Raw genomic sequence first — 139,849 nt, 5'->3', positions numbered from 1 at the left:
GAAATGAAGCGTGGGGGGCAGTCAGTCTGTTTGCGTCGAAGTATCTAATTTAGACATATTTAGTAAAAGGGGACCGAGTCAGCAAAGACAGAAGAAGCGGGAAGGATCGATAACAGATTTTAGAGGTTGGGTTTGTTAAGAGTCAAAAAAGTAATGATAGATTCCAGAGGTTGGGCTCCATATATATACTCGGTTTGTTAAGTCAAACCCAAGCAGATAAAGACTTCATAATTTGGGATGAAGGAAGACGTCATTTTAAATGTTGATATAAAACCGTTTAGGACAAATCAGAAAGGATGTCGCAGATGTAATATCATGGATAAATCTCAAGTCAAAAGTCAATATCATGTGCCAATTATATGTAAACTATATTGTAAGGTTTTCATGTGACATTACGGTATCGTATAATGATAAGGTTGTTGAATCTCGTATTTTGATGATGAAACTACTTGATATATGTTTATGATTTAATCTGCGTTTTGAGTAACACAGGATGCTTTGATCAGGATGAGACAATTAAAGCAGGAAAATCATGTTGTGCTGGAGCAACATGTCAGAAGATTGGACGTCGGACCGATGGATCGGTCGACGTATCGACATAAGGCTTCGGGCCGTGGACTTGGGCATCGGGCCAAGAAGAGCGGGTATTGCACCAAGGATATCGGAGTTGCGGAGTCAACTGGCTGATTGGGCAATAGGCCGCAGGAGATGACGATGCACCGAAGAATCAGACGAAGCGTCGAGGGACCAATGACATGCCGGACAACTTGGTTAATTGCTTAGGATTAATTGTCTCGATCGAAGTTTTGTTTTAATTGTGTAGGATTATCTATGATAACGATGAAGACATAAAGCGAAACAAAGTGTCGGAGTCAAGCGCGAAGGATTCGTTGCGAGTTCGAGAGTTCGACGGAAGTCCGAAGGTTCGTCGGGAATGCTACCGGAACTAGCCGAGAATGAGTTGGGAGCTTGCCGAAGGGTTTTTCGGAAGCTCGCCGGAAGGTTCATTGGAAGTTCGCGGAGCTCGCCGAGAAAGATCGGAGCTTGCCGAAGAAGCTCGTTGGAACTCGCTAAGATCAAATCGTGAAGTCTAGGAGCTTGCCGGGAGTTTGCATAATGGTTTCCGAGAGTTCATCGGAAGACCACCGGAAGTTTGCCAGAAGCTCGCCAGAAGAAGTCTTGACTTGCGGACTTTGTAATAGCTTAGAAAATGTCTTTAAAATCATAGTTAGCACATTAATTAGGGTTAGGATTAGGTGTTAATCCTATAACCCAAGTAGGGGCCAATTTGGCCCAAGTTCGGACTGGTTTGGGCCAAGTTTGGAGCCAAACCAAGTGAGCTGAAATAGTGAAAGAGGTGGCACCGCCAGGGTCAGCGGTGGCACCGCCCAGGAGAGGATCTACCAGCGAAGCTAGGCGGTGCAACCGCCCCAGGCAGGCAGTGGCACCGCCTGGGGCTCAGTCTTCGAGCGAGGCTGGGCGGTGCAACCTCCCCTAACAGGAGGTAGCACCGCTTGAGCTCGGTCTTCGAGCTCTGGCAGGCGGTGCAACCGCCCCAGTCAGGAGGTGCAACCGCCTGAGCTCGGTCTTCGAGCTCTGGCAGAGAGGTGCAACCGCCCCTGACAGAGGTGGCACCGCCTGAGCTCAGTCTTCGAGCTTTGCCAGGCGGTGCAACCGCCCCAGTCAGGAGGTGCAACCGCCTGATCCCGGAATTCCGGGAATTGATAGTTTTGAGCTCCAAATTTGAACTGGGTTAGGGCCTATAAATACCCCACCCATTCAGCACTGAAAAGGTACAGACAAACACCGAAATCTTGATCTTTTTCTGTGATTCTTAGAGCTCAAAATTGTTATAAAGGCCAAAAGTTATTCTCCCTCTTTTCTTCCAAGATCTAAGTTGTAAAGAGAGGAGAGAAAATTTCTGTAAGGGTTGTCTCCTAAGCCCGTCAAAAGGAGTGAAACTGTAAAAGGGTGGTTGGCCTTCGCCTATTGAAGGAAGGTCTCTAGTTGACGTCAGTGACCTCGTCGGTGGAGGAAGCCAAAAGTGGAGTAGGTCAAGATTGACCGAACCACTCTAAATCTCGGTTTGCATTTACTTTGAGCATTTTATCTTTACTGCAAACCTCCTAAATAGCTACTGTCTTCTGCGCTTTTACGAACGAGTTTCTAAGCTTTCCGAATCTGCGTTTAGACGTAAATCGGCTTTTTCGTACGATCATTACATTTCAGTTTACGTTTACGTGTTGATTTCAATCATAACTGCAAACTGCCTTCTGCACATTTATAAAGCATATCTCAAAGTTCAGTATCTTCAAAATTGACATTTAGACGTAAATCGGTTTTCATCATAAACTGCAAACTACCTTCGTAGATTTACTTTAACGTTATCTCGCTTAATCTTAAGTTAAGGTAATCTTAGAATCGACTTTCAAACAGAAATCGTTTTTATCGTTCGAACGCAGCTTTCGATTTTAATAGTGAAAGATTTCCGCTGCACTAATTCACCCCCCCCCCCTCCCCTCTTAGTGCTCTTGATCCTAACAAAGGTATCGACCATATAGTGTTCAGGTGTCGTCTTAGCAATGTCGAAAAAGTATTGTTCATATGACGCTAAGGTGCCGATCGTTTAATGTTTTGATATGTTCTCTAAATTATATCTATATTAAAATTTGATGAATATATTGTTATATTTGAACTTAAAAATTTTAGCTTAGTAGTATGTATTAGATATCATCAAAAGAGATGAATGTCCACTAAATAAGGAACTTAATAATTGTGACATTACCTCATGCATTGTATATACTTTATTAGTAAGTGGAATGATGTTGATATAAGAAAAGCAAGCAAAAACAAGAGGTTTCATTGTGATGTGGCAATCAATTAAAAAAAATTATGAGATTCTAAAATCTATCTTTTTCAAGAATTATTCTAAATTAAATTGATAGTATTAAGACACTCTCTTGATTTATGTAAATTAACAAAATTTAAAATACTATTTATTATATTATGTGGTCATACGTAAGATATATTATAGATATAATTAAAATTTAATAATTATTATCTATCAATAGAAAGAAAATCTAATTATAATAGGATTCATTAGGCGATAAACTTAACATACACTCTCCTAATTATTATCCTAAATTTTTTTGCTGTAAAGACATGACATCTTAAGAATGAATTAACTAGTTATTGAGATTCGGATCAATTCTTAATCTTTTTTGTTCCCTTATGCATCACTCAGGTTAGTGAAAGATAAGAACAAAGGATAATGCAAGTCTAGTTTTTATTTGTATCATTGTAACTTTTGGATCGAATGGTGATATGCCTATATATTAGAAAAGGATTTATTGAATAGTATTGAAAGATACACATCGTAAATTTAATATATTGTTATTTGATTTTGATTCTAAATGTTAAGATTTTTTGTATAGCAAATATATAATTATAAATTTTATGTCTACTACAATTATTTCATTGAGAATATCTCTAATTAATAAATCAGTATTAAAGATTAGAAATCAAGAATCTAGAAATTAGAATATTTTGGCAAAAGTATCTGGTCGATCCTTCAGTTAGTTTCCTTTTAATATAAGGGAAAATAATAATAACTAAATTTAAAATGCATAGAATCTATTTTACTCCAATTATTTGTTGTTTAAAATGAGTCAATTCTTATAATTTTCAACATAAACTTATTATAAATTATTTTACGTGATTTTCTTGATGCATTAACGAATTAAATTTTATTTTAAGTATTTGATTTGCTTTTAGCATGTTTTACGATAAATATTTGCACTAGAAAATAATAATAAAAAATACAGTTTAAGATTTTTGTAAGAATCTAAATGAGTTCTATGTGTTACTGACAAAACATTTTCTACAGATTAATTAGGAGCACTATAATATGTGTCCCTCTATACTGTAGACTATAATATTATTTAAGCAACATATACATGTAATAATACAATTTTCATAATTAATTCTTGTAGTTATCATTTTACCGCTTAGATATATTTTTTGAATAATAATGGTTGTTTGCCCAAAACTATCATTTTGATGATTATTTTTAGTAAAATAATAAAATGAAATATTATTAATTATTATTCTTTGATATTTTATCATATTCTTGGTACATTAAATGCTAGAAATCTTGGCTGTTAGTTTATAATTGTTTTATCATTAGCGAAAGTTTTTTTTTGGGGTAAAATTTAGTTATATTTGTTTGGTAGCATCAATTGTTATAAATTTAAATTTTTGGGTAAAATTTAGGTCCAATCATTACAATCATCAAAGAGTTGAATATTGCCCCCAAGGAGAAAAATAAAACCCCAAATTGGGTTACTCTATAGCGAAAGTCTAAAACAAGTCATTTTCTATTAAATTTTCAAATAAAATATTTTATAAAAATTTATAAAAAGGATCATTATTTATAATATACGAATTAATCTTGAGGAGGAGGAAGAGTTCTTCTTATGTTTTGTCCATTATTAAGATTCGTATAGAAAAGAGTAATTAAAAGCATTTAATTTTTATTTATAACTTTTATTAAATCTTATTTTAGTTTTTTTATCATTAATAATAATTATTTTAATAATTTTAAACAATTAAAAGAAAGAGTAAAAAACTAAGTTATCAAACAACATAGAAGGAGAAGAAATTTGAGATCATAAATGGGGTAACGAGAAAGAGCAATGGCGTCAAACCGACAGAAGACGACGCCTGGTCAAATATGATCAAAACGAACCGAGTTAACGTGTGTAGACATCGATCTCGCCACAACCTCCAACTCTATTAGTGTAAACAACCTTGAGCTGTGATCTCGGGACCGACGTGGCTTGGTTCGGGTCCGGATGACGTGGGATGTTCTCGGGGTGGTTTTGGAGTCCGTCGAGGTGGTCGAGAGCAGTGTCGTTGTCTCTTCCGAGCGTGAACTCGCCTTCGTGTCTCGCGGGGACCGCTGGCTTTTCACCTGCATAAAGGTCGGGTCGGTGTCCTCGGCCCGAACCCTCCGACGATCAAGTCAGTCGAGGTGAAGGAAAAATTCGGACGAATAATTCTTTTTTGTGTCCCCTCTTTTCCGTTCAAAGTACTGAGGTATTTATAAGGCAGCTTACTGTTTCCTGATGTGCCCGCATGCAGGGGGCAGGTTGGTAGCGTTTGACATTGGCGTCGGCGTGGGTGGCGTGAAGAACTGAGCCTGAGCAAGGCTTTATTGCCCTTTGGTCGGCGCTCCGGTCTACGTTGACCTAGTGCTGTGAGACGTCATTTGAGACGACTGACGTCATGTGCGTCTTATCGCAGTTATTATCCTTATCAAACTCGGAGAGACTCAACTCACGCCATATCGACGACGTGGGAGACGAAATAAGGCTCTAATGCAAAGTTGGATTGGTATCGTCGATCGATTGCATACGATTCCATCGCAGTTTTCAGAACACGACTTTGATTGAACGGCCACCTAATCTAACGACAGCATCACTGCATGCACACCAAAATTAGGATCACGGACTTCGACTCAAGTCACGAACGACGTGACGACCGACGCCAACCATGCTTGACCTATGGGTGATTGGTTCGGAAGTGGGGCATACGAATACATTGGGGGAGCAGCTTAGCTTACTTGCACTGGTCATGGAATAGAAGTTGCGTGCGTGAGTACTAAATCGACTTGGTTTCAAGAGTTAGAATTGTCTCTTACGATGCTTAATGATTGTTGTACACGTTTTGCTAAACCACCTTCCTGTTCAAACTTCTTCACCTGATGATTTGTTCTCCAAAGAGAAAGGATAACGAAGTTTCAACGAGTTTGTGTGTTCCACAACATAATTGATAGATGTGTGAGAGCAAGTAATTCCATATAGTTTATGAGTTGGAATTAGATGAGAATGTTCGTGTGTGCATAGTGAGTAGAAATGATTTGAATACAACTCCATCATCTTGGATTAACAGACCATAGTTCGATTCGAATTGGAATCAAACTAGCTTGATGATTTGAACCGTTTGTATAGAAATCAAAACTATCAGTTTCAAAATCAAGAACAGAAGTAACTTGGCATCTTTATATCAATCAAGCATCATAGGAACACCACAACATTGGCGAAAACACACTTGAGATCACATGCAATGTCAAACCATGCTTCATAGAACGTGAAATGATAGACAACCCTATATGTATCCTCCTGTCATATGATTCGAATGACTAGTGGTCAAAGTGAGATGGTCATTAATATTTCCATCTCTAAAGTTCTGCTTTACCTCTCGTATGCAAATCAAATTAGATCTCCTGCGTGAATGTTATCGACATACCTTGGTTAGAGAATGCTGTTTCGTCCTTTCTCTTCGACAGTGTGAGATACATTACTTGAACCCGTCCATCGACGGGAACACACGCCCGCTTTCATGGAACGACTTAACTCACCACGTGTGGTGATATTGGCGTGCGAATACGCTGCTATCCCTTTGTCGTTGGCCAAGTCAGCTTCCGGTAAGCTAAATCCTGACTAAAGTCGGGACGTGGACCAGACCTCCTCTATTCATGGACGCATGCGTCCACAAGTCGCACGTTTTACTTGAGTACAAGTTTGGCGGCCATCCGACAATCTTTCTCTCGTGCGGCCCGCGAGAAGAATAAGCTCCTTGCATGTCGCGTCTCGCTTAATTTTACTTTCATTTGTAGGTAGAGACATCTTAAGATAAGTCACTACCCGAATAATAAACCTTGGACGGGTTGGAAGATCATTTGATATTTCAATATTGCTCTTAAAATTAATATCAACTTCTAACTACGTCTCAAATTAATCCATCGGCTCTACGTCGCTACTATCATCTGCATTTGGATTTTGTCAAACATGTACTCTTTGAGAAGGAAGCGCCCATATATTTGGAATCCTTTCGTTTCATTTCTATCCCAAACAAAAATGAGATCACAATAATTATATTTGTTTTCAAAGTATATATGTTCAACAACTGGTATAAATAGTCAACTCACATCTTTCACGTTTCTATCAGAAACAAAAGATGAGATCGCATCAATTCTGTTAGCTTCAATAAAAAAAAAAAAACTTTATTTATGATGAATAACTTGTATAAACAGCCCCCTCATATCTTTTTATATATTAAAAGGAATAATGTGCAATCACAATTACTGTTATATTCACTGAATAAACAACTACCATTTTCAATATTACTGTGCTTGTCACCACCACCACTTCATTCTCCGTCCTCCTCCTTCCGAGGTCGGTGGCTGTCGACGAAGCTCTTGATCTCCTCCATGAGCACTGTGGATTGCTTCAGATCAGGGAAGGAGTAGAAGGAGTGGAAGGCCTCCGGGTACTCCACCAGCCGCGCCGACTTGCCCCTCGCCCTCAGCCCCTTGTAGTACCTCCGCTGCCAGTCCTGCAGCGGGTCGAAGCCCCCTACCACCACCATCGCCGCCGGCAGAGCCTCCTCCAGTTCCCCCACCGCCCGCGGACCGAACACGTTAGACGCCTCGTCGTCCCGGTCCGCTCCCTCCGGAAGGAACGCCCGCCACAGCCAGTCCGTCCTCTCCACCGACACCAGCGGTGCACCGACCAGCCTCAGCTCAGCCTCTGTGCGCTCCTCGCCACCGAAGTAGGGCTGGATCAGCACCATTCCCGCCAGTCGCAGCCTCTTCCACCCGCCGTCGGCGTCCGCTGCCCAGCGCCGGGCTACGTGGTGAACGATGTTTCCGCCGGCGGAGTCGCCCACGAGGAAGCAGCTGGATAGGTCGGCAAGATCTGCAGCGGAGGGGTCAGCGTACAAGAGGCCGCCGCCGTCCAGGAAGCGGAGCACTTGAACCCCGTCCTCGTACTGCGCCGGGCACCGGTGCTCCGGCGCGAGGCGGTAGTTGACGGATACCACGACGGCGTGGACCGTGACGCAGATCCGGCGGCACACGTCGTCGAAGAGGTAGGAGTCGGGGGACAGGAAGGCGAACCCGCCTCCGTGGAAGAAGACGATGACGGGAAGCCGTTCGCCGTCAGAAACGGAAGAGGGGACGAAGAGTCGGAACCACAGATCACGGGAGAGGTCAACAGGGACGTCGGCAGTGCGGACGCCACGAAAGGGTTTGGCGGAAGCGGCGACACGGGCGTCGAGGAGCGACACAAGGCGGCGGTTGACGGTACCGTCGGAGCGGCAAGCGGCGTCGTTGATGGCGGAAACGGCGGCGATGACGAACCGCTTGGTGCGCGAGAGGGGGGGAGCCACTGCGGCGGGCGACATTTCTGCCGTTTAGACGAGCTCGTCTCGGGTGAAGGCCTCGGAAGCCGCGAGAGAGCGAGTTGGAGGAGACGAGAGGAATCGAGCACGGATATATGGACTGCGAGAGAGCACGAATGAGGTGACGTCACGTGTTAGACCAATATGCGAAATCCGACGCTTATTTAGTCAAAATGGTAACAGAACTGCAATAAATTCCGTCCCCAACTCTGTCACATCCTCTCTCTCTCACAAGTGGGGCCCCCGTGACTTCTGTGAACCCTTCCGCTCTGTCTTGGAAGTTTCACACGTTACCCGAGTACGAAATCGAGTAACACGCCGTGTTCCAAACCTGTCATGCCAATCCGTCACGTGTGCTTGAAGTCTTGCAGTGCCGTATGGATGCAGCACAAGAGAGGAAACATGCATGACCATGTATTCCAATTCGTACAAGTATACGATACTGCATGGCAAGTAGCCACCCAAGTCGGTAAACTACTCGTGTATTGAGGCTTCGTGCATGCATGCATGAGGAAGTTGGACGTCAAAGTTCGGTTGGGGCCGACGATTCCGTATGACGCCATCATAAGATTCAGAACAGAACCCTCCTCGCCAGTTTGACCAAACGACCAGTAAATAAAAACGTGAGATCACTGCAATGCACACGAAAAACGCAACACCAATTTTATGTGAAGGACAAAAAAAGAAGTTGTGTGTTCAAACGTTTTCTCTTCAACGGTTGTTCTTAGAAAGGCCAACTTCTTGACTTTGCCAAACCATCGCTCCACCATTCTCTCTCATGTTTTGGTTCCATAAATACGTGTGATTGAATATATCAAGTAGTTAAATAAATGAATAAATCCTTGGATTTGTGCAATGGGAATCGGATCATGATGAGATCACGATAGTGAGATCGATTCACCTTTAAACACATATCCTAAATAATCCCGGTCATAGGTTACCCGAGAGGGATATCGTGATAACCGGACAGACTGGTGTGCTGTATACCCGTCCATATGATGGATGTGGCTGGTCTCATAGCTGCTTGTGTAGGGACACTAGAGATACAGTACAGGTGCTCATTGGAGAATGAGTTCACTGATTGATCCGCTTACGGAATGCTGGATGGTTGATGATGCCTTATTGTCAGACAGCGATTCCGTAGTCCTAGTGGTGTATCTGGTCCTTAGACTTGAGACACCAAGGATGTCCTGTATGAGTGCTCCACTCTTTGATACCAGACTTATAGGTTTAGCTGTCCCAGATCTAGTACAACTGGTCATTGGGAGTGGTAGTCGACCTTACGAGGGCTATTGAGTGTCGATAGAGGATCATCCACTCTCGGCATCATGAGAGAAATATCCCATGTGTTCTTGCTCAGACAAATCCTTAGCCAGGGTCATTCAGGTTGAGAGAGAAAGAGTTCTCCGGGAGAATCCGATTAGAGTGAGACTCGAGAAGAAACCGTATGGGTCTGACAACACCATGCTCGATATACGGTCTCTGGGATATTAGATGGATGAGGGACTATAGGTACACTGTAACTGAGGACAGACAGGTCCAATGGATTGGATTCCCCTGTATCGTCTGGGGACTACGACTTAGTGGCCTAGTACGTCCGTAGTTGATGAGTCGAGTGAATTATTATAGAGATAATAATTTACTGAGTTAGAAGGAGTTCTGACAGGTATGACTCACGGCCAGCTCGATATTGGGCCTAGAGGGTCACACACATATGGTAGGCATTGCGATGAATAGAGGTTCGGATATGAGATATTAGGGTTTGATAGGGGACCTCTATAAATAGGAGGGATTCAGAGCCCCATAGGCTAGAGAGCTCTTGCTTGCTTTTCCTATTCTCCTCTCCCTCTCCACCTCAGAGTAGGCCTGGAGTTTTGAGGAGCGTCGTCGCAACCCTGCTGTGTGGAGCACCGCTAGAGAGGAGGGCGCTTGACCTCCTTCACCCTCTCCTAAGGATCTGCAAGGAAACAGGGATATACGATCTCCCTAGGTAACACAATCTACTCTATACGCAGTTTCATGTTTCGTGGATTTTTGCGTACCAATCTTCGCACGACGACGAACATCTCTTTGGGAATCAGGGATTTTGTTTTCTTGTTCTTCCGCTGCGCATGTGATGTCACCCCCAAGGATTTCCCAACATGATCCCCCAGAAGCGATCGGAGATTTACCATTTCTGCAAGAGGCGGAAAATGTTAGTACCCGAAATCAACCACGCAAACCCCCGAGCCAAACGTCACCAACGTACCCAGAGGCGTCGGGCTAAGGCCCGCCTCAACCAGCCTTCGCTCGGTCATGGTCTGGATGGCCTACGACCTGGGGAGAATCTCTCTGAGCCTCCCCTGAGCTTGGCGCTCTGCTTCACCCAAACGGGGGGTGGTGTTGTCGACCGCCCTCGCGGACCACCGAACCACGAAGCCCCAGTCCTGTGCGCGGCTAATGTAAAAAAACCTCCCCTTCCATCCTTTGTTACTGGAAGGAGCACCCCCGACACGAAAACCCGTCCGGGCCGACAAGAAATAACCCCCTGAACCCTTGCAAATGCGATAACAGGAAAGAAAGAGGTTAAGGGTGGAGGTGATATTGGCATAGTGGCATTCCCCCAGGAATACCACTAGGTAACGCCAAGAGTTCGGCGCCACCTGAGATAGCGAAATCCGCCAGAGAGATAGGCAAGACACGATGAGAGGGTGAAGAGGAAAATGCAAACCCGCCTCCAAAGCATATAGGGTCAAGGCGAAGCCTTTCGGGATGGGGTCGTACGCCCGCTGTCCCGGCTTAGGGGCACTAAGGATATGGTCCTCCAGGATACTGTAGCACTCCCGGAGTCCCTCCAGCAAAGACCCACTAACGGTGGTCGATATCATACTGCCACATCAAAGCCTCGAGGGCTCGTGCCGCTTCCCCGTCAGACGATTCAACGAAGGACAGAGGGGGATTTCCCTCCCCGGTCCCGAGGACAGGAGAAGATGGAGAGGAAGAAGAAGAGGGCGACATCTCAACTAACCTTAGAAAGAGGGAAAAACTACGCAGAAGGCCAAGGAGAGAACTGGGGAGGCGACAGCAGGACTCGAAGGGGGAAACCCAGCAGCAAAAGATAGCGGTGAAGTCAGGCGTCCGCTATTTAAAGAAGATATCCCGCCAGAACCGACGTCCCATCGACTCCCGAGAGTGGGCGGCAGCCCACCCACGCACGCACGTAACCGTCACATCGCATCGGAAGATGCCCAAAGACGCTCCGCCTTAATGAAGGCCTAACATGGCAGCCCCCCGAAAGCGGCAGCACCCGGACGCCTCGATCTCAACGTCCAAAGACGCACGACGACCAACTCCCCTTTCAGGAGATAAAATTAAATGCAGTAGCCTTTTTGATCCCTACCACCGCCGAATTCAAAGCGGAGCGGGACCACGCCTGCGCGGCTAGCCCGCTTGCGTCGTGCTCCTCGGCTCTTCGGCTTTACGCCGCCCGAGACCACGCCTGCGCGGCTAGCCCGCCTGCGTCGTGCTTCTCGGCTCTTCGGCTTTACGCCGCCCGGGACCACGCCTGCGCGGCTAGCCCTCCTGCGTCGTGCTCCTCGGCTCTCCGGCCTTACGCCGCCCGAGACCACGCCTGTGCGGCTAGCCCGCCTGTGTCGTGCTCCTCGGCTCTTCGGCCTTACACCGCCCGAGACCACGCCTGCGCGGCTAGCCCGCCTACGTCGTGCTCCTCGGCTCTTCGGCTTTACGCCGCCCAAGACCACGCCCGCGCGGCTAGTCCACCTGCGTCGTGCTCCTCGGCTCTTCGGCTTTACGCCGCCCGAGACCACGCCTGCGCGGCTAGCCCGCCTACGTCGTGCTCCTCGGCTCTTCGGCTTTATGCTGCCCGAGACCACGTGCTCCTCGGCTCTTCGGCCTTACGCCGCCCGAGACCACGCCTGCGCGGCTAGCCCGCCTGCGTCGTGCTCCTCGGCTCTTCGGCTTTACGCCGCCCGAGACCACGCCCGCGCGGCTAGTCCGCCTGCATAGTGCTCCTCGACTCTTTGGCTTTATGCCGTCCGAGACCACGCCTACGCGGCTAGCCCGAGGAGGCCACCCGAGACCACGCCTGTTTTTGGCAGCTCTGTTCCTGAAGTGTAAGATGTAGACATGATTAGCAAGAAGATGAGGCAGAATGCAGATTGTTCTGCACAGCTTTCATACCATGACAGCCTTTAGGAGGTCATAACCAGTCATCTCCGGCATGCGGCAGTCTGTGAGGATTATGTCTACCTTCTGGTCCTACAATTATTGTCATTGTTTCAGTAACACAAAATTAAAAACCTTTTTTTTTTATCTTTATCGACGACTGATACAAACAGTTGACTCACATCTTTCTGAATCCTTTCATCTCGTTTATATCAAAAACAAAAAAAGAGATGGTACCAATTAAGTTTGTTCCAATAAATAAAATTTTATTTTTGTATATATTAAAAAGCATTGTGGGATATGGCACATACAATAACCAAATACTGTGCAATCACAATTACTGTTATCTACACTGAATAAACAACTACCATTCTTCAATATTACTGTGCTTGTCACCACCACCACTTCGTTCTCCGTCCTCGTCCTTCCGAGGTCGGTGGCTGTCGACGAAGCTCTTGATCTCCTCCATGAGCACTGTGGATTGCTTCAGATCAGGGAAGGAGTAGAAGGAGTGGAAGGCCTCCGGGTACTCCACCAGCCGCGCCGACTTGCCCCTCGCCCTCAGCCCCTTGTAGTACCTCCGCTGCCAGTCCTGCAGCGGGTCGAAGCCCCCTACCACCACCATCGCCGCCGGCAGAGCCTCCTCCAGCTCCCCCACCGCCCGCGGCCCGAACACGTTCGACGCCTCGTGGTCCCGGTCCGCTCCCTCCGGAAGGAACGCCCGCCACAGCCAGTCCGTCCTCTCCACCGACACCAGCGGTGCACCGACCAGCCTCAGCTCAGCCTCTGTGCGCTCCTCGCCACCGAAGTAGGGCTGGATCAGCACCATTCCCACCAGTCGCACCTTCTTCCACCAGCCGTCGGCGTCCGCTGCCCAGCGCCGGGCTACGTGGTGGACGATGTTTCCGCCGGCGGAATCGCCGACGAGGAAGCAGCTGGATAGGTCGGCAAGATCTGCAGCGGAGGGGTCAGCGTACAAGAGGCCGCTGTCCTCCAGGAAGCGGAGCACGTGAACCCCATCCTCGTACTGCGCCGGGCACCGGTGCTCCGGCGCGAGGCGGTAGTTGACGGATACCACCACGGCGTGGACCGTGCGGCAGATCCGCCGGCACACGTCGTCGAAGAGGTAGGAGTCGGGGGACAGGAAGGCGAACCCGCCTCCGTGGAAGAAGACGATGACGGGAAGCCGTTCGCCGTCAGAAACGGAAGAGGGGACGAAGAGTCGGAACCACAGATCACGGGAGAGGTCAACGGGGACGTCGGCAGTGCGGACGCCACGAAAGGGTTTGGCGGAGGCGGCGACCCGGGCGTCGAGAAGCGACACGAGCCGGCGGTTGACGGTGCCGTCGGAGCGGCAAGCGGCATCGTTGATGGCGGAAACGGCGGCGATGACTAACCGCTTGGTGCGCGAGAGGGGGGGAGCCACTGCGGCGGGCGACATTTCTGCTGTTTAGCCGATCTCGTCTCGGGTGAAGAGCTCGGGAGCCGCGAGAGAGCGAGTTGGATGAGACGAGAGGAATCGAGCACCGATATATGGACTGCGAGAGAGAGACAGACAGGGAGAGAACGAATGAGGTGACGTCACGACGTCACGTGTTACACGAACGTACGAAATCCGACGCTTATATAGTCAAAATGATAACAGAAGTATAATACATTCTGTCCCCAACACTGTGACATCCTCTCTCTCTCTCACACACACGTGGGGCCCCCGTGACTTATGTGAACCCTTCCGCTCTGTCTTGGAAGTTTCACACGTTACCCGAGTACGAAATCGAGTAACACACCGTGAACCAAACGTGTCATGCCAATCCGTCACGTGTGCTTGAAGTCTTGCAGTGCCGTATGGATGCAGCACAAGAGAGGAAACACGCATGACCATGTATTCCAATTCGTACAAGTATACGATACTGCATGGCAAGTAGCCACCCTAGTCGGTAAACTACTCGTGTATTGAGGCTTCGTGCATGCATGCATGAGGAAGTTGGACGTCAAAGTTCGGTTGGGGCCGACGATTCCGTATGACGCCATCATAAGATTCAGAACAGAACCGTCCTCGCCAGTTTGACCAAACGACCAGCAAATAAAAACGTGAGATCACTACAATGCACACGAAAAACGCAACACCAATTTTATGTGAAGGACAAAAAAAGAAGTTGTGTGTTCAAACGTTTTCTCTTCAACGGTTGTTCTTAGAAAGGCCAACTTCTTGACTTTGCCAAACCATCGCTCCACCATTCTCTCTCGTGTTTTGGTTCCATAAATCTGACCATAAATACGTGTGATTGAATATATCAAGTAGTTAAATAAACGAATAACATGCATATAGATTATACTAAGTCAATGATAAATATTTGTTATTTCTTTTAGCTCCCTAGGAAACAATTCATGGGGTTAGCTCACTTTGTTAGAAGCGGCAAACATCATACCGTCAACCCCGACACAGGCAGGCAGAATGTTGGACGATTTAGAATAGATTCACACGAGCAGAACAAGTTTGACGAGTAGGACTCACATCAACGGACAGCCACTCCTTAATCCTCGTCGTCAAAACGAGGACTTTGTATCTTGGGAGGCTGCTATGGCCTCGGTTTGATTGATTAGAACAGCATATGTCGAGCTTTCAAGAAGCTTAATTTGAACAGCATTTGAAGAGCAAAGCAAGAACAGTTGAATAGCATATGATCCATCTACTTGATAACAGATAAAGATCTTTTCAACTACACGAGGAAATCTCGTAGAATAGTCAAGGAAAATCTGAATAGTACTTTTCATCATTACCATACAACTTATCATGGTATCAGAGTCATATTGCCTTAGAACAAGGTTTATCCTTCTTTTTTCACTGACCGCTGCTCCATCCAATAACAATTACAACTCCGGAGCTGCTGTCAAATCCACCGCTCAAGTGTAGCGCCACAAACAACTAGCCTTTTAAACCATAGCTTAGACAGCGAAGCCATCAGATGACCTTCAAAGTCCTCGAGCTCTACCACTGTCGCACCAGCTCCAAAGCTACTGTCAAATCCACCGCTCAGGTGCAGCGCCACCAACAACTAGCTTTTTAAGCCATAGCTCAGACGACCTCCAAAGTTCTCGAGCTCTACCACTGTCGCACCAACTCCAACGAGCAACGACGCCACTCCTCTCCGCCTATCAAGAAACTCAACGTCAACTCTACATTTCCTCCTACAATATATTGTGATAAAATTAGAGCTACATATCTATGTGTCAATCCGGCTTTTCATTCATGCATAAAATATATTATAATCGATTTTCATTTCGTGCGAGATCAAGTTGTTAGACATCAACTACGTGTTTCTCACATCCATACGACTGATCAACTAGAAGAGTCACTCATGAAGCCTCTCGCTCGTAAATTATTTTCGTTACATCGTTCCAAGATTGGCATCCTCAACAGGAGCTCAATCATGCGGGGACATGATAACAGATAAAGATTTCCTCAACTGCATGAGGAAATCTCATAGGATAGTTGAGAAAAATCTTCAACTGTATAAATAAATCATTGTACTCAACCATTCATAAGTACTTTTCATCACTATAATACAACTTATCACCACTAACACCACAAGCAAACAAACTCACTCGAGAACACGTGGTAGGCATTACATAGTAATTACAATATAAGGGTCTTTCATATGTGTATCGAATTTTGTATCGGATGAAAACCTTGGTCATCGGCATATGGGGACTGTGTTCCACCAATGAAAAAAGTTCGAATACAAGTACCAGTGAGTCCCAGGGGAGGGACTTGATCAATGATCGAAGCAGCTGAAGAGTTGGACTGCTCCAGAGCCCATATTCACTTAAGGGAGCCCGACAAGTCAGAGGACAAGGTAAAGTAAGCGAACATTGCTACCAAGGAAGCTAAGGAGAATAGAATCAGTGCAAACCCTATAACGTGATGGTAGAGGCCATGCATGGGAATTGTAGTATGTCTTTCCATCGACCAAAGGGATCTGCTTGGAGAATACCGAGGCGTTGAAGCAGGGGGTCGAAAGGGGCGAGGAAGCGACGACGAGTCTAGAGAGACTTAGCTACCCAAAATCAAGCATCAGTTAAAATGGAGGTAGACTCAGAGGAGTGCCACAGAGACATATCTACTGATCGTGAAGAAAATGGATGTAGATGTGAGGCGACGGATAGTAGGGCCATGGGCATGGTAGCGCCATGGTACCGCAGAGGCGGGACTTCCGTGAAAGTCATTGATCCCTTGCTCTCATGGAGGGAGAGCGCTTGGTTGTGAAAGGGTCGAGGAGGTGGAGCATGCAGAGGCAAACTCCAAGTACCGAGATAAGGCTGAAGGGTAGAGGCCAAGGAACTTCGTAAGACCGGTGTCAACGAGCTTCTCATCAAGATAGCCGAAAGTGAAGGACTTCGGGTCAGATAAGAGTGCATGACCAAGGAACGAAGCAGGCAGTACATGGTGCTATACCTTTGCTACTCAGTGGAGTAGGCGGCAGGGTTGATGGAGAAGACGGTACAATCCCAGAGGCGACCAAACCTATGAGAGAATTACTCCAAGTCGTGGTGAAAACTTTCTGCATTCCAGAAGTTCGATGAAATTGAGAAGGTGAATCACAATAACTTACTCAACACAAGGAGTGCAAACACTTCAAGTGCTTCAGAAGTGTGAGCAAAGAGCAGGCGAGCTTCCGGCGAGCTTTGGCGAACACGCAAGGGTGCCGCAACTCGCTTGTCATTTTCCTCTTGGTGCCCGCCTTGGAAGACGACGATGGCGGCGGCGGCGGTCCTGTTTGAGCGTAGCTTCTCAGTCTCAGAACGTCATTAGCTTGGAGAGGTTTGATGATGAAATCCTCGGCTCCAATAGCTCGGCACCTAGTTTGAACACACACGCATGATCATTTAGTTTTGGAGAAGAAACATCTCATCTCTCCCGGCAATAGAATGGGCACATCTCATTCAGCAATGCACAAACCATTGGTTTCTTTGACCAGGAAAAAGAAAGAAATAGAAGCAAGGCATGAAATATCGGATGGATGCCCAGACAAGACTAATGTTTGGTTTGTTGACAGCTTAAATGATGATGGTGCATTCAGCAGATTTCATCTTTGCAGTGAACGGCATCGAAAGATTACTGCGGAAGGAAGCTACAAGCCTGTTGATTCTCTGTGGCTCGTTTTCTCATGACATTACGATCACAGGAATGGGTGTTTGGCAGCTCTGTTCCTGAAGTGTAAAATGTAGACATGATTAGCAGGAAGATGAGGCAGAATGCAGATTGTTCTGCACAGCTTTCATACCATGACAGCCTTTAGGAGGTCATAACCAGTCATCTCCGGCATGCAGTAGTCTGTGAGGATTGTGACTACCTTCTGGTCCTACAATTATTGTCATTGTTTCAGCAACACAAAATTAAAAACCTTTTTTTTATCTTTATCGACGACTGATACAAACAGTCGACTCACATCTTTCTGAATCCTTTCATCTCGTTTATATCAGAAACAAAAAAAGAGATGGTACCAATTAAGTTTGTTCCAATAAAAAAAATTTTATTTTTGTATAAAAAGCCAGCTAATATTTTTTGTACATATTAAAAAGCATTGTGGGATATGGCACATACAATAACCAAATACTGTGCAATCACAATTACTGTTATCTACACTCAATAAACAACTACCACTCTTCAATATTACTGTGCTTGTCACCACCACCACTTCGTTCTCTGTCCTCCTCCTTCCGAGGTCGGTGGCTGTCGACGAAGCTCTTGATCTCCTCCATGAGCACTGTGGATTGCTTCAGATCAGGGAAGGAGTAGAAGGAGTGGAAGGCCTCCGGGTACTCCACCAGCCGCGCCGACTTGCCCCTCGCCCTCAGCCCCTTGTAGTACCTCCGCTGCCAGTCCTGCAGCGGGTCGAAGCCCCCTACCACCACCATCGCCGCCGGCAGAGCCTCCTCCAGCTCCCCCACCGCCCGCGGCCCGAACACGTTCGACGCCTCGTGGTCCCGGTCCGCTCCCTCCGGAAGGAACGCCCGCCACAGCCAGTCCGTCCTCTCCACCGACACCAGCGGTGCACCGACCAGCCTCAGCTCAGCCTCTGTGCGCTCCTCGCCACCGAAGTAGGGCTGGATCAGCACCATTCCCGCCAGTCGCAGCCTCTTCCACCCGCCGTCGGCGTCCGCTGCCCAGCGCCGGGCTACGTGGTGGACGATGTTTCCGCCGGCGGAATCGCCCACGAGGAAGCAGCTGGATAGGTCGGCAAGATCTGCAGCGGAGGGGTCAGCGTACAAGAGGCCGCCGCCGTCCAGGAAGCGGAGCACGTGAACCCCGTCCTCGTACTGCGCCGGGCACCGGTGCTCCGGCGCGAGGCGGTAGTTGACGGATACCACGAGGGCGTGGACCGTGCGGCAGATCCGGCGGCACACGTCGTCGAAAAGGTAGGAGTCGGGGGACAGGAAGGCGAACCCGCCTCCGTGGAAGAAGACGATGACGGGAAGCCGTTCGCCGTCAGAAACGGAAGAGGGGACGAAGAGTCGGAACCACAGATCACGGGAGAGGTCAACGGGGACGTCGGCAGTGCGGACGCCACGAAAGGGTTTGGCGGAGGCGGCGACCCGGGCGTCGAGAAGCGACACGAGCCGGCGGTTGACGGTGCCGTCGGAGCGGCAAGCGGCATCGTTGATTGCGGAAACGGCGGCGATGACTAACCGCTTGGTGCGCGAGAGGGGGGGAGCCACTGCGGCGGGCGACATTTCTGCTGTTTAGCCGATCTCGTCTCAGGTGAAGAGCTCGGGAGCCGCGAGAGAGCGAGTTGGATGAGACGAGAGGAATCGAGCACCGATATATGGACTGCGAGAGAGAGACAGACAGGGAGAGAACGAATGAGGTGACGTCACGACGTCACGTGTTACACGAACGTACGAAATCCGACGCTTATATAGTCAAAATGATAACAGAAGCATAATACATTCCGTCCCCAACACTGTGACATCCTCTCTCTCTCACACACACACGTGGGGCCCCCGTGACTTATGTGAACCCTTCCGCTCTGTCTCGGAAGTTTCACACGTTACCCGAGTACGAAATCGAGTAACACACCGTGGACCAAACGTGTCATGCCAATCCGTCACGTGTGCTTGAAGTCTTGCAGTGCCTTATGGATGCAGCACAAGAGAGGAAACACGCATGACCATGTATTCCAATTCGTACAAGTATACGATACTGCATGGCAAGTAGCCACCCAAGTCGGTAAACTACTCGTGTATTGAGGCTTCGTGCATGCATGCATGAGGAAGTTGGACGTCAAAGTTCGGTTGGGGCCGACGATTCCGTATGACGCCATCATAAGATTCAGAACAGAACCGTCCTCGCCAGTTTGACCAAACGACCAGCAAATAAAAACGTGAGATCACTACAATGCACACGAAAAACGCAAAACCAATTTTATGTGAGGCCAACTTCTTGACTTTGCCAAACCATCGCTCCACCATTCTCTCTCGTGTTTTGGTTTCATAAGTCTGACCATAAATACGTGTGATTGAATGTATCAAGTGGCTAAATAAACGAATAACATGCATATAAATTCTACTTTGTTAGAAGCGGCAAACATCATACCGTCAACCCCTAAACAGGCAGGCAGAATGTTGGAGGATTTAGGATAGATTCACACGAGCATAACAAGTTTGAGGAGTACGACTCACATCAACGGACAGCCGCTCCTTAATCCTCGTCGTCAAAACGAGGACTTTTGTATCTTGGGAGGCTGCTATGGCCTCGGTTTGATGGATTAGAACAGCATATGTCGAGCTTTCAAGAAGCTTAATTTGGACAGCATTTGAAGAGCAAAGCAAGAACAGTTGAATCGCAGATGATCCATCCACTTACACCGACAAGCAAACAAACTCGAGAACGCGTGGTAGGCATTACGTTGTAATTACAATATGAGAGGCTTCCTATGACGCTTGTTCGATGCCGATGATTGCTATCACGCCATCGCCAGCCCGGTAAGGCGCGGCCGTCGTCTTTCCGAGCCACTGCCGCCGCTCTCAGCCATCAACTCGATTGTCATTTTCCTCTTGGTGCCCGCCTTGGAAGACGACGATGGCGGCGGCGGCGGCAGTCCTGTTCTAGCGTAGCTTCTCAGTCTCAGAACGTCATTAGTTTGGAGAGGTTTGATGATGAAATCCTCGGCTCCAATAGCTCGGCACCTAATTTTAGCACACACGCATGATCTTTTAGTTTTGGAGAACAAACATATCATCTCTCCCGGAAATAGAATGAGCACATCTCATTCAGCAATGCACAAACCATTGGTTTCTTTGACCGGGAAAAAGAAAGAAATAGAAGCAAGGTCCGAAATGTCGGATGGATGCCCAGACACGACTAATGTTTGGTTTGTTGACAGCTTAAATGATGATGGTGCATTCAGCAGATTTCGTCTCTGCAGTGAACGGCATCGAAACAAGTGTGGAAGGAAGCAACAAACCTGTTGATTCTCTGTGGCTCGTTTTCTGATGACATTACGATCACAGGAATGGGTTTTTGGCAGCTCTGTTCCTGAAGTGTAAGATGTAGTAGACATGATTAGCAGGAAGACGAGGCAGAATGCAGATTGTTCTGCACAGCTTTCATACCTTGACAGCCTTTAGGAGGTCATAACCAGTCATCTCCGGCATGCAGTAGTCTGTGAGGATTATGTCTACCTTCTGGCCCTACAATTATTGTCATTGTTTCAGTAACACAAAATTAAACCTTTTGATCTAACAACGAAAGGAAGGATGGAAAGTGATCAGAAAGTTTAGACCAAATGCAGCCAAGTAAATGCAATAAAAAACACATTTCCCTCCACTAGATTGTCAATTGTTTTTTCTTCACAAACAAAAACATTTAGCATTATGGTGACAAAAAAACAAGAAGCAAATGTGACAACAAAAAAGGAGTTCGAAAAGACTGCCTTACATCGACAACAGGAGACTTGGTCTTGTCTTCACTTAATCCAAGAACTTCCATTGCCCTCTTTGCACTGTCAACAGATGTAACTGAAGGAAAATGAATTGTTCGAGGAATTAAGCATTAGAAGCCATTCCAGTAGAAAACTTCGAGTACTAATGTTAACAAAAACTTGAAGACTGGAGATATTAGAAAAGAGAAAGATGTGTGTTCAGAAGAGAACACCACCGAAGAGTCACTAATACTAAGAACAGAGAGCATAGTCACTGGGGAGATGAAACATAGGCATTGTGGTAATGGAAGTTGTAACAGAGCATTTTGTTTCTGCAGGTCAGCAACAATTGACCAAACTAAGAACTCCTCAGGAGGCTTAAAAGCTAAAGATCACAGCAAAGCAGAATGATTACTGGGAAAAAGAATGAAAAGAAACTGATGCACTTCAATTTGTGTGTGTCTTATAGGCTCACCTTGAAACATGGCTCCACTCTTCTTGAGCAAGACCTCCACCATCCTCCTGTCCACCGGGGAGTCATCCACCACCAGCACCCTCACCTCCACCCCACCTTCCAACATCCCGTCGTTACTCCCCTCCTCTCTCTTCTCCACCTCCTCCATGAGTTCCCCGCAGAAGAAGCCACAGCTGGGAGAGAGCAGGGGGAGCAGCCCGGAGGGCGCAGGAGGTGAAGCTCTTATAAGGGAAACGAGAAGGAAGTGCGGGAATGGCGGGACCCACGCGCGTGTCGTGAGCCGTGGGGCCCCGCAAGAAGGAACGGAATACTTTTCCATAGATTTTGTTGTCGGGAGAATCTATCCTGCCATGGGATTCGGGACATTGACCTCGAAGCCCCCCTCACATCAAGCCCACAGCCATATCTATATTCTCCTTCTCGGGTCTCCTGCGTATCCATCTTCTTTCTTTCACACTTGAATCATGCTTTAGACGATGATGCCAATTGCCAACCTTTATGATTTTGATGTTGCACCTACAGTTTTAGAGAAGCATGCGTCTCGAAAGCTAAACAGGATAATTGGATCTTTGTTCTTAATTCTACTACATAAACTCTTAACAAAACAAAGGCATCATCAGCCCACAGTTTCTATGCAAGCCATGACTGACTCTTTTCCTTCTCTTTATGTCTATTGTTCTGCGTTTTATATGCTCAGTCACTGAGATCCTCCAAGAACGCACAACGTCGTATTCGATTAAACTGGGGAGGATCATCAACGCCAGGATCTGCACTATGGATTGTATCCCGTGCTGTTCTGTGCTGCCAGAGGTGGTTCAAGCAGCGGCAACTTTAGATGAGTGCTTGGATTGCGATATCGTCCTTTGCTGTACTTTTGGCTCATGAGTTGTGTGACCTGATGGTGGATGATGGTTTAAAGAGGTGGCAGGGTTCGTACACAGAGGCATAATTACTGGGTTTTGAGGGATAAACAAATGCAGAAGTATTTATGCTGCTCACGAAAGTGTTGGGATTCAAATATAAATCATATCATTGCCAATACTTGATCTAAAAAAACTCGAGATATTCTAAAAACTCCAAGTAATTTATCCTTCGGATAATTTATTTAGATGAAAAATTCAAAATACTTGCCGATTACATTAATGACAGATACTGAAATGCTGTCTGCTTTCTGCGTTCTTGCGGTGAGACGATGGAGAGAGAGAGGGGGGGGAGAGATCGTGTTGCTAGAGAGAAGACTTTTCCAACACAGAAAGGAAGATACATCTGAGTGGTGGGAGTTCAGTGGTCACTTCTGGCACTGTTGAGGAATCACAAAATCTTAAAAGGGACACCATATCTTGCATGCATCTCTCTCTCTCTCTCTCTCTCTCTCTCTCTCTGAGCCACTGCCCTCTGAGAGTTGCAGCTCAGGTCACGGTGATTCAGATGATGACATCTTACATCCACTTTTTATTTCTTTAAGCTTCACATAGATTCGCTTTCTTCCTTCCTTGATGTTTAGCGATCTCGATGATCAACGTGCGAATCATGAGACTCGTCATTCTCTTCTAAATATGAGTTATTAGTCGACTCCTCCCGAGGAAATGAAAATTAAATTATTTGTTCTTTATAAACCGAGAGATACTTTCTGAAATTTTAGTTTTTCTCTAATAATCGAATACTAAAAAGGTCCAATAAATTTGTTTATATTTTTTTGTACCATCAAAAGCATTTCAAGAAAATAAAACAATACAATGACCAAATGGAAAGCTACTTTTGAGGGCTTTTCAGCAATCCACTTAAAAAGAAATCACGCCAACCAAAATTATATTGAAGTGTTCATTATATAAAGCTATTGCCTGTCATGTGTTGAATTCTATATTTAAAGATGGAAAAGTCTTATATGGTAGATGACAATCTCTTCTACATTTGAGAATATTTGGTTTTAGGAGTCTTAATATGCTTATAAGTCCTTCAAATATATATATATATATATATATATATATATATATATATATATATATATATATATATATATATATATATATATATATATATATGAAGATTATTGAGATACATATATATATATACATATATATATATATATATATATATATGAAGATTATTGAGATTCTTTACATATATATATATATATATATATATGTAAAGAATCTCAATAACGACATATGAAGATTATTGAGATTCTTTACAATTAGGGTTACATATTATATATCTGTGGAAAGAACGACAAAGAGACGTGAAGCAGTTCGTGAAGGCACGCGTCTCTCCTGGCGATAAAAAGCTAAAGCGGCAAAGTCGTCGTACAGATCGCAACCCACGCTTCCTCCATCAGCCCATTTGCTTCCATGTATGAGAACCAAGAAAAAGAAGTCATGTCACAGTCCCAACCAAAGCATGCATATTATTCACTCTTGGAGAAATGTTCATCGAGGAAGACGACTTTAGCTTTATCTCTTGCGATTTCTGCTGAGCGAGAAGGATTTGTGTCGAGAAAGGTAGGGAGAACTGTTATCGAAAGTACTTCAGGCTTGGATTTAGATAGTCTTTGGTTTCAGGAAGTAGAGAGACATTTAACAGAAGGTGAAGGACTTCAGGTAGATCAGTGCACACAGGATAAGGCTGCTGTCAATCTTTGGTGATCACTGTGCTAACTTTTGCAGTCGCTGGCCAGATGTGATTAGCTTTTAGCAGCCAACTCTCATCTCTCTCGCACACTTTTGTCCTGCCTTTGTTTTTGTTTTTTGTTCTCGCATCTGATCCTTCTTGTTTTCCAGAAAGAAGGCCACACACCGGATTGGAATCCTATGTACGGTGATGTGTCCAAAGCATGTAAGAAAGGATGCCACACACACCGAAGCTGTAACTGGATTCCTGCAGTGTTCATTGTTGATCCAACAAGCACATAGAAAGTTGCCAAGAAGATGCTTTAGGACAACACTTGGAACTGTTGAAGGGGATAGAAAGTTGCATTTGCTTGCACCACACACTGCATGATGCTTCACCAAGATCTCGTGGCAAAACACCATGAACAGATGTCAAAGCTAACGCCAGGAGAGCAGGTTGGTGTGCACTTCACAAAGATGGGCAAGTTGGCCAAGCATGCATCAAAACTAAGGAGGAGATCTGAGGAGGAGGAGGAGGAGGAGGAAAGCATGCAGAAATGATGCAAGCTGTGTGGCATGCAGGCCAGCCCTTGACTCGTGAACAGAGATATGATGAGCTATTGTTAGCCCAAGCAACGACAGCATCATTGTCTTCTCTCTTTGTTCGTCGAATGGGGACCATGCTGATGTTGCTGCTCCAGAAAGGGCTTCTCTTCTTCATGACCTGACAGCCTTTGCCTCTCCTGGGAGCTACACCTGTGAACCCCTTGAATCTTACTGATGAACACATCTGCGTTCAAGTGGAACAGGTGCACTGAATTCATGGATTTAAAGGAACCAACAGTGCTCTAAGACCAATGCTCTCCATTCCTTTGCATCAACAGTATATTGCATACAAACTGATCAGATCTGAAGCAAAGTTCTATCTAGCAGAGAGAGCTAACCTTCTTAGAGGATGAATCTGCTCTTCAGGGTTGATGGAGGTAAGCCCAACCACAATGTTGGCATATATCATTAGTTGCAGGCCCATCAACATAAAGTCCATTCAAAGGTAACCTTCCGCCCGAACTTTTAGGCATATATCATTAGCGTAACAATAGAGGAAAGGTAATCAAAGAATATCATTAGCATAAGAAGCATTTAGGCACATATCAAAGGCATAAGAATATTTATGAGCATATCAATGACATACGAAATATTTCAGAGCATATCAAGTGAACAAATAATAAACATAAGCTTATATGTCATACCTGATATTGCGTGCATTTCATTCTTATCCAAAGCGCATATAGAAATATATAAGTAATGCTTTGGATATCATATAAAAAACGTAAAGGGTGAAATGAGATTACATATAATATGAACCATATATTTTTAGATGAACATCAAACATAAGTCTCCCATGTTTGGGAGCTCCATCCACTCATGTTTGAGTGAAATCATAGGGGATCGGTAGAGTATCGTGCGCTCTAAGTATAACTCCCTTTATCATTTTTAGTAAAGTTTCACATTATCCCATAAACACCAGAGTATAAAAGGACATTGTGAATAATAAAATTGGTATAAATCGAAAACACATGCGAAATAACGAAATATACATGTGCCTATATGAAACAATGCAATGCAAATAGAAACTTTAATTAATATATTCAGACATATAAATAATTTAAGGATGAGAGCATATAAAAATTCAAAGTAATAATATAAAGCTCAATTAAAAAAAATTAGTAGAAATCAATTTCTAAAGGGAACGAAACAAGAATAGACGAAATCGACAAAAACTCAATTCTTGTAGAATTTGAGAGACATGAATTATTTTGATAATTAATTATACTTCAAATTACTCAACAAAGATATCATTAGAAATCTATATCAGTCTACTTTCAAATAAATATAGATTTATAAAGGTTTAAGTTTCTAATAGGGAGTTACAAATAATTTAGTATAGAGCAGTCAGAATTTATCAAATCGGTAGGATCAATTGAAATGAGTCTATTTTTAACAAAACATGTTTTACATAAATTAGAATTTCCAACAGAGAGTTACAAGCAATTTAGTAACAAAGGCTAGAAATTTCAATCTCTATCTTACTAAATTTATAGGGTCGATTCAATTAGATGTTTGATTAAGAAAATTTTCTCTAAAACCATTATGTAAGTTATAAAAAAAAAGATTTATAAGTCTAAATTAAGATCAAATAGGTTTTGTCTAAATTGAAAATTGATGTGGAGAGTTATAACTAAAATAAGGTAAAAATATTAGAACCTCAACAAAATTTTGGATTCAAATCTTTACATCCAAACAAGAGAGATATCTGTAAAACTAGAATTATTCAAATTTCTCATAATCAAGGAAAAAGTGGATATTAGAATTGCATTACAAATGGATTAGAACACATGTCTTTCAAAGATTATAATCCAAATAAAGTTTAAGCTCAAATCCTTCTTATACTCTTCCTCCTTCTACTCTTCTCCCTATTTTTTTGCTTTTCTTCTCCTATCCTTTTTCTTCCTCCACGATTGTAGCTTGCGCAGAATGTAGAGGGGTGCAGTCTCCCCTCTCCCCTCTCCCCCTCCTCTTCTTCTTCTCCTTCTCTGTCCCACAGCTGCAATCATAGCCCTCTTCCTCTTCTTCCTTCCCCTTCTTCTACTCCCAATCGCAGCCTCTTCTTCTTCTCTTTCTTTCTCTCCCAACCATAGACCTAGCTGCAGGCCCCTTCCACTTCTTCCTTCCTTCCTCTCCTTCTCTTTTTCCTTCCTCTTCTTCTTTCCCAGCCGCAACCTCTTCTTCCTCCCCTTCTCTTCTTCCCCTTCTTCTTCTCTCCCAACCACAGCCCTAGCCTCAAGCCCCTTCCACTTCTTCCTTTCTTCCTCTCATTCTCTTTTTCCTTCCTCTTCTTCTTTCCCAACCGCAACCTCTTCTTCTTTCCCTTCTCTTCTTCCTCTCCTAGTCGAAGCCTCCTTTCTCTCTTCTTCTTCTTCCCTCTCTTCTCCTCCTCTTCTTCTTCTCTCCTCCTCCCCGATGCACCACACCTCTGGCTATTTCCTCATGCGGGAAATAGAGGTGCACCGGAGGCGGTGAAATAAAAATTACCATTTTTTAATTTAAACAATTTAATCATTAAAATTTTTATATTTATAAATAGATCCTCATATTTTACAAATAGGTCCTTACATAAATTTCAAAAATAAAAGACATTACACTCTCCCCAAAAATTTAGTTATCTAAATTGATCATACCTCTTTGGATGAAAAAGATGAGAATAAGTTTTTTTTATTTTCTTCTCTAGCTCCCAAATAGTTTCGTTAATAGAATAATACTTTCAAATCACTTTTAACTAGAGGAATGATCCTATTTCTACTTCATTTCTCAAGTAAACTAAATATAAATCTCATCGTTATTATTTTTTAATTTATTGAATAAGATTAGATTGGACCGACATAGAAGCTATTTATAAAATCTAAGGATCTATTTGTAAATATAAAAATTTTAGAAATTAGGGACATGGCCTTTACACCTACCTCTCTTTTACACAAGACCTCACACCTCCTTATTATAACATCTATACTCAAGGAGGAAGAAGCTCAACACATTTTCAAGAGAGTTTACAATATTTTTATGCTAAAAAATTTTTGTTCCATCAAGCAAACATGAGTGGGTTATTTATAGATCCTAAATGACTTCAAAAATAAAGTCAAAAATTTAAATCCATGAATTTTTGAGGTACTGATGGTTCTATCATCGACACCGGATAGTATTACCACCGAACAAAGCTTGGGAATCTAGACTCTAGTGGTATCATCGCCAACCTAGGCGATACTACCATCGCCCGATGGTACCACCACCGACACTAAGCGATACTATCATTGAGGTTCCCGAAAAAACACAAATAGTGATTTTCGACTCTCAAGCGGTACCATCGCTTGAGCCTAGTGGTGTCACTAGGCGGTACTATTATTGGGGTCTCGAAAAAATGGTGCTTTCCGGCTCTCAAGCGGTACCATCGCTTAAGCCTAGTGGTGCCACTGCCCAGCCTAACCCAAAGTCACTGAATTGGCTTTCCAATAGGGCTAATTCAACCCTAGTTCAGGTTCAAAGGGCTCCTAATCAAGTTGGCATGGTTATACTCTAAAACCAACTCAATTACACTCTAAACGACTTTGATTAAGACTTAACAACTCTAATTACAATCATGAAGCCTTTAGCACATTGTCTAGCATGTCATTTGTTCATCCAACACTTCGTCCGAACCACCGGTGTATCGTCCTTTCCTCCGACGCATTACTCGATCCATCGATATGTTAATCTCTCACAACGTTTGATCTTCTTGGTGCAATACCCGATCCTTCCGAGTCGATGCCTGAACTCATGGCATGAAGTCTATCCTCCGGCACGTCAACCAATCCTCTGGCCCGACGTCCAATCTCTGATATGATGCTCTCTAGCCCAACGTTTGATTCTTCTGCTTCAATAATTTATCTTTCAATGATTAAAGTCCATGATCGAAGTTTTTTCTGTGTTATTTATCTCAAACGTTTATTAGTTCATAAACTCATTAATTGATTTCATGAGATTCAAATACTTTCAATGTAATTCATAAATGTTTTGGTTTTAAGCTCTTTTTGTGATGTGAATTGATTTGACATATCTCTTACCTAGTGATGATAAATGGTTGTGGTCGTTCCATATCAAGGTTAGGTTATTGATAAGTCAGCTTTCCACTTCTTGCAATCCATGGAGAGCACACCCTCTCATCATAGGGAAAAATAATATTATTTTGTGCAACTATGTCTTATGTTAAATTGAATAGCCGGAAGTTTTTGCACTGTCATCTCTTTACATCGGAAACGATTAGGAACTTGAAATCCTTATCTTTTGTGTACTTACTACTGAACTATGTAAAGGACTAACTGATTAGCTAATCTTCTATCAAAGATTTTTGACCTTGAATGCTCAATCATTTGGGGACTGATTGCATTATATATAATTTATTTTAGAGCATAAAAAAATTTTGTTATAGTGTTATTGAATTGTCTATTACATGTTCGTTCTTCAATATCCTCTATAAGGAAAGATTTCATCTTTAATTTTTTTCATATTATTTAGTTATTTTGTTGAATTTTGATCATAAAAGGGTATATAAAATCCTTATCAACTAAGTTACTTGATATCTTTAAAAAGAAACAAACTACTCATATTTTTTATTATTTTTTACTACTCATGTTTTTTATCAACTAAGTTACTTGATATCTTTTTATTATTTTACATGTCAGGTTTAAATAGATAATTTGATCTAAAATTTAATCTACATAAGAAAAACTAAAAGATGATTTGAATTGAAGGTTCAAAATATAATCCTATATATTTTTAAAAAAGCTGATTATCTTAATTGGTACAAATCTTGTTGGATCATTATGATGTCATAAAATTAAAAACATACCTTCACCCCATACCATTTGCCAAAAAAAAAATCTACCTCACCTTAGGATTTTCTCTACATGTTTTCCTAGTCAAAATCAATAAAGATGACAATATCAAATTTTGTGTATGTAGATGTATATAGCCCATGTTTTGATTTAGTGAAAAATATAAAATTAGTTTAACATGTCAATTTGATTAAAGGTGAAATTCCATGTAAGAAGTTTTCAAGAACATTTTTTACCAAGATTAATAACAATTATGAATCATTTAACAAGTTTGGGTCTTCTCCTTTAGAAATATAAAACATAACTCAATGAGAAAAAAATTAGATGCTATGAAAGAGCTCGTGTGTTGTTTGATAAAAAAAAAATTTTGTTTTTGAGATATTTGTGTATGAGATTGAGACAAGATGAGTCAAAGGAAGTCTTATGTAGAATAAAGATGAAAACAATTATATTACAAATACTAGGTTTGGTTCATAATCCAACGATTAAATCCGATAATTACCAACCTAATTTGCATAAGCTTGAGAAAACATTCAAACTCACATGGGTAACCATTATTTCTTTTCAAAGGAACATAGCTATGTCAGCAATCTACGTTAGGAGTATGTATGAGATCCATTAACGATATAATTATTATGATATATTCAGTTGCTCGATAAATATAGGGTCACGGAGCCAATCATGATACTATCTTAGGTTAAGGTGTCAAAAAAATTAGGAGATTCAATTTAGATTCCTGTAAAAAAAATGACACTAAGAATGTATCCGATAAAATCTTTTCGATACCTAAGTTAGTATAAACTCTAAAGATTTTATCAACCTCGAAAGAGTCTTGTAAAAATATTACATTAAGAACATATTCGATAAAATGTTTTTGATGCCTAAGCTATTATGAACTCAAAAGATTGAGTTTAGAGTCTTATAAAAAAATTACATTAAAAACATATCCGATAAAATCTTTTCGATACCTAATCTAGTATTAACTCTAAAGATTCTATCAACCTCGAAAGTAAAAAAAATTACGTTAAGAATATATTCGATAAAATCTTTTTGATACCTAAGCTAGTATGAACTCGAAAGATTCAATTTAGGATCCTATAAAAAAATTATATTAAAAACACATCCAATAAAATCTTTTCGATACATAAGTTAGTATGAACTCTAAAGATTTTATCAACCTCGAAAGAGTTCTGTAAAAAAATTATATTAAGAATATATCAGATAAAATATTTTTGATACCTAAGCTAGTATGAATTCAAAAGATTCTATCAAACTCGAAAGAGTCCTGTAAAAAAATTATATTAAGAATATATTCAATAAAATCTCTTTGATATCTAAGCTAATATGAATTCGAAAGATTCAAGTCTTATAAAAAATATATTAAAAATATATTCGTTAATTTTTTTTTAATATATACGTTTGCATGAACTTGAAAGATTGGTGTCCATTCTTAAGATGCGATTGACGGTCAAGGAATTATTACGTGTACCAACAACATATCTCGGTGCCTCACTGTAGTAAGGTCGGGTTCTATCTCTCACATATCTCCCGGATCAACATGCCGCTAACGCCCGTGGTCTAGTCTCTACAAAGACGTGTGTGTATTTTTATGCCCCAAAAGCCTGGAGCCAAACCCCCCGGCGACGATCGCTCTCTTCCTCCGAGGAGTTCCCCCCCTCTCTCTCTCACACACAGTGGCAGTAATGGGGAGAACGAAGCAACTCCCGAGCAGGTCCCGCAAACGCACGAAGCAGCATCAGCAGTCGATGGGTATCTCTCTAGTCTCTATCTCTTTCCTTTCCGCCTCTCGCTCTCCCGCGCGCGTGCTCGTCCGCTATCGATCAGTAAAACCCTAATCCTCCGATTTTTTTGCGCAGCGGGAGGGAGTTCACCGGCGACATCTTCTCGCTCCGCTCGTGTGAGACTATAATTCTTTTTCTTTTTTCAGTATTCTTCATTGGCTTTGTTCTATTTTATGGGGATATATTGGCTGTAGATTTTGGGAATATATGCGAGTAGGGGAAGAGGACGAGCGAATCAGACGCGCCTCAAGGTAAGCGATTGCTTCCGGTTTCCTATTTGCTTATTATCTGCTTGCTTTCGCTGCTTTTGCGATTAGGGTTGATACTTCGATTATAGTAAAGACCCTTACAAAGCAGGGACTCCAAGCCAATCACGGCGGCGTTACAGGCACAGACCAGGGGTTCTGGCACTCCGTGAGATCCGGAGGCTTCAGAAGTCATGGAAGCTGCTTATTCCTATGGCTCCCTTTGTCAGACTTGTTAGTACCAGCCTGGAGCTCCTCTTGCGTATTATGGTTCGGTCGAATCAATGTTATTCCATGTGGCAAACAAATTTGTTAGGAATACTGGCAACGCTTGTGGTTTTAAAGTTTTTTTTTTCCCCTGTCATTCAGGATTGATTATATTGATATTTCACTTTTAGACACGTTACTTTGTGCTTTCCTATTCTGTCACTGATCTGGGATAACATATCTTGTGGTTCTCGGGTATATTATTTCAAGCATTTTGTTTGGTTGTAGGTAAGGGAGATTACTAATTTCTATTCAAAATATGTATCTCGTTGGACCCCTGAAGCTCTGATCGCAATTCAGGAGGTACTGATCAACTTGTATTACACGTTTTGTTTTTCTAGTTTCTCATTGCTTATATGATTTTATGATAACTCTTGAGTAGGCTTTGAACATTTTCAATCAATTAGTTTTGGCATATAATATGTCATCTGCTTATATAAGATTATCATCTTCTATAGAGTTTTTTGTTTCTTGAGAAAAGATTGTGTTGTTTAAGCAACAAACAAGAGACAGCTAAAGGATGAAGAAACATACATTAGAGAGAAGCCAAATAGGAGAGAGAGAGAGATAGAGAGAGAGAGAGAGCAAAGATGAACTAAAGAGATTATTGCTGATTAATATCAAAACATGTGCCCAAGGAGTGCTATATCCGTCATTTTGACTAGGATAAATGGAAGTATAAAAAAATAACATAACCAATTGCTGAGGCTGCTATCCGTAAGTGCTAGCTGACCCCTATTGTGGTCTCTTGTGGGTGGTTGGGTCCTCCTCGGGGTAGAAAGAGATGAGAGAGTGGGAGAGGAGAGTAGAAGATGAGAGAAGATAGATGAGAGGGTAGAAGATGAGAATGAAGAAAGGAGAGAGTTTAAGAGGACAATTAACTCGAATCACAATTCCAAAAGGTCAGACATTCAACTTACATTTCTAAAAAGTCAACCAGTGATGTCAAGATGTTCTCGAGTGCTCACTTAGGCACTAGAGCATGGTGAGGTCCGAGCACCTCAATGGGCCCCATGCAAGGTGCCTTCAATTAGATGCCTCATAGCACCTCAATTGAGCACTAGGTGTCCTAGGCATGACTAGCTCTAGCAACCTTTACTCTGACTATTAGGCCCTCCATGCCCTATCCATTTCTCAGCCTGATACCTCCCCTTCCACCTCTCCTCCCCCAGTCTGACATCCTTCTCCTTGAACCAAAGGCCGATCTAAAACCCTAGTGACTCGAACTTGGATCCTATCTAGACCTTGCTCGATGAACTAGATACCAATCCCCTAGACCATATTTTGCACGAACCAATTCTCCATGCTCAATGAAATTCTGTGTGCCCTAGTGTCTTTTCCACCTAATCCTGATTTCCATTATTATCAGTCTGCCACCATTATTTCTTCTCCCTTTGTCCATTATGATCCAACTTCCTTTTCTTTTCACTTTCCTCCTTCCTTCCTTTGTCCTCCCCTCTCTGTGGGGTTCAATTGTCGTTTCCACTAGCCCTTGCTTTTTGCATAATCATATCCATAATTATTAAACTCAGACTGGATTGGCATGTTTGATAGTTAAAATTGGCAACAGGTCTCTTGGTTGGTTGGGTTTATTAATTGGATCTTTTTTATTCCTATTGACCATCTGAATATAATTACTCTTATTTAGGTTTTAGGGGGAATTTAGTCTTTTTTTTTTTTTAAGTATCTGATACTTTCTCAGAGCTTGTGTTTCTTGACCTCCCTTTTAACCACCCTCTTGAATGCCCTCTTTGTTCTTTCATTACTGTCCTCTCATTTGTTATCATCATCCTCTCTTTTGCTCTTTCTGACGCCCTTTATTTGCCTCTCTCATCATCTTCCTTTCTCATTTTTGTTTTCACCACTCCTCAGAACTATTCTCTTTCACATCAGTTTTTTTCTTCTCGTGTTATCTTGTGTTTCATGCTACTGACCTATTATCAGTCATCCTACTCATGTGAGTTTGGATTTGTTCATCAAATTTCCTTGATTCATTGTATAATGAAGAGACATTTCTTGACTATATATTTCTTATAATTTTTATATATTTTCATCATAAAGTTAAAACTTTTTTTAAAATATATAAGTATGAAGCTATCAATCGGAATATGAAGACAATAAAACATGAAGCTACTGATGGAGACAAGGAAACCATAAAAAGGTCTTTTGGGTGGGAATGATGAGAAGTATAATGAGATATTTGAATTTATTGATATAAGTTGTGAATGTCAACTTCACCATCTATTTACTTTTTAAACCCAGAATTATATTTTTAGCAATCATGCATATCAAAGAAGTGAGTTAAATACATATAATTTGATGTTTTAGTGATTATCATTTTGCATGTATAATGATATAAAACTCACGTTGGATTGAAGTATTTGTTTTAATTATTATCTTTGTTTTTAATTATTTTTTATAACTTGCAACGTCAATGCTTTGGTTTGCTTAGCCAAGTGCCTAACACCTATGACAAATAAGGATCTTGACACCTTATAGCGCATAGAGTGTTCTGACAAACTTAGTTCCAAGACTCTCAACGGTAGTTATGACATATATTTTGAAAAATGCTTATTCCCTAAACTTTAAATTTGTGCCTAGATTAATCTCTACTAAAATCCTTAGTTGGGGCTGTATCAAGCTGTTTTCATTCTTGTTTTCCCTGGACATGGTATACATTTCTGTATGTTCTGCAATTAATGTAAAATAGGATATCAGAAAATATGTTGCTGCTACTGGAAAAGACCAGAAAATTTGATCCTACCATTAGTGCTAATAGATGATTCTTTAAATTAGGATACAAATATTCTATGATGAATTGATGCTTTTTAAACTTGTTTTCCTATTCCATGGAGTATTATCATCAGTCACAATCATATCTTTCATGAACATGAGCTCACAGCTAGATGTAGGGATCAGGACTTAGAGGAATGTTACATTAAAAGAAACGCATAGCTTGCTATTATGTACAATGTTTCTTTTCAGCTGGTTGTATAACTTTCTCCACCATCTTGCATACACATTAAATCCAATAATTGAAACATCAGAATGTAACCATACTTTCTTGCACATCTCTCATAATTTTAATCTTTTTGAGCAAAACTGGCTCAAGGATACTGCAACATTAATAAACTTCTTGATGCTTTAAGGGCACAGGCTCATGTGTTGTGCTGGATTGAGTTTTAAGATGACTCTCTTTCCAAGTTGCTATTTAAAATTTAGTTCCACTAGTTGTTCTTCTATTAGTCATCTTGATTGAAAACATTACAAAAGCTTTCCTTCTGGGGATGACTTTGAATTCTTTCCTCAAAACATTGATGAGAAGTTTTAAGGCACTAAATGATTTCGGTTATCGAAATCAATTGCTAGGAAGAACTAACCAAGCTTCTAGAATTGTTTTAGTTTGTGCTATTTATTAACCACTTCAAGTTAGTTCTATTGCTCCTAGGATGTTTATTGGGCAGTCCAGTTGCTAAGAGTATGTAATTTTCCTAGGTTGTCAATGGTATTAACCAAGGTTTGTAATTTTGTATCATACCGGAGTTTCGAGCTCAGTTCGGTATGGTACGATATAAGTATACCAAACGATACATTTTGGTATACCGCTCGATATATATATATATATATATATATACACACACATGATGGCTCTACCCACGCTAGGACTCCTCCCCACGAAAAAAAAAGAAAGGGAAAGACGACGTTGCTCGGTTTCCCCGTGCAAAAAAAAAAAAAAGGGAGGAAAGGTGGCATTTTCTCGGTTTCCCAGCACAATAAAAGAAGAAAAGCGAAAGGCAACGTCGTTCGGTTTCCTTGTGCAAAAAAAAAAGGGGGAAAGGCAACGTCGCCTCGTTTCCCCGCGCAAAAAGAAAAAAAAAAGAAAAAGAAAGGCATCTCCTCGCTTGGTTTCTTCTGTTGGGGACAAGAAATCGCTTCTCCCCGCAACGTCGCTGAGGCTTTGTCGTTGTGTTAGATCTCCAAGTTTTCTTTTTTCTTCTCCCTCTTCTTTCTTCTCCATCACCGACTGATTTAGGAACGGAAACAGTCGCAATCGATGCTATCGCTCGGTAGCAGACGGTTCGTGCACTGGTCTGCTTACGAACCGGTATGTACCGCCCGTTCGAAATTAAAATCCTTGGTATTAACTATTAAATAATGTCAATGTATCTAGGTTTTCTATTTGTCCAGTGTTTTTTAGTGTATCATTCTGACCATGTAAAAGTTTCATGATGTGACCTTTAACATTTGATCATCATTACTTTGACCTAATATGTGGTGCTTCTCTCTCTAGCTTCTATGGAGCTTTCTCTTCAGACAAACTGATCATACTGATAGCAATCCCCTGATATATAAATTTCTATTGAAGGTTACAGGGAAGGGATACAACCTAAAATCATTTACATTGAACTTCTATGTCATGATTGTTACTGAGGCAAGTATCTGAAAATGAGTCACATGTTATTGCCAGAGGCTTGGAGCTATAAGCAAATAAAAAATTTGTGGGCTCACTAAGACTTATGTATAGGCAGGAATTTGTAAAAGTGAATCTGCTTAATGGATGATGTTTATGGAAAGTAGGATTCTTCTAGCTGAACTCTAATGCCAGCAATATAAGTGGAGAATTTTGAATTTTGAAGGATGTTTTGCTGGAAGAATCATTTCTTAACATTGGTTTTATAAGGTCACTATTGTTTGAGAGATTTGGTAGATGGACATGCATAATATAGGGGGATTCTCATACACAATCTTCTTGAGTAACTCATCGAAGCAGTATAATTTTTTGCCAAGAGGACCAGTAACTTTCTTGGGCTTTTAAGGGCATTTCTTTATAGTCATTATGTTATTGACCTCCAGTTGACAGTTAGTTGGAAATTGTGCAGAAGATCAGACAGGTGACTTTGATAAGTTCCTTGAATTGTTTCTATGAATTATGGCTAAGATGATTCAGTTTAAGTGTTGATCTTTATGATTTCGAACAGTTACTTTGCTTGCAGGTGGGTTCTATTATCTCCTAACAGTGGTTATTTCTTTTCAAACATGAATTTTAACTATGCTCTGTGTATGAAAAATAAGAAAATCAAGGATCTTATTAGCAGTTGCTTCTGTGGTATTGGAACTGCTTGACTTCTGAAAATTCATTTCCATTATTAACTTATTATTGTAATTATACTTCTCTTAGATTTGTCCAATTGCTTCAGGCAACAGAAACTTATATACAAGGGTTGTTTGAGGATGCTTATCTGTGTACTATTCATGCTAAACGTGTTACACTCCGTAAGTTACTGTCCTACAAACTAAGGTCCTTTACTGCAATAACTTCTAACAATGTTATATTTCTGGTTAATACTACTTTTAGGCAATGTGCTTGCTCTTATCTTTTTTCTGATATAACATGCTGTTATTTAAGCTCAAGATAATTGACACATTCTACATGAAAGAGTCTAATGTCAACTTTCACTTGTTTTCTACAGTGATTTTAGACTATCACAATAGAGAAGAACATCTTCAAAACAGCTAAAATAGATAAGTTCAGGAAAGTGTTTTTTCAACTTATGGTAATTCAAATTAACAGTTGTTTGATTCAGTAGACATGGGTATATATTTGCATGGGCATGCATACAATAGGCTCAAACATGTATGTTTGTTTTTGTAGGCTCTGCTTGAATGTAAAATAACCGGATCCACCCCCACACCCATTTGAGTGTGCCTGATCCTGTACATAGACACCCAAGAGTATCCCTGATGATAAATATGTTTACATAAGGTACAGACAAAATTATGTATATTACAGAATTGGAGTTAATATTCAAGTGAGTCATTGATTCCTAATTTGCGATTCTTTTTCATGTATTTTGTTGCGAGCTTCATGAAATTTTCTCGTATGTGTGCTTACAATTTTCCGGTGAATTTTTCCGAATAACCTGAGGGTCTTTAATTTCTCAAAGTAGTAGATCATATAACGAATCAATAAATATTTTCACTTATAGTTATCAATTCAATTGTATTACAGGCAATTGTGGTCACATTTAATTGTTCCTAGATGCATGATCAGGAATATTTTAGGTCAGATATGTATTGATTGTCTGAAACATCAATATGTCAAATGTTTATCCCACCTTAAGTGTAAGTAGCTAGATATTTATTACTGGTTTAAAAGTCCGATAATTCTCTTTGCTTGGACGGTCTTTAATGGATATCTAGGTAGGTTTTGTGCAAAATTTAGCTTTAGGAACAATTCTGGAACTTTAGTTGATTAAAGACGTAGGGTTGCAAAGAGAAAAATTCATCGACAAGAAGGAGAAAAAGACCAGTTGGCATCTACTAAGATTTATCTTCTCGGTCATGCAGGAAAGTGATGGAATCAGAAAGCAACAGCTCACAAGTCCTGATACTTAGGAAACAAGCTAAGCAAAAGATGACATTCAATCATCCATTATCCCATTGCCAATTTGTGAAATCAAATTTTCCTTTTGAACTGTTTGGCTTTTGAAGTATAGTACAGAAATATATGCTGCATGATTCTTAAGTATATGTCTTTTCCAAATTAGCTTCATTTTCTTTGTGGTGATTAGATAAAGCAACAATATCGAAGTAAGCTATGTCAATGTGTATTGGAGAATGATTAGGAGGCAACTTAAATTAAAGTCATTTATATCTGGAGGGAGGGGAAGGATGTTGCGATTTTAAATGTCAAACTTGAAGGGTCATGCTGCTTTATCAGTCTGAATTTACTTGTTGCTAATATAAATGCCAATGAGCTGAACATGTTACGTCACTAGGAGTTTCACTAGCTATATATTGAGACCAAGCATTAGAGAAGGCTGATTATGCAATTGACACAATTATGCTCCGATCGAAATTTTATCAATAATATTTGAATTATTTATTCCCATTGAACATTCTTGCAACAAAATGAACTTCCACAGTGTTTGCTGTCCTCCGCTTATTTTCCATCTCGCTCGCTCTTCATATACTGATATCTATGTATCGACAGAGCAAAAGGATTTACAGCTAGCAAGGCGGATCTGTGGCAGAAGACACTGGTGAGACGAGAAAAACAAGTTCTTCACTTTTTTGGCCACATGAAAAGAGGATGCTTACAGAATCAAATAGAAGGCTCTCAAGAACTAGCGGTTGGCCGCGTTTGCTATCGATCGATGCCATGAGGCTAAAAGGAAAAACTAGCCTAAGCTGATTGATTTCTGACTCCTGAAACTATTTTGTGGTTTGAGGCGAACTTGTGGAGTTTTGAGTTTGTTTGAGCTGGACGAGGTTTGTGAGTTTGAATACATATATATATATAGGAACTACACAAAATTTAAAAAAGAAAGAATTATCTGAGATAATCATTTTTTTGGGGCCTCTGAAATGAATATAAAGTCGATTGTATATAATTATTTTGTTTGAAAAATAAAAAAGGATTACGTAAGAATCTTTGTTTTCGATGGACAGATGGAACTAATGCCATAATTTTGTAGTTGGGCCAATCCTTTATGATGGTATAACGCATTTTCTGTTATATTTTAAGCAAACGAGGCTCATGAGCGGCTAAACAAACTCGTTCGTCCTTTCTTTCAAAATGATTCGACTCGAGTGATTCAAATGTGGGATTTGATGAAAAACTTTGACAATTAAAGGTATATATGTTCTTTCTTGTGTTGTCCATCCAGCGTGCAAAGAAGACAATAGCGAACCCTTTGAATGAATTAACGAACAATAAAGATTTTTATCTTCTCACCTTCTCAATCCCCTTTTTCCAAAATCAACTAGCAACATCAACAATGGTGTCCATAGAGGGAAAGAATCAACTATCAACATCAACATGCCTCAATCGACGATGACACTTACAGTGACCAATTGATTGTTCCCTCCACCCAATCCCAAAGTAGGGCATAGACAGGGAAACATTATTTTATGCATGTCACGTAAGATGCTCGAGGATCCACGTGTAATTTTTCATTTGGGACCTTGTTGTATTAATTATGGAGGATTTGATGACTAATAGATGTATGATAATAGTCGATTTTTTTTTTTCTAATTTAGTCATTCTTAGATGCAGAACAGTGAGTTAATGGTGTAAGCAAAAGTTTTGGTATACTATAATCTCTAGATGTCGTCCCAATTGTAATTACCTCAAGAGGCTCTTTAGACACGTGTCGCTAATGAGGATCACACAAGAATTGTTACGACACTAATACATCAATGACATAGTTACGAATTGTTTGGTTCTTGTGAATCACTTGGCTCATTGTTTTGTACTTGGCAGTCTAGTCTTGTATCACTAAAAAGTTTCTCCCTTGTAATGGCGCTGGATTAATAAATAGTTTTACTCCTTTTTAATTAAAAAATGAATAAAATTACAGTTTTCCCAAATGAGCTAAGCTGTGACATTGAGGTATGGCAAAGCTGTGTGAGGTATGGCCTGTCATTATATCTCACCCCAACCTTACACCGCAGGGAGAAATCTCTTTCGACACTTCTGATAAGGACAGCTTTAGCGCGCACACCCAATTCGTGGTGTGTATCGGCATCCCAATCCAATAGGTCGAAGGAATTTAACTCACTTGATTAGATTTCGAATCAAGGTTCTCAATTTTATCACATCACTCACTAGAAGTACATACCGATCCAAGATATCAATACATAGACCATCCTCTATCCTCTATTGGACAGTGCCAATATTTTGATTGGTACCAAGGCATACCGATCGATACTGTTTCAAATTTCTATCATTATCGAGACATACCGATTGGTACACCCTGACATAATATATGAAGATAATTTTAAGGTGGACCATCAACATGCCCTAATGTACGAACTCGATATATACCGATACATATCTGCTCTGTACATCAACCAGTATTCAAAACCCTGTATCTAATGCACCCAAGTGACACCAAAAATTAAAAGAATAGAAAAGACAGCTTTCCAACTACAAGAGACTCGTGAATTAAGAGGGTAGCAATGCAATCAACGAATGGAATTCACAATTAGAATGCAAGCCATCTAAACCCACGATGCAGATCTAGGATCTAAGGAGGTTAATGATGTACGTCTCAGACACCCAAAGTGAGAGGAAAAAACTAGACTGACAGCCAAAAGAAGCAGCAGCTCGGTGCCCATTGTGGTAGGCTCAGTTCAGCTCCTGTGCATGATTAACTATGCATCCCAGTCGTTGACGACTCCTGCTCGATGGAATGCCAAGTTGAGAAGGTAACCACATTAGAACAGCCTATCTAAGTCAGTCCCTAACTGGATTATGCCACAAGAATTGCCCTTTCAAAATGGCAAGGGTGAGATTCAAAAAAAAAAAAAAATCATATACTGGTTTCATATAATTAGGTTCAAACTACCAACTCAAACACCATTGTGACCAATATCTTCAGTAGCTGACTTAACTGTGTTCACGCCAATTGTGTGATATAAGTTGCAGAAATGCCAACTGATGCTGGCATCTGGTGCATATGGATAGTCCAAGTGCTGCCCATCAAAAACTCCAGTAAAAGATCAACAAATTTGAGAGTCCACACTATTGTTTCGGCTTTTTCGCAGAAGGTTCTGATGACTGCTCCACCTGCCATGGCTTTGTGTATCACAAAAGCTTGAAAACAGCATGCTACATATGTCCAGCATTCTAACTTGACTTTGCTTAGTCACAAGTGGAATAAAAAAAAAAACACTCAAAGCACAAGGAAATTTTCATTTCAACCAGGAAGAAGGAACCAACTTGAAAATTGTAATGAAACAGAAATACAATAACATACACGTCTGTATTCGCCAGATTGCTACCATGCCTATGATTATATGGGGCTGACAAAATAAATGTTCACCAAAAGACGAAATTGCAATTATCAACATAATATTACCTTGATCGATTTAGCTATAAGATTAAATGAACCACAAGAGCTCTGATATCACTTAAGATCAATAAATCACACAAGAAGAGAGTAAACCAAGCAAAACTTCTCTTTCTTCTTTTTCCCCCATGATAATCTATTGTACGAGTTCTTGACACCAGAGATAATATAACATTGGTGGGGAATAAATATTGTGTCAACTTTTATTTATTGATAATGTCACTTTATTTCGTTGATCCTTTCGTTACACAAAATGGATACAAACCCAAGGTTTCAAGGTCATAGCAGGTTTAGCTCACAAAAATGCAATTACCATAACTACTTCAAGATACCCCTTAAATTGAATATGATCAATGGGACTTGCTTATGAGATTTGAAATATGTATTCTAATCAGCTTTTCGAAGGCTGCCCCATTCTCAACCCCGACCCACAAAACCAGTGATTTTATCACCCACATTCGGAAAAGTTCTGGTAGGTTCTTATCTTAGTAGTAGTCAGTGACCTTTTCTTCTTTACTCCACATAGCTTTTCATCTCCTTGATAACTGGAAGTTCTCCAAAATATGAAAGGCCAGAGCAAAATTATGCATCAAAATTCAGGAGTCAAATATTCAGTTTCGTTAAGCCTGGACTAAGGCTTTTTTCATTTTAGGGACTTTGTGTTAACATTATTTTGGGTCTTATTATTTGTTCACTTGAAAAAAAATGATAATTTAGGAACTTTGTCTTTAGGAAATTTTAGATGAATTGGATGGGAGAACAAAAAAAGAAGTCTTCACTTATCAAATCTTACTATTATTTGAGTTGTTAAATTAAAACAATACCTTCGGATGGCTTAAACTTGTGCGATCATGACACCGACATGAGGGTTGTTGGATAAAAGAAACCATGTCGTTTTAGGCCTTGTGGCCAGACATCTTTCTTCTAGGCTACATTGTTTGTTCACAGAAACAAATGTTAAGATGAGCTTTAGGAAACTTTAGATATGTTTAAGCTGAGGTATGATAAAATAGTCTAATCCAATGTTAGTGGTAGTTGAAATGTTATTATCTATAAACAAAGGCTTAGATTGAAAATTGTACGATCCATTGAAGTCATCAGGCTCTCGAGCCCTCGAGCTGTCAACTAGGCACCCAAACAAGGCGTGGTGAGGCCCAACTGCTTGGAAACTGATCCAGGCAGGCACCTTCAATTAGGCGTGGCCCAAGCACACTTGGGCCCAAGCACTGAGCAGGCCAAGCTCCTGCCTGATTTAAATCAAACCTAGGTCGAGATTAATCCATTTAAGTTCACTGATTCTGATTCGATTAAACCAGATCAATGACTTCACACCCCCCTCGCATGCGCACAAGAAACCCATGGAAACCTAATTGTAGTGTCTTCCTCTGCATTGGCGAACGACGACCGCATCGTCTTCCTCTGCATTAGTGAACAACTATGGCGTCTTCTTCTCTTTCAGCAAAGGTAGACGTCTTCCCCGACCTCTTTTCTTCCCCTTGCCACACACGTCTTCCCCCTTCTCTGCAACCCTCTCCTTCTCGTTGCAACCACAAGCCAGTGTCTTCCCCAATAGCCTCCTTGTCCTTGATAGCTCTTTGCCCTATTCCCTGCCCCCGGACCCTAACAGCCCCCCCTCTCTCGTTCCTCCTCCCTCTCCCCTCCCAACCAACACAACCCACAACCACCCACCCCCTCCCCATACCCTAACAAACTCCTCTCCATCATCCTCCTCCTCCTCCTATGTTATTTTTTTATTAACAGAGCTTGTGAATGTTATATAAAGGATTGAATTTGTCATTGCTACTTCCAAGTGTTTTGGATTGTCACACTTTAGGATCTTGAATCATGGCTCCAGTAGGAAATACTTCAAATGAATCATTAATAAGAAACTCAAAAAAAATCTTGGATGAAGGTTACAATTATTTAAAGGACCCAAAGGATCCTAAGGTATGCTTTGGGATAAGGCAACAACAGGTGGCATATTTCATGCAAAACAACATCAAGTTGAAATTTTCAAAAATGCATATGCATGCAAAGCGTGTCCTATAAAGGTCAAACTAACGATGGAGGCATACATGAATGAGAAAAAGAACCAAAAGATTGAATTAGGTAGATACTTACTTGAAGATGATGATGTATAGAAACTTAGAGATGAAATTCAAGAAGATGATAGTATGGAAGAGGTAAATGCTAATGGTAAGAGAGCATCAAATATAAGAGGAAAGGAAGTTATTACTAAGAAGTCAAAATTTCCATAAAAGAAAGGACCAACGGATTTGTATATGTTTCAAGAACCAGATAAATCAATGCAAAGTAAAAAAAGAGCAAGATATATAAATGATGCTTGTGATGAGAAAGCAAGAGCTAAAATAGATCAATACATTGCTAGCTTCTTTTATCGAGCAGGTATTCCCTTTAATGCAGCCTATTTAAGCAACTTTACGCACATAATTGAAGTTATTGGAAGATAAAGTCCTAAGCTGAAGCCTCCAAGTTACCATGGGAGAGAGTTTTATATTTGATAAATGAGTTAGATTACACAAATAGCTTGACAAAGAATCATAGGGATGCGTGAGCAAAATATGGTTATTCTATTATGTCAAATACATGGACCAATGGAAGACAAAGAAGTATAATTAATTTTTTGATCAATTGTTCATTTAAAATAATGTTAAGTCAATTGATAGATCATCTTTTATGAAATTTAGAGAAAAAATATTTGAATTACTTGACAAGTTTGTAAAAAAAATTAAAGAACAAAATGTGGTTAAGATGATAATAGACAATCGAAGCAACTATGTTTTAACTGGTATGATTTTTCTTTAAATATTTTAATTATATTATTTTTATGTTTTCAAACACTTATTAATTATATTTATCTTTTTTAAGCAAATTAGGTGAAATAATTAATGTTAATGATACAAAGAGAAATAAAGGAAGACCTAAACATGCTTAATAAAAAATATAAATAAATATTTAAATATTCTGAACTTAACTAAACATGACTTTTTACATATCTCAATGGTGACAAAATATCTATGTAGCCAACCCCAAATAGTTGAGACTTATGGCTTTGTTGTTATTGTACCTTTTTCGATAAATTGCTCCAAAGCTGCACTTGTATTAGATTCCATGTGCGACACATTGTATTAATATAATATTAGAAGATATTCTTAAGATTGCAAACATCAAGAAGACTTTAGAAAAGAAAATCTTTATTTTTGGGTTTATATATAATCATAGTGAGACTTTGATCATGATAAGAGAATGTACAAGCAATAGGGAATTGATGAGGTGCAGAATCACGTGATTTGCCACTTCATTCATGACATTGTAAAGTATACACTAACAAAAACACAACCTTATAAATATGTTTTAACTCGGAAAAATAGGTAAAGTGAATGGGCAAAAAAGACGAAAGTCAAGAGGGCAAGCGATATTATCTTGATGCCATCATTTTGGTATCATATGATCTATGCATTAAAAGTAATGGGCCCTTGTTCAAAATCTTCGGCTCACAAATAATGAGAAAAGCTGCCAATGGGATATAATTATGAGGCTATTAATAGAGCCAAGAAAACAATTCACAAAACTTGATGAAAATGAAAAAAGTGTAACAAAAATCTTTACAATCACAGATAAAAGATGGGGATGTCAGCTTTATCATTCATTACATGTAGTAGGGCACTATTTAAACTTCATCATCTATATCAACAGTTTTGGATCATATCAGCACATTGCAAGATTAGTTGTCAACATTAAAGTTCAATACAAGATAACAAATTAATTATCTTTATATAAGAATGATGAGTGTCATTTTTTAAATTCTTATGGCAATTCGATCAAGGGCTATTAAGTCTCCAAGTATTATAATTTCATATAATTAACATCATGTGAATTTTTAAAGCATTGTTATTGTTAATAGTTAAGTTTAAATTTACAACTGAGTGGTGAGACCAATTTGGAAATTCTACACTGAACTTACAATAATTAGCTATCAAAATTTTGAGTTTGACTTGTCGTGCCAAGAGTCGTAAGAGATATTAGAGTTTCTTTGAGAATGTAAGTATATAAGAATATTTTAGTTTCAAGTAATTTATTTTTTTTAATACTACTTGCACCTAAATGGACCTTAATCAATATAATATAACAGATTCATACAAAGGAAAAAAAATGATTAGAGCATCAATGACTACAAGATTTTATCTACAAAATATATTCAAGCTCTAAAGGCTTGTTATAATTTGTGAGAAACAATTGGTCTAATTTCGATCTAATTTTGTTAAACGAGACTAATGATTCAAACGAATGGTTAGTGGGAGCAATGGGTGCTTACTTCGAAAATGCTGAAGATGAGTTTATCTTTGATGATAATAATTTGATATGGGCAAATGTAACAAGAACTTCATATGGAGCTTTAGGTGTTAGAGAAATGAAAACATACACAAGATAACTTATGAGTATAAAGATTAATGCAAAAGCCTGAAGTCCATTACCTATAATTGCAGTGATTTGAAAAGGCACTCGAGCGCTCGCCTAAGCGCTCAGGTGAGGCGAGGCCCAAGCGCCTCATTTAAGGAACAAGCAGCGCGCTTCAATGAGGTGCCGCTTGGGCGCTCACCCAAGCCCAAGCGTCGAGCACTTCAGGTGAGCACCCGGTTGATATAAGGTAACTAAACCGCTTAAATTTGCGTTAGTTGATTTGATTGAATCAACTAATGCACGTAGTTATATCAGCGCACGACCACGACTCCCAACCCTACGCATGCTTCTCTCTCTGTTTCCACTACTGATGATTTCTCCCTCTGCATTCGCCACCGACGATTTCTCCCTCTACCTCCACCGCCGACGATTTCTCCCACTAACTTCAAGTCTTCCTGTATCGCCAACTGAGTCTCCTCAGCTTCCGCTATTGTCCACTGCCGCTATCCACTGCCTGCTATTGTCCGCAACACGGCTCCATTACTGCTACCGTTGTCCGCTGCCTTCCTGCTGTTTGCGACTACATTGCCGCTGTTGTTGTCTGTTGCCTCCTGTTGTCCACGACTCCGCTGTCGCTGTTGTTGTCTGCTGCCTCCTACTATCCGCGACTCTACAGCTTCTATTGTTGTCTGCTACCTACAACTCAGCTTCTCACCACAACTTCTCATCGCCTTCTTTGGTCACTACTCTTCCCTATTGTTGTTAACAGTAAATATACTAGTAACAGTTAATTATTAATTACTGTTCAAAATAATCTTTATTTATTAGATTAATAATATACTATTTAGATTTTAACACTACTAATCTTTGTTTTTAATTTAATATCATATTTTTATTTAAATAATTATATTTTTAATTATATTATATATTTTTATATTTTTATATTTTAAAGCATCTCGTTTTGCTTGAGCGAGCGCCTTGTTTTGCTTAGGCGAGCACCTAACGCCTCAGGCATTTTGGGACCTTAGCGCATAACGCTTTTTAAATCATTGTATAATTGTTGAAGAGGAAAAAACTTATAATGATGAAGATGAATAAAAGGAATATAAATCAACTAAAGAGGAGGATTATGACAAGATTGAGAATAATTAAATGGGTTTTGATGATCATTTAAGCTAATCTTGTCTGTTTTTATCATTTTTGTTATTATATTTGCACAATATAATTTGGTACTTTAAATGAATACAATTTGATGTTATTTTTATTTTAGTGATTATATTTATCAATTATTTATATTTTTAAAATTTTAATATTCGTGAGCACCTCGTTTCATTCGGAGTATTAAAATTTTAATATGGTCAAGTGCCTTGTTTTAATATTAAAATATTAATATTTATGAGTGCCTTGTTTAGTTTGGGCATTGGGCATCTTTACACCTTTTACCGCCTAGCGCCTTTGACTACACTGGTATAATCATGACAATGACATGATGAGTTATTGGAGGGAAGTAACCATGTTTGTTTAGGCTTTATGACCACACATCCACTTTCTTTTCTGTAATGAGTAATTTCTTCCGACACATGCATAAGTTCTTTGTAGAACGGTTCACTTAACCACTCTATTTTGACTCTGATTTTATAAATTTAGTTACCTTTTAGTGATTCGTTGTTTTACTATCTTAGAGCATGATTGATGCTATAACATTCCTCAATCATCTTTCATTTTTTAACTTGACTTTTCCTTTTCTTAGATTCAATTCTCAATCTTTTTTTATTGTTAACTTATAGATTCCTTTCTTCTTCTTAGATAATTGGTTGGTGATATAGAAATACATAAGATATTATCTAGTGGTAAATTATTACATTTGTAAAGAAACCAAACCAACAAAGTATTAGAAAGATAAAAAAAAAAAATCCTATATCATTATGACGTATAACTTGGAGCATATGAATCACGATATTCTCCACATGACAAAAAGTTCTAGGTATTATAATGTCAATCATTTTTTAGTGTAAGGTTGTAAATGTATATTGACGCCTTAAATATGTTAAATCTAGATGAAATATTGCCAACATGTCCAAGTTAACACACACACACAGAGATGGCAAGAATTCCAGGTCATAACCTAATTTGACCACCATCAACCTCTCATTACAATTAACACTATAGTTCCCAAAAGTTTCCTCAAATTTTTTTTTACACTTAGTTTTATAAGCTTGATTTTACATGTGCTGCTAACAGAGGTAGTATTGTATATCATAAAGTATTTCCAGCATAACCAGATAATACAAAATCAACATGGAACTAAAGAAACACAACATATTGTAAATGCAGCAGAAATGAGTTAACAGTCTTACAGAGCTTGATAGCTGTTCACTGATGTAGGTCATTGTCCTCAACATGGCTTCCAATGTGTCTTTGGAAAGCTGAAATTTAACTTCTAATTCTCCAGAAGTAGAATTTGTATAATCTTGCAGCTGAATACATATGCAACTAGATGTCATAAATTGAATAGAAAAAAATGACTATGTGCCCTGATCCATACAATTAATTAGCAAAAGCTAGCAGGCAGTCAGATTTAATACATATAAAGCAGGTAATTGACCAAAAGATCACAGAAATTTATAGGAATAACAAACAGAACTGAGCCTAAATTTGTGCACTAAAAACTGCTGCTGTGCATTTTAGCAATACATGGATGGAACTTACAAGGAGCCTAGAAAATACCAAACAGAGAAATTTTTGCCAGATATTGTTGTAATCAGGATCAAAGCCATTGTTTCGTTGGGAGATTACAGCTTGTCATTATTGTTGTTGTTGTCCACTGCGGTTGTTGTCGAAGCCATTACTTGATAATTCTCCTTATCATAATTCTTATTTAGTTCCAAACAATTATTATAATGTAAAGAGCAAAATGTCTGACAAAATAATTACAGAAAGCTAAATGTAATGCAAGCATGTAGCTGTGGATTTTATGTTCTTATGGAAATTTAGTAGATCAAAACAGCCACGGAAACAGTTAATGTATTTGCACCTAAACTGTTTAAAGAAAACAAGCTTTTTTTTTTCAAATTACTAAGAAAATGCAACTCCACAAATCTTCACTTAAATTATTCCTAGCATTATGGAGCCAAGTACTAGATTGTAACCAGAAGAGAACTTCAATATATACTGTTAGATTATTATCAATTATGCATATACACTTCATGCACAAAAAATCTGGGTCAGTACCTTTAAAGTGATGACAGCTACTCGGTTTGCAGGTGCCGAGTTACGGTTCTGCATGATCCATGTCATTGACTTCAGTCGAGGAAGAGTTTCCTGCATATTATTATAAACATGTAAGTTATAGCACTGATGATAGCAACATTTGATTGTAAGAGGCAAATTAAAGCTATTAGGAGGTCTTACATACTATAATATGTAGTGCTTTTACAAGAACTAACAAATGAAAAATATTCATGAACAATGAAATTACTTTTTTCCAATAATATGAATGAATGTAAAACTGATGCAAGGTGATGTTCACAATCAACACAATTTTTCAGATAATCCAAATTCATTCTCAATCTCAGGTAAGTGCATTGTCTGATTGTATTGAAGAAAACAACTCTGCTATGATGCAAAATCTAGGTGATATAATGCACTCATCTTCAATTGTTAGATTGTTGTCGACATTGCCAAAAAGCTTTACACTAGCCACTATGTGATCCGCCAAGGGGAAGCCATGGGTGGCCAGGCCATGGGCCCAGCCACCCTCCAGCTCTATGGATCGCATTCTAGGCTTGGGCAGTGAAGGAAGGACTTCGTGACACCATATTAGCAACCCTAATGCCTCCATGAACTATAATTGCAGATTATGTGGAAGTTTAACTAGCTTGGCCAACGTTTGATGGGTCAATGGACAAACACCCTAATTTACTTAATCAGCCTAGAAGACGGGCAACATATACTAGAAGGAAGGAATTAGGGTTAGACCTCCTTTAGAGTCTCACTAGGAGAAGAACATTGATCGTTCCAACTAGGGATTGGTTAGCCATTGGATGGTGACATCGAAACCGAAGGGGGTCAACAATCCATTGGTGTCCCGACAATAACGTCAATCAAGGTTGATGGCCAACAACTTCTGAGGATACTCCTGCTCTAACAAAAATCATATAAGGCTTCACGTCTTGGTCGTAACCAAGGATTGAAATATCGTATCGTACTGAAGTTTTGACATTCTCTCGGTACGGTACTGTATATATATATATATATATATATATATATATATATATATATATATTTATTTATTTATTTATTTATATATATAAGTTTTTTAAAAAAAGTGCGACGTCGCCTCTCTTCTCCCCAAGGGGGGCGACGTCACAAAAAAACATGGCGACGTCACCTTTATATATATATATATATATATAAAATACTATCCGATAGCGAGCGGTCCGTGTACCGGTTTACTGTCGGACTGGTACGTATCGCCCGGTACCATTCAAAACTGCATACCTTGGTCGTAACAATGACTATAGCCCCTTGGGCACAAGTCTTGACTAATTTCTGATAAACAAATTCTCAATAGTTCCTCTACCTTCTCTCTTCACCTTTTTTATTTCCTTTAATATACTTCTTTTCTATTTGGTCACTTCTGGAGGATGTCTCCTTCCTTCAAAGAAGAAATAGATCGATGATAGCAGACTAACTTAATTTGGTATTTAGTTAAGACTGAATATCTATATTGCCTTCAAGATGTTGAAATTCTCCTCAACCAATTTGCAAGTGCAAGAAAAAGAACTCCAGGATTATATGATGGGCATCATGTTACAAATCCAACAAAAAATTGTCACACTTCGAGTCTTCGACAATTTGGATGCACAATTTCGACAACTTAAAGCACGGATTAATTGAGTTAAAGATGAGAGGAAGAATCTACGGTAACATTGACATCTTCATCGGATTTCTCAGAAGAGAGACCGAAAGAGGCACAATTTACTCAAATTCTATCGAAGCCCTCTCAACCTTACCCCCGAGAAAAGACTATAGAGTTATCAACACAAAATAACAAGTGAAGGAGGTGCTTTCACCAAATAGCTAGTAGGGTCCAAATACAGACAAAGAGCACGCACAATAGTCTAATGAAACAACTCTAGCACTACCACATCAAGCGGCTCAATTGCTGCCCCAGGACACAACCAACAACAACCCGGCCTATTGGCCTATTACCATGGACATCAGGCCATAGGATGACCAGCAAGGTGGTGGAGGTAAAGGACGATATCTACTCAAATATTCTCCAGAGGATGATATCGCTTTTGAATGGCTCCTTGAACCTCTCAACTTAAGGACAACCTTATTAACTCTAAAATGCTCTTCAAAGATATCCCCTTATATTTGCCTGAAAAAGCTATAATGGTGACAACAATCCTTCACAAATTTCTCAATCATCTATGTGGTTTATGGAAGGCACAATCCGCTGCACATGTAGTCAACCTTCTTAAATTTAGTGGCAAAGACCCCACCACTTGAATTTGAAATAGTTATTTTATTATGTTCAATATGTAGATAAATTAACTTCTTCGCACCTTAAAAACAATCCTCATACTGGTACAAATGATATCTGCATAGCATAAGACAACAGCTTGGACTATGTTTAAGATGGATTGCTTATGCGCTTTTGTCATACAAGAATGATAAACCACATGACATAAATCAGCCTTCTTACACAATGGACAACTATATGAAATATGAAGCAGCATTCGTAAAAAAAGGTAACGTGCTTTTACAAAGTCCTTGCTTAGAGCCTTCAAAATCTAAGAAAATGAAAAGGCTATTAACCTAACGCCATTAAAGGGAGATGTGCAGAGTTAAGGTAGAGAGAAGCACAATCTATGCAAAAACACATCAACAAGCCATAACTAGTTACATCGGCAATTAACAATTATTCACCTTGAGGAATCTAGAGACAAGGTGAAACCAAGGAGGAAATTGTTAAAATGAAAATTTTCTATGATTCAAGGCACTCATCCTCACATGTTAAATGTTATTGACATGGACAAAAAGGGTCTACATCAGTTATGTTGTGGCCAATCAAGCTATGGGCCCATTTGCCTTTATGTTAGGGAACATGATGGGCCTAGACCAACGAAAGTAGGGTTCATGATGCCACATCAATGATTTCATCAAGCATATATGCCCTGATGGACTCTTATTCTAGTTTATGCAAAAGTTTGACTACTTTGGTCAATGTTTAATGGATAGTGTGACTAGTTCTTAGAATTCGAGTTGATGCAATCCAGCTTAAGGATCTTCTGAATTTGGTCCTAATTCCATCCAAAATCCAAATTTGTTCATGTCTCTTGATTAGCCTAAAGGAAAAACATATGCTAGAACAAAAGAAAAGTTTTGACTGTTCCTTATAATAAAATCCTCCATTGTTCCTTTTTGTCTTCTCTCATCTCTCTCTCTCTTGAATCTATGTCTTATAGCTCTCTTAGGGGCTACCTAGATCCCTCAGAGAAAAGAAGGTGATCAATAAGAGGTGACTATCCTAACAAGAGTATATATAAACTATAATGAAACTAATACGCAACAAACAAAATGGAATCACTAAACAGAAAAAAGTACCGTAAGTTCATATCATAAAGAAAATTGAAGTAACGAATCTTAAAAGCGTAAGAGTTATTATGCTTCCAAATGTTGAATAACTGAATTCCAATTCCATACAGTTAAATCTAGTACCATATTTCTGGAAGAGCTAGTATCTTGATGAACAACCATAGTAGCCAACGGTGGAGGATGTGAATCAACCCTGATTTGATTGGATGTTCGAAAATTGTCATTATTAATAAAAGTTACGTCTTGCCTTGGCCAAAGCGATGGCAATTTCTCTGAAGCTGGGGAAGATGCACGACCAAGAGTTGCATTGAATTTGGCCTGACCTGACACCCTTGCCTGTTGCCAAAGGGTATAGGAAAATACAATAAATCATTTAATGGTTATAACATAAAAACTGAATATGTTAGCCAATTACGGGTGGAAAGTGAAAAAGAGATGCACATCAGCCACGTATGTCGTTGGAAAAATGATAAAAGCAAGATATGCAATTTCAAATAATACCGCCCGGTACGGGCGGTACATACCGATCCGTCAGCTTACCGGTACACGGACCGTCCCTTACCGGATGGAACGAAATATATATATATATATATATATATATATATATATATATATATATATATATATATATATATATATACAAATGAGGCGACGTCGCCCCGCGTGGGAGAAGGAAAAGGCGACGATGCCGAGGCGATGCGACGTCGCCTTTTATAAATAAATATATATATATATATATATATAAATAATCTTATATATATATATATATATATAAACAAGGAGACATCTCCTCGGTGACGTCGCCCCGCCTGAGATAAGAGAGAGTATATATATATAAATATATATATATATACCGAATGGTATACCGCTCGGTATACAGTTTCGTACCGTACCGAGCAAACGTCGAAACTCCAGTACAGTACGAAATTGCATACCTTGGATAAAAATATGATCATATATGATGATTTGCAATTTTACTGAAAGAAGTCTTTCACAAAATTATTCTTGGAACTACTGCATAGCATTTGGAACAACAAAAAGTGGAAAAAAAAAAAAAAAAAGGCCAAAGAAGCTAGGTGCTTCTTGCTAATTTCCATTTTGTGGTTAGGTCTCCAAATTATCACTTCTGCAGCACTCGTCAAAGTTTACAAATAAAAATCCCATCTTTTCAAAGGTGACAAATAAATCCCACCGTAAAACTCAAGGCTTCAAAAATCTCCTGAACTTAAGAAAAGAATCACTAAGCAAATTTCAGCTGTTAGTATGCACATTTTTACACAATATTGATATCCACTTTGATCAGACTGCCAGATGTCGTTACTACAAATTAACTTTTAATTCACATGCATATACCTGGTCACTTGACAATTCTTCATTCCACTGATTGTGATACTTCTGAAATAAAAGCACGAGACTGCTCTGAAGTTCAATAGAAAGGTCATGAGGAAACAATTTTTTGATGTCATCTCCTGTTAGTTTCTCATGTACACACTTTCTAACAAGCAACCGAAGGCAAGCCAAAATCTAGCATCGGAATACAAGGTCGGTAGTTAGAATGGACAAAAAACAAAAGTACAAGTAAATAAAAAGTTAGGCACTAGAGTATTGTACAAACTAGCAATAAAGATAACATAATAGAATAAATATTAAACAATTAGGAAAATAAAGCATAAAATTTAAACAAGATTTGTCATAACAATGAGAGAAACGTTTGTTAGGAATTGTCCTCCTCATATGGACCATTTATTTAAAAGAGATAATAACCTCCAAACTAGATAAATAAGAGAACTAAACTAAGCTAGATAAGTGTATAAAATTAATAAGAATACTAGTTAATATCATAGTTTGCAACATCAGGATTGGTATTGGGATCGGCTTTTTCTACCCTTATTTTAATTCAAAGAAATTTTCAACATATTTCACTTTAATTATAGTTATGAGAATCAATCGTACCCTTTTAGTCCTGTGGTTTCTGAACCAACAGCATATTGCTCAGATTATAGGAGAAATAAACTTCTCCCAAAAATCAAATTACCCCCCCGACTGAACAACAGCAACCTGATTTTTCATAGCAATAAAATAATGGCTGACCTGATTGCCTCCTGTGACCACCAAAATCAGAAATGAGAAGAGATGTATCAAGAGAACTAGACATTCTCCATAAATTAAATGGCCCTAAACCCACACCATGAGGGTACAACACTATACCCTCTAAGGTATAAGCTTATCAAGTGTCATGCCCGCAAAGATTACTTCATTATTCCTAGCAAACGTGTGCTCCAGTTCTTCACGGTTAAACTAGCAAATTCTCGTTGTGTTCACTCCGCTACCAGTCACCTTTATACACACGTTGGAGATATTTAAAAAGGAAACTTTTTTGCAACAGGAATGCAGCAACAAGCAAGGGTAGCATAAGAATGGACGAAGACCCTAGATTTTGCAGCAAGAAAGAAGCAATCGAGGTTGGGCAAAGGTGACTCACTGGGTCGAGGTCCTGGGCTGCGGGGAGGATGAGAAGGGACCGGATCCGAGACTTCTCGAGGGAATCGAGGCCGGTCCTTCGGTTCTTCCACAGGGTTTCGAGGACATCGGCAAGGGTTTCCCCGGAGGTCGCTGGGCGTAGTTTGAGTAGGTGGAGCAATACAGGGCCGTCTTCCATTCGCACTCCTCCCAACTGATACCATACGGGAGGAAGAGGTCCCCCAGCAACCCGATAAAAATGAAAAGAAACTAGTCATAGAATAAAGCTAAGTGAAGAGGAATATTAATCTCACCATAATCTTCATCTGTTGGCATCTTATATTTGACAAAAGTTCAAACAAAATCATCAGTGATCTGGAACCAATTATTAATGTAATATTGTTTCCTAGTGATTATTAATCACAAGCCTCAAATAAGATCAGTTTGGACTAATCTGATACATTTAAGCATGGATATTAAATATATCATTAGCTGTAGTAAAATTTTAGAAGAATGTAGAACAAAGGAATCAAGAAGAAGATGATAAACATTTCAGATAGAAAAAGCTATTAAAGAAATAGAATTCTAGAAGAGAATAAGATCAACAGAATCAAGAATAAAAAGAAGGATTACGACAGAAAAAGAAAGGTGAAATAGGGCACTGCCACTCACAGAAATTATATTATTTTTCTTAGTGGATCTTTTTCTCCTACTCTTTGGTTAGACTTTTTTAGTAATGGCAATTCTATGAAGTAAAAGTTCCCCAAAATGAAAAACCCAGAATAAAGCTTCCTGTACTTCCAATGAAAAAAATCAATTATTAAAATATAAACCTATCGTCATGTAAGTTGTATATGTAATGGAGCTCCAAACCAACAAAATGACCTGGAAAACAGTGATGAGAATCTAAAGATAATCATAACACAAAGTTATGAAGGATATTATTGATTATCATAAACATAAATTTGCTCAATCTAAAGAGTCATTTGACAAATTCCTTTATCACTATATTCAATTAAGCCTAGGCTATGTGGCAAGAGTTTAGAGCCAAAGTTGGCAATTATTCAAAAAATTGATAACTCAAAGCTAAACTTATGAGAAACAGGTTATCACAAGAAGGAAAAAAAATTTTGATAAGGCAACAAAAAAATGAAACAAAGAAAGAAAGAGAAAAGAGATGACACATGAAGAACAAAAATAAATAAATAAAATAATAATAAAAAACCTCATGAGAACACACAATATAGTACGGGTTGAAGGAAGAGCAAGGGAGACACCCATTTCTATCAAAAAATCATCCAAAAGACAAGAATCATCCAACAGCTCAGCCTAAACCTTGCATTTTTTATGTACGTGCATCAATTGTACACTGTGTGCGCCCTGATGCAATCTCCTTCTTTTGTGAGTATATTGCTTTCGATGCAAATAAATTTTAATGCTAAAACACAAAAAACCCTGATTTAGTTTTGCAGCTTTAAGTTTGATTGACCAACTGAAAAGGCAGAGAAAAAAGATAAATTTAACTGAATAGAAATAATCTCAAAGTAGGATTATGACATACAACAGATTTTATATGAAGTTGGCACCACAAAGAAGCTACTCCCATAGTTAAAGAGATAACTGGTGCAAAGATTTGTTGATCGTTGCTACACAAGATTAAGATAGAAGATTCCACATTTTAACTATTAACAAGTAAATACTGGCAGAAGTAGGAAGCCTGGTTTATGACATAGCTTCGTACCCACTTTCTTGAAGAAAATCTTAGGAAATAGAAGAGCTAATTCTGAGCATTCAACAATATAACTTTTCCACCTATCACACTCCAATTTTCCAACCTATCCATTCTACTACCACTCCTCTACATACAAGTGTTAATGCAAACAGAAAGAAACATTACAAACTGGTTGAAGTTAGAAACATAGCCTATATAAATATTCACATAAAGTAAACAACAACTGTCGACTGATAGTAAATAGAAACATAGTATCTATAAATCTAGCAACTTCAAGAATGATGAATTACCTTTTCGTCCTCGTAAACCACCTTGGAAGGAATTTCCTTGTGTATAATTTTATCGAAGCTGTATTAAAATGACAAGTTTAATTATTAAAATTAGCTACTTGATCAAGATGCTTTTGTAACAAAAAAAGACATACAAGTGTTGCTCTGTTAATTGCATGACATGTCCTAAATCTGAAAATTATTTCTTGTTCTTGATGCTTAGCTATCAGTGTGGTCTCCAAGAAATTGTTACAATACAGTGGCACATTTCAAGAAGCACATACATATATTAAGAAAACAGTGATGCATTTATAATTGAAAAAAAAATTTAAGAATATAGAAAAAAGAAAGGAATACACAATTTAATAGAGAGGAAACAATGCTTAAAGTCTCAAGCAATAGCTTGATTGTTCAAGAGACCATGGTGGGGCAATAATCTCAAAAAGTAGTTAGTGTGAAAAGAAAATGCATAAAGCTTAGCATAAGTATGTACTAGCGAGAACTTTAGAAGATAAAAGATGGGAGAAAAATAAAACTACTTTTGGCAATGGAGTCAACTAAATGGTCCTTGTTTATATACGTAGGTTGGAACTATAACTCGGTTGATCCCTAAGTAAGAGGGGAAGATTTTTTTTATCCTCTGGAATCATCTAGTGTTAATGGATAGGAGTTCAATTTAAATAGCATTTGTACTCAATGTTAGGGAATCCAATTTCATCATGTAAACTGTTGTACTCATGCAAACTAGCGTATCTTCCAATAACCGATTTGGACTTGAGACAATCATGAGGAGATACAGGCAAAATAAGCAGTTCCCTAAGAAAATAAAACCAACGTAACAGGATAAGAAACGAAAATAAGAAAGTCGATGCACCATATAATCTCTTGAAAGCCTCGATCGGCATAAAAATGACCGCCTCGCCCCAATCAATTCCACTCTAGGTTAGTAAAGGTACATCATTAAAGCACTAAATGCGATCAAAAACCCCAAAACTAAGAAGTGCGATCATTAATCGTCCACAAAATCAAGTCTCTTTAGGCATCCGCTGATAGTTCACACAACCAAACATGATACCGAAAGCGATCCGAACTGCAAGAAGAAGAATCGAGAAGGATGAGGAGACAGATGCCTCACATGGTGGGCGCGTCGGATGGGGTTGCGGCGAGCGCAGCATCCTTCTCGGAAGAAGCCATTCGAGAAGGTGGAGGAGGGGAGTGCAAGTGAGAGCTTAAAACCCTGATCCTGCTACTGGGCTCATCGTTGGATGCTTCTCGGTTAGCCGCCATGGTCGCCCTTATTCTTTTTCCCTATTTCCTATTTCTGTCCCTGTGCCAGTGAGTCAACAAGCTCTTTGTGGTACGCAAGAATGCAGTAGTCGCTTTCTTAGCAAAGGTCAGTTCCGTCATTCAAGTTTATTTAGAGTTTTTTTTTTTAAGACAACTCTCACCTTTAAAAATTAATAAAATAATATTTTACTTGTAATAATATTTTTTTTCTCATCTTACCCACATCCTCTACCATCATTTTTTATTTTTTTACTTATTAAAATAATATTTTTTCTCATCTTATTATACTCTCTTTTTTTTATCTTATTATAATATTTTTATTTTATTTTCTCCTAACGTACCTCCTCATGGCTATCGTCAATTATCATTTGTCCAACTTATGTCTATCGTTTATTATAGCTCTTCAGCTCATGCTCCAATCTTGTTTATCATTCCCTCAATATTAAAGAAGAGATTTATGTTTATTTATAAAAAAATAATTTTAAAATATTAATTTTTTTTAAATGATAGTTGTAAATAATAAATAAGGATTTTGGTTATAAACTCACTTCTCATACGTGGTTACATTAGAATCAAACCAAGAATATTAAAACTAATAGAAATATTAAGATTAATAAAACTTTGGAATAATAAATATTGACAATATTAAAATTAATAATAATATTAAGACTAGTAGAAACTTTGAGCAATCTTAAACACTAAGGAGGACTAAAAGATTATAATGAGTAATTTACTAAAAAAATAAAGGTTTTTACCAAATAATATCCCTATATTTAGTTTTTACCAGGGGCACTTTTTTTTTTAGCTTTGATTAAAAATATCCTTAATGAAATTATAAAAATATAATGATATGAAGATGACTATTCAACTAATCTTAACTATTTAATTTTGATTTAATTTTATCCTAACTATCTAGTCTTTACTCCTTTCATGTTCCTCCTCCACCTTCTGCTTACCCTTTATCTAGTAATGACGTTATACTCGAGTTATATTCATTCACAAAATATATCAATTTCTATATAAAATTATCATAATCTTATCATATTAATTTCTATATAATATTACCCTAAATTACCTAGAAAATTTTGTCCTAATTTCTATATGAAACTTGAGTTATCTTGAAAGTTATACTTATTCACATAATATATTAAAAATATTAATTTTTATGTAAAATTATCCTAAATTCATCATAAAACTAATCATAAAATTTTATATTTTTTATATTTTATGTTGACTTAGTTGTGCTCGAAATTGAACTAACTTAAACTCTATTACTTAACCTATTTTAAGATTAATACTTTTTTATTTCTAGATAATTTTAAGATAATTAATTATCAAAATTTGAGAATTCTATTAGAACATCATTCTAACAAAAATTATACTTATGTTTTTATTTTATGATAAATTTATATAAACATTAATATATTTTTAATAGGTTCTACGAATAAATTGTAACCCGAGTATAATTTGAATGTAATAGTATTTTTCTAGACTAAACTATGAGAATGAGGAGGTAGAGAAGGAGGGGAGGAAGGGAGCAGTGGAAGAGTAGTAGAAGGTGAAGGAAAAGGAGGAGGATAAAACTAAAGGAGAGGAAAAAGGAGATAACAATGGAGATAGAGTGGGAGGAGGAGGACGGGAATGAGGGGGAGGTGGAGCGGGAGATTGAGTGAGAGGACGAGGTGATAGGGTGGGAGAAAGAGGAGGCGGTGGAGTAGGAGGAGGATAAGATAGAGGTGGTTCATGGGTTGATAGAAGAGATCTGACTCGACACGATTTGATCTGAAAAGATTTGACTTAGATCAAGACATTTCCGTTAGACTGAACTGATCCATGGATCAATTTGGCTTGAAATAACATAATTCAAGGGCATTATCAAGATTTTTAATAGGAAAGATATCCCCAAGTAAAAATTAAATACAGGGCACCATCTAGTAAAATCCCATCACTAGAATTTCTTTCAATAAATTATCTAAAAATATTATAAAGTAATATTGATCATTAAGTATCAAAATTTTTAAAAATCCAGCATATAGAGATAACCTCAAGAAAATTCATCAGTAATCCATAAATTTATTTATTTTAGCATGGTATTTATTTAAGAGAAGAAAAACTATATTTTCTTAACTATATAATACAATCAATGTTCTGCTCACCATAGTATAAAAGAGTTTTAAACTATTGAGGCCAACATGAAAAGTTAATAAAAACTAGAATATGTTAACTGTATATGAGAAATCTGTAATTTGTTAAAATAATACAAAAAAAAATTCAGATAGAGATAATAAAAAGACCAAAGGTTAATTCCTCCACATAACCACCGACAGACACTATAGACCGACGCGACATCGTACGCCTCCAGAAGACGCATGTCACGTCAAGCTCCAATGGTACAACTGTGCGGCCTGACCACCCCAAGAGCTGGGGACGGTGCCGTCTGCTGTTAGGGCAGTAGCGTCTGATGCCGCTCAAACACCCCTGAAGATGTTATCTCGTCAGATAGGTTGTTCCACCCCCAGAGTTAACGGTCATGTCAGATCAGGGCCCGACCAATTCCTGCATGCAGGTATAAATACCCCCGACGTGATCCAGAAAAAGAAGAGAGAGGAAAAAATAGAATAAAAATCAATTTAACTTGCTCGTCGAAGGGACCAAAGTCGGGACATACCCGATGAAGGCCTTTTTGTAGAGAGGTGGTCGTCATCAAGCCGCAAGCGCCTTCACCCCGAAGTCGTCTCCATAATATATAGTCGAATTTGGTTTAATTTATGGACCATATGAGCTAGAAAACTAGGTTTAATTTATGGTCCATATGAGCTAGAAAACTACAGCACAAATTCATAACGAATTAATGGCTATTGTAAAGGTAATCTATGTTGCTCAACAAGATAAAATCTAGAAATTAAAAGTTGAGGCTAATGCTACGGAATTGGTTAAAATTTAACACTTCGATCTTTCGAGAGGAGTCCACACAAGATTATAGCCGCATTTCTTTTCTTTTTCACTCTTAATACTTGTGTATGTTAACCAAGGATGAGAGGGGTTTATAGGCTTCAAGTTAATTCAAACTTGGAGTCTAAAAATGTCTCATCTTGGGTTTCCCGTGTCCTGGTGGTACCACCGCATTGGGCGGTACCACCTCTTATGCTGGGCGGTACCACCACCTGCAGCACTGACTCTGGGCGGTACCATTGCCTGACAATCTCTCGGAGACTGTGTCTGGGTGGTACCACCGCCTGACATAATTTTGGAAATTGTGCCACGACAATTTCACCTGTTTGGTCATTGTTTGGGCCTTCCACTTGGCCCAACACAGCCCAAACCATGGGTCACTGAATGGGCCTTTCTATTGGCCCAAAATAGCCCTATTTTGGGCCCAATTGGCCCTTAATTGAGTTAGCTTAATTACATTCTAAACCGACTCAATTAGACTTTAAACTGACTCGATTAAGACATAATCGATTACAAGTGAATCCTTGTTGTTTAATATGTCATTGGTTCTACCGGCGCTTTGTCTGATCCTTTGGCGTATTGTCCTCTCCTTCGGTGTATTGCCCAATCGGCATGTTATCTTCTCACAACATCCGATCTTCTTGGCGTAATGTCCGATCTTCTTGGCCCGATGCCCAAATTCACGGCCTGAAGCCTTATGCCGATACGTCGACCGATCCTTCAGCTCGACGTCCAATCTTCTGATATGTTTGCTCCGACCCAACGTCTGATTCCTCCTACTTTAATCAATTTATCTTTTCTGATCGAAGTTAGCCCTGCATTACTCAAAACGCTCATTAGATCACAAACACTATTAATTGGTTTCATCATCAAAATCCGAGATTCAACAGAATCGCAATAACCTATTTTCTTTAATTGTCATTAGGTCAACTCAAACTCTACACTAACCCTAATACTAATTCAACGAACTATGAATTTTCCCTTTAATCATAATAGTCATGACTAAGACTTTCGTTGGCTTGACTTAGCAAGTCTAGGCACTTACCAGATGGTACTTATGAGAGGAGGGAGAAGATCGAAGAATGTCATTGTTTTAGCATGGACTTTAAGATTAAACTATAAAGCAAGAAAATTTAGGATTGAAGTCTAAATTTATCATAAATCTAGAATGACATCTATTATTAAATTTGATATCTCGGACATCGTGAAACCTTATAAGATTTAAATATGAAATTAAGACCTTGTGGGACCATTATAATTGATGTAACTAAAGAACGATTGATAAAAAAATCTCAAGAAGGCCTTATGATTATATAAATGAGAGTAGAGAGTACGATCAACGATAATATAAGATAGTTCTGCCATCATGGTACTCCCAAGATTAGGATTCTCTTTTTTTTACCAATTACTTTGATCACAATCCAATTAAACCACTAATAAATCATACCCTATGTTATTGGGCCACATGATCTAACATTCTTTTATTAGGCCCGTTGAGTAATTAAGATATAAAATAAAAGGCTAAAAATCATAATAAGAAACTATATTTCTTTTTAAAAATAAATTTATCCAATTAGATTATTAAAATTTAAAAAGTATTTTATGTGTACAAAAAATTTACCTTATGTCCAATAGATATAATAATATTATATTAAGCCTAACTAATAATTTGAGATATAATGGTTGTGTTATTCATGTCATACATTCTCCGTTGTTCTACAACAATATTAGCCTTTTCTAATATATTATATAGTGAACCAATAATTTTATCATAGCAAAATAATTTAATTATCATATTCATCTTATTTTTCTTTTATTAATACATCATATTGACCAAAATAAGGTAATTTAGTTATGTTAATCTAATTTAGCATCTAGATTTTGGCCATGAGAATTGAGCAGCAAAGAGTTAGTCAACTCGAATCAAGCCTAACACCCAACTTGGTCAAAGTCCAATAAGCTAGTCAATGTTGAGCTTGACAAAATTAGGTAAAAAATAGGCATTTGGTCCAAAATTAGATTTGATTGACAAAAATAGGGTCCCATTGTGTTTAATATATGTCAAAATATAAATTGAGTAGTCAAAATTCAGTTTGGGTAAAAATATCCATTAGTCCTTATGATTATTACTATCAAATGACCTAAGAATTTTCCCAATGCTCGGGAATTAGGTTCGCATGCTAGTTCTAGCATGACTAAGGCTTTCATTTGTCTAACTTAATAGATCTAATCTTTCACTGGATGATGTTGTCTATCATTCCTATTCCTCTTAGAGTTGGGCCAACATATTAGTACTCAAAACTTTTCATTGTTATAGCCAACTACAATTCCCAAAACACCTCGATATTGACCAAAATTGAACTCGGAGAGGACCAAAATTGAACCTCGATTTTTGCATAATTTTAGAATCTGAATGCAACATATTTAGCCACCATTACATAGTCAGCTAGCATATGAGCTGAGTCGTTGTGCTCACTGTCTATGTTAGACGTTAACTATGTTGGCCTCCTTGACCAACCATAGTCTATAAGCTGAGTCATTGTCCAATTTCTATTTTGTATATTTCTAATGATTTATCATTTATAAAACTAATTTCTATCATTGTCCAGTAACTATTCAAAATTTTAAATTTTAAATTAAAAATCCTTATTATCATGAGATGAGACCCAATGTTTTAATTTTGTTGCCACATGGCATGTTTATAATATTTTCAAAACCCTTTTTGTGATAAAATTATGTTAAGAAAACTTCTCAATTGAGAAAATGGAGAATATCTCATCATAAATAACAATCTAAATCACCAATTTTCGATATCAAAGATAAACACAGACACAACAGCATTGATGATAAACCTTAATTCCGCAACACAGATTATTATTGGGTAGGTTAAAAATGTTGCATTAGCAAACTTATTACAAATGCTTTTTGGAATCATCATGCAGTAATGCAGCAGCAAACTGTGCCTCGATTACTGCCGTCGGGGAGTGGCCGGCAGCTTCGCATGGCTTCGCGCAATCTGCTTTAGTCTTGCATGGCCCAAGAATATCGCAATCACCATCTTCAAGCAAGGAGTAGTCTACAAATCCCCGCCATATCGGACTTATTAGAATAAAACCATCGAAGAAGAAAACACGGTAGCCACTTAGACATATGTAAAATGTTAGAACTAATACAATTACGTACTGGTAGACTGAGCAATCATAATGAGGCAACCAAGAAGGAGAGCGAGCATCATTGTGGAGTAGCGAGATGCCATTGTTTCCAATGTGGATTCTTTTTTGTGCATGTAAAAAGAGGGATTTCTAACTATCTAACTATACAATAAAAATTAGTTACATAGGGACAACATCCAATTCCAAGTAGAACACAATAAAATATTCTTTGATGTATCAAACATTTAGATAATATTTCTTAAAATATTCAGATCGGAAACGGTTGGCTATAAAGAATAAATTTTTCGTTGCTGTACTCTAGTCTCTCCTCACTCATCGTACCACCACTTTGAGACTTTATTAGGTGTTTGAGGGATTTTTTTGAGAAGCACTCTTGTCAAATGTCGTTACTATTGGAGAGGAGCAAAAACTAGATAGTGTCTCAAAAGTTAAACTCTACATCCACAACTTATAAAGATTCGACCGATTAATTAATCTCACATTGTGCCAAGGTTCTTTTTTTTTTTACGAAGATGCTCTATTCTTAACTTGGAATAACTTATTAACACTTGAGATAATATTTTTTTACTCTAGAAGGGCTTGTTGGAAAACTTGAGGGGTGACATCATATGCGCAGTGGAAGAATATTAAAAAATAAAATCTCTAATTTTCCTAAGATGTGTTTGGCATCGTGCAAGATTGGAGCATAAAAATTACGAAACTTAAAATTATGTATATAAAAAATTATATTATCAAGTGAGATCGTATATCCCTGAATCCCTACAGATCTATTGGAGAGGGTGAAAGATATCAAGCGCTCTCCTTTCAAGCGGTGATTCACAGAGCAAGACTACGACGATGCCAATCAAAACTATAAGAGGAGGAAAATGGGAGGAGAATTGAAGAGGTGACCCAAAAAGTCTCTAACTTATGAATCATTGGTTCCCTCCTATTTAAAGATGTCCCTTATCAACTTAACCCTAATGGATCCTACCCTACTGGATATTGGATCTCCATTTAACTACTCAATCCTCTTAGATTAGTGTATCTCTATCCAATATTCTCTTATTGACTTTTATTTGATCTCATCCATAGGATAAAATAATTCAATGGCTTATTGAATGTTCAATAAGATAGGGGCTTTGGTAGATATCTCATATCAAATTCTTTACTCGTCACAATGCCTGCTATATATGCGTGACCCTCTAAACCCAATATCAAGCTGGTCGTGAGTTATACTAATCAGAACTTCATCTGTCTTAGTGAAATATTATCTACATAATAATTCACTTGACTCATCGACTGCGGATGTACTAGGTCACTACGCCGCAGTCCCCAAATGGTACAAAAAAATCAAATCTTTTGGACCTGTCTATCCGTAATTACCGTATACCTATAGTCCTTTATTCATCTAATATTCCAGAGACCGTATACTGAGCATGGTGTTGTCAGACTCACATGGTTTCTACTCGAGTCTCGCTCTAATCGGATTCTCCCATAGAACTCTTTTTCTCTCAATCTGAATGACCCTAACTAGGGATTTGTCTGAGCAAGAATACATGAGATATTCCTATCATAACACCGAGAGTGGATAATCCTCTATTGACACTCAATAGTTATCGTAAAGTTAGCTACCACTTCCGATGACCGATTGTGCTAGATCTAGAACTTTCAGACCTATATGTCCGGTATCAAAGAGTGGAGTACTCATACAAGACGTTCTTGATATCTTAAGTCTACGGACCAGATACACTATTGGGAATACAGAATCGCTACCTAACAATAATGCATTATCAACCATCTAGCATTTCAAAAGCGAATCAATCAGCAAACTCATTCTCCAAATAGCACATGTACTGTATCCCTAATGTCCCTATATGAGCAGTAGTAAGACCAGCTATATTCATTAAATGGATAAATATACAACACTCCATTCTGTCCGGTTATCTCGATATCTCTCTTGAGTAACCCATGACAAGGATTATTTAAGATATATGTTTAAAGGTAAATCGATCACATTATCGTGATCTAATCACAATCCGATTCCCTTTTCACATATCCATGGACATCACAATATATTCAGGAATATAAAGTAATAAAATATCAAATAATGTTAATAAGCAAACAGACTACATATCATGTCACACGTGTCATCACTCACGTGATTAGCTTATAGGGCACCTATGACTAGCAGGGTTGACATGTCTTTGGATAATTAGCCTCCCAAAATATTGCATAAGCGTTTCTATGAGAGAACCTCACTCCTAAGCATCCTTCAGCAATTTCACCATTCTTTTATCGCAACAATCTATTTTCTTTAATTGTCATTGGATCAACTCAAACTCCAGACTAACCCTGATGCTAATTCAATGAACTATGATTTTTTACTTTCATCATAATAGTTATGACTAAGACTTTCAGTGGCTTGACCTAGTAGGTCTAGGTGCACACCAGATGGTGCTTATGACAGGAGGGAGAAGGTCGAAGAATGTCATTGTTTTAGTCGAGACTTTAAGATTAAACTATGAAACAAGAAAATATAGGATTGAATTATAAATTTATAATAAATCTAGAATGATATCATGTACCTTTTTATAACATCATTAAATCTGATATATCGGATATCGTGAAGCCTTCGAAGATTTAAATATGAAAAACTAAACCTTGTGGGACCATTATTATTGATGTAATTGAAGAACTATTGATGTTAAAATCTCAGTAATTATGTAAATGAGAGTAGAAAATCTAATAAAAGACAATATAAGATAGTCATGCCATCATGGTACTCCCAAGATTAGGATTCTCCTTTTTTTTATCAATTACTTTGATCACAATCTAATTAAACCGCTAATAAATCATATCCTAAGTTATTGAACCACATAATCAAACATTCTTTTATTAGGCTCATTGAGTAAATAAGATATAAAACAAAAGGCTAAAAATCATAATAAAAACTATATTTATTTTCAAAATAAATTTATCTAATTAGATTATTAAATTTTCAAACATTTGTTATATGTGTACATAAAGTTTACCTTATGTCCAATAAATATAATAATACTATATTAAGCCTAACTAATAATTTGAGATATAATGATTGTGTTATTCATGTCATACATTCTCCATTGTTCTACAACAATATTAGCCTTTTATAATATATTTTATAGTGAACCAATAATTTTATCATAGGAAAATAATTTAATTATCATATTCTAACATACTATGTCCAAACTTCAATTATGTACATCTTATTTTTCTTTTTTTAATATAATATATTGATCAAAATAAGGTAATTTAGTTCTGTTAATCTAATTTAGCGTCTAGATTTTGGCTATAAGTTAGTCTAGATTTAGTTATGTTAAGCCCAATACCCAACTTGGTCGAAGTCCAATAAGCTAGTCAATAATATTGAGCTTGACCAAATTAGGTAAAAAATAGGCATTTGGTCCAAAATTAGATTTGATCGACAAAAATAGGATTGCATTGTGTTTAATATATGTCAAAATACAAATTGAATAGTCAAATTTTAGTTTGGGTCAAAATATCCATTAGGTCAACTCAAACTCTCTCAAAATTTTGTTTGAGAGAACCCTACTCTTAGCTAGCCTTCAACAATTTTATCTGAATCACGACAACCTATTTTATTTAATTGTCATTGAGTCAACTCAAAATCCACTTTAATCCTAGCATTAATTCAATGAATTTTTTTTCTATTTGTCACAAATTTCATGGATATGATAGTGATAACTAAGACTTTTAGTGGCCTGACGTAGTAAATCTAGGTGCTCACTATATTGTGCATGTGAGAGGGAGATGTGCCTTGAATAGAGGAGAATATTATTGTTTATCGGGACTATAATATTAAACTATTAGGAAAAAAATAGGATTAAAATTTAAATTTATCATAGATCAAGAATGATATCTTTTGGTAACATCATTAAATTTGATACCTTATTATTATGAATCCTTGGAAGATTTACATATAAAAACTAAATTAAGCCATTCTCCTCTCTTCTTATTATAAGTATAAAATCTATAATATTCTTTAAGTTATACAAAAAACTTTTATGTTAAAATTGAAATCAAATAATATCATATCGAATTTAAGATGCATATCTTTCAATGTCATCTGAAAAAGAATCTCTAGTTGATCCAAGGATATTGTCCTCTTAGATCCGAATAACTTTAGCTTAAATGATGTATCCAAGTCTTCTTTGATACACGACAGCCCTATCAGTTAAAACCGTTTTATCCCTCACTCGCCACGTCACAAGCGGCCCCACTGCCACCGTCACACCCCAACTCCTTCCTTCGTCCTCCAACGAACTGCCCGCCTTTTCCGCCCACCATTCTCTATCATCCTCACCTCCCCCTTCCTCTTCTTTTATCACATCTCGTCTGGATCGCATGATGACAGACTTCGTTGCATTGTATTACAGCACAACCCAAAAGGGACACTGCGATCCCTATAAATACCCACCCCACTCCACTTTGCTCACCACAAGCAGACGCAGTCGTCCCACGCGATGGCGAGCCTGGCCTGTGCGCTCCGCTTCCTGTTGGGCGCCTTCGCATGCTTGGCCGTCGCTGTCGCCGGTAGTGCTGCATTCGTCGTGAGGCAAGGCACGCAGTTCGTCCTCGAAGGTTCCCCCTTTCTCTTCAGCGGGTTCAACTCTTACTGGATGATGCATGTCGCGGCCGAGCCCGCCGAGCGGGCGAAGGTCACCGAGGTGCTCCGTGAGGCCGCGGCAGGGGGTCTCACTGTCTGCCGGACGTGGGCATTCAGCGATGGTGGTGACCAGCCACTGCAGGTCTCCCAGGGAAAGTACGATGAGCGAGTCTTTCAGGTAGTGCAATGGCTGCAGCCGCTCAAATCTAAGCCTAGTTTTGCACCTAACCACTGATCAAAGCATGATATATTTACCACTGTTATATGATCAGGGACTTGATTTTGTGATTTGGGAGGCTCAAACGCGTGGTGTTCGCTTGATCCTGAGCTTGGTTAACAATGTCAAGGACTTCGGAGGCAGTGCTCAAAACGTGCAATGGGCGCGCAATGCAGGCGTAGCTGTAAACGGAGAAGATGATTTCTACACCAACCCAGTAGTTAAGGGATACTACAAGAACCATATCCAGGTATTTATCATGCAAATGATGTCATAAGATCGTAGTGTATACAGTTATCTTGTACATGAGCTCATGTCATGAACATTATTCCATCATAAAGATGACCTATGGAGTTCCTTTCTTGTCCCTGCGTCGACCCCTCTTCCACTTCTTGTACAGATGACGTTGCATGCATAATAGACTGAGCTCTATTCATCTTTTTCTTTGTGACTGTTTATTTCGACTGACTGCGAAGAGTGTTGACACGAATCAACAGCATCACCAACGTAGCCTACAAAGACGACCCAACGATCATGGCATGGGAACTAATCAACGAGCTTCGTTGTCAAGCAGACTAGTCCTGGAAAACTGTGCATGTGAGTGTCATACATACTCTCTTTCTTTATGTCTGCAATCCACGAGGATACATGCGGACAGGCTTATTCGCATGATTCCTTCGAATACATGTGGACAGGCTTGGGTTCGAGAGATGACGAGTAATAGGAAGTCCCTGGACAACAGATACATGCTAGAGATAGGAATGGAGGGCTTCTATGGAGATTCCATGCCAGAGAGAGAAGCACTATAATCCTGGTTACCAAGTAGGAACAGACTTCATCAGTAGCAATCTCATTGACGAGATAGACTTTGCGACCATCCATGCATACCCAGACATCTGGTAACGTAGCTAACTATCAAGTGTAATTTACATATATAACAACCGATATTGATTGAGATGGATCTCCTACATCATCAGGCTCTCGGGGAAGAACGATGGATCGCACACCGCCTTCGTGCGGCAGTGGATGTGGAGCCACTGGGATGACGCCATGAAAACACTTAAGAAGCCATTGATCTTTGCTTAGTTCGGGAAGTCGAAGACATTACAGTCAGAGGAGACATTGCAGTCTGTGTTGAAAACATGAAGATAAAAGAAAAGAAAGAATGGGCGATTTAAGAAGAAAATGATAATCTCATTATATTTTTATTTATTTTTACAAAATCATATTTGATATAAAGGATGCATTACGAATGTTCAAATGCATCATTTTTAATATTTGAAGGATGCTAATGAAAATTTTAAAAAATATCTTATAATATTCTCTAAAATCATAAGATTGATACTAAGTAGACTCTTTCTCTCACATATATTTTACAAGATAGAATTTTATTTATTTATTTTTAAAAATATTTTATATTTATTTATATGATTACATTATTTATTTATTATATATCCGGGTCATACAAATTTTTTTGTAAGGTTATATACATTCATTTTATTTATTTATTTAATTTTTTTTTTATTTTTGAATAAATATTAAATATATTAGAAGGATAAATTTATCATATTCAATAAGCTTTTAAAATATAATTTTATCAAGCAATATTTATGTCAATACATACATAAAATATAAATTTTATCTATTATTTATCGAGCAATAAAGTATTATACAACTATGCATTCATTCAAACTCTCATCTTTTAAGACATATTAAAAAATATAAATGGGTTTACATTAATTAGCTCATTCAAACTCATCAATCAATCGATTGAGCAACCAGCAATACTTTTCGTGTGGGAGGAATATGGGCCATAACAACGGCTTATGTAAAAGCCCATTAATTGTATGATAAAAGGCCGAGGCTATCTGATGGACCCGAACGAACCCTACACCTATAAATGTGGAGGCGTTCCTTCCATGGCTTCCCTCGATCCATTCCAAAACCCTATCTCGAGCCCTCGCTCTTCCTCCTCAAATCCTAATCCTACGTTGCTTTACCCTTTTCCTTCGTTAACTCGATCGATCCACTCGTCGGAGCTCCCTCCAATGGCGGATCACGAAATGGAGGTGGAGGCCGCTCAAGTGGTTGCAGAAGCAACAGACGACGAAGCAGAGGCACTGGAGACAACGGAAGCACCGAAGGACGACGAATCCCCTTTCTCTGCCGATGAGACCACGATCGCGACAGCCGCCTCCGGAGACCACAAACGGAAGCTCGTGGATCTCGAGCCCCGCGACGGGGACGAAGAGGCACCCCTCAAGAAGCAGGAGGTGTCTACCGAGGCCCCGGTACCGGTCGTTGACGAGCCCGGATCGGGGGATGGGGAGGTCGCCGCGTCTGGTAACCGCTTGTTTTAGGCGAACCCTGTGCTGATTTCGTTCTTCTTTGGTGTTTCAATTGGCTCTCGATTGGGATTCCTAGGGTTTCTATGCTTGTTTGCGATTTTGATTGCTTCTTTTTCTTTAGAAACGAATCTCACTGAGACACTGGCTATTGTGCAGAGGAGGTGAAATCGGAAAATGCTGAAAGCTCTGAGCCAAGGATTAAGGATACTGAGGCCGTTGATGTGAAGACCGATGCTCAGAAGCCGCACCCTGATGGAGAAATTAATGGTTCTGGTATTGAATTTTTTCGCATGCATCTTCTTTGTTATCGGCGTTGTCCATTGAATTTGTTTGAACTCGTGCTTGACATTTTATCTTAAGAATTTGTGTGGTTGGTGGCCTTTTCTTTGGAAGAGTTAGGATGATCTCGGGATCTTGTTGCCCGTGTTCTGAGCATCTGAAAGTTCGAGAATATTCTTTAAAGTTTGGTCATTTCCATTTAGTGACATTTTTAATTTATTGCTTCAACGGTAGCTAGCTCAAAGCTCGTACTGTTAGCACAACTAATCGGACTGGATATTGTCTGTAACTGATGGGATGTTCAGGGTTGTGTGAAGGGAATTCACTAAGGATGATATAGCTGCCTTTGTCTGATCACTTGTGTGCAGTGGATGATTGCATATGTATATCTATTGTCCAATGGATACCTAAGGCAGATAGATGATTAGACAAGGGCAGCTATGTGATCCTTCTTTAATGAACAATGAAGTGGTTCTAATATGCAATTTTGCTCTGTATCAGTCAGTATATACTGGCATTATTGGGGACTTGCATTGCCCGATTTATGTCAGTACAAATATGGTACAAGGTTTGCTTTCTGTCTCTCAGGCACTTTCATGACTGCACACTTTTCGCCACCCTCGGCCTTTCAGTCATGCTCCTCTCTTCCTCTGCCACAGCTGTCTCTATCCTAATCCTTTGTTGCTGCTGCCTCCTCACCTCATCTTCTTCTCTTAGTCCTCTTCTCCACCTCTGCCTCATCGTCTTCTCCTCCTCTTCCTTCTTCTGTTACTATGGTACGTATATGCATTGCATGTGTAGGTATGCCGGTTTGTATTGGACTTGTACTAGGCCAGTAACCACCATGGGTGTAGTACCAAAATTGTAATTCTTGGTCATAACTTAAAATTTTGTCCTATATGAGATCATAGCCTGCTTGGTTGTGGATATTTAATCTTTCTTTTTTACATTTTTGTGATTCTAGTTCTGAGTTGATTGCTTCAGTTTATTGGAATGAACTATAGTTTTGGAGAAAAAGTATGATTCAAGTTAATAACATTTTAATTTGTTTCTTAATGTACACAGTGGCCATTGATGCTGGCAAAGAGTTACAGGAATCAGAAACTCAAGCAGTGGGAAATGGTAAGGTTCCTTCTGGTCAAGATTCCCAGACCACCATAGTGCCTCCAGCAGATTTGGGCACAACATCCCGTAAAATTGAAGTTCCTAACAATAAGGTATTGCATGACATTTATCATTTCATTTTTCATCATTTTTATTCTAACAGAAACTTGAACTTTATCCTATTAAGTCATGAATAGCAAACACTACAGTGATATCTTTGTGTTTCTTATACTTAATGTCTCTAATGAGTTATATCTGCAAAAGCTTATTGTCCCTGTATTATTGATATTCTTAACTACATTATATGTTATTATTAGAGTTTTCTTCACTCAAATAATTTCTTCAAGAAACAAAATTTTGGGATGTTAAATTAATCTCCTTTAGTGCACCAGCTCAGTGAACCAACTGTCCATCTGATCTGATAAACATTCAGGGTGGCATAGTTTGGGTAAAGTTTCACTTATTATATGTTAGATTTGCCAGTCTGCTGTATGCTTAAATGAGGGGATTCTGATTGTTACAGCAGTTCATAACTATAGTGTGTTGCTTAGGTTTTTTTCTTTTTCCTGATGAACAATGACTGCAAAAATAAAGTAAAATGCTATTGTTTGGCTTAGCATTGCTACTAACGTGGAAGTTGATTCATCTTGATGTGACTCATTTTGCCAACTAATGTGCAGCTTCGTTACTAGGAGAACATGCTGCCATGTGAAACTATAAAAAATAAATTATCCTCCCTAAAGATCTTAAGCATGGTTTGTCCTGTCGGTTTGTACTGGTGTACTGACCAGCTGTCGGTGTGGTACATACCAAGGTATACTAAGCCATACCGAGTGTATCAACATATGATACATGGGGCGTACTGATATACCAACCGTACCGGTCCTTTATCGGATTGGTATGTACCACCCATACCGAGCAGTATATTACGGTATGATGAAGCTTGATCTAAAGGTTGAACCCATAGGAGGAGCATTCTGGATGAACGTTTTTACATTACTTGGATTATTTTCAGGCAGTCTATCTAACTAACTAGATGTTGGCTAATCATCTTCGCAAAAAGGATTGGCCATTCAGTTGATTTGCACTTGAGCAAAATCTAACTGGATGTTCTTTATATGCTTCTTCATGTTTGCTGGGCTAGGAAAGTGTTTATAATGTTCACTCTCTTGCTGATGTGCTAATAATGATTTAGTTAGGTCTTATTGATGCTTCTGTTGATGGTTATTTTTAGTGTCTTGTAAAGGAGTAATCAAGAAGTTTATTTTTTATTTCAATCAACAACTAATAATATTGGGCAATTAGAGATATATAAGATCTTCATTTGATATTTAATGAACTAGGCTCATCTGCTTTGGAGTTGCAATACCGAAACTGAAATTTGGTGATGAACTTATAGACTTTGGAAGCATTTGCCATCACCAGTGTTTGACAAAACAATGACAATCCACTTATATTCTCTTTTTGGATTTCTAGTATTATTGATTACACAATTACTATTTCCTAAGTTGATCTTTGAGACATCGTGTACAGGTCGGTGTTCTTATTGGTAAAGCTGGGGAGACAATAAGGTACCTGCAATTCAACTCAGGGGCAAAAATTCAGATAACAAGAGATGCTGAAGCTGATCCACATGCCACTATTAGACCAGTGGAACTAATAGGAACCCTGGAGAGCATTAACAAGGCAGAGAAACTGATAAAGGATGTAATTGCTGAGGTTTATTATCTCCTAAAACTTCACATTTCTTCTCTTTTGTTATTTCTTGTTCTATTGATAAATTTTAGCAGATTTTTCAGTTTTCAACATTTTTTTCCATTCTTAGGCTGATGCAGGAGGTTCCCCATCACTTGTTGCTCGGGGCTTTGGTACTATACAATCTGGTGGAGAACAATTTGAGATTAAAGTACCAAATGAAAAGGTATGTGTTGTATGAATACATATGTTTTCTGTTACCTCTTTTTTTATACTGTTTTCTCTTCCGTAGGTTGGTCTAATCATAGGCAAGGGTGGTGAGACTATAAAAAACCTACAGACCAGATCCAGTGCTCGCATACAGGTAGAGATCATTCATTTAAGCATAATTTGAGGTTTATAAAAACTGTACTGGTTTTTCACTATGCACTTGATGAGTGTTTGCTGGCTTTCATCTGAATTTGCTACTTCGGTTGTTAGTTGATACCGCAACATCTTCCTGAGGGTGATGCGTCAAAGGAAAGAACTGTACGAATAACTGGAGACAAAAGGCAAATTGAATCTGCCAAAGAAATGATCAAGGATGTAATGAATCAGGTCTGTTGTGAAGTACCATTAGTTCTTGTGTTGTGATTACTTAGCCAGCCTTTTAGTTTCCACTTGATTGGTTATATCATTTTGAATTCATAGTTTTTAGTTAATGCTAACTGAATCAAATGTTGGTGAGCTGGTTATTTTTCATCAATATCATCTTGGCAATTCGTTGCAAAATTTTGTTTGTAATTGACTATGGAATAGAATCAATGTGTGTGTTGACAATCCTTCATCTGGTATCTTTTTAACTAGTTAATAAAGTGGTAAGTGGAAACTCCAATAGGCGATTAAAATCGCAATCTGGACTATATGATCACATGATCTTGCGATCAAGCTTGGGTCCTTATCCATCCAAGCGGATTTCCATTCAGCTTGGATTGACCTTTGAGTTGACTCGGTAAAATTAGTTAATTCAAGTTTATTGAGTCAACTCGAGGATTCACTAAAAGGGGGCAAAAAAGAAGAAAAAGATAAGAGCTCATACTCCAGGCGAGGCTCTGAAACAAACCCTAGCTTCACGTTCCTCTCTGCTGCTGCTACCTTTGTTGGCCAAGTTGCCTTCATATAGTTATAAAAAATATTCATAAATTTCTATCAGTATATTTATGGTTAAAATTGATTGTCTACTTCGTAGGGTCTTGTGATTCTACAATCCCATTACAACCTAAGTTTATGACCCGTTTTACAATCATAAGTAGGAAAGTGAGCTTGACAACCTTACTAATACGATTAGAAATGAAGGTGAAACCTGGAGGTCCAAGGTTTAGAGGAGAAGTTGTCCATTCAACCTCATTAGAAGGATACAGAGAAAACAGCAGTCATATGCAACCTTTTTAACTGCGATGACTTTGTTGTGCTAAAATTCAATGTTCTTTAAACAGAAGTCTTCTGATGGTTGCAACTTTTAAGTAGAAACTTCTGGATTTTCAATTATCACTATCTTGTTCAAAATCTTTTTTTTTTTGGTGTGTGTGTTTGAGGGATTAACACTCACAGTACAGTCAGATCGGCCATCATAAAGAGGGTGAGTAATTTGGAACCGTCTCATCATCTTTGGAAGAGCTGATTCTTTGCTTTTTAGGAATCAAGACTTTGATGTTCTGAATGATTTTGGGAAGAGCTGCTTGGCCTTGCTGCTGAACCAGATGATGCTGAAAGTGGGCTAAACTTTAGTTTGCTCTGACTCAATGCATATGTTGATGTTGAACTCGATTTGCATCCAAATGTTGCATAGATTGTAACACACTATTCGGTAGTTGTCTCAACGAACTCTGCCTTGGCAACTGACATGAGATTCAGTAACTTACTGATAGATTTGATGATAGTTGAATCCTTTTCAGGACTCAAGATAATGTTTTAATAATCTTAAATAGCCTCAAGAGGACTCAGAAGAATAACAAGATCTTTCTAGAGAATTAGAACTCTAGTCATAGAACTACAAAGATTATGTTTTTTGATTGGGCTCAGACTGGACCAGAATGTTCGATGGTTGATCATGATGACCATAATTATCACATTATCTCCACTGATCTTACTTTTTATTTCAAAAATTAATCTTAGTTATCAAACTTTTGGTACATGGAACATCAAGGCTGGCTGCTGGTCCCATGAATACCAAACTATGGTAACTTGGTTCTGATTTTTCAATTTATTCTCTTGTCATCCTCTTATTGTCCTGTGTTTGTGACAGTCTGCCAGCAACATGGTGAATCGGTAAGGATTTAGTCCATTTAATCAATGATCTCATGATCTCAGTCTCCCTCCAGAATCATGGGTTGTTTTTCGAGATCTTATGCCAATTCATGCAGCATAAGGGGGATGTTGATGCTATGATATAAAAATAAAGCATCCATGAGATCAGCAAGAAAATTACAAATTTCTTGTTGTTGATGGGCGATAACACTGGGTCTGAGCTGATTTTGATACTTTAGATTTTCTTTTCATCTTTAAGAGACTTACATCAAGTTTCTTGTCATTAACAGCTGAAAACAGAGTGGATCTGAGATGATTTTGATATGCTGGCTTCTTTTCAGTCTTCAAGAGAATTTTAGTGTTTTTTTGTTATTGATGGGTTAAAACAGAGTGGTGTGAGCTGATTTTGATATTTTGGCTTTTTTTTCTGTTCATAAACAACAGAAAGAAATATGTTATGGTGAATGCAGAGAAAGGGTAGAAGTAAAAGAATCATAATGAAGAAGGGAAAGATCATTAATGATGTTCCAAAAAATGATGATGAATATACTTTGAAAGTTTAGAAACAAACTACTACTTTAAAATTAAATGATTAACAATTTTATATGGAATCAGGATCAAGCTAATCTTAATGGAATTTACTTCTGTACCAAAAACATTTTGTTGTGTTGGCTTCTACTTCCAATCAGGATCACTACCTTTGTTTCTGGTGCTATCTTCTGTTTTGGTTAGTCATTCTTGAGGCAGATGCTGTATACATAGTTTTTGAGAATCCATGTGTTGTTTTTTGCATCTTAAAACATAAAGGTAAACTTTATGTTACTGAACTTATCATGATCACATGCCTTCTGGAAGACAATAATTTAGTAATGAGCGTTTTCTTGTAAGTATCCTTTCACCAAAAAATTTTAATGAGGGATTTTGGATGCGTTGTTAAATCTGATCTGCCAGCTTAGATCACTTGAATAGGGTAATCATTATCTTGAGAAGAAAACAATTGTTTAGTCACACTGTATTGAAACCAGCAATCTACTTGTGCTATACTAGTGGCTTGTGAGAAGAGAAACTTTTTTTGTTGCAACATTGAACATAATTTTTCTACAGATTTTCCATCATATGTATAAGATTTTTATACGTACTACATTTCTTGGTCAATTAAGTTCATTTCTTTTGGAGTGTTATATTGACAACATATCAACTATCACAATCATGGTTTCAGTGGCAACTGTGACACACGACTTAGGTTTCTGATTTGTATAGGATGTCCTGTTAGATGGTGTTAGATTTCTCTTTTTACCAGGTTGAAGCTTTGATCCTGCGAAGTAATAATACACTTCCAATTTTTTCTTTGTTTCTAATTGTTTTGAGTTAGATAAAGATTGCTTCAGATGTTTTGTTGATTATTATTTATTATATATTATCAATGCCATTTCTATAAACCATATTGTTCTAAAGCAAGGTCCCATTGTGACATTGGCTCCTGTTAGTGAACATGCTGGCCTGTAGAAAAGAAAACATTCGTTGCGATGATGTTTTTAACTGAAGTAAATACAATTGTCCTGTTTTAACTGCCACCAGTAACATGCTTTTGGAGATTCTGTAGGTCTTTTATAATATGATGATAGGACTGAATTTATGCAGATCCTTTGTATCGTGTATGAAGGATAATATTTCTGCCTTAGTGGTTAAGTTTAGTAAATTAAAGATGCTATTCCATGTCAACATCCATCTACCTGCTTAGAATGGCCAACCTTTTGTTCTTGCCAATGTGGAGTCTGGAACCTATACACTAATTGCTCATTTTGAGAATGACTTTTTTTGTCAAAAAAGTCTAACAGTTGCATGATGAACGTAAAACCTGCTTGCTGCCAATTGCACTGGTTTAATTGTGCTGAAGGTGCCAATTTCGAATTGGTTGGCTTTCATAATGCAGATTTCACTATGCCTTCCAATTGAGGTCAACAATGGTTTCTTGGTGTAGCAAAAAACTTCCATTCATGAGTCTCATCTACAGAAGAGGGATATGTGGCTTTAGCCTTTGCCATTGAAGAATTTTTATAGTTGGTAAGACTGCTTAGACTTAAGATCAAATTATTTTGTAGAAGTACCATGATAGCATTGGTGTTATTTAGTATCCTGGATGCTCCAGCCATGTGCCATGCGATTAGATAATACGTATCTTGCACAAAATCATTACTGCCTCATGATTGAGTGGTATCCATGTTTGTCAGTTTGTAGAGTATCATGTATATACCCATCAATCTAAAAGCTCATGAATCTGTGTTATCATATGATGACAATACCTGTATCTTGCTCCCTGACAACCTGAATTATCAAACTTATGCGACACATATATGTACAAAGTTTTCTCCATTAGCCAAATCTTCTCTTGCTTCACCTAAACACAGTATAATTTGCTACTGCTTCTTGAATGTTTCTTGCATTAATCAAGCAGTTGTCTCTTTTTTATCATCTTCTCATGTAGATGATAAATCTGATGGGTAGTGTTTTTCCATTACAAGGAGTTCTATGTCAGTTGAGATTATCAAGGGGTCTGATATATGTTGAACTTCTGATATATCATGAAGCAGTGCTAATGGGGGGTCATGCTCACAATGTTTGTTGAATTGGTGATATAGGATCTAAGTGCTGGTTCTTTAGATTAAAAAAAGGGCTTTCACCATGTATTTTGTTCAGGAGCTAACTTTTCAATTTTTTAGTGGTAAAGTATTATAGTCTTGTTTCTATAGTTAATGTTGTAACTTGCTGATTCCTTCACATAGATTCTCAGTTGTGATTGACTTGTATATGCTGTAAATGGCAATGATGGTAGCATCTGGTGTAAACAAAATACCTGCTTTTCCATCTCGTTCTTAAAGTTCTTGTTGTGCAAGAAGAATGTCATGGGATCTTATAATCAAAATAGAGTAAACATGTGGAAGGAAATTATGCTTTTGTATGCAATTATCCTCTGGCAATCTTGTTCATAAAAGGTTTTGATGGAAGTAGGCCAGTTGCCAACAGGTATTTCAAATTTCACTAGCCTGGAATGACAGCAGAAGTCTACATATGAGGTTGTTTAACTTCATTTATTTCATTGAGAATGATTCCTTAGTAGTTGTTTTGGGGCTAAGTATTTTGCCTTCTAATTATGCACTTGAACCATCAAGGTTTTAGGTTCTTCTGTCTGTTGGTTTGCTGTCTTATTCTTATTAATGCCATTTTTTGATGACAGCACATTTCTTGCATATTTTTCACTGTGCAAATATGATTACCTTTTGGAATAAACTTTGAACTAGGAGTTATGTTTTGCTTGCTATAATGATTGTTGTTAATTCTCATCTGCATCGTGCAAAAGTAAGGACCAGTAAGTACTCCTCTGTCACTGGGATAGACTTGTAAAATTACAATGGTATGCTTTGCTTGAATATTTAAGCCATAATTTTGTTTTAGTTTTTTTCTATCAGGTTCTGAGTTTAAAGACTATCTGTGGTTTTGTTTTACAATGCTTGTTTCATGCTTATATATATTGTCATATGTATTACTTGGATATCGTTGCTAATTCTTGACGTTAATATGAATTTGAAATCCTTGACATTCTTGTATCTTCCTATTCTGGCTAGGAGTTTATTTGTGCATTAAATGATGTATGTTTTTCAGCTTAATGTTTCAGCTTGTCTGTTATTTTATTTACATGAATCTCCAATTTTCCATCTCTTGTTAAGTAGTATTGCTTTTGCGAGTATATCTACACTTGTTCTATTTGTTTAACAAAGTTACCTGTGTTATTTTTATTTCTGTTTTAAAATTGATTCACATTGTGTTTGATTTTTCGCATCACTTGTTGAGAATGATATAGTGAAGTGGTTGATTTCTTTTTGTACTTTGAACAGTTTCTTAATATGTTGTTTCTGGCTAGTTGGGACTTTGTGATCTGGCAATTTGTTATCAGCATTGGTCGAGATTGTGGTCTATTTGTTTATTTATTTTAACTGAAAAATTGATATTGGCAGACACCTAGACCATCACCTCTCTCGGGTTACAGCCAACAAAACTATCGTCCTCGTGGGTCTACTGGCATGCCCCATTGGGGAGCCCGAGCAACAGCTCCCACACAACCAGCCATGGGCTATGAGCACCAGCAAAGAGGTACGTACCCACCAACTCAGACAACGCAGTATCCTCAGTCTTATGGTGGCTACTCTCAGCAGCCCGCTCCACGCGGCGGCTTTAGCAATACAGGTTGGGATCAGAGGTCTGTTCATAACACTTCAACCGGTGGATATGATTATTATGGTCAAGGTGGCCCAGGTGCTGGAAGCCAAGCGGCAATGCATAATCCCATGTCTGGCCCATCTCAAGCGCCTGTGAATTATGGACAGTCACAAGGTCCAAACTATGGGCATCCAACTCCTTATGGACAACCTGCTCCCACTCAACAAAACTATGGTCAGGGATATCACGAGCCCAGGTATGATAGCCAAGCACCAAGCCAGCAGTTCTATGGTCAGCAGACAATGAGTTCACAGCCAGGTGTCTATGGCCAAGGAACTGATCCCCAATCTGGTTTCGGTCAGCAACAATCATACATCAAACCCACTTATGGTGTGCCTCCTCAGGAGGTGCCTCCATCCTATGGTGCACCCCCTCCTCAGGATGCGCCACCATCTTATGGTGTAGCCCCAAGAGCAAGTCAATCAGGGGACTCAACTTATCAGGGCCAAGCACCATCATCCTATGGACCTGGCACTCTGACTCAGCAATATCCATATGGTTCCAACCCACCTTCTCAACCAGCACCATCCTACAACCAGACTTATGGGCCAGCATCTGGTGCTATGGATGGGTACGCCCAACCGCCATCGGCAGCTTACACCCAGCATGGTGGGCAAGCAGCTGCACCTGGCTATGGCCAAGGTGGACAGCCAGTGGCTGCGTACACTCAGTCAACTTCACAGCCTGCCGGTTATGGGCAGTACGCATCAGCTCAGCAGGGTTATGGTGATCCTGCCTCAGGTAATGTGAATTATGGATACCATGGTGGTTCTGCTGATGCAGCATATGGGAATGCCATTCCAGGTGCAGGTTACGGTGCTCCAGCCCAGCAGCCATCAAACCCATCTGGCTATTATGATCAATCTGTTGCACCTCAATCTGGATATGGTAGTCAGCCTGGCTATACCAAAAGTGTCTCTCCTCAACATGGATACGGTGGCCAGTATGATTCTGCTCCCATGTATGCTCATCACTGATGCAAACTATAGGAGGGATTGTTGCTATTAGCTCTAGTATCACTGCGTATATGACCTTTCAGCGGTCAGATTTCTATCATGGGCCCGAGACCCTATGATATGTTGTTGTCTCTTTACCTTTTCAATGGTTTAGTTTGACTCGGTTTCTATGTAAACACATGAATTTTTATGCGCGCATGATCTCAGGTTAATGTGGAGTTCAGGTGGCCATCGGTTCTTGTGTTTTTTTTCGGGTTATATCTTGTGAGTGGCAGGGAATATGATTGATGCATTTTTGATGACCTCAATGAAGTGATCGATCTCAGAATGTGCTGCTTGTTCTGTTGAGGACGCATTCCTAGTCATCATCTGTGTTTGATAATGGTTTGGTTGCTGTTCACAAGCAGATGGCCATCTGTGATATGATCCAAAGCATTCTGCCTCTAAGCGCACCCTATTTATTTTCGTGGGTAACGCCAAACGCGGCAGTCTCACGCTTCATTGAGCTCAGTTTATTCGTCTGATTTATGCTTTTGATGTTGTCATCACAATTGCAGCTCTGGACACAGCTTGGACGTCTATTATTGTTTCGGCGGATACTTGACACTCGTGGGGGAATTTGATCGTGGTTGAGAGTGAGAACGGGCATAACGTTATTTCATTTATACTTTATACACATGATTAAAATTTTAATTTCATAAATTTTAGTTTCATTTATACTCTACATACATGAATAAAATTAGGAAGATATATTTGAAAATTTTATTATTTCTATCAGTAAGAGTATAATAGAAAATATATAATTTTAAAATTAAAAACTCTAATTTACTCAATACATATATATATATATATATAATATTTTTGACATTTGTATAAAATTATAATCTCTAACAAAAACTAAATATAAATATAATGCGTTTAAAAGTTATATATATAAAATATCTATAGGTCATCGTTTATATTTGCATTGGCATGTGCTTATATATGTTCACTTCCCTATCTAATCATTTGGATAGGTATTAGTATCCTTACTTGTAAAATAGGGTCTATATGAAATAATTGTTTAGTAAATATAAATCTTTATTTAGGTGAATATGTATTATACAATATTTTAAGACCATAGGTATAAGATATTTAACGATAAATCTCTCATCTTATGATTACTTTAGTAAGCATAACCTTATAACATAACATATTAAAATAAAGAGATAAAGTTCTATGATGAAATAATTTAAAATACATATATACATATATAAAAAATATAATATATTCATGGACTTCTACATTTTATATCATAACATATATATATATTCCCACACCACACGTTATTGTAATATATATATACACTCCCACATCGTACGTCATAATATATACATGTATTCTTACACAACACATCATAATACATATATGCATTCTCATACCGCACGTCATAACATATATATACATTGCACATAATAGAAAATACGTGCATTTCCACATTGCACGTCATCATATATGCATGCATACTATATATTTTCATCATAATTTATATATTTTTATACTTACAAAAAATATATATTCATATTTAGCTCATGATAATTATATCATTCAAAATATGCTTTTCAAAATACATTATACATATGATAATTTATACGATCATTATTTTATCATGAATTAAACTTATACTTGATTGAACTAAAAAATGAAGATGTCAATGAAAGATTAAGTTCCTCGATGATCGAGTATGTTAGGAGGCGATACACCTATCGGAAGCATAAGGTCACGAGACATCTTAATTGAAAACTCTACCTATTCAATTGTTGATTTATAATCATTCATAGCAATAATTTATAAAAAAATTTGATAAAATCCCTTATAAAATAAACTATAGTTAACCTAAAAATTCATCTAGATTCCAATATCAATTTTTCAATAATTCACTCAATAATAAAATGAACTAGTTTTTTTTATCAATCAAATCATCACACAATTATGCGAATAACTTTTACTTCACTATTCTAGCTAATCAAATGATCTTGAATTATTATAAAATTTTGTGAAAAACTAAAAGACATATAAAACTCACACCAAATATTAGCTTGGAATAGAATCATTTAGACGCTAAACTATTATCCTAATTTAACTATCAATAATTATTCTATTATGTTGAAATTGGGTTAAAAGTATTTGAACTTATAAACCTAGTATATTGATGTATAGATGTGGTATTAACTCAATTTCAATCTCATAGAAGCTTAAGAATTTTTTTAAAAAAATATAAAAATGACAAAGTCTAATCATATTCGTAAGGGTGTCAATTTAGCTCGAATAGAATATTTTCTCAAAAAATAAGAGATTCTGAATATCTCATATGAGAACAATAATAACTCTGTACATCAATCTCATGTTAAAGTCATACCAGAGGTCTTAGAATCATAAGATATTCATACAAAATATATCTAAAAATTAAAAATAAATTCAAAGTCTAGATTACTCAAAGGTAACTAAAACCCTAGGTATAGAAAAGAGAGAATTAAGTTTTTGTTACCTCAATCTATTTTAAAGCTAGAGTTTCCTAGTCTCCATAAGAAAAACTAAAAGAATGATCAAAGAATAAGAGAAAGGGCAGAGGTGTTTAAAAGTTTACTTGAGGTCTAGGGTTCAATATTATAATATTAGGCCTCATTTAAAGCATTTTTTTATTAATTTAATTCTAATTTATAGCAACTTCAACTAAATTTAATTTGATTTGATAAAGATGATTTTTTTTAAAATCTAAACTCAACCTTTCTCAACATTTAGTATAATACTCCTTTTTGATTTGTATTTTTATTTAATTTTTAATTTTGTTAATCTTTGAAATGGAAGTTAGTGCTCTAACACAAGTGAGACTGGAAATTAATCTCTCTTCCAAGCACAGGTGGTGCCAGCAGGGCGGAGAGTGCAATCCAAGGAATACCAACTTTAAAAAGAAGGATTCAATGAACGCCAAACAAAAATCTTATTCATTCTAGTTGGTAAACCACATGATACATATTACCTTGTCATGATGATCCACACCCAAAATGTTATTCACTCTTTGCAAGCCACTGCTTTATCATCAATAATACCACCGTGTCATGATAAGCCACCCCAAACCATCTCATAATGTAAAATATTAGTGGCCTTCAACTTACGACGGCAGAGCCAATTCCTGTTTATTGATGGAACAAACATTGTGAATGAGATTTTGCTTACTATATATCTAGAAACTTGTCCAGTTAGGCCCCAAAATGATGCAGTGATGAGCTTTTTGAGATCTCAACTTTATACCATCTTCCTGCAAAAATTTAAACAAAGTCTGCTTGCAATTAAGGATTCACAATACACATTTTATTATTGCAATAGGCTAATCATATGACTTTATACACCATATCTCAACTGCTGGGGTGAATATGCCCCCTCACCTCGATTGTAGTCCTTCCAAACTCGAATCACGACCTCAGCCTACCGCAAGTGATTTCATAGATAACCCGGAGAATGCTCTTCGAAGTTTCTTCCTCTGGCAATTTAAGCAGCTTAGCCACTCTTGAGAATGCCACTGTGTGCTTAGAATCAGCCTCGCCATCTAAAACCGTCTCAGGTTCTTTACAGACATTCGGCGGCAGTGACAATGCCCATTGCATTGCCCATATTGCCAAGGGGCGCATGTAGCAGAGCGACCGGTATTGATCCTCATTATTCCAAGCTTCAGGGGTCTGGAACGAATACCTGTCATCCAAATTAACAGTTGTAAGATATCAAAGACAGCACGATTCGATAGATGCACTTGGAAAGAATTCTGAAACTTGGAAGCAATTATGGTTGTGCAAGAAACTCTTCAAGTAATTGAAGTCGTAACATACAACCATTGAGTCAATCCTTTCATCGAAACCGAAAATGATTCTTGTGAGGGGAATCATTTATTGCCAATGGTAGCTCTTGCAAATTACCTTTCTAGAAACAACATCGTAGAGAAGAAGATAAAAGCCCAAGCATTAACGTGCTCCTACATCTTCACAGCATATACTCTAAAGAAGCTGAAATTACCTTTCGGTGTGTTGGTTCTCTATACACTAAATTGGGGAAGTTATAATTTATCCACCTATGGTTTGACCATAAATTTTGCTTACCCATCTGTGTATCGATATATTACATTAAAACTGCCATTATCTGCCTCATGTTGATAGAACTATATGATAAAAATGTTCTTAGCATATAAGCTTTTCGGAAATCAGACGGAGCTCGATTTAGGTAATGATGATATTTTAAAAAAGGAATGAATATAAACTACACTCAATGGCATGTCAGTGCTTATATGGCACCACATACGTAAAATGGTTATAATAGCAGGGACACTGGTGCCACATGGATCACAGTGATCCAATGTCTGCCCCATTTATGTAATTTGGACAGGAGAAACATGTGGTGCTACTTGGACAAGCCTGAAGGAACCAATTAGCACCACATCAGCATGAATGGAAACAAGAGTCTAGTGACCCCTACCACATACGCAACACATTGTTTCCACACCCCGTGAGAACACCACATATGCATCACTTAGTATGCACATCAGTACATTGGACATAAAAGAGTCCTATTGGCCCACATTTATCTAGCACGTCATCACTACATTATCATGTCATTGTGATGCAAAATGTCACACGAGCAGCACCATGTCATGGCACATGAATTTCAATATGAGGTAGGTAACAACAACAAGGGCTAAGTATCCAACATGCAGGAAATGAGTTGGTGATGTGATTTAAACCATAAAGTGCTTAGGTTGAAACTGGGAAAGGCACATGTGGGTAAACAATAATTTCTCCTGATAAATTTGGTCCAGAACTTATTCAAGTCATTATCCTACTTGAATTCAAAAGGACTATCGGGCACATAACAAGCTTAAAAAAAATATATGTATAATGGAATGTGAATATAATGACCAGAAATTGATTAGCTAGACAATTTTGCTGCTTTGCTTAAAGAGGTTAAATAAAAGCATGTTTTGTAGACAGATGAAATGATAGGCGCTATGGTGGAATAACATTAACTGATGTAAAATACTTCAAATATTAGGCTGAGAACCAATTCATTCAATTGGGCACTTCTTATACAGGTGGGTCTGTCCCAAAAATAACCTAGTGGATCAAATTATGCCTCGGGTGGTACTTGGGTCTGCAAGTATAAAATTCTTCCTCCAAGACCTGACTGTTCTGAAAGAGTTTCATTTCCATATGACCTATGCTCCGTACTCATACTGATTAATCCATTCTATGTTTGCTTACAGCATAAGTGCATGAAAATATTTGCCTACAAGTGCACATAAAAGGACTGCTGCTAAACAAAAACATAACTTTTTCTTTCATTGTAGAAAATGGCACAAGAGGTCAATATTGGAAATGCAAAGTCATGTAGCCTAGGTATAGGATTATATTATTAGCTACATGTGTGGATTGTAGAGAACAATAATACTACTCGTGGCTGATGTAATCTCGAAAAAAGAAGGTTAATGGACTTTCACTGTGTCAGAATTCCAGAGTAATAGATACTAACCCGAGTCCTTCTTGGGACCAGGCAGTTTCATATATCCCTTGTGCAGTTCTGAATGCTTCTTCTAACATGCCTTCTTGAATCATCGCTGCAGCAACTGAATACGTCACTCCAGGCCATATCTCTCTTGACTGCATGGTAGACTTATCAATAGTGCCATCTGGTCTCATCCCATTAACTGCTCCCCTCTTGCCATCCTTAAATTTTAAGACATTAAAGCTAAAGATTTTCTGAAATGTACTTTTTGCTTTCTCCTTGTCAACGATCGACATAAGACCGCATGCTCTAGCATACCTGAAAGATAGTCATGTATTCAATTACGATTACCAAACTATTGCAAAAAGGGATGAGACAAGTTATCTTAAGAGTACAGTTCAGAGTAAAACATAAGAAGATACAGTAAGACAACAAAAATAAAAGAAAGCAATAAAGAAAATAAATAATATTCCTCGAGGAATCCACATTATTAAGTTACAGACAAAGTTCAACTTTGATTCTGACACAATAATAACACCACATACATCATAAAAATCATTACTGAAAATATAAAACATTTCATGTAAACATAATGAAACAAAAAGATCATATGCATAATGAAACATCCACCATTCTACCAAACAAAATCCAAATAGAAGGAAATTCCTTAGCCAAAAGGACAACTTTTGCTTAATGTAACATTAATTACCAATGTCCAGCTAACTGATCAGCCTGAATAGATGAGCTTGTCTTGCTACCACTGTTGTCATAATTGAAGTAAGAACCATTCCACAACTTGTGATAAACAGATTTTGCTTTCAGATACTTGTCCCAGAAAAGTTCTTCAGAGGCTCTGTCACCAACTTCACGTGCCATGGCTGAAGCAGCTTGCAGAGCAGCCACCCAAAGTCCTCCACTATATGAGCTAACACCAGTAACTGACCAGACATCATACGTTTGATCCGGAAAGCCTTCATTTTCAATCATTCCATCTTTATCCTTGTCAAACTGATCCATGTAGGCAATTGCCATGTAGACTGAAGGCCAAACAGCTTTTGCAAAGCGCTTGTCACCGGTGGCTACCGTGTCTCTCCAAGCCTGAAGTACAAATTTAGGGTTCAAGTCCTTCCATCTATCTGTGTTGTGAAGATTATAAGCATTGACCTTGAACCATGGGTCATTAAGCCCAAGATCATGAGGAACAGCTCCAAGAACTTTTCTTGCAGACCACTTGCCATCACTCAGAGTTTGAACCTTCTCAGGATCATGCATCATTACTGCTGCAGCAAAGTCTCGTTGAATGCTGAGTTCGAGTTTTGGAAACAGCATTATAAGGGAATAAGATGAATAGAAGTGGACGTCATACGTATTCCACATACAGTACTCAATCCCTTCAAGATAGAGAAACTGGCCAATGTTTTCTTCTCCTTCAAGCAATGGTATCCCTGTAGCTGAGTTTGATTGAATGGGCGCATACAACTTTTCAAGTATTGATGTCATTCTATTAAGGATATTGACTGCAGTATTCTTTCTAGCTATGACCTCGGACAAACTATCAAATTCTCCATTTGACATATCGAGGAAGAATTTTCTTTCCTCAATAGTTGCCAAACTCTGAATTGGAGGTGACCCATCTGTGGTAGGACACAATGACCTGTTAATCACAGGAAAATATTGTTCATGTAGGTATCATACAATTAAAAAATCACCTGTCCAAATTGCTCCTCCAGCATTAAGATAGTATAGTTCATTGAATAGAGTGACAGGATACCTGCATAGAAGAATAAATGTCAAAACCATTTTGCAGCAGTAACTTTATAGTTTATAGTGTATATGGTACTCAGAACAAACCAAGAAGGGAGCCTCCTGTCTTGCAGAATAGGATTCTGCCATTCTTCAATCTGGGTCTCCCAGGACCCATGCTCTGTTGAATTAAAATGGAGAAGGATTTATCTGTCATCTAATATAGAAGAAAGGCTAAAATAAAGAATATTAATAAGTTGAAATTTTACCTATGGGAGATAAGCATTAGTATCTCAGAGACAAGTCAACCCAAAAGGTATATAACAAAACTGAGCAGAGTATCATACCAATAATGGCATCACGCACAAGACTTGCTGCTGCATCACAATGTGTTCCATAAAATTTGGTATAGCGCCTGTCACATTACTCAATTCATAAAAACTATAGGGTTAATTATACTCCTAAACTTGATTGAATATCAGCTTACTAACCTATGATAAATCTTTCCACAAGGAAACTTTACTTCAGGGCAAGCCCATGCTAAAGAAAATGTCACAGTGCGGGTTGTCTGTGAAGCAAGTGCCACAGTAGCTGCAACAGCTGCTCCAATTGATGATCCAGGTTCAGAATGAAGAGGCATCTCAACCGAATCAAGGTGGTCAAAAGATCCATGCTGTTTTGTGTAAAATGTATATAGAAAATGTCAATACAAGAACTGTGAGAATTAAGAAAGGAAAGAATTAATTTGTAACATAGAGGTGTGGTCTGTATCAATGACCTCTTCATGAACATTTATTTACATAATTGATGCTGTAACTTGAGGAACATTTTGAATGACAGGAAATTAAAAGTATAATAAAGGCAGCTAAATCAGTAGTACGGAGATTGTCAAAATATGATCTATATGATAGTACAATGATAGCTTCATTTTTTTTAGCTTATCTATATTATTTAGATTAATATAGCTCCCTCTTGTTTGCAAATTCAGAAGCATTCTTTTGGTTTCTGCTAATTTGGATGAGTTTGAACAGTAATGGATGAGATATATCTTTCTTCCCACCGACTGGATATGCTTAAATAATCCTTAATTAAGAAAGATACATAACTATTCTCAAAAATAGTTGAACATGTCCACATAAATGTCATGGTGCAATGGATAATTTATTTATCATGAATTTCAATGAGCTCAGTCCCTCCCAGATGGACATGCAGGACAAAAATAGTGTCCTGGTTGGTATGCATATAATGGTTTTCTATTTCCATTTACAACTCAGGCTGGTTTAGTCTAAATTTTGCTAAAAAACATTAAGATATCTTTCACGAATGAGCTGCTCAAATTGTTTTTCTTTCTGAAGATTGGTCCCAGCAAACATGGAGCATCTACCACCAAGCAACTGTTGATTGTAGAGCCTGCCAACTTAGATGAGGAGTTACAAAGGAGGGGTAGCCGAATGTGCATATTGATGATCCATACTGATTGGTCCATTTACCAGCATGTCAAAAGCAACCAAAAAGTAAAACCTTGATATTGTGGACTATAACTGCTTATTTATCTGAGACTACTACCAAACAAAGCACTTTATAAAGCATTACTTGGACATTTTATGAGAAAACTTAAAGATGCAAAATGTCAGCTAAGATTCTGAGCATGTAACTAAATTGAGGTCACTAGATTAGGATTGTGAATTACACAATGCACTCACTATAATGAATTAATGCCAATGAACTTATGTCACAAACCTCTTTGATTGCGCACCACATGTCCCTAGCTGTAAATGCATTAGAACCTCCACTCATTATGAAGCAGGGACACTCCGAGACATGGACATCAGTTGTCTCTTCTGCTGCAATAGCATATGTTACTGAAGGCAAGCCATCACCAGTTCTGTGTCCACCAACATAATGATTTGGATATATTGGATCTCCAAGAAATGGATATATGCAACTCAACAAACCAACATTATCATGCAGGAAATGCTGTTCAGGGCCTCAGTTCCGGTATCTAAAAATACCTGTGATATAAAAGTACTCCACGAACACCATCTTTCTCTCTGCAATGAAAATACATGTTAAATACCATGTTATATATCTAATAGCATACTATTGTCAACAGCTAAAGTTGACTATGAGCTGGTTTAGTTATTGCATTTTGAAATTTCACTCTTACATCATTTTTGAATTAGAATGATGTCCAGAAAATTCAGAGGTTCCACCCACAGAATTCTGCAGAAATCAAAGGAAAAATAGATAATTGATCATATTATTTGATTAAGAAGATCTTAGGCAACTAAAGTTTATACTATTCAATTAATTAAAAGAATCAATGACCAAACAAATAGTACAAGTAGAGAATCATAATAGGATTGAACAATGATGATGAAAATGAATCAGTTAGATATTTTGTACTTACAGCCCAAGAAAAAAGCAATGTTACTGCAGCAGAACTGTTTGCCAAGTTCGTTAGCTAAAACATCATAAGAAAACAGATCATAGAAAACAATAGTGACAAATTTGCCATGACACTAGCTATCAATTTCTTTTTATTACTGTGAATGTGAATACTGCAACAGGATAACTGCTCTCTTTGTAATTGTGAGGAATGAATGGTGAAATCTGACGGCAAACTATTTTAAGATCTGGGTCAGGTTCACCTGCTTCAGCAATATGTACAGAAAGCAAAAGTGAACCACATGAAATAATCATAACAAGATTGCAAAAATCAGTATTAGGTCATGGTGATTACCATCATAGACGGTCCAGGCCCTTGGATACAAAGCATGATAGGTGGTATTCCTTCCATTTAGGTTCCAATCCCAAGATCCAGCTCCTGAGATGGAATTTTGTCTGCATATCAAGAACTTCAAATGTTTTTAATCTTTCTGAACAATGTGAACCCAACAGCAGAAAGGAAATCTATCTTAGAAATTCTTTGACTATTCTATTTCATTGCTCAAGGATATAAGGGGGAAAAAAGAAAAAATTGCTTACTTGATTAAGTCTGGGTTCCCAGGAGATAGCACAGTTGAATACTTCTTACCATCTGAGCGAGAGATAAAAGCCTATCCAAGCAAATGCATCTAATCAAACTGACAGATAACATAATGAATTATGATGCTAGTATTTATGGATAGTCCTCAATACTACACATCAACAAAAATAAACATAATTCTCTTAATTCCTTCAACTATAAAATATTTTGGTTTAATTAGGTATTAAAGATATTCATAGATAGCAGTTTATTAACATCACCAAAAAAATATTTTGAAAAATCACATTAAAAAAATGAGCATCTAGGATAGAAGTCATCTAGAGTACCATAGCATTGACTTTTTGACTTACTGTGGCAACAGCACAAACCATATATTTGTTGCAAATGTTTTATTTGCACATATTATGTATACTGTATTTCTCAGTATCTTTGCATACTTGTTACAGACAGCTTCAGTCTTCTATTGTTTGTAAATAATGTTGATGCTTTTGTTGTTTCTTCCATTTTGTTATTAATTGAAAATTATCAAAAGTTACTTCCAGTCTTTTACACAAATATGTTAAGCTATTTGACATATTAAATTTGTACTTGCATACTCTGCCCTTCATTAAAGCATATCTATAAAGTTTAACATTGACTTCAACAACAGTGAAGAACTATTATTGCATCTTGTCCTGGCCAAAATTTACTTTGTGCTGGTGTATGCCAGAACTTCACATACAGGTTATCTATCTCAGATTATATCACCCTTGCTATTTTGTTAAAATGCCAATGCACATGGACACAATTTAGATAAGATCATGGTACCAACACACAGCAATGGCCCATACCAACATTCAAGGAGAATGCCATGTGTTGGCTTGCATAGTGTCTTTAAAGCAATTAGCAACATGTATATCCACTATTGTTAGTATCTTAATAAAGTTAACAAAATTAGGATTCTAAATTTGAGCTCCTAATTCATGATTGAGCTGTAACATATTTTCTAGAATTAATGTTAGATGTCGAACTTATGTTTATCTTGAAAACCAAGCTACAACATACATTAGAAATTATTTTATTAATAGGTATGCTATTATTGTTGTTAATACAAAAGACAACAGTCACTAATATGAGGCTGTAGAGACAAATGCATGGGTAAAAAGGATAAAATAATATATATTTACATTCACAAACAATAAAAAGTTGATCTAATTAAGGTTTAAAATATCAATCTGATACCTACATTGATCATTGCTCAAATTGTTGGAACTTCAGTATGGATTGATGTATCGACACTTGGTAAATATCCAATCAGGGAAGGAGAGAAAGAGGCCGAAAAGAATGAGGTTGGCAAGGAAGGAGGACAAGACATATTGATAGGAGAAGGAAAAGGAGACCTGTATGAGGAAGAGATGAGGATATGGAAGAGAAGGTGATGACGGTGATGCAGAGGAAGAGGAAACAGTAACAGAAGAGAGAACATGTAAGAAAAAGAGCAAAATAAAGGGAGAATACATGAGAGATAGAAAGATATAAACAAAAAAAGACAACTGTGAGCAAGGATTGAAGTTTCAGAAACCAGATCTATATCGTCCCTGGCCAGACTGGTATAGATCCAGTTCATAGTGGCATATGCCAACACATTCTACATCACGCCATACCATGACATATGAAATGTAGCTTAAAACATAACATAAGACTTACAGAAAATTGATTTGCTAGTACAGGTTTGTCTTCGCATATTCCCGGGAACAGTTGCCATCGTTGAAAATCACCTTTGTAGCTTCTTCCAATACTTCCTACACTACAAATAAAAACTTTCCAATATTATTAGAAGAAAGGAAAAATGAACCTATGAGCAACTACTGATGCAGTAGCAGACATCCTCTCTAGTCTAAAAAGATATTGGTATACAATAGCAAAAAAGTCCTTTTGTATTACTCGCTATAGTCGAATGAAATAGCATAACTTGAAGACACAAAAGACATTAATGTGCTTACAGTAGTTAAAACTTAAAGGGTCTTATTAAATCTCTTCATGGAAATCAAATAGGCTATGACGATCTGTTAAGCATGAAATCCAACATGTGGCAACTCATATCTGAATGCCGAGCTATATGATATGGCAGCTGTCACGAAACATTTTTGACACCTGCCAAATATCTCTGAATAGCATGTCCAATGCTCTTATGTGCCAAAATTTTCCAATTAATATCCAATAAACCACCAGAATTGGTAACCTAAGCAGTATCTAAATTCCATATCTTTTTCTAAGTTGCTGATAGAACTATTCACATTACAATGCATAAGCAACCGAAAAATAAAGGTTTGCAAATGGTTTTTATTGATTTAGAAAAACATTCTCTATATGTTTTGAAAAGGAAAGATATATCCATCAAATATACTAATATTATAAAAGATATGAACAATAGTGTAATCAGTAGTGTTGGAACTATAGAAAGTATATCTAGGGAGTTTTCTATAAGTCAAGGGGTATATCAAAAATCAATATTAAGTCCTCACCTATTTACATTAGTAAATGAGTGAACTTTCTGATCATATGTAGGATAGACCTCCTTGGTACATTAATGATGATATTATTTTAATTTATGAGAGTTTAAGTAAAATTAAATTTAAAATTAAGTTATGGTGAGTCTTGGAAACTAAATATTTTAAATAAATTAAAATTAATACTCAATATATAAGATGCAATTTTAGTAATACCAAAAGTAGATCTGAGAATATAATTAAGTTAGATGGACAAGAAGTTCAAATAAGTAAAAGTTTTAAGTATTTTGGATCGGTTATTTATCAAGAGGGAGAGAATGATATAGATATTATTCATAGAGTAAAAAAATAGATAATTAAACTAGAGAGGCACATCAGGAGCTTTATGTGATCATCAAGTACTTTAAAAATTAAAAAAAATTATAAGATAATTCTTAAACTAGCAATTCTGTATGGCTTTAAATGTTGGATGATTAAAAAATAACATATACAAAAAGCTTATGTCATTGAGAAAAGAATATTGACTTGCATGTGTAAAGTTTACTAGGACATATAGGAAATAAATACCTTCAGCTGTGAACAATTAGATCTAGCCTCAATAGATGATAAAGTAAGAAAAAATAATTAAAGATGATATGAACATGTGGTAAGAAGATATATAGATGCGATAATTAAAAGAAGTAAGACTCCACTAATAGTGCATGAGATTTGCAGAAGACAGCCTAGGTCGGTGCAAGAAATGTTCTTAATCTCAAACAACAATTTGAATTTGATTACAACAAAATGTAATATAATAAGATTAATTGGAATTACTCAGAATTAGCTATACGTATTGTCCATCCATTTTACTCTCCTTAAAGCTACCTCCACCATTAGTCTGATTCTAATCAATTCTTTTACCCTAGTTCTATATAACCTATTCTTCTTTGGTCATCCTGACTCTTTTAAGGCATACTTGTCATTTTTGATCCATTTGATAATATTTTGAACTCAGCTGGTTTTACCTCTAAGTTAACTAGGAATTCGTCTCAAAAAATAAAAAAACTTCGGACATATTTATTTGTGATTATCCAACCATTATGATCACCAAAATGAGGGACACTTGGAAAAAGATACAAAACACATAAAAAGAAACTAATCAGATTTTTACAACCAGCTGTCAATATGCAAATAAAGAGTCCAGAGACCACCAAAAACTCATTGAATAAATGAGCAAACAATCATATCATACAACATAATGAGTTTTCATAATAGGAACCAGAAAAGCTTGTTGTAGCTTAAAACAAGCATTACACAATTACAAAAATATCACCAACTACTTGAAATAAGAATAGATCTTATGCGAGTTACATAGGAATTTGGCATGAAATGTTTATCAGTAGATCAAAAGAAATTTAAAAACTAACTCAACTTGATTGTGAGCTTATTTGGTTTTCGGATAGCTGGAACACGTTAGTAATAAACCAAGTTAGCCACTAATTATGGATTGATTAGCAAGAGTTCCAAACCATCATACATATAGTAGCAGCTTAGGTCTTTTGGAATATGGCTTTTAATTCAAATCAATGAGTTTTCTTTTTCTTTCAATCAAATGAGACGATTATCAAGGCACCATGTCTTAATAGAGCAAATCCATATGAATAACATCTTCTCTTCTTAGTTTGTTTTCTTTTGCCAGTTTGTTATTCTACTGCTGGACTCAAACTGAGAAGATTGAATTCAATTTACCAAGACCTCCAGACCATTCCGAGGTCCTGTGTGCAAGGATTAACTGAGCGTCATCCTGAACTTGTCAGCTCTGTGATGGCTTTGCATTGCAACAGCCAAGTAGTCCTTGTCCTCTGTCCTCTCACATCAAGTTCCACTATTTCATCTGTAAAGCTACTTATACTATGCTGTAATGTCCCTGAAAAGGCATCAAAATATCACCATATTTATCTAAATTGTACTTCACTTGCATGAAAAGTCCAACAAAAAGGTCAGCATCAGACTTGGAGTCTTAGACATGACCAGCTCTCACTTAGTTTGACCAGTGATATTTCCCTAAGCATAGTTCAATGGAGATCAAAGATCTACGTCGCTTGATGTTTTTCTCATTGTGTTAGCTACCCAAACAATGCAACCAGCCATTAAGGCCACAGTGCTATCCTAAGCCATGTTTTGGCCCCAAAGTTCAGATGAAACACTATGAATGTTGAAACCAATAAGATATAGTTCCATGTATTGGTATGAAATCTAGGCAAATCTGAAAAAAATATAGAATGTTTGTGTATGTTATTTCAAATGAAATAGTGTCATTATTGACATATTGCTAGGTTGTTTATTTGTAATGCTATGGTTACCTAGATTCCACTTGAAATCTTGAGTAAACTAGTAGTGACTTTTCAGTTTTATTTAGTTTATTTGCTTTAGTTATTCTTGTATTCTCATTACTTGTTACATAATCTCTTGTGGCATAACTAGTCGGGAGTGTCATCGCATCACATTTCATTGTTACTAACTTACTATAACGGTACACATAGGTTCTCTGATTCATGTAAAAGACATAGGTTGTCCTACTCATCCACTGTAAAATTTCAGAGAGTTCAAAATTCATGAAGCATCCAAGATATTAATGATCATTCTGGAAACAAGCTGTTTCTCATGGAAACATGTTGACTTGCAAGACAAAGAATTACCCAATGCCACCGAGAGGAACACCCTGGCAGGACGTACCAACACGCTCCTTCAGAGGATCAATCACTGCAACCTAAAACCAGATATCATTCCCAATTACTATGTTGAAAGACAAAATATGGACTTGTGAGCAATAAATGATTGCTTCACATAATTCCTTCCAGGAAGGAATGAAGCATACCTGTCCTCTTGCAGCTTCCTCAACAATTTGTTTCACAAGTCGAATACCCAAGGGAGCCTGCATGAACCATATTAAAACTAATCAAACAAAAGAGTTAGTTCTGGTGAACCTGCATGGCAAATCTATTATAACAAAATAATGGCCAATGATAAGATTATAAACAAAAGTCACACCAATTCCTAGTGACTAGAAGCTACAAATCAATCAAAACCAGTGAAATTCGTTAAAAGTGAAAGTGAAACTAAGATCCAATACACCATGGGAACAACCAACTCCTTTAAGAGATAACCCCTTTTTAGACAGCATCTTGAGATGGCGAAAGGGTAACTTCTTTTCACCATATCATAAGTTTCCCAAAAATGCTGTTTTAGTTTCTATATCTATTTATTTTCACAAAAATGTAATACTGTATAACAAACAAATCAGAAAAATTCAACTTCTCAGACATAAATTCAAGGTTTTAAGTGCATCATAGGTAGCTAGTAGTTTTCTGAAATCTTATTGCAAACAAAATTCAAGCTCTTGTGAATTGAATCACAATAACTGGTGAGCCATAATGTGACTGAAAGCTCTTTAGAGTTTCATGTAGCAGGAAAGGGACAATCAAGTGAAACATCTCAACAGTTTGCCCAAAATAAAGTTTATCATCTCAACAAGCCTTCTGAAATGGTCGCTGTCAAAGCAAAGATAGAATTTAAGTTTTAAGTGGTGACAAGCACAACCATCTGGATCTAATAAGACAGTTCCTTTTTTGGTTACTGAATTTATTTAAACCTCATCAAATGTTCATATTTTTTTAATCAAATGCACATATTTATTTGTCATTTCTTCTTCTGCACAGGAAACAGTAAATAAGATGTTATTCCAGTTAAGACTGTCCTACATGCTTTCTGTTTTCCTTTTTCCATATCATGTTTAAACTGATAACAGATAGAAGCAGAGAAGGTAAAATATTTCATTCATTGAAACAGGAATCAAGTTTCAATAGGACAAATTTTCAGAAATTTGTAACAGTTGTACACAAAAGTAAGAATGTAAGTCCCATCAAGTCTACTTACCACAACTGAATTTATTAGTTTTATATATGTGAGATAAGCAACAAAAACTTAGAAATAGGAATAATTTCCTGGTTCAGAACCCAATAACACAACCAAACCTGTTCAAATTACTCATGAAATAGTTAACTTGTACAAAAATTTGAAGCCATAACACCAACATCAAGAATGATTGAGGAGTAGAAGTACCAATTTTAGCTTCTCTCCCATGGTCAGGGTGAATTCTGACAATTGGTGGCCCTTGTTGCTTGCTTTCCTCTGCCATGTTAAAGGAGGAGGTTGTCCAGGGTCCACCTTTACCTAAAGTGGAAGATAATCCAAGTCATGTGAATTTCAACAATAATGGTGGATAGTGTTTGAGAGTGATAAAATGACCAGTGGGCCAAAAGAATTGTTGATAAAGAAGATTTTGTGAGTATTGTGTTAACCATTGATTGAAATTTAAAGTAATTTTGTAAGCCCAAAACATACCAAAGGGTCATCTGCCCTGGAATATGGATCACTCAATAGTGGATCTTTCATTCCTTTCATGTTTCTATTCTCAGACATCTTAGCGCAGCAAACCTGGTGAGCTTGATGTCATTAAAATAATGTTTTAGAATTCAGTTCAACAGTTGTATTACACTAACTAAATACAGCCAACAAGGAAAAAAAAGAACAAATTTAGAGGAGCATAGTTCTATAATCAATGTCAACAGGCATAACACAAGTTCCATAATCATATGCTAGGAATATTTTTTACAGCATCAACAAGTCCAATGCCACTTTTCGAGCCATAGTATATGAAAATAAAACTAAACCACAAAGATATGTGCTGTTGAAACATTAGGTTTAGGGCCTCATCATCTCCGTCCAGTTGCACTTGGAAGATGCAAAAGGCAAATACAAGCTGAGGTCTTGTAAATCTGGAGGTCTGGCACAATTTGGTAGCATCAACCTTTTTTTTCTTTTTCTGCCGGTAGCATTCTCCTAGTGATACAGTGCACTGTTAGAATAACACATCTAAAAATATATATGATTCTCCCTCTTTCCCTTCTATGTTCCCCTATGTTTGCAACCAGAGATAGCCTTAATACTATGCTACAACATTTAAAATCACAAAAGGAATTCAAGGAACTTTTACCATCCAAGGGGAAGTGTGGTACATATCGTTGCTTTACTATCTCGAAGGCAAATTTCACATGAATTTGCTATTAATTGCATGCCGATGGAAGATGTAAACAACACACATTTCTAAATCGTTCTTTAAATTGCTATTGTTAAATCCTTAGGACGCAGACCTCTGGTTCTGAATGCAATGTCAAATTCGATAATTTTCAAAAAACGGAATGACATTCAACAGGGCAGAGAAGTTCCACACAAAATCGACCAATTTTACCAAATATGTATTGATCAAATCACTCATAAAACCAAAACCGCCATTCTTCACAAGGGTATGAAGACCGATAACTCATAATTTCCTCTAACCTTTTACGTCAACTGCGAGTAAGAAGTACATCCAAATAACCAAATAATAAACTAACAAAACGCGAAACCCCTCCCATTCACTGCAGACGGTCTCCAAACACAAGAAAAAGACGATGCTTACCGGAAACTCGACGCGTCACAGGTTAATCACGTTTTCTCAGAAGTTTAGATCCATCATTCAACAAGAACGAATCGGTACCCGATATAAAAATAATAAAGAAATCAGTTCTACCCAAACCAACGTGGAAGAGCATGCCCAAATTGGATCAAAACCGGAAAGACAGAGAAGATTTGTTAACCAGAGAGCCAATGGAAACAGCGTTACAGCTAGTGAGATCGAGCGGGATTTGCGACAGAGAAAGGAGCCTGCGGAGTGCGGGTTCTCGTCGTAATCATCGATACCCAGCATTATATCAACTACTCTACTCTACTACCGCCGTCGACCGTCAGTTGCATTGATCTCAGCCGTTCATCACGAATAACGTGGGCCTCATTCGTCTTGATCGAAACCGCATCGATCGGGGCCCGCGACGCGCTCCCGTTAGCGACAATTTGACGTCATCATCGTGATGAACGCGCTCCCGTTGCGGCAGTTCGTGTTGCGGTTATAAAGCGAGAGGAAGGACGTGGATTTGAAGATACCCGTTGGGCCCCAAGATGGCGTCATCACCACGAACGAGGTGGGTTGGCGGGTCGTTGAACGTGCATTTGAAGCAACAGATACGTCGAACGAAAGGTAACTCACTTCTTCAATACAATACAATACAATACAATACCCGTATAAACCCAATGGTATACGGAAAGGTTACATTTGCTAGGCAGACACATAGTGTAATATAATAAAAATAATAATTTAGAAAACACTTCCTTTGTCTAATTTGAATCGGAAGACAAATCTTATGAAGGTATTCAACGTAGAAATTATAAAGGCCTACTCCAAACCGTCCACCTTAATTTTAGGCTCAATCATTCCTCTATTTTTGGATTAATCAATTAAATATTAAGTTGAGATTAGAAGAGAAAGTGACGCAGACAAATTTGGAATAAAGGTTTTTATTACTATCCATTCGAGTTGTAATAAATAGATGATAAAAGTGGTGACGAAAGGATTTCATGACTTTACAATAAACTAGGAAAGTAGATTGAGTAAACTAATATTGGAAAAAAAAAGGGCGGGGGAAAGGTCTGATGCTATCCCTATCTTGTACTAAAAATGGTAAGGTATGATATGGAAACATGAACTTAAACCTAATTTAAGTTTTTTGACCTAAAATTTGATTGAAGGAATTCACAATAACAAAAAAATCAGAGAAATAGCACCAACAACTTCAAGTCGAGGATTCACGGAGTTCAATACTCCAAGATATGGCTAAAGAAATTGTAAAATATCATTCCAATTAGATTTTTTTGTCACAAGGTCAGAAAGTTCATGCTCAAGAGTCTTGGAAACAAGTTTTAAATTTAAATAGATTTATTTATTTTTTACCAATAAATATAGATTCTCATAATAAATTACATTCAATCCTTTATAAACTATCAATATAATGCAGCATTATTAAATTAATAATAGCATATTATACACACAGCAACATATTATATACTCTTCTAATCTGCCTGTCATACCAATTACTGCCAGAGTTATGATGATGCAATGTTGCTGTCATCTTCTTTGTCATTGATGCCTGCACCAAGTATTGTGACTCTGGAACTGGACCAAGGTAGCTGTCAAACCATACTTCAAGGCAAGTTGCTGAATAGATAATCCAGCCAACAAAACCAAAGATAAACAGCCCACCACAAGCAAAATCCAGTCAGGCCATGTCTGTCCACCAAGATTTGCCAGTTTTAGGAAAGACAGGTCACAGCTCAACTAAAGCTGTACTGAGCTGGTTCACAGAATTTGAAGTATTGTCTTGAAGATTGATACAATATTCAACTGACTAATTCTTTATAACAACTTTACAGTATCTAAATAGACCAGTAGGTAAGGAAAATGGAAAAAAGCAATATACCCATATGAGAAAGAAACAAACCATGTTCAAACAACTACAGCTTCATAATACCTTATATTACAATCTTTCTTTACCCAAAAATGTACAACCATCAAAAGAGAAACGGGCCAAAGGAACAAGAACTTCCCGGTTTTTATCATGGGGCAACAAACTCTTCAGGGGGTATCATGGGCGTACCGGGGGGGCGGTCGAGGCTCAGACAATGAAGAACTGATAGGATCACGTGAGAATATGGGCTTGTTAATGTCTTCTGATGCTGATCCATCCAAGTTCATACTGCAAAAGGACATGGAGTCATGCTTTGCAGATTCCGGGGAGTTCCTACTTTCCTCTTGATGGTTCTGGCTAGCAATGAGAGAAGCACCATCATAATAGTAGTCATCATAGGGCATCCCTTCAATTTCAGAATGACCATTATCTCTCAGGGCCAAGGAATCAGCTACAGGGAAAAATACTAGCATGCAGATACCAACCACGGTGCAAAATAACAACATAAGGAAAGCTAAAAACACAATTGCCTCATACAGCAGGTTGCCTGGTGGAGGAAGTACAGAGATTCCCAGGAGAACAGCCCTCAATGGAAGGAAGAGGATAGATGTTGTCAGCACATAAATCCTGCGCTGCAGACCTTTGTTGATAACCGAAGAGAATAACCGCATACCAACGTATGCAATATAACTGATCAAGATGGCATAGAAGCCCCCAAGAATTATAGTGCTTGGCAGGGGATACACGCATACACTGTTACCATTTGTTAAGGAAGATATGCATCTGAAGAGCTTTGCAATCCTTGTTCTCTTGTCACTATTCTCTTCATTGATAAACCTGGGTCCTATCAGAATGACGGCAATTTGCATAAGAAGAATTGGAAAACAGAACAGGAGCATGCGTCCGAGTGTCTTTCTGTTCCACCATGGGCTCAGAGTGCCAGAATCCCTTTTCTGCAGTGCGGCATGAAGAAGGAAGGATAGCATAAGAAACATGCTTGGTTCTGCAAATCCTAAATTTGAGAGGATGTAGAACTTGCAGACACTTTTGTGCCATGCTTGGTCAGAAAAGAGTCTCGATCTCACGAAACTCAGCCTAACAATCTCTCCAAAGCCCCACCAAATAGAGATTAGAATTAGAATGATACGGCTAATCCAAGGCCCATTGAAGTAGCTCAGATGAGGATAATGTCTACTCCTGATACAGAACTGGAAGTACAGAGAGTGGAAGATGCATAGGATACCAAGAGCAGCAGTCAGGAACACAAGGGAAATGGTCGATACACCGAATGCCTCGGTGGCAAGAGACGTCAGGGGCATCACCTGAAAGACAGATTCCAAGCATGCTATCTGCCAGCATCGAATCCCTGATGTCCCACAAGTATGACAAAGATAGCCACTTCAAGAGTTCTGTTGATAGATTCCAGTGAAGCAAAGAGATTTTCCTCGAGAACCCCTACAATAATCTGTAATGAACCCATCAAATTAATTCTATCAAGTCATGACATGTATCAAAAGGGCACAAAAAAAAGTTCTGCTTCCGAAAAGTGGATTCTGCTTCCGTTACATGATGATCATTTACGGAACTCATAAAACAAAAGGTATCGAGCAATGGGTAGCAATGATATCCTCTGTGTATTAATACAATTGATATAGTAATACGAATACAAAATATCTGATGAATAACCAAAGCATATCTTAGAATTTCTCACAAGAACAAGATGTACATATCAACACTAAAAGCACCTGGTATCAGTACCTGTAGAAAAATTGCATCCATTAAAGATAACAGAAACAAATTTAACTTCCCAAGAAATCAAACTCAGTTGAACCAACCGGTGTCCATATCGAATTCCTAAGAGTTTCAACACCAATCTTGCCATGTGCTAAAAACACTCGCTGAATCTCTAAGTGAAACTATAAACCACACCAAAAATTAACCAATCAAGTAGCATTCTGCATACCCTGAACCTATTTGCAATGACCACAGAACAGCTGGATCTGATGAGAAAAGGATAAAATCAGGTTCATACATTTTAACCCTTGCTACGAAACCTCAGCTAGTACTGTGTCTCAAAATGCAGCATCTGACTGATGCAGCATATGAATTCAGCCAGAGAGATGTAGAAATATCAAAACTATATGAGAGATTACAAGTACAGGACAGGTGCTAATCAAGAGAGCACAAATTTCTGCAACAATATGAATTGTTTTATCATCTGTAACACAGAAGCACCATTAATATACTAAAGTGTCTCGAACCACCCTCGCAGTTAGTAAAGCTTCCCCGAATACATCATCTTCTAAAGAAACTAGAAATGGATTTGTAAATAATCAGTAAAAACCTCTTTTCATCATGAGAAAAATCAAATTAAAGCTTGAACGTTGTCATCAGTGCCCAAAGAATCACATACACGACCTAAAAGCCATTCTCCACAACAATACCAACCATTTGCAACGAAAAAAAGTCAAAGAGACAAAATAAAAGTCGAGAAAAGGGAAAACATGTTACCCCCAAAAGCAGCAAAGACGAGCATTGGATTCAATCCAAGAGATTATATTCTCTTCGAACAAAATCCTCAACCTCGATGATTCCCGGGTTGTAGAGGACCGAATTCGGAGATCCGGGTCCCGAAAGAGACCTCTCGGAGCGGCGAACTTGGGACCGAGGAGAGCGGCGCGAGATCACAGACCCGGTACCCTAAAAGGAAGAAGCGGAGAGAGACGGAAGGAAGAAAGGCAGAGGGAAATGGTAGGGTGGTCCGAGAGAAAGGAAACGAGAGGAAGAAAAGGTGCGGGGCGAGTAGCGACACGGACGGCTGGGGACAGCCTGTCATTCCCGGGTAACGTAACCGCACGGAGGTGCGGAGGCCCAAGCCACCGAAGGCGGTGGCTCAACCGTGGATTTCGCATCGGACGGTGCTTCGGGGATCGTCAATTATAGCCCGTGATGGTGAGGTGAGGGAAGAACGGTCGGCAGATCCTGCCGACGAGAGTACTTCCTCTACCCGGCTCTTCTTTTACCCATATCCTACCTGCACTACAATGGAATCATAGAAAGGGCCCCACTATTGCATCTACATCACAAGGATGGTTGTGACAGAGAACTAAACGAGTTGGCTGGGTGGTAACACAAAGTAGGGAATTAACCGGGGCGTCACAAATATAGTGATCGGACACCAATGCCCTCATTATTTTCCGTTTATTACATAGTTTTTGGAGGACTTGGGATTGGATATTGGTGAAGTGTCGGGGGCACAGCGGACACTTACTATGAAGCTATGATAATAAATGCAGAGGCTCCGTCATGGAATCAAATGAAAATATACTAAAATCATCCGACAAATTAAAATTTTGATGGAGTCATTATTTTATGCAATAAATTTATATATTTTAATTTTTTTAACTGATTTTAAGGATTTACTGAAGAGAACGAGAAAATCTATAGTTGCTAAAGAAATAGAAGAAGACAAGTCAACAAACTGCTTCATGGAGGATGAATCCATTCAGTTCATCTATCTAAAATGGAGGTTCATTGCATCGGTTAAGGATTTTTTGTTTTGTTTTTGGGCATTTTAGTAAACTGGAAGTAAGGCACCTCTTAATAATACTATCTTATTTTATGAGAGTTGAAGTAAAATTAATTTTAAGGATTAGAGAAATAATTCTTAAAAATAAATATTTTAGATTAAGTATGATTAAAATTGAGTATATGAGATCTATTTTTCGTAATATTAGGAGAAGACATGAGAGTATAGTTAAATTAGATATGTAATAATTTCTCTTAAGTAAATTAATTATTGATGATCGATAATATTTTAGTTCTTGCAAAGAGCATTGAACTAACGAGATTGACGTGTCTGGTGGTAAGATGTGCCGCAGCACACGAAATCACGCAGCAAACCGGTTCCTATCTCGACCGTTGCACTCAAACTGCTTCCCCTTCCTAACACGAACGAAACGAACGGCCCCGGGATCAGCATCGCGGCGGTAGTTGGCGCGCGAACTGGGAGAGGCACTCCTGTCCTTACCCCTATCATCGAAGATGGGACCCGAAGGTGCTTTGCTCTGGTTTTGCCCAGTCATCGCACGGGTAAAATGTTTGGTAAGCTGCCGAAAGTGAATTACTTGCCTCACCGAGCGAGCTTTTGAGGGAAAAAAAGGGAGAGGAAAAATAAGAGATAAGGGGAGAAATTGCATTGGTTCGGCGGGATTTTAGGGCTCGGGAGGATCCGCAAAACCCTCCCCGCTTCAGTTTCTCTTACGATCTCATTGATTCTGTTCTGGAATTCTATCTTTCTCTTCCTCCTTCATTTTTCGTTAAGGAAAAGAGAAAAGATCTATTATTCTAATTTCCTTTGTTTTCTATCTTCGCTTTTCAAGAATGAGATTTGGATGTTTTCTTGTAGGTTTTTTTAAATTGAATCGCGGTTCTTGATTTATCCTAGAAAGGCGGCATCTTTTGATCGAAATCTTCTGATTGGCTGTCAGGGCTTTTAGTTTCTTGTTCATATACGGGTTCTTGAAATTGTTTGGATTTAGGTTGAATGCTGCTGTGAAGGATCCCGTGAATTGAATCCTGCTATAAGATTTAGGGCAAGTAAAAGAAGGGTGTTTTTTTGGGTTTCAGAGCGATTTGGTGCATCGTTGAGATTTTAGGATTTCTTGGACTTCCTCGAGTTGAATGCAGGTGAAGATTGTAATCAGAGCCTGACACTAGCACAAAGATTCAACGTGATCTTTGGGTAACGCACCCGGACCAAATGCATTTGTGCTGTCAATCAATTGAGTCGGCACCATTAGAGGAATACTCCGTGCCTTTTTTCCGCTTATGGGCTGCTGCATTTGCCCCAAAGGCATCAGCCCGGGTGGAGACGGCGCGACCAATCGAAGAAAGTCCTTCAAGCGGTTTGTCACGCTCTCGAAGAAAAAGGGTTCTGCGGCAAGAAAAACGAATGTTGATAGTAGCGGGAACCCTAAACCCAACTCCGTGTCAAAGCCCCAAGATAACGTGGTGAGCGCCCTGCCCCCGCCAACTGGAGAAGGGAAGAAGAAAGCTGCAGGTTGTGCCGATAGGATACGGAAGAGCGTGGGGCATCAGAGACGTGTAACTGCGGCTGCTGGGGCAAATAGAGAGAATTCACAAGTTGTGTCTGGGCCAAATGAGGCAGAAGCCAACTTGGGAATTGTTGACGTGCCGAATGGGTTACCTGGGGAGAATGTTGCAGCAGGCTGGCCCTCATGGCTAATTGCTGCAGCTGGGGAAGCATTAAATGGGTGGCAACCTCGGAGAGCTTCTTCATTTGAGAAACTAGATAAGGTTCTAAAACACTTCTTCCTCTTAAGTGATTATTATTATTTTATATTTTACATATGTACATAACTTTCTTGTTTGTATCACCGTTTTTAATTCTCAAATGGCTTTATGTTTAATTTTCCTTGCAAATAAACAGAGAGAGAATTATAAAACTAAGCATTATATCTTTGATGACCCTAATATTATCACAATGTTAATATGCTGCTGCAGTAAAGAAATTTTGCAAGCTACTTCGTTATATGCTGGAATTATGAGAAATTTTGATCCAATAGCTACAACTTGTAAGTTGCAATTGGTCAAAATATTTGGAGTTCCTTGTAAACAAATAACTGTTTTCTGGTAGAGTGTATCAATCTATCATGGCTTTTCAATCTATCATGGTTTTCATGACGAAAATAAGAACATATCAAATTCTGCCTTTTGAGTAAGGAACTCTTAAGACTTTCCTACATGATATACCTATATAGAGAATCTAGCAATAGACGAATTTAAGATGAATGCGAATGATTTAAGATTTTTTTAGTACAATCCTCCTTTGCTTCACTTATAACTACTACCATGCCAATAAATTATCTCTGAATGAAGATTAGAATTCTTTTAAGATGAACTGGCATTTGAATTCAAGGTCACTTTATAGGCTTGTTGATGTATTAAATGTTCTGCAAATGACAAGTTGCTCCAAACTTTTCCACTTCACTGGAATGCAGCCATTGATTTCCATCGATTACACATTGAGGCTGTTGATTGTTGTGGTAAATATTGTACCAGTATATATTTTTTAAGGAGAAAAGGGGAATATGCATTATGATTGACAATGTGATCGACAGAATTGTTCAGAACTGATGGTTATATCATAAAGTAATAAGAGATGATGAGTTTTTACAGTAATCTGGGTGTCCCAAATGCTCTTTGCAATAATACTCTGTTAGAGAATGTGATATAATGAAGTCTTGTATAACGTTTTATATGGCCATTTGGAATGATGGTACACACTACATACGTCACTTTTTGCAGATTGGACAAGGAACTTATAGCAATGTGTACCGAGCCCGTGATCTTGTAACTGGTAAAATTGTTGCACTCAAGAAAGTGCGATTTGTTAATATGGATCCTGAAAGTGTTCGCTTTATGGCAAGAGAAATTAACGTTCTTCATCGACTTGATCACCCAAATGTTATAAAGCTTGAAGGTGTAGTTACATCAAGAGTGTCAGGCAACTTGTATCTTGTTTTTGAGTACATGGAGCATGATCTTGCTGGACTTGCTGCAAGGCCGGGTACCAAGTTCACTGAACCACAGGTTTCTTTTCTATATATTTGACAACTTCATGCTAGATTTTTCTCAAATCTTATATTTGATGACCTTCATATCCATTTCAGGTAAAGTGTTATATGCAACAGCTTCTTGAAGGGCTTGCTCATTGCCACAGTCGAGGGGTTCTGCATCGGGATATCAAGGGCTCAAATCTTCTGATTGACAACAACGGCATTCTTAAGATAGCAGATTTTGGCCTAGCAACAGTTTTCAATCCTGATCAGAAACAGCCATTGACAAGTCGAGTAGTAACACTGTGGTACCGACCCCCTGAGCTTTTGCTTGGTGCTACAGAATATGATGTTGCTGTTGATTTGTGGAGTTCTGGATGCATTCTTGCGGAGTTGCTTGCAGGGAAACCGATCATGCCTGGTAGAACAGAGGTATAAATTATTTGCTTTAGGTATAAATGCATGAAATGACTGCTAACTGGTTAAAAAAAATGTATTATGTGCATAAAGTGAATTGAATGTGGAGGGCTCCTATGTGGTTTGATGATCCACTTCAAATAGATCATCAAGTTGGTTCCTAAATATTCAACTTGATGCTGAAACTACCATTCCATGCTTGCGTAATTGTTTTGTGATCTACATGATGTCACTTACGGATAAATTTCCATGTCTGATGCAAACTAATATATATCTTCAATCTTTTTGATGTTCAACAGTTGAGAAAGTATGTTTCAAATCATACAATCTAAAGCTCACAGCTCATTGCTCCATTGTGCCGCAGTTAGCTCTTGATCTAACCATTTTAATCTACCATTTATTACTATTATGACCATCAAGAATCAAAATCTTTGTGTAATACCAACATCGGCTAATAGTTGCTTTCGGACCGGACACCAGGCTGTATTGAGTGATGCAGATGAGACTTGAATCCATGACTACCAGTGACACCAATGCCTGGTCTTTTCCTTGCTCCTATTGTTATTTGGCTTAAATATTTTCTGTCTCAACTGTTTTTGAACAATGTGTACTGAAAATTTTCTACTGGAATATTTTTTAACAAGATGTGGTTAATTTTCTCTATATAGGTAATAGAAGCATTTTTTTAAGAATATATGAAACTAAGGATTCAGGAACTTCAGTTTTGAATTTTTTAATAGGTTGGATTGGATTTCAAAAACTCATGTTTCTTATAATAAGTCAAATTGTCCTTTTTCCTTAGGATTCCTATATTTGGCTTTGGTTCTCAAACTTGTACATAGTTCTGATGGTTGCCAATTAATAGCTTGATTTCTCATCTGATATGACGGTGGATCAATCTGTGCAGGTGGAACAACTGCACAAGATTTTCAAGCTCCTAGGATCACCATCAGATGAGTACTGGAAGAAATCAAAGTTGCCGCATGCAACTATTTTCAAACCTCAGCACCAATATAAACGCTGTTTTGCAGACACATTCAAGGATTTTCCTCCTTCAGCTTTAACTCTGTTAGATACCCTTCTTGCAATAGAACCGGAAAATCGTGGAACAGCAGCTTCAGCCCTTGAAAGTGAAGTAAGTTTTGATTTCATTGATATAACCATTCATGTAAGGTGTCATATTTTATTTTTATTTGGGACATTTTCAGTGACAAACTTTCACTGCTTCTATTATTTCCAAAAAATTGTTTCCATGCAAATGTTAAGGAACCTGAGAGATGATGTTTATTAACTTCTACTATTTCTTGTTGATTCATATTGTGGTTAATTTGTTTAGCTTCTCGTTATGCGTTACAATTATAATGATCAGAATACAATTTGGCCAGTACCTCTACTATTTGATATTCTTTTAAGCTATATGATGTGGCTAAATATCTGTCTTTGAAGTAGCCAAATCTCAATCAAGTTTCAGAAGAATTTCATCATTGAGTCCTTTCCTTAAACATGCAAGTGTCAGGGTTACCAGTTACATTTTGATATTCTGAAATAGACTTATATGCTATTTGATAATATTGTGATCACTAACCTCAACTTGTACTTTTCAGTTCTTTAGAACTAAACCACTTGCCTGCGACCCTTCTAGTTTGCCTAAATATCCACCCAGCAAGGAGTATGATGTTAAACTTCGGGATGAGGAAATTCGCAGGTATTTTGATTTAAAAAATGATGTATGATAATGCTTCTTATTCTCCTTTTAGGGTAGAGAAACTATTGGAAGATATATATGTTGTTATACTGGATATTGACTTCAGTCGCTCTCTGCTCTATGACCTTCTCCAGACAAAGAGCAGAAGCTACCAAGGGATGGTCGGAGACTGCAAGACCAGGGAGAAAAGAGACCAAAGGAATGGCAATGCCTGATGCAAATATGGAGCTGCAGGTAGAATTCATTTGCGTTTGGCAATGTGATTTGAGACTTCTGTTACTGATGTCATGTGAAAAGAAAAATAAGAGACATGGTTGGAGTGCCAACTCTGCCATCATAATTATATGAGACCGTTTCCTTTCTTCTCATGGGCCAACAGAGCACCCAGGCATCAATTCTTTCTCATGGCATACATCATCTTTTCATGTTTATCTGTAGCTTTTGCACTTGGTTGCATCTGCCATGATGTTTAGAGTTTTAGAGTTAACATGCCTTTATTCCATTTATGTAATGCTTAAGAGTGCATAATTTACCATAAGGGAGTTCCACGTGCTTTATGCAGTCATTCATTGCTTTAACATCAGATCCTGCCGAATGTAATTTTTGGGACAACTGACCAGGCTTTTCTATGGATTCCATTGGTTTAATTTATCCCTTTTTCTTTTTTACTGCTGCTGTAGAAGCAACAGGCACAGGCATATAATGCACAAGATGCTGAGAGGAGGTCCGGGTTTCCAATTGACTCTGCAGTAGGAACAGCACAAAATGGCTTCTATCAATTGGGTGTGCACCCTGGTGGATATGGAACCACATTGACTAAGAAAGTGAATCAGGAAGAGATGAGGGTTCCTGGACCATCAAAGAGTTCGGCTAGAGTGTCAAATGACTCTCAGTTGCAGAAACAGAGATCATACATTCATTTGTCAGGAGCTGATGGCATCCCGGGTTCAGTAGCAACAAGAACCACTGCAAACTCCAGATACAATCGGCTTGATGTGACCGAGTCCTCTGACAAGCATATACTTGATCGAGCTGCCTCCACACACAAGAAAGATGACAGAACAGTGAGCAAAGAATCCACAATCGTATGTTCTACTTGATGATAATTGCTTAATTTATAGTTGTTGAATTAGTTGTATGTGTCAATAAATTTCAACATGCATGAAAAGTGAACCTTGTGATTTTTTATCCATTGAATCATGGCATCCTGAAATTGGATAAGCTTTAGAACACATGGTTTCCATATCTAACCAAATAGAAGATGCATGCAACTTCAACAGTTCCTAAAACCTGATTGGAAGCATGGTCGTATATTTCTCTTGGATAAGACAATTTTCTCTCACCATGACCAAGTTTTTCTTCTTTACTTCGTCCATGAGCATGAAAACAAGCATAGATTTATATGCTGACAAGTTTATTTTACCAAGTGCTTTCACACTTTGCCAAAATTTCAGGTTTATGGTACTAGGAACAAGAAAATCCAGTATTCTGGACCACTGATGCCCCCAGGAGGAAATGTTGAAGATATGCTCAAGGAACATGAGAGGCAGATCCAACAGGCGGTTCGCAAAGCACGCATTGATAAAGTCAAGACCAAAAAGAACTTTTAAGAAGGATAATTAGGGGAAAGACTTTTGTGGCAGAATCGGCAGAAGAAAATTCTAACTTACTCAAAAGTATATATGGTACATGGTTTGTTGAATTAGCAGATGTGAGGACCATCTGGATCATAATCGGTGAATCAGGCACTACATTGTAGAAGCTTTTGGTGGTTAAAAGCTGAATTCTGTTTGCAGTTAAAGAATTTCCACCTTTCCTTTACCCTCTGCCAATAGTATCTTCTTCCTGGAAGTTCCAAGGATGATGAGAGTCTTGTGTTACTTATTGGGTGGTGTATGCACAGATGTATATGGGCCTGAGTGTTTGGGTTTTCAATATCTGAATAAGAAACTTGACCTCTTCAGAACTGCAAATTATCATGTAAATCATATTCTCAAGATTCAATTTGAATTAACATATCAAGATACAGTTGTACTCAGAAGATTTACTGTCATCTTTTTGTTGTGTTTTCTGGTGAGACCACTGTCATGTGGTGCACGAACTTGTATCGAACTTTTTGCCACCGCAACAATTACTCTGTAAAGTTATAATTCAAGTATCAGCTCATCCGCTATGTTGTCACCAGAAATCTGAATACGGGGAGCTGAAGCTTGCATCAAGAGAACATCTTTCCTCTTTCCAGCAGCAGGAATTAGGTTTGGTTGGGGCTACAATGTGTCTGTAATTTTTCCATCTTTATCTCAAGCTTTGAATGGATTGATGCTGAACAATCTTCAGCAACAAATGTTACTTTTTCCGATAAATCTCAGAATAAATCTTCATGCAGAAACTCGAAGATAATATTACATCAGCGACTGATTATTTCCACACACTGCATAATCTTATCTTAAACCTCTATTTGCCCACACCATGAAGGCTAAGAGTCCAAACTCCATCAACCCAAAGCTCCTCCTTGCATTTCTCCCCCTTCTCCTTCCAACACATCAGCAGTGAGGGGGATGGATACTGATGTGCTTATGCATGATGTGGATAGAGCTCAAGAATCTTGCTGTGTGAAGGACAACACACTATTCCCAGCCACAGCTGATACAAGAATCTCATTGTGTCCTTGATGATATAGAGGAGAAGGTTGTAGCAGTTAGAATTTGGTCTTATTGCTGTGATAATATCTTTTGAAAGAGCTTATCTAATTATAACTATTACATTCTTATATCAAGTTTTAGTCTTTTTTTTTTTTTAGTATATGTATACCCCTCAGAATAAGGGTGCATTATATATGATAATATCTATATTTCATACTTGTTTCTGTACTTTCCATAATATTATAAACTTGAACCAAAATCCTCCATACTAACTATATTAACAATCTCTGATTTAGGTTAGATATCACATTTATTTAATTAAACTTGTTGTAAGATACTCGCAAATATCAACTTTGAAGGAGTATAACTCACACTAACTATAAAATATTTACGTAAATACTTATGTTAAGAGAATGCTAATCTGCACAAAAAACCTTTCTTTAAGTAATAAAATGTATGTGAAGACATCAGAGAAATGAGAGCCTCGAGCAATCATCTGATGTTGAATGGAGAACAAGAAATCATAACCCAATATTATAATCCCCAAATTAACATCCAGAACTAAAAGCATAAGAATAACAAGGGTGAGGACGAACGCTACTATGTTGAGCAGCATTGCTTCTTTGTGTTGGACTCTGATGCTGAGACCACAATGGTTTTCCCTTCTTTAACACTTCCAGCAATTCCAGGTCCAGGCTCATCGGAAGAGATGTTCTTTTTACTGATGACTCGATATATCTCCGCAAGAATCAACTGAAATGCCTGCTCCACATTCGTCGCCTCAAGGGCAGATGTCTCGATATACGAAAGCCCTTCCTTTTCAGCATAGCTTTGTGCATCCTCCGAGGCCACTGCACGGAGTTGCTTGAGGTCAGTCTTGTTACCGATGAGCATGATCACGATATTAGGGTCAGCATGGTCACGGAGCTCCTTGAGCCATCGACTGACATTCTCGAATGTGGTTGGTTTGGTCACATCATACACTAGGATAGCACCAAGGGCCCCACGGTAGTAGGCACTTGTTATTGCCCGGTATCGTTCCTGGCCTGCTGTGTCCCATATTTGGGATTTTATTATCCGGCCTTCAACCTTGAAAAGGCAGTAAAGATGAAAGAAACAAAATAAGTAATGCAAATCAACGAAACAACACCAGGAAATGGAGTTTGAGCTTGAGGAAACTATGTCAATAGGGTAGCTGATAGGTAAAGATATTCACAATGTGCAAACTGAAAATGATTCAAATGGTGCGGGACATTCAGATGCAATGCAACAATCGATGATACTTAATTCACTACAATTAGTAATACCAGAGCCAGAGTCGTTATTTGATTTCACTCACAAGTCACAACATGTTTGTCTAATGTATGATCCTTCTAGACATAAGAAGGATGTCAAGACATGAATCACTTGGAAAGCTGGAGATTCACCTAAACAAATGCTTCACAAATAAAAAGGCTGTTGCATAGAATTACTCATGAAAACATATAAAGTACATATGCACACGTAATGTAGCAAGTTTGGACAACAAAATGATTTATTGGTCGATACATTCTGAACTAAAAAGCAATAACAAGTAAATTGCTGTCCTCTATACGAACCAGGGATTTTCAAAGTAGTTAGCCACCATGACTTAGAGATTATAATTCTAATTTGACCATTAAGTATCCACTTGCATAGAAAGAAGGATTGTTGTGTCAATAGTTACATGTTAGTGGTGATAAAAATGTACCATCCAAAGAGATATCAACATTCATCATGCAAAACAATGCCAAGGATGCAGGCATATGGCTAGATCAATTTTTAAACGGCATTGGCCAGCACAAAGGCATGTTGATTGGCACACCATGGATTCAAACTATACCTAAAAGGTATTAACTTGCCCAGTGCTACAATACAGCAATCCAAGCTGAGAAATCAATATCGATGCAATTTCTCTCTTTCCACATCAAGCTACCCAAAGCAAAATAGTAATTCATAGTCTATGATCCAGTTGTTCTGCAGAAAATCATAAACTGATTCTGTTTCACATTTCAATTTATAATAATAATAACACTATTATTATTGCAACGCAGTTGAAGAAAAAATAATCTACAATCTCATTGGGAAGTTAATAACACATATGGCTGTTGGCAACTTTTGGAGCATGTAGCAAATTTTAAATATGAAGAAATTCAAGAGGCTAACAGAAATCAATAGGCTTCATGCATTGACCCTAGCTACAGAAATCAATAGCAAATTTTCAACACGGTTAGGTTGCGTACATTGATCCTTGCTAGACCTTGCATTGTCAGGATCTTTGTGCATCTTTCAAGAAATCAATAGGCTGCCATCTAGTTGTTAAAGCATTCTATCATGTCAAGAATCTCTGAGTCATGCTATGTCAAACTTTACAAACTATTAGGTGTTTGAAACAGCATCTTCCACAATTGTTTCTTTTTCAATCTTCTAGTTACGTTCCAACAGGGCTATCACTGAAATGTACAATAAGTAACCTATGCATCCATCAATTCTAAAGTAATAAACAAAGATTGATCTTGACACTTACTCAAAAAATATATCTAGCAACTAGAATATAATCTCTCGGCAGGCACTACTAATACTAGTAATTAGTTGAGTAGGGAAATCAAGATTGAAGTCATTGTGGACTATGAAAAAAATAATGTCTGAAAAGTGGATTGAAGTTTAAATCTTCATCAGGATTACATGTTTCTGTTGAAGATCTCAGAAAGGTAACATGTAAATATTAACATATATTAAGAACCTAATAATGTATTAAGACAAAAGATTTTGGATCTCTTCCCAAATCTGCAAATGACTAGGAGCAGTAGTATCTACCTCCCAAAAATAAAAAAGAATTGTTGCTCAAAGCAGGAAGAAATACTAAAAACAATCTAATTGCTGGAGGTATTGTACCAATTGAAGAAAACATTATTATACTACAAGAATTATGAACCATAGAAACTAAAAAGATTGTTAATAATTTACCTTGAATTCCAAAATATGAATATATGATGTTCAGGCCACAGGATTCACTATATTTATTCTCATATCTTAAAGATAAACTAGATGTGCCATCAAAGTTAGCATTATCCAGTGGCTCCATCTCAAGGCTTGTAATTGGAAAATAAAGGAAAAAAGAAGAGAAAGAAAAAGGGTGTTCTCTACATGGAACTGGACTGAAGTCGAGAACTACTTCCCTTTATGAATTTACATGAAACCAAATGGAAGTAGCAGGTAATCACTATGTACGTCAATTCAAGTCAGTTGTGTCAACTCCCTAACCTGAATTGAATTCATTTTCTAATCAGGCTAATCACTTTATCTAATGAATGATCCAAAACCACCCAGATTTGTAATTCGATTGGGATACATGTTGAGTCAAGAACTGACACCCCCTAAAGGCACCACATTAATGCAACAAATATGTCAAATAAAACTTATATATAATGTAGGAAGTTTGAGGACAAAGTATGGAAGATCAGAAAGGATCACAAGAAAGAAAAATAAGATTGTACACAAGAAGAACAATAAAATAGAAAGAAATATAACTAGGCCAACCAACCATAAAAGCTTTTATTAAAAAATATATATATAAGTCAGACTTTGCATGTAATATTGAATCATACAAGCATTTACCTCAGTATGAATCGTTCTCTCTCCATCTAAAAGGGTACATACCAAATATGGATAATGGGATCATGATCAAATTGTCTATATTGAGTTTTTCTATGAACCTATTGATGGAGAAACTATTGGTTTGTTTGGTATTGAAAGACAAAAATAAAAACGAAAACCTTTCTTTACTCTTTCTCTCTCTTCTTAAAAAGGTACTTTTGATATACCATAAAAAGTACTTTAATGCAACATCACACGTCCCTGTAAATGGACACTTTGAGACCCATTTTCCTATTTGAACTAAAGTCTATATAGAATAAGATGAAATGTTCATCATGTGAATTCTCATCAACAAGAAAACTGGACCCTAACAATTGCATCCGCAGGTCTAACTTCTACTTCTACTTAAGCAAATAATATCAGCCACATGTCAAACTAAAGAAAGAAAAATGAGTTTACAACAATCAACAAAAATGACTTGCATCCAATTAAAATATAGACCAGATGCAAACTAAGCCTAGATAGGCATGAACATCTAGAATAAAATGCTAAAATTAAGCTCCATTCAAACGCTTTTTATGTTCAACCTAATTGCACTGATTTGCTTTTGTTGCCAATAATTATGCTCTCGTCACTAGATTTTTGGTACGCTAGTACTTATAGAATTTTTGAGGGAGTCATCCACAGAATTATAAGTTGTCACATGAAAACGTCAATTAAATTTCCAATTTTGTTTTCTGTATTGGATAAGAAAAAGAAAAAGTGAATGAAGAAAAAGATGGAAGAAACCAGAAAGTACGAGAATTGAGGGAAAGAGAAAAGTAACATCAATAAAAAAATCGTGACCTTGAACTCCAAAAGAAGAGTGGAAGGGGTTAAAAAACAAAGAGAATGAAAAAATGCTCAAAATCCATAATCAAAAAGGAGAAAAAACACTCTTTTCTCGAAGAACCAATGTCCCAAATTCAGAGATCCACCGGATCAAGATGGGAATGGATCTATCATTTCCGGAACAGGAAACCCGATCGAGGAAGAGATCCAGAAGAGCACGCAGAAGAAGCCAGAATCGGATCATTTGATCGAGATGAAAGGTCCAACGGAGCAAGAAGAATCCGGGGGAAACAGAAGGCACCGGTGGAGGGGCAGGGTGAGAGGGATCCGACACCTGGAGGGTTCGGGTGGCGAATTCAACGCCGATGGTGGACTTGGACTCCAGGCAGAACTCGTTGCGGGTGAAGCGGGAAAGGAGGTTGGATTTGCCCACTCCCGAGTCGCCGATCAACACCACCTTGAAGAGGTAGTCGTACTCCTCCTCCGCTCTCCTCGCCATCTTCTCCGCCTCCCTCTCCCTCCCCGCTTTCTTCGCTGAAAAGTTCGAACTTTTGCTCCAGACACTTTGCTTTTTGCCCTCCCACCGCCTTTTCACTGCCATCTACCACTTCAAAAGTCAAATAACGTCTAAAATAATAAAAATAATATTTACCCAATTATTTAAATTTTCTGCATATATATATATATATATATATATATATATATATATATATATATATATATATATATATATATATATAAAATATTAAGTCAGGATAAAAATTTAATTATATGGAGCTAATTATATATTATCTTTATAATTAATTATTTTTAACATCCGATCATTATATTCCCATAAGTTATATTGGAATCTTTATAATTATGAAAGTAAAATATTAAGATTCGATTAAAAATATAATTTTATATAATTAAAAATTAAAAAATATAGATATATTTTATTAAAATAATAAATTAAATTTTTTATTTTTGTAAATATAAAAATCTTATAATTTTTAAAAATATAACGATCGAGATGCTAAAAATAACTTATTACAGGAATAACCTATAATTAGTTCGATTACACCCTATGTATCCTATGAATTGATCCAATCACTCTTATATAAGATTTATATGATTGATTATATTTTTTTGATATATTCATCAAAATATAATAAATATATGGATTAATATTATCATCTTATAGATATCAGTTCATCCGAGTTTGAAAATAATTTTTAAGTTAGAAATCATATTGAACAAAATTAAATAAAGGATAACAAAACTTAGTATGGACAAGCTTGGAACTCGAGGGAAGATAAAAAATATATATTGAGTATTTTTAAAAATTTATGTGAGATAGTATAGATTAATCTAAGAGAAAGAAAAAAGAGAACTTATACTTTAAAATTTGACTGTTTCTTCCTCACAATAATAAATAGTTTTTCTTCTCCCTCGTTATCTCATCTGTCAACGACAACTACACACCTTTCTTATTCGTTCATGAACGGCAGCAAATTGTGATGCGTCTCATTTGGCTGCATGTCTTGGGACATGCAATCCTTTGTCAACTATTCCTCACTCTGATCTCATTCTCAGCTCAAGAACAAGATCAAATATCACCAAGGGAGCAGTTAAACTAAAGAGTCGAAGATCGAAACTAAACATTGTGCTCTAAATCTTAGTCCATCCTTCTCTTCGCTTTCATCACAAAATTTTTACCTTAAGCAATTGGAAGCTAAATAAATATTGGTTAGTGTGGTTCTTTGAAGAATTAGCAGATTATTAAACCTAACTCCTCCGTTATCAATATGTTCCCATTTTGATCGGTAAGAACATCCCTTCATTTGTTATTGAGAACTTTTATTATGAGTTTTTCTCCCTCGCTATTAAGAGTGAAAAATATATTTCATCGAGCCGAGAGATTATATTTAAGTATTTAACATACATCATTATGTGCATATACATATTTAGTATGTGCTTTGATATTTTAGATTTATATTATTGTAATATTATGCATTAGAGGCTTTATGTTATTTTTTATTTTTGAAAAATTCCTATTTGATGGTGCCGAGTATTGTTGACTAATGAGTCGACCTAATTGGTCCACTATTGAAGGTGCAAGCTTATCCAGGTATTTCTTTGACGTGAGAGACTTAGTAAAATGAGACTACATATATTATCGGATTGAAAGCCGTTCTATGGGTAAGGACCCACTTTAGGATGACCAGGTAGGTAAATTGGGATCTTCCTAATTGCAAGGTTCCTCTTTAGGGGTTGGGTCATGCGAGTGTCTTCGTGTGATCAACGATCATGCATGACAAGCCGACATTGAGAGTTATCCAACGTAGTCCCTTCGATGCTTAAGTTAGCGAAGAGGAAAAGACAACAGAATAACCATATAACTGAGTTAGTGTGTAGAGAGTCTCCCTTTAGTGTGAGTTGATAGATTTTTTTTTATACCTAATCCATAGACCTTCTTACTAGTTGGGATAAGATCAAGTTAATTACCCGATCATGATAAGAAGAATATTTCTTGCCACATATCTTGATAGGATAGAGCGGTTATTATCAATCATTAATGCATGGTAGGTTGGGATGTACGACGACACCATTTTGGGACTGATGACTTGAAATTATACTTAGGTGTCTGTGGCAAATAAGTTTACATGCGATAAAATCATCCACATCACAATTCAAGAAATATATCATTGAATTATTTGTTTAGTATTAAGGTGAAGATCATCGATACATTTTCTCTATGGAATGTTGGGAGATAGCTTATTTTTAGTTTTTCTTTTTTTTTGCTAGTTGAGTCTATTTTACTTGTTATGCAATATAACAGGCAAAAATTTTAATTTATTATTATGAATAAAGTTTGTTCTAGTCATTGATTTGCTATAAGAGCATAGTTAGGAATCTATATGTGTTAGGATATTCGAAATCGAAAGAACTTTTAAGGATGAACCTGTCATCTCGATCACCACCTCCATTAAATGCAAAATCTTGGAGCTGTAGGAAGCGCATGAACCACCACCCAATAGCAACAAGTGTCCTCACGAGCTCTCTGCCTCGACCGACAGCAATCACTTTTGCCGTCGCCGGTCTGCAGCCTATATATATCATGCAGCTTCCTGCCAAGAAGCTCGGACAGTACAGGATCCAGCCTCGGTTCATGGCGTGCTCTTGGATCATGGGAGACTACTTCGGCAAGCTCGTGCTGCTCGTTCTTGCCTTGTCCGAGGTGACGAGAGCTTGGTATGTAGCCCCTCAGGTGCCCTGCTTCTTCATCTTCGGGGACTCCCTGGTGGACAACGGCAACAACAACAACATCCTCACGCTCGCCCGGGCCAACTACAGGCCTTACGGCATCGACTTCGTCGAGGGCTCCTCCGGGAGGTTCACCAATGGCCGCACCTTGGTCGATGTCTTGGGTAATACTGCACACACGCATGCCCGCCGTCTGCTCGTCTCTTTGACGTGATTGACTGACTTCTCGGCTCTTTCATGGTGTTCCAGCTCAGTTGCTAGGTTTCCGAGGCTTCATTCCGCCCTACGCCGTCGCAGAGAGAGCTGGCATCTTTAGAGGCTTGAACTACGCGTCGGGGGCTGCCGGCATCAGAGACGAAACCGGCAACAACCTGGTAATTAAGCAGCTGAGCTGTGAACTGCTGCAGGAAACCATCTTACCTCTCTTGCATGACAGGGAGATCACTACCCTCTTGCACAGCAAATAAACCACTTCCGTGACACCGTGAGGGTGATGACGAGAATGTTCAGGGGGAACTCCACCAGGGCTGGTGACTACCTGGGGAAATGCATCTACTACATGGGGTTGGGCAGCAATGACTACCTGAACAACTATTTCATGCCCACCATGTACCCGACCAGCAGAGAATACAGTCCCCGAACTTACGCTGCTCTCCTCCTCGAAGACTACTCCCGGCAGCTAACCGTATGGCTTTGCTGCTTCTGCACTCATCAGCAACCCACTCTACGTCTTTTACATGCGTGCATGTCGTCGTTGATGACAGGAACTGTACGATCTGGGAGCGCGAAAGGTGGCGATCATCGGGATCGGCCAGATTGGCTGCATACCGTATGAGCTAGCTCGATACAGGAATCGCAACACTAGGAAAGGCAGCAGCAGTGGTTGCAACGAGGACATCAACACGGCCATATCGATCTTTAACACAGGCCTTGTGAGGATGGTGAAGAGGTTCAATGCTCAGCTTCCTGATGCCAAATTCGTCTACGTCAACACCTACGAGAGCTCGAAAGAACTGGTCGCGAATGCAGCTTCCTACGGTAAGATTGTTGCTCTAGTCCGAACATTAGCTATGAGATGACCTGATGAGGTGACGAGTTCTAAGCTTTGTGCCGGTGCAACAGGGTTCGATGTGATCGACAAGGGCTGCTGCGGCGTGGGGCGGAACAACGGGCAGATAACATGTCTTCCTCTTCAGACGCCCTGCGCCGACCGCACTAGCTACTTGTTCTGGGATGCATTCCACCCCACCGAGGTCGCCAATGTCATCTACGCCAAGAAAGCATACAATTCCTCTTCTGCTTCTGATGTATACCCCATGAACCTGAGGCAGCTTGCCATGGCCTGACTGCCAGTTTGAGTTCCTGAGCTGGATGAATATCCATTCATATCTGCAGAAGTTTATAGCTGCAACTTCACAGTGCCTTAGGAACAAGTTCTTGATGTCATTATCTCGGATGTGGAAGTCTGCCTCATGCATTTATCACAGTAGAGCCTTGGGGCATTCATCTTCTCCAATCTCTGTTACACTGAATCTTGTTTTACCTAAAAATTCAGTGTCAGTAGTTTACTTTGAGTATGAAGCTGTCTGATGGTATTTCATCTAAGTTATATCACCATGGACAATCTTTACAGAACAAGAAATAAAGCAGGCCCTTTCTGCTTTATCTAAACAAAGTATATGATTAATAATGGCCTATCTATATAGAACAAGTAGCAAGCTTGTGATACTAAAGGGACCTTAACTGAATACCATTTGTATTCAAAACAAGCTTGTGAACAAATTTTACCATCACTTAAGACTGACATGTACTTCAACTAAATATTAACAATGTTTTAGTGTAAGAGACAAATGTTTTTATGTAACAACTCTCTAACTTTATCTACTCTCAATGTTTAAATTAAACTATAAAAAACTATTTATGAACTTCACCGAGAGCTTAGTATATTGAACTTGACTCATTTTTTATATCAGTCGATTTCATTAACTCTAAATCCGACAACTTTTTATTCCTATCATAACAAAAAAATATAGTATATGTACTGGTTTATATGAATAATATTATTATCACAAATAACAATTTTATGAAGATCAAATAATTTCTTAAGTAATTGACATATCAGTTCTCCAATAAAGATCTAGAAACCTTAAGCTATTTTGAAATAATGTTTATATCTTCTATACTTTTATTATCTCAAAAAAAAGTATATTCGAGATCTTTTATCAAAGACGAACATGCAAAATGCCAAAGAAGTTACCACCTCACTTTCTTCCACTAAGTTACTCAAATTATATGTTGATAGTCATACTACGGATCCCACATAATACTAACAATTACTTAGTTTCTTATAGTGTTTATCTATTAAATATTTAGATATTTTATTTATAATTAATAAATTATCATAATTCATGTATTGGCCCTCCACTGCATATTGGTCAACACGAAAATATATCCTATGATATCTTAAAGAGACTCTCAATCATGAACTTTTTTTTTATAAACATTCATCACTTCATCTTCATGCTTTTGTTGATACTGATTGGACAAGCAATACTAATGACAAAATATTTAAATCAACCTATATTATCGTTTTTAGAGCAAACATGATCAATTAGAGTATCAAGAAACATAACATAGTCATAAAATCCACCACTAAAATCGAATACCGAGTCATCGCCACCACCACTATAGAACTCAACTTGATCACCAATATGTTACACGAACTTGACATCACCTCCTAATTTACTCTAATAATATACCTAATGTTTCACTCTCGCATAAAATATTTTATCATCGATTTTTACTTTATCAGAGATTAAGTTATCAAACGTTATCTATATATTTCTTACGTCTATACTTCTGATAAATTATCTGACTTCCTCACAGAACTTCTTGCTTACAGAGTATTTCAATTATATCGTTTTAAGATTGACATCCTTAATGAAAACTTAACCCTACGAGGATATGATAGAGGATCATGATATAAGCAAATATGAAATGATAATTTTATATTTTTACAAATTTAATCTTTAATTAATTTATAATTTGAGAATCACACACCAAGGTCAGGGTAAGAGTGAAGCTTCTTAGGTGCTATGTGCTTCAAGTGAGTGAGATGGTGTCGAGGCATGTATTTGTCACGACCTACCTACATGCTGCTGTGCCTGTCTTCTTCTTCTTCATGTTGGCTGCAGATGGTGGGCATCTTAAGCTTAATGTTTCTGCTCCATGCACGCGTACATTGACAGCATAACATGTTGGATGCCAAATGTTCTAAATGGCATTCAGCATATTCATTATGATATATTATTAGAACATTGTCTACTCTATACATGTGTACATTGACAGGATGTAGAGATCGACCCTTACACAATTAAAACATGTAAACACTCAAAGGAACAGACACAATCGATTCTGTGGGCAGATGAGCTGAGACTCTTCTGAGTTCGCTCATGCATACCACCAATTTGGTCCTTATTGCAATGAACGATGGAGTTTGAGCCACAACAATTCCATGCACATGGCCAGCCCAATGTGACCTTTACTTCCCATATCCCCACAAATCCATCTCTCCCCCGCGTTGGCTCGCCATCTGATTCATCTGCTGCTGCTGCGCCGTTATGCCGTCAAGCACCGCCCACTCGTTCGGGCCCGGATCCCTCTCGCTTTGCATCCCTACGCAGGCGGCTGCAGCTGCTAATGCTCCGTCGTAGGGCTTGACGACGGGGGCCGAGTCTCCGGGGAGCACCCCGAAGTCGTATCCCGACGGCCTGTGGTTGGTCATCAGGTCCTGCACTTGGCCATGGGAGTAGGGGCCGGTGGGCATCTGGGAGTAGTACAGGCCGTTGTGGTGGTGGAGGTGGCGGTGGTGGTGGCCGAGATTTGGGTGGATGTAGTTAGAGCTCAGCGACGGGGACTGGTCGTGGCTGGCGGCGACGCTCATGTGGTTCTCCATGGCTTGGCTCGTGCTCCCTTCGCCGCTGCCCTTGAAGAAGCACTTCTTCTTGAAGACCCTGCACACCACCCATCCATCATCCTGCAACACAAGAAGAGGGAGATCAGAGCGAGAAGAGCAGGCAAGCATGAACCGCAGAGATGGAAAGCCTACACTGCCACCGCCGGCTTCGCCCCGGGCGTCGTCGGAGTCGTCGAGCCGGTACTCGTGCATGATCCAGTCGGTCTTCTGGCCGTGGGGCGCGCGGCCGCGGTAGAACACCAGCGTCTTCCTCATGCCGATCCTCTCGTAGCTGTTCCGGATGCACTTGTCGCGCCCGGTAGCCTTCCAGAATCCGGCGCCGGTGGCGCGGTTGGTCCGCGACCCGGTGGGGTACTTGCGATCCTTGTGGCTGAAGAAGTACCACTCATCTTGAGGCGCAGACCCGATCCTGCAGCGCTCTGCATCAAGGAAAGCTGAGAGCTTTAGCTCCACATGCATGATAGATACTGTTCGAGCAAGCGCACAAATGCTGAGAGGACAATAGCAAAGCACAACACAGACTTAAGACACTTCACCTTGCAAGTCCCATGGCTCAACGTTGTTCAAGTCAACCTCTCTGATCACCTCCAGCTCAAACTTCTCGAAGGAGACTTTCTTCTTCAGGTAGTAGAGCAGGAGCTCCTCGTCCGTGGGGTGGAACCGGAACCCCGGCGGGACTCCGGTGCTGGACGACGACGACGCAGCCGATGCCATCACCTTGGCTTAGGAAGAAGCACTTGGACAAAGGTTTCGACGTAGGGGGGGTGCAGGTGGGCTTAAATACCTCGTGGCTGCCAAAAGAAAAGGTTGACGCCGGCAGCTACGCCGGTGGACTTGGATAAAGCTGATACCGTAGCAAACAAGTCAAGGGCATGAGGCTTTGATGCAACAAATGTTTCTTTACTGGCTGCTGCTGCATATTCTAAATGGGTTAACGATCCCGAGGAGAAGAATAAAAACCTAGTTTTGAGCTCTCTTCATTGATCCCGAAGCAAGGTTGATTAAGAGGTGCCATCTTCCTCATCAGATCCCACTGGAAGAGCTTTAGCTGCGTACGTGCATGTGATTGGCTTGGGAGTCGAACAAGGCATTTACTCTTCCTCCCACCTACATGCACAAGAAAACATCTCATGGTCAATGAACACATCCCATACAATTAGCACCGGATGATCACAGTATATGTTCTGCTTATTCCAACCTTAGGAACTCAAGTGGCAAGTGGAGTGATCAAATCAAGATGGTGTATTTATTAGGGTTTGCTGCTCGACGGTGGTGCTCAAGGATGATGGATGGTTCGAGGAGCTGGGTTATTAGTTTCTGAAGTCGTGGTGACCACAGAATTGTGCCTCTGCATCATAGAATTATGAGGAAATAAACTAGACTTGTGATTGCATGGTTTGAGAAGGAACCTCCATGGATTAGGGCAGAGCATGTGAGATAGACTTCCTGGAAATTGATGGTGCACAGCATGTTTGATTGAGCTGCACTCTTCCAACGTTTCTGTGACGTCCAAGCTTGGATATGCTGCAGCTGCTGATCCCTGCATATCTCATCACAAGATGTTTAGTGTCTTGAGTAAATCTGCACTAGGAGATTTAGGTTTACAGCAAACATGTCAGTTGTTCTAGCACTCGCTTCTTCTAGTCTGGTGATCCTAAGACCAAGTAGACCTCCAGGGATGAATCTGAGATCAAATAGAGCACTAGAAACTTACCTGCCAAGCAATTTAATTGAGTTCCTCAGCAGTTCAGTAAGCTTGTTTGGGCCAATAGATTTGTGCATAATGTTATACTAAACAGCAGGAACTTCTCATGCATCTTTCACACCACTGTTTTAAGCCATACCAGAGTCCGGTCTCTCTCATTTCCCACTTGGCAAGTCATTCCATGTAGCTAAACATGACAATTCACTAGATTTTGATCTACAAATCTGCAGCTTCACATAAAGAAATGAAATGTTGTTACAGGAGAAGCTGCTTAAAAATTAGAGCAAGATAATAAAAGAACTTTTTTTTGGGGGGGGGGAGGGGGGTCAAAAACCAAACAGCTCTGTCCTTGATCATGATACTACTTACTGGTGTTATAAAAGAGCACAAGCCTCAACTATGTGAAACAAGGTGTCAATCAGTGGTGAGCTCTGCAAGTGTTTTGGTGCAATATGGCTATCACCCAATCACATAAAGAATAACATGAACTAGCATTAGAAATGGGCAGGAAGTCATGATGCATTGCCATCACTTGCTCTGCAAGTCTCCTAGTAATTTGCCTTTCGTTTGAAGTGAAAGAATTATATAGTTTGGGAAAGTCAAGCATTCCATGGTCAACAGAGAAGAATAGCTAGGTTTTCTTCATTACTTGACATGCAATTCTCATGCACGCATGCATGACGATCTATCTTCCTAGGTCTTCAGGTGAACAAAAATGCCTGCCGTCGGGATTACACATAAGAGTAACTTAGTTGAACACATGCAAAAATTTAGGAGTCCAAAAATACACAAATGTTTTGCATGAATCAGCAGCAAAGAAAAAGTTGAAAGTAAAGTATAATCAAGGAAGATTCTAAAATTATTCAAAACAATTATTATTATTATTATTATTTGTGGGATGAAATTGAATGATCAATCAGTAATTAAAAAAAACTATTAATCAGATCTGAACAGACTCAAATGCAGTAGAAAGCGCAAGCACAAATGTTAGCATATGTTCACCATTTGTGAAGGAATGTGTAGATTTGCCATATGAGATTAAAGAAAGCAGTGAAAATACCCTTTCAAACAATTTCCAGTGAGCAGAGTTTAATTAATATCTGCATCAAACAACTTCTGCAAGCAAGAAAAGAAATTAATGGAGAAGGCATATAAAATACAAAAGCTGATTAAAGATACTAAAAAAATAATCTCTAGAAATTGTAGTGATAGCAATATTATTTAAAGCACAAAGCTTGGGTTCTTCAACAGATAATTTTAATTTTGATAAAGAACCAAGAAGAGTACTTAATTCTTTATACTCTTTACAATCACCAAGACATTTTTAAGCTGTTAATGATGAAATGACAATAGACTTATTTAGCCATGTAAAGCATGTGATGTTCATGAACTCACTGTGAAAAGACAACAATAAGTTATATAGTTTCTTTTGGGGATTTTTATGTTTATATTTGCACACTATTTATCTTCTCAAGTGTGACTAATTATCTGTTTGCACAGGATTGAACTTTTGCTGTGTCTAATTACACATCCAAAATAGAAGCAGAATGAGAGCTTATTTCATTCACATTCTTTTCAAATGATGATACAGATGACAATAATAACTTCTAATGATTTTGATGATGGTTTTCATTTTTTTTCAAAGAATGAATGCTAATTTCATGATTCAAACACTTGTCCTGAGTGTTGTATGTGCTGGTCCAGACCAGTTGCCTTGAAGACCCACCTGCCAATTTTTTATCAAACCAAGTCATGCTTTGCATTGGTGCAAGGAAAAAATGAGAAATAATTAAGAGAAAAAATTAGTCACCTATTTGATAAATGCAATTTTAAGAGTCACTAAATAAAGTGGATTTGGTCCCTGTGAGACAGGAAGGCAATATTGCTAGTTGTCAGATCTTTAGCATGTATAATAAATACTCTGGCAGAAGCATTAGAGACAGTCAACTCATCAGCAAAACCAGTAAAAATGGTACCAATGCTGAATTCAACACAAAGCTTAGGACTACACTACAACCTTGTGGATCCATATGTTATGGAATGACTGTAAAAGAGCACAACCTCATGCACCAGAGGAAAAGAAATTGCCAATTCTCCCTTGTTTTGTAGGACTAACATGAGTACCATGCACACTACAACTTCCAAATGGTTGCACAAAGTTGGCTGGAAAATAATAATGCAATAAAGGAGACTATAGCAGCACCAAGAAAAATAAAGAAAGCATCATTAGATTGAAGACAATAGCTGAGCTGATGTCCAACAAATGTTCTTGAAACCAACATTATAAACTTGAAATGTGGAAGAGCCTCTGAATAAACCTTTCATCTAAATAGGATTTAAGAATTACCCCGCCCCATCATTTAATCTTCTAGCAATCCTCTGTTCAGTAATTTGTCATTTACTAAGCACTTGTCACCAGTTTTTGAGATATGATATTGCAGGATTGGCTTGACATAGGAGCCTTCTAGGCTTTCTTTGGTTTTCTAACTTCAGGATAACATAAAGAGCCATCCCCCTCTTAGAGAATAACATTTGGTAAAAGACTTGGCACCACCAACACAAGGATTCAAACCAGAGACCTCTTCAAAATGAAAAAGGAATTAACCAGTTGATGAATGTCGGGCTGGTTGCAAGATTTGAATTCTGCTCTATAACTAATCTATGTCAGTAAAAAAATGTTTGAATCACAGATGAGGATGATGAAATCTTGGTAGAACTGTTGGTCAGCATGTCCCAATTCTTCGCCTATATGCTAGAAAGAAGCTAACCACATCAGATAAAAGAAACTGAAAGGTCTTTCATAATGACTGCCCGCAAGATAGTAAAAATGCATACCAACTACTAATGAATTGAAGAAATGAGAAATATCAGCCCGACAACCTGCAATTTGGTTGACATCGGTAATGGATGAGATTCGAGTCAATTGACACAATACAAAATGGCACCAGCTGAAAGTAAGAACCAAATCAACAAAGAAAATGATTATCAACCACACTATCTGATATGCCTTTGTAGACTATCACTAGATAAAAAAGTGAGTAAATACTTGTAACAATCTAAAATACTGACCCTTCACCAAAAGAATATCATCTGCAAGCCTGAAGTTGTACAGGGTACATTCTAACCAACAGAAATATGAAGTTTAAAAGCTATAACTGAAACACACCAACAACCCGAAAAAAAAGAAACAGCTAGAGTCATGCATGGATAAGTCTACGCCCCAGCAAGCAAATGATCTTCCGAAATAGCAGTAGCAGGTTTCTTTAGATTCTCTTCACCTCCATTTTTCAATCTCCCGCGAGGTAGCCTTAACTAGATTTTTGGCAGTCACTACAGCCTCATCAATCAAACCACCAATTTGACCACTGAAAACCAAAGGAACAAGGGCAAAAGTATATATTACAACAGTTTGATGGTGATGATCAAAAGCATATGTCATACTATTGATGACTATATATAGCAATGCCATGCAGCTAAAAAATCAGATTGAAAATTATGAAGAAGGCTCATAAAATTAAATAAAACTAAACAACACAAATGCTGACTAAATGCAAGTAGAACTAGATATTTTAGATGTCATCCTATTGAAAAAAAATGATGAATAATAAAAAATTCTCAATTTACTGTGGATAAAGCTAAAATTGATCCTTCCCACATTTTGCATTGGCAGGAACCCCATGCATAAGGCTGCCTTTAGTTTAGATTACATGCTTAGTGAAACTAGCCAACATCTAGACCCTTTGATATTTAAACTTGAGATGTCTTCATGCCCTCTGATGTGGTTTCCTTAAGATCAGATTCAAGAAGATTTTTTGACCCAAATCACCAAGAAAAATAAAGAAAAGCAAAATCAAAGATTAACAAGGAGAATAGGTGACTGTTAATTGCATCAGGGAGCAACATCATCCTTAAGATTGTTACTGCTAGCAGTAGAAACTTTTTATGTATGATACTTCAGTTGAATAAAATGCAATATCTTCATTCTATATTAAGCTTTCTGGTAATGATTATAAACTGTCAGGAAAATCTTAGAAGCAAATCGGAATAGACCATTATGCTTGAACAACAATATTACATAAAGGAGAGAAATATGCCCTAATCAACGGCCAACAAACAACCCTACATGGAAAGAACATATTTCATGTAAGAGTAGGCCTTACCGAGACGGGGGATTTCCTTGGAATAGCTTGCCCACATTTGTGTGTTTTCCATTCTCATCAAATGAAACTCCTTTTCCCATGCCATAACCTAAACCTAAACCTATTCCACACCCGGCACCAGCTCCAATGCCAAACTGTAAGCCAGGAAACCCGGCCCCTAGGCCTACACCTGTGTCAAATAATTCGAGAAGACAATATTAGTCATCAGTTACCTCAACCAATGAATGAATGTAGCGAGAAGCATCAACCTATGCATTTCAAAGTTCAACTTTGTAACAATGAAAAACCTTCAACTTTTGTTGTAGAAGATATACATGAATCAGCTATACATCTAAGAACATTATGATAATCGGAATATATCCTTGTTACTCTTTGCTTTCTTCAGTTAATAAACAATCTGCCTCTTAAATGTACTCATGGCAGCTAAAGGAGCAAGTTCGAACATGCTTGTTTAATCTAAAAATCACATAATTTATAACAAAGTTAGCATTGCTAGAGAACACTGCTCCTTATCCCATGTGAAAAACAAACACTATTTTGTTTTTGTTTCGCCATGAATAGCAGCTCAAGACAGTAAATACAACTGGGACAACCACCTTTTCGGCATCTAGTTTTAACAATGAAACCTTACATTCTTATATATAGAACTAGTTCCTCCCCTTTTGGCTGCAGGGGTGTATGGGCTCCAACAGAAAGTTGTGCCCATCTTCCTAAATTAAATGCAACCAACAATATGCAAACTCCAACTTTTAGAAGCATGTTCTGACACAGCAAGAAATACCTAAAATAAGGCTAGGTCAATTCAATTTCAAACAACAAATACCTACAATTCAGAGCTTAATCCAACAATTTTAACTCAAAGACCTTTTTTGTTATAAACCAAATTGAACGTATTAAATAATTGATGAAGCTCTAACCGCAATTGATCGTGGCCATTAGGCCATAACACATTTGACCGTAGAATGTTAGCAGCTATGTGGGCACCCCATAGCTGCCACAAAAATATCAAACAAGCATAAAACCCTATGTTCTGATCTTTTAACAAAAAAGACTCAAATTCAAAGTATCATACTAATACATGATCTCATCATGCTTCGCATAATCGATGTAGAGAAGAGGAAAGGTAAAATCCAAATAATTTCCTCTCCATTTCTTAAACAAACACATGCATTGATCTTTTATATACTCAAGACTAGAGTAATTTTCAAACTCATATCAAAGACTTTCCCTAAAAATTCGATCCACATACTTTCGGTTCTCATCTAGCTAATGTATTTCGAATCAGTTCCTCAGAACCGATTCTCATTTTTTTGAAGGAAAAAGACAAATCCCCACATTTTCCCTTCCTAAGTCACAACACTAACACCACACCTCGATGCTTAACTCAGTTAGAAACAAGCAGCCGTAGAAGAACCAAGAAAAAAAATGGATCCACATACCAGTATAAATCTCCAAAACCCATGAAGAAAACACAATAAGGAGAGAAAAGGTACCAAGTTTACGGCCCAATCAACGGAGTTCCTAATCATCAAAACAAAGAAGGTGTGTGTGTGTGTGTGTGTGAGAGAGAGAGAGAGAGAGAGAGAGAGGAGAAGGAACCTCCAAAGAGGCCGATACCGACGCCCACACCGCAGCCGGCGCCGAAGCTGAGACCAGGGCCGAGCTTGCCGAGGTCCTCGGTTTTGACGACCGGAAGCTTCCACGCGAAGCCCTTCTCCTTTCCCTTCGCCGGCTTCGATCTCTTCCCCACCATCTCTATCCCTTCCCCAGCTCCGTCTCCCTCGTCGCCTTTGCCTACTCTTCAGTCGGTGAAGTCTGCGAGGAGGACAGAGCTATCGGAACTTTTTTGAGTCTCGAAGAAGAAGAGGCAGATGCGTTTTAGTAGCTGAATATATAATATATTAATACTTTATTTCATACAAAATAGGATGATTTCCCCCTTTCTGTATAAAATTACCAAAGAGTCCTCCTGTACGAAAGAATTGTTGACTTCCCGTGAACACAGAACGGGTTCATCGAGCAGCCCAACCACGGTTCGACTCTACCCAAACTCGAACCGGAGCTCAATCGAGTCTAGCGGTTCAGTGGTTTCGAACTGAACCAAAATCGAGTTCGGACCATTCGATTTTAGTTCTTAGGATTTCAAATCACTATCAAAATCGACGATTCTGATTCGATTTCGAACCTATTAGAAAAATAAAATAACTTAAACGATCAAATATTTCAAATGACGTATCTGATCATTTCGACAGCTTAATAAATAACTAATTTAACAGATATTTTAAGAAAATTAAAATAATTTTTTTATATAACAAAATTAAATTTAGTTATATATATATAACACTAAAAAAAAAGAAAAATCACATTTCTGAATAATTAAGTGTAGTTTGATGGAGAATAAAATAAGGAATAATTATTTAACATGGTGCGGATACGAGGAGGCCTGTAGAATTTATATTTAAAGGTATTAAAATAATTAATATTAGTGGTACGAGAAGAAATAGAATATACCTAAAAATAGATTTTACGAAACCTCTAACTAAAATATTTAAATATTTTGAATTTAATTAAGGATACAATTTTTCATAGAGCTCGATAACAATATATCATCATCCCTATGGTCCACATATTTTTATTCAATCAATTTAGTCGATTGAGATTGAAGAATAAAACTTCATTGATGATTATTGATGACACTCCACAATAGTAATTTTGCAAGAAATCAACATAAATATTTTCTGCTATTTGATCCAATACCTTCTCATTGAGAAAAGAATAACAGTTGACCTCACAGGATGTGAAGAACAGGGGTTCAGCTAATCCATTGGGGTTCTCCAGGCTTGGGGAATTAGTCATACTTGACACCTAATATAGTGAGCTAAATTTAGATTGGATTCTTTCTTCATAACTTCAATTTCTGGAGCTACTGGTAGTTCAATCAAAGATATCAAAATAGGTCATGAGTTTGAATCCTACATTTGTGCCTCTCTATTTCACCTGGAGGGATGTTTAATTAAAAATATTTATATAAAACATAGTATTTGAATCCTGTTTTTCTACCTCCTTTAGGTTTCATCAAATATGTTTTGGGCCAATACTGCTACTGGACTTTGCAAACATGAACCCTGAATGGGAGGGACCTATGTTCTTATTCTTGCAGTGCAGAATGTTCAGGCCATGAGTTCCCCACCAGCCACAAGAGTGCAGAATGAGCACAGCTTCCATAAGACAAATCATACACTTTCTGCATGCTTGGTTGTTGAACTGATACAAGAACAGAGAGAGATATAGAGAGTTGCAAGACAAATCAAACATTTGAATCTGTTTCCTCTGGAGATGGAAGCCAGCAATGCTGCCATTTGCATGGCAACAAGATGAACCTGCCGAGATCAGAGACTCATTCCTGAGAAGGATGATGCTAAGAATAGTTAAGAGTTGAAGCACCTGAGAAGTGTCCTCCCTTCCTGTCATGTTAGGCATAATGACTTGTGATTTTACATGATTATTGGATGCTATGTGCTCTGTTGAGGATACTCGAGTGGATTTCTCAGCATAAATGGAGCTGAAGTCGGGGTCAAAGCTGTGATAGGTGACCGGGAAACACCGTCTCTCCGACGGAGCAGCTTCCATCAAAGCTTGCATAGACTCTGATATAAATGCCACTAAATGAGCCTGACCCTCCTATGTTGGGTCCTTCTGTAGTAGGCTTCCAGTGTACCCAGACAGAGCCTATGGTGGCAGTGAAACTTATGATCCAGACCTAACCTTTGCAGGCTACTCCTACAACATGGGAAGAGCATGATGGAGTCCACTAATCCTTCCCAGACTGTGACCTGCATCTAAAATACAGCAAAGCTTCAAGTTATTAAGCTCAAAGTTGACTGGCAGCAGCTTGCATTGACACAAAAGAAGTCTGCTTCACTGTATCACCTGCACTTTTTGCCTCATTGCAGTGCACGAACTTTGTCAATGAGCAAACTCACAAGGAAACCCAGGAAGCATTCATTTCAGGAGAGTGGTGCCAAAGCTAAAATCATGTGATTTAGTAAATGCTGTGACCTTGGTGAATCTTAACCACGACAGATGAGGGTGAAGATGGAGATGGTTTATGGTCATTAATGCTAATTAATTGCCACAAAACAAGTCACAGGAGAATGCATGCATGTTTAGCCTCACCAAGTGATGCATCCAAAACCCAGAAACCAGCTTCTGCTGCTGCTGCTGCTGCTGCGGTGCAACAAGGAAGGATAGCAACTTGAGGTCTGCTGCCTTCATGTAAACACAATGCATGGATAACACTGAAAGGATTGACATCTAAGCTTGATGAAGTCCGAGGAAGACAAAAGCTCATGAAATGACGAAGACAATCCATGGAAATGAGAGTGAGGTAATGGTCATTCAAGCTGGAGAGGGTTCTTCTTTGCCAAGTGGTGCTTGTTGTTGTGCATCCACACCTTGAGGACCCTCCTCTTCACCCCGATCTCCTGGCAGAACTGCTGCACCACACTCTCCTCCTGCTTCTGGAGCTTCCAGCCCACCTTCTCGGCAAAGCTCAGCATCTTCTCCTTCTGCTCAGGGGTGAACTTGGTCCGGAACCTCTTCTTCACCATGAGAGGCCTCGGCATCATTCCACCCACGCCTTCCATCTCGTCGGACTCGGAGGTCTGGATGGCACCCAGAGGCATGATCATGCTGTGTGGGGTTGCCCTTGGAATGAGGCCATTGCACGCAGGGCCGTAGCCGAATGCATCGGATCCCGAGAGGAGGAGGCCCTTCTGACCCATCACCTTCCTCCCCCTGAGGGGGTGGAAGCAGTCGCATGAGGACTCTCCTTCCGTCTCTTTCCTGTGGAAGTTCCGGTGGCAGCCGCAGGCAGAGCACTTCAAGGCCTCCAGACTTCCCTCCTCACCACTCGGCATGAACTCACCGCAGCCATCGGTGGCATTCCCACCAATGGAGGCTGCATGGTTCTTGAGGCACTCCCTGTACCTCACCGCCACCCCTTTCTTGGTGCTGTGGGAGTTGGTAGCGTGGTGGTGGCGCTGGTGGTCCTCTGTGGTGGCAATGGGTAGGGGAGGAGGCGGAGGAGGAGGGCCATTGGAGGGGTGGTGGATGGGGGGGGTGTCACGCATGTTGGTTTGGCCATGGCCACCAACGTATGCACTGGTTATTGGGATTGGGATCTCTCCTTCATGACCAGAAAGATCCATTCTCTCTCAATCTTTGTGCTCTTTCTTTCTTTTATGTGTTCTTTTTGACCTCAATCCCAGAAGGAAAAGTTCCAAGGACAAAAGAAACCAAATAAAAAATTAGTAGAGGAAGGAGAAGCAGAATTTGAGCTACCCAACCCCAAGGATCGAGATGTGAGCTGAGGCTTTGGGTTTGGAATCCTTGGGAGTCTAAATAGAAGCTTTGAGGTTCCAAAGAACCTTATCCGGGTTCTAAAAACACAGATTGGAGGAGACACAAAGAAGGAAAAAAAGGAAAATTAGAATAAAGTGAGATTAACAGTTTAATTTAGGCAAACATTGAAAATAGGACTCGACGATTTGTTCCAAATGACTAGTTTGAGATCTTCTCTTTTCTGTAAGAAGAAGAACAATAACAGGGAAGAGCTTCGGAACTGCAACAAGACCATGTAGTCATTGTAATCTTAAGACCAGTACTGACCTCTTTATCTAGGAAGGTAAAGCCCTGAGCCTTAAACAAAAGACACCTTAGGAATCTCTTGTTGCCTGGAGGAGATCACACTTCCTCCCTATGAGGAAAACAGCATTGCCTAGAGATTTCCTCCTAGCATTCAGGTCACCACCTCATTGTCTCGAAGTACAACTGATGAAAACAGTTAGACATACCCCCATGATTGTTGGAGTCATGCAGCAATGCAGATTGCTTGAGAAGTAGGACAGAACAAACCCACCTCTCTCTCTCTCTCTCTCTCTCTCTCTCTCTCTCTCTCTCTCTCTCTCTCTCTCTTCTCTCTATGAGCTGCAGGGTGCAGGCTGGTTGCAAGGCCAAAGCCAGAAGTAATATCCTCTTGTCAAGGCTCGGAGGTCAGGAGGAAAATTTGCATGGAGCTTATTCCATTACTCCATGGGAAGATTCAGTGTATCCTCCATTGTGCTTTCCATGGCAGGAAGAGGGCATTAGGAGGAGCTTAGATGGAAGAAGAGGAAGAGCAAGAAAAGCCAAAGGTGTGGAAGGAGTCAGAAGGGAAGGAAATGAAGTGTTTTTGGTTGCAGGGTTGGGTTGTGAGACAACTAAAATAAGGGGCTCACAGCAGTACTGAGAGAGCACAAATGTTGGAACAAGATAATGAAAAGCAGGTTTTTTTTTTTTTTACAGGGCGCAGGAAAAATGAGAAAGTTTTATGGGGTTGTGACCAAACAAAAATAAAGTGTGGGGTGTTTGCTTTGCTTGCACTATCAGGAATCAAGCTTATGGCATAGATGGAGACAGATGTGAGAGAGAGAGAGAGAGAGAGAGAGAGAGAGAGAGATGACTGTGCTGTCAGAGGAGGAGAGGCACACAGTGAGAGAGCCTGGAACATAACCTGTCCCCACATTATGAATTTGAAGAACATGAGGAAAGCTAAATTTGTAATAGGATTAAAAGGATGGATTAAGGCACCATTAGACATGGAGTTTAGGATGTGAGCTTCAAATATTTATTAAGAGGAGAACATGTATCATCTCACTAGCATAGTGGTCACATTATCTTATGATCAGCATGGAAATAATAAACCATTCATGAATGATGGGACTTGAGAGTCAATTCATCTCTTTGTTCAAGACATCTGATGATTAGCTGCACTATGTTGTTGGATTACTAGCAGCCATGTTGCTCCAATTTAGAATCTGTCTTTGACTTGGTTGCTGGGTCCTTCCTTGTAAGCATTCAAGTTTTCCAATAAAGACACTCCTAATATGAATCTCATGTTATTTTCTTTACCTGACCAGTTTTGCACTCACTGAACAAAAGGGCAAAACAGGAGGAGGTGCATAACATGGTCCCTATTGTTCATTATTCTTTAAGCTTTTCTATGTCCAGATGACTGCCAAATGTTGAGCAATATTCCTCATCAGAATTCACTTTTTTTTTTTTTTAAGAGATCAAGTCAGAAGAGGACATGAACACTTTCTAAGGTGGAATTTTACCACAACACACTGCTTGACTAATTTCCATTGACAATTTACACTTGGTATTTGTTTCATTCTTCACTGTCTCACTTTACTCAACTGCTTTATTCCAGATCCTTTTCTTGAATCTCTTTTGCCTGCCTTTAGTTTTGTTTTATTCCCTTTATTCCTGTAATTCCTTTTATCAGCATCTAAAACTTGCACTTTTGGAATCACTACAATTCAGTATATTTAGGGACTGATGAATGTGGTCATATGCTTTGGAATGGACAAACCATATTGAGTGCAGCCTATCATAATTCCTTTGAGGAGAGAACTGCTATTATTGCCTCTCTCAACTTATGCAGGAGTGTCCTTGGCATTTTGCCAGTTGCATAATTGTCATGAGTTGTAGAAAAAACTCTTAAATTCATTGACTTCATCCAAATAACCTACTTTTCATTGATCTTTTTTTCCTTTAATTGTGCATACACCCTAAACCTTGTGATTTTTTTTTTTGTTGGCAAAAAATAAAAATGAAGAAAGAGCTCATCCTGTCAGTACACCCTAGGATCAAGCAAAATGCCACTGTCCACTCAATAAATACAGGCTTCACTGGCTTTGCATATTAAATTCCATTAACAAGGATGATGTGCTCTTGTGTGCAGAGAGAGATAGAAAGAGAAGGACTAGGACAGGAAAGTTTGTGGTGATAAATTAGTTTGAGCCTCTGGAAATCATGAGGGGGAAAATTTGGTGGTTGTGCCAGCAAATTACATAGATACTTGATGTCACAGTCATCACACAACTCATAAGCTTCCAATCCAACCTTGATTTCTTAGCCAAAATGCACCTCATCCCAAATCAGCTTACAGAGCCCAGAAACAATGCTCTCCATGTCTTCTATGTCACCTTATCCCTTTAACCCTCCTTGTTCCTCCACACATCCCAATACAAACCAAACTGATAGCAACTCCCAACCACCAAAAACAACTTTGCCACAAGTTC

General features: G+C 38.4%; 15 protein-coding genes and 1 pseudogene across 35 annotated transcripts; 5 read left to right on the top strand and 11 right to left on the bottom strand.

Moving 5' to 3' along the window:
- Nucleotides 1–7,071: 7,071 nt before the first annotated feature.
- Nucleotides 7,072–8,292, bottom strand: LOC135613668 (probable carboxylesterase 18). The gene has a single exon (XM_065110703.1). The coding sequence runs from the start codon at nucleotides 8,245–8,247 to the stop codon at nucleotides 7,213–7,215; it is 1,035 nt and encodes a 344-aa protein (XP_064966775.1). The 5' UTR covers nucleotides 8,248–8,292; the 3' UTR covers nucleotides 7,072–7,212.
- Nucleotides 8,293–12,707: 4,415 nt separating this feature from the next.
- LOC135613667 (probable carboxylesterase 18) lies at nucleotides 12,708–13,969 on the bottom strand. The gene has a single exon (XM_065110702.1). It carries the CDS (start codon nucleotides 13,847–13,849, stop codon nucleotides 12,773–12,775), a length of 1,077 nt encoding a protein of 358 aa, XP_064966774.1. The 5' UTR covers nucleotides 13,850–13,969; the 3' UTR covers nucleotides 12,708–12,772.
- Nucleotides 13,970–18,003: 4,034 nt separating this feature from the next.
- On the bottom strand, nucleotides 18,004–19,177 carry LOC135613666 (probable carboxylesterase 18). Its single transcript, XM_065110701.1, has one exon. The coding sequence runs from the start codon at nucleotides 19,141–19,143 to the stop codon at nucleotides 18,067–18,069; it is 1,077 nt and encodes a 358-aa protein (XP_064966773.1). The 5' UTR covers nucleotides 19,144–19,177; the 3' UTR covers nucleotides 18,004–18,066.
- A 1,015-nt stretch (nucleotides 19,178–20,192) lies between these two features.
- Nucleotides 20,193–21,988, bottom strand: LOC103989370 (two-component response regulator ORR3-like). The gene is made up of 5 exons (XM_009408194.3): nucleotides 21,808–21,988; nucleotides 21,350–21,429; nucleotides 21,025–21,102; nucleotides 20,877–20,947; nucleotides 20,193–20,598 (listed from the first exon to the last, which is right to left on the bottom strand). Exons 1-5 carry the CDS (start codon nucleotides 21,953–21,955, stop codon nucleotides 20,376–20,378), a joined length of 600 nt encoding a protein of 199 aa, XP_009406469.2. The 5' UTR covers nucleotides 21,956–21,988; the 3' UTR covers nucleotides 20,193–20,375.
- Nucleotides 21,989–31,381: 9,393 nt separating this feature from the next.
- LOC103989369 (histone H3.3) lies at nucleotides 31,382–39,502 on the top strand. Of its 12 annotated transcripts, XM_065114278.1 has the most exons (9): nucleotides 31,383–31,609; nucleotides 31,717–31,757; nucleotides 31,859–31,892; nucleotides 31,999–32,120; nucleotides 32,382–32,456; nucleotides 37,352–37,427; nucleotides 37,625–37,708; nucleotides 37,807–37,917; nucleotides 39,148–39,502. In XM_065114278.1, the coding sequence occupies exons 1-7, from the start codon at nucleotides 31,543–31,545 to the stop codon at nucleotides 37,669–37,671; spliced, it is 462 nt and encodes a 153-aa protein (XP_064970350.1). In that variant the 5' UTR covers nucleotides 31,383–31,542; the 3' UTR covers nucleotides 37,672–37,708; nucleotides 37,807–37,917; nucleotides 39,148–39,502. The 12 variants fall into 12 exon arrangements, 11 of the variants coding, with proteins under 11 accessions (XP_064970353.1, XP_064970352.1, XP_018682545.2 ...); XM_065114281.1 differs by lacking the exon at nucleotides 37,625–37,708 and having other exon boundaries at nucleotides 31,382–31,609; nucleotides 37,333–37,427; XM_065114280.1 differs by having other exon boundaries at nucleotides 31,382–31,609; nucleotides 37,333–37,427; nucleotides 37,625–37,917.
- Nucleotides 39,503–41,031: 1,529 nt separating this feature from the next.
- On the bottom strand, nucleotides 41,032–58,815 carry LOC135615578 (uncharacterized). 5 transcript variants are annotated; one of them, XR_010488077.1, is made up of 9 exons: nucleotides 58,635–58,815; nucleotides 57,521–57,578; nucleotides 55,521–55,712; nucleotides 54,392–54,562; nucleotides 53,162–53,374; nucleotides 49,664–49,753; nucleotides 48,790–48,909; nucleotides 41,553–41,727; nucleotides 41,032–41,338 (listed from the first exon to the last, which is right to left on the bottom strand). XR_010488077.1 is itself a non-coding variant. In XM_065114272.1 (8 exons), the coding sequence occupies exons 1-8, from the start codon at nucleotides 58,784–58,786 to the stop codon at nucleotides 41,683–41,685; spliced, it is 1,041 nt and encodes a 346-aa protein (XP_064970344.1). In that variant the 5' UTR covers nucleotides 58,787–58,815; the 3' UTR covers nucleotides 41,425–41,682. The 5 variants fall into 5 exon arrangements, 4 of the variants coding, with proteins under 4 accessions (XP_064970344.1, XP_064970348.1, XP_064970345.1 ...); XM_065114272.1 differs by lacking the exon at nucleotides 41,032–41,338 and having other exon boundaries at nucleotides 41,425–41,727; XM_065114276.1 differs by lacking the exons at nucleotides 41,032–41,338; nucleotides 53,162–53,374 and having other exon boundaries at nucleotides 41,425–41,727.
- Nucleotides 58,816–69,406: 10,591 nt separating this feature from the next.
- On the top strand, nucleotides 69,407–70,922 carry LOC103989840 (mannan endo-1,4-beta-mannosidase 5-like; annotated as a pseudogene).
- Nucleotides 70,923–71,696: 774 nt separating this feature from the next.
- Nucleotides 71,697–82,950, top strand: LOC135615577 (uncharacterized). 2 transcript variants are annotated; one of them, XM_065114271.1, is made up of 8 exons: nucleotides 71,697–72,119; nucleotides 72,281–72,391; nucleotides 73,469–73,620; nucleotides 75,041–75,226; nucleotides 75,333–75,428; nucleotides 75,495–75,566; nucleotides 75,683–75,799; nucleotides 81,502–82,950. In XM_065114271.1, exons 1-8 carry the CDS (start codon nucleotides 71,825–71,827, stop codon nucleotides 82,738–82,740), a joined length of 2,268 nt encoding a protein of 755 aa, XP_064970343.1. In that variant the 5' UTR covers nucleotides 71,697–71,824; the 3' UTR covers nucleotides 82,741–82,950. The 2 variants fall into 2 exon arrangements, with proteins under 2 accessions (XP_064970343.1, XP_064970342.1); XM_065114270.1 differs by having other exon boundaries at nucleotides 72,281–72,397.
- A 2,730-nt stretch (nucleotides 82,951–85,680) lies between these two features.
- LOC103989366 (uncharacterized) lies at nucleotides 85,681–101,406 on the bottom strand. Of its 5 annotated transcripts, none has more exons than XM_065114268.1 (20): nucleotides 99,850–101,406; nucleotides 99,568–99,678; nucleotides 98,324–98,380; nucleotides 98,145–98,215; nucleotides 94,664–94,763; nucleotides 92,977–93,047; nucleotides 92,732–92,832; nucleotides 92,536–92,642; nucleotides 92,399–92,452; nucleotides 92,156–92,211; nucleotides 92,001–92,039; nucleotides 91,729–91,873; nucleotides 90,480–90,661; nucleotides 90,336–90,403; nucleotides 90,097–90,169; nucleotides 89,955–90,016; nucleotides 88,955–89,879; nucleotides 88,273–88,563; nucleotides 86,145–86,448; nucleotides 85,681–86,017 (listed from the first exon to the last, which is right to left on the bottom strand). In XM_065114268.1, exons 1-19 carry the CDS (start codon nucleotides 99,925–99,927, stop codon nucleotides 86,172–86,174), a joined length of 2,868 nt encoding a protein of 955 aa, XP_064970340.1. In that variant the 5' UTR covers nucleotides 99,928–101,406; the 3' UTR covers nucleotides 85,681–86,017; nucleotides 86,145–86,171. The 5 variants fall into 5 exon arrangements, with proteins under 5 accessions (XP_064970340.1, XP_064970339.1, XP_064970337.1 ...); XM_065114267.1 differs by having other exon boundaries at nucleotides 86,179–86,448; XM_065114265.1 differs by having other exon boundaries at nucleotides 86,189–86,448.
- A 1,433-nt stretch (nucleotides 101,407–102,839) lies between these two features.
- On the bottom strand, nucleotides 102,840–105,773 carry LOC103989365 (uncharacterized). The gene is made up of 2 exons (XM_009408188.3): nucleotides 105,357–105,773; nucleotides 102,840–104,310 (listed from the first exon to the last, which is right to left on the bottom strand). Exon 2 carries the CDS (start codon nucleotides 104,162–104,164, stop codon nucleotides 103,013–103,015), a length of 1,152 nt encoding a protein of 383 aa, XP_009406463.2. The 5' UTR covers nucleotides 104,165–104,310; nucleotides 105,357–105,773; the 3' UTR covers nucleotides 102,840–103,012.
- Nucleotides 105,774–107,156: 1,383 nt separating this feature from the next.
- LOC135615576 (probable serine/threonine-protein kinase At1g54610) lies at nucleotides 107,157–113,578 on the top strand. The gene is made up of 8 exons (XM_065114264.1): nucleotides 107,157–108,164; nucleotides 109,176–109,460; nucleotides 109,541–109,858; nucleotides 110,751–110,978; nucleotides 111,448–111,548; nucleotides 111,683–111,782; nucleotides 112,229–112,633; nucleotides 113,003–113,578. Exons 1-8 carry the CDS (start codon nucleotides 107,676–107,678, stop codon nucleotides 113,156–113,158), a joined length of 2,082 nt encoding a protein of 693 aa, XP_064970336.1. The 5' UTR covers nucleotides 107,157–107,675; the 3' UTR covers nucleotides 113,159–113,578.
- Nucleotides 113,579–114,612: 1,034 nt separating this feature from the next.
- Nucleotides 114,613–119,225, bottom strand: LOC103989364 (ras-related protein RABA2a). Its single transcript, XM_009408187.3, has 2 exons — nucleotides 118,971–119,225; nucleotides 114,613–115,279 (listed from the first exon to the last, which is right to left on the bottom strand). Exons 1-2 carry the CDS (start codon nucleotides 119,133–119,135, stop codon nucleotides 114,791–114,793), a joined length of 654 nt encoding a protein of 217 aa, XP_009406462.2. The 5' UTR covers nucleotides 119,136–119,225; the 3' UTR covers nucleotides 114,613–114,790.
- Nucleotides 119,226–121,780: 2,555 nt separating this feature from the next.
- On the top strand, nucleotides 121,781–123,246 carry LOC135613665 (GDSL esterase/lipase At1g33811-like). Its single transcript, XM_065110700.1, has 5 exons — nucleotides 121,781–122,046; nucleotides 122,132–122,256; nucleotides 122,319–122,567; nucleotides 122,647–122,920; nucleotides 123,005–123,246. Exons 1-5 carry the CDS (start codon nucleotides 121,788–121,790, stop codon nucleotides 123,226–123,228), a joined length of 1,131 nt encoding a protein of 376 aa, XP_064966772.1. The 5' UTR covers nucleotides 121,781–121,787; the 3' UTR covers nucleotides 123,229–123,246.
- A 2,048-nt stretch (nucleotides 123,247–125,294) lies between these two features.
- Nucleotides 125,295–130,360, bottom strand: LOC135581150 (protein BEARSKIN1-like). The gene is made up of 6 exons (XM_065114261.1): nucleotides 129,374–130,360; nucleotides 127,057–129,289; nucleotides 126,819–126,965; nucleotides 126,395–126,702; nucleotides 125,991–126,277; nucleotides 125,295–125,918 (listed from the first exon to the last, which is right to left on the bottom strand). The coding sequence occupies exons 4-6, from the start codon at nucleotides 126,570–126,572 to the stop codon at nucleotides 125,424–125,426; spliced, it is 960 nt and encodes a 319-aa protein (XP_064970333.1). The 5' UTR covers nucleotides 126,573–126,702; nucleotides 126,819–126,965; nucleotides 127,057–129,289; nucleotides 129,374–130,360; the 3' UTR covers nucleotides 125,295–125,423.
- Nucleotides 130,361–130,512: 152 nt separating this feature from the next.
- On the bottom strand, nucleotides 130,513–133,587 carry LOC135615575 (glycine-rich protein 5-like). Its single transcript, XM_065114262.1, has 3 exons — nucleotides 133,323–133,587; nucleotides 131,724–131,892; nucleotides 130,513–130,928 (listed from the first exon to the last, which is right to left on the bottom strand). Exons 1-3 carry the CDS (start codon nucleotides 133,474–133,476, stop codon nucleotides 130,838–130,840), a joined length of 414 nt encoding a protein of 137 aa, XP_064970334.1. The 5' UTR covers nucleotides 133,477–133,587; the 3' UTR covers nucleotides 130,513–130,837.
- Nucleotides 133,588–135,969: 2,382 nt separating this feature from the next.
- Nucleotides 135,970–138,005, bottom strand: LOC135615573 (zinc-finger homeodomain protein 4-like). The gene has a single exon (XM_065114258.1). It carries the CDS (start codon nucleotides 136,931–136,933, stop codon nucleotides 136,118–136,120), a length of 816 nt encoding a protein of 271 aa, XP_064970330.1. The 5' UTR covers nucleotides 136,934–138,005; the 3' UTR covers nucleotides 135,970–136,117.
- Between the last annotated feature and the right edge of the window lie 1,844 nt (nucleotides 138,006–139,849).

The sequence above is a fragment of the Musa acuminata genome, chromosome BXJ2-6 (assembly GCF_036884655.1).
Source record: "Musa acuminata AAA Group cultivar baxijiao chromosome BXJ2-6, Cavendish_Baxijiao_AAA, whole genome shotgun sequence".
In the NCBI taxonomy this organism is placed as follows: Eukaryota; Viridiplantae; Streptophyta; class Magnoliopsida; order Zingiberales; family Musaceae; genus Musa; species Musa acuminata.
Note: the sequence above shows the minus strand (reverse complement) of the source record. Positions and strands in the feature narration are given on the sequence as shown.

Bases quoted from the DNA above. Each gene is read 5' to 3' on its own strand.
- LOC135613668 (XM_065110703.1), bottom strand. From the start codon at position 8,247: ATGTCGCCCGCCGCAGTGGCTCCCCCCCTCTCGCGCACCAAGCGGTTC.
- LOC135613667 (XM_065110702.1), bottom strand. From the start codon at position 13,849: ATGTCGCCCGCCGCAGTGGCTCCCCCCCTCTCGCGCACCAAGCGGTTA.
- LOC135613666 (XM_065110701.1), bottom strand. From the start codon at position 19,143: ATGTCGCCCGCCGCAGTGGCTCCCCCCCTCTCGCGCACCAAGCGGTTA.
- LOC103989370 (XM_009408194.3), bottom strand. From the start codon at position 21,955: ATGGAGGAGGTGGAGAAGAGAGAGGAGGGGAGTAACGACGGGATGTTG. The intron at 21,430-21,807 runs GTGAGCCTATAA...ATTTTCCTTCAG, and splicing joins GAGTGGAGCCATGTTTCAAG to TTACATCTGTTGACAGTGCA. The intron at 20,599-20,876 runs GTTTGTTGCTTC...TGCTAAAATTAG, and splicing joins GAGCCACAGAGAATCAACAG to GTGCCGAGCTATTGGAGCCG.
- LOC103989369 (XM_009408193.3), top strand. From the start codon at position 31,543: ATGGGGAGAACGAAGCAACTCCCGAGCAGGTCCCGCAAACGCACGAAG. The intron at 31,758-31,858 runs GTGAGACTATAA...ATATGCGAGTAG, and splicing joins CATCTTCTCGCTCCGCTCGT to GGGAAGAGGACGAGCGAATC. The intron at 37,428-39,147 runs GTAAGTTACTGT...ATGTATCGACAG, and splicing joins TGCTAAACGTGTTACACTCC to AGCAAAAGGATTTACAGCTA.
- LOC135615578 (XM_065114272.1), bottom strand. From the start codon at position 58,786: ATGGCGGCTAACCGAGAAGCATCCAACGATGAGCCCAGTAGCAGGATC. The intron at 55,713-57,520 runs GTAATTCATCAT...GTATGGTATCAG, and splicing joins TGGTTTACGAGGACGAAAAG to TTGGGAGGAGTGCGAATGGA. The intron at 41,728-48,789 runs GTAAGACTGTTA...AAGCCATGGCAG, and splicing joins GTGAACAGCTATCAAGCTCT to GTGGAGCAGTCATCAGAACC.
- LOC135615577 (XM_065114270.1), top strand. From the start codon at position 71,825: ATGGCGGATCACGAAATGGAGGTGGAGGCCGCTCAAGTGGTTGCAGAA. The intron at 75,429-75,494 runs GTATGTGTTGTA...TCTCTTCCGTAG, and splicing joins TTAAAGTACCAAATGAAAAG to GTTGGTCTAATCATAGGCAA. The intron at 75,800-81,501 runs GTCTGTTGTGAA...TGATATTGGCAG, and splicing joins TCAAGGATGTAATGAATCAG to ACACCTAGACCATCACCTCT.
- LOC103989366 (XM_065114265.1), bottom strand. From the start codon at position 99,927: ATGTCTGAGAATAGAAACATGAAAGGAATGAAAGATCCACTATTGAGT. The intron at 92,833-92,976 runs GTAAGCAATTTT...CTTGATATGCAG, and splicing joins GGGAACCCAGACTTAATCAA to ACAAAATTCCATCTCAGGAG. The intron at 86,449-88,272 runs GTTAGTATCTAT...TTTGGATGACAG, and splicing joins TGGTCCCAAGAAGGACTCGG to GTATTCGTTCCAGACCCCTG.
- LOC103989365 (XM_009408188.3), bottom strand. From the start codon at position 104,164: ATGCCCCTGACGTCTCTTGCCACCGAGGCATTCGGTGTATCGACCATT.
- LOC135615576 (XM_065114264.1), top strand. From the start codon at position 107,676: ATGGGCTGCTGCATTTGCCCCAAAGGCATCAGCCCGGGTGGAGACGGC. The intron at 110,979-111,447 runs GTAAGTTTTGAT...TGTACTTTTCAG, and splicing joins CTTCAGCCCTTGAAAGTGAA to TTCTTTAGAACTAAACCACT. The intron at 111,783-112,228 runs GTAGAATTCATT...CTGCTGCTGTAG, and splicing joins ATGCAAATATGGAGCTGCAG to AAGCAACAGGCACAGGCATA.
- LOC103989364 (XM_009408187.3), bottom strand. From the start codon at position 119,135: ATGGCGAGGAGAGCGGAGGAGGAGTACGACTACCTCTTCAAGGTGGTG. The intron at 115,280-118,970 runs GTGTCGGATCCC...TGCCTTTTCAAG, and splicing joins TCGCCACCCGAACCCTCCAG to GTTGAAGGCCGGATAATAAA.
- LOC135613665 (XM_065110700.1), top strand. From the start codon at position 121,788: ATGGCGTGCTCTTGGATCATGGGAGACTACTTCGGCAAGCTCGTGCTG. The intron at 122,568-122,646 runs GTATGGCTTTGC...CGTTGATGACAG, and splicing joins ACTACTCCCGGCAGCTAACC to GAACTGTACGATCTGGGAGC. The intron at 122,921-123,004 runs GTAAGATTGTTG...CCGGTGCAACAG, and splicing joins CGCGAATGCAGCTTCCTACG to GGTTCGATGTGATCGACAAG.
- LOC135581150 (XM_065114261.1), bottom strand. From the start codon at position 126,572: ATGGCATCGGCTGCGTCGTCGTCGTCCAGCACCGGAGTCCCGCCGGGG. The intron at 126,278-126,394 runs GTGAAGTGTCTT...TCCTTGATGCAG, and splicing joins TGAGCCATGGGACTTGCAAG to AGCGCTGCAGGATCGGGTCT. The intron at 125,919-125,990 runs GTAGGCTTTCCA...CTTGTGTTGCAG, and splicing joins GCGAAGCCGGCGGTGGCAGT to GATGATGGATGGGTGGTGTG.
- LOC135615575 (XM_065114262.1), bottom strand. From the start codon at position 133,476: ATGGTGGGGAAGAGATCGAAGCCGGCGAAGGGAAAGGAGAAGGGCTTC. The intron at 131,893-133,322 runs GTTCCTTCTCCT...TATTTGACACAG, and splicing joins CGGTATCGGCCTCTTTGGAG to GTGTAGGCCTAGGGGCCGGG. The intron at 130,929-131,723 runs GTAAGGCCTACT...TTTGGTTTTCAG, and splicing joins CAAGGAAATCCCCCGTCTCG to TGGTCAAATTGGTGGTTTGA.
- LOC135615573 (XM_065114258.1), bottom strand. From the start codon at position 136,933: ATGGATCTTTCTGGTCATGAAGGAGAGATCCCAATCCCAATAACCAGT.